General features: G+C 37.2%; 3 protein-coding genes across 12 annotated transcripts; 1 reads left to right on the top strand and 2 right to left on the bottom strand.

The window, feature by feature from the left end:
* The first annotated feature begins 33,985 nt into the window (after positions 1–33,985).
* PSPC1 (paraspeckle component 1) lies at positions 33,986–91,307 on the top strand. 10 transcript variants are annotated; one of them, XR_013777051.1, is made up of 11 exons: positions 34,019–34,517; positions 36,135–36,436; positions 38,982–39,077; positions 40,104–40,300; positions 44,331–44,415; positions 45,324–45,432; positions 61,741–61,798; positions 65,888–66,057; positions 84,531–84,779; positions 87,690–87,793; positions 90,111–90,142. XR_013777051.1 is itself a non-coding variant. In XM_079329474.1 (9 exons), the coding sequence occupies exons 1-9, from the start codon at positions 34,137–34,139 to the stop codon at positions 69,373–69,375; spliced, it is 1,584 nt and encodes a 527-aa protein (XP_079185600.1). In that variant the 5' UTR covers positions 33,986–34,136; the 3' UTR covers positions 69,376–69,664. The 10 variants fall into 10 exon arrangements, 3 of the variants coding, with proteins under 3 accessions (XP_079185600.1, XP_079185602.1, XP_079185601.1); XR_013777049.1 differs by lacking the exons at positions 61,741–61,798; positions 65,888–66,057; positions 90,111–90,142 and adding exons at positions 90,442–90,552; positions 90,789–91,307; XM_079329474.1 differs by lacking the exons at positions 84,531–84,779; positions 87,690–87,793; positions 90,111–90,142 and adding an exon at positions 69,190–69,664 and having other exon boundaries at positions 33,986–34,517.
* Positions 91,308–93,464: 2,157 nt separating this feature from the next.
* On the bottom strand, positions 93,465–115,795 carry MPHOSPH8 (M-phase phosphoprotein 8). The gene is made up of 13 exons (XM_079329354.1): positions 115,497–115,795; positions 112,525–112,671; positions 110,789–111,628; positions 108,503–108,599; positions 106,732–106,857; positions 106,557–106,645; positions 105,375–105,515; positions 104,492–104,578; positions 102,415–102,569; positions 98,560–98,714; positions 97,220–97,347; positions 96,500–96,583; positions 93,465–95,789 (listed from the first exon to the last, which is right to left on the bottom strand). The coding sequence occupies exons 1-13, from the start codon at positions 115,737–115,739 to the stop codon at positions 95,745–95,747; spliced, it is 2,337 nt and encodes a 778-aa protein (XP_079185480.1). The 5' UTR covers positions 115,740–115,795; the 3' UTR covers positions 93,465–95,744.
* Positions 115,796–119,297: 3,502 nt separating this feature from the next.
* Positions 119,298–126,831, bottom strand: LOC306798089 (protein mono-ADP-ribosyltransferase PARP4-like; the record flags this gene model as incomplete). The annotated part of the gene is given in 6 exon segments (XM_079297932.1): positions 119,298–119,432; positions 122,602–122,714; positions 123,436–123,550; positions 123,554–123,580; positions 126,710–126,741; positions 126,744–126,831. Coding segments are annotated over 6 exon segments (510 nt in total).
* Positions 126,832–130,224: the final 3,393 nt, after the last annotated feature.

Below are 130,224 nucleotides of genomic sequence, written 5' to 3'. Positions count from 1 at the left end.
TCCGTCCCCTCCGCCGAGCCGTAGGGGCTTGGCAGTGCTTTCCGAGGGGTTCCACTCCACTCCTTCCCATCCCTCACCAGGGCTTTGAACCCGGGGCCATTCCCATGATGGACAGAGTATGGGTAATAGAAGCGTTGCCAGAAGGAATAGGGAGAGTTCACGTCTCATAGGGAGGGCGCCTGGCCCGTGTCCCCGCAGCCTACCCCGCCGAGCAGCGCCTCCTCAGCCGAGGACGCTTTACTGCTCCCGCCCGCCGCGGGGGAGGGCGCCATATCAGTAGCCGACATGGCTCCTGGAGGAGGAGGTGGTGATGGTGGTGGTGTTGGTGGTGGCAGTGGTTGGTGGCGTCCTCCATTTTGTCGGAAGCCGCTGCGGGGAGCTTGGTACCAATTCGAACCAACGTGAGGCGCAGCGGGGCGTCCATTCGAACAGCCTCCGTCCGGCTTCCCCGCGGGAAAAGAAGCCGGGTACCCCCGGCAGTGCCGCGGGGTGGGGAGGAGTGCTCCGACCCGGCGCCGGGAGCCAACTCTCCGCCCGCCCTTCGCCAAAATGGAGGATGCGCGCTTCCCTTGCGCGGCTCCTTGCCCGCGCTGGCCATGGCACCAGCACCCGCTCCTTCGAGGACCAGGGCGGCGCTGCTCCCGCTCTGCCCCATCCACCCATCCTCCTCTGTCCAGAAGAGGGAGAGAGAGAGCGCAATACCCGCCCTGCCTCCTCTAGCCGGGATCAATCCGTGTCAACCACGCGGAGCAGTGTCCCCGGGGAGACAGAGCCTCCTGTGTGCGCAAGGCGCTGGGTTTCAGCGGCTGGCGCCATTTCCAGTCGGGAACTGGAGCCGGCCGCGGGATCAGCCCGAGGGACAGCTTTCCTCACGGGCGGCGCAGGAGGCTTTGGAGGGATGTCTCCTCTCTCCGCCACCTTTGATGTGTTGTTTGACTAATAATTTTCATCTATGGGAGAGACGAGAAATTTTCTATCGTGCATTGTCACAATAATGCATCTAATTTCTTCCTAATGGTGGCGCCCGGAGACACTGGTTCCAGTCAACAACTCAAGTCAAAAGCTTATCCGGCACTATTACTGTATGTTGTTGAGTGAAATTGATGTGGGTTTGGTTTTGTTGGGTTTTGGGGCTTTTTTTTTTCAAGACATAGTGCTCATCAGATGAAGCTTGGAAGGGCTGTTTGGTGTGGAAGGACAGACTTCCCTCAGGGCTGGCAGCAGCTTGCTCATGCCCACAAAAATAATGTGAGCTGATGGCAAAACAGCTCTGATACAAGCACTGCCAAGGAGGAAAGTGCCATGGCGATGTATCATCACCCATTTTGAAGGTCTCAAACTTGCCCTATAGTTTAATATATATTTGATCTGCAGTATCACACTATCAAACTAATTATGTAACCAGAAAGCTGTTGAAATTTCAGCATTGAATCCCATTCACTCCATCAAGTCAGCTGGTACTTGAGCATCTTCATCACTAGCCTAGAATATCTTCTAGGTTGCTAAAACTCAAAGCCATTTTAAGTTGTCCTCTACATTACATATTTGCCAACGTTCCTAGTCATATGTCTCAGGAAAGTGTCTTTTGTTCTACAACACTGCTTATCCATAAGCATTTAAGTTCTCATGGAATTCAAAAGGAAATCCAAGAGAATTTAAGCACTTGCAATCGGTGGTAAAAAACAAGTGTTTTTCTAATTAAGAACACATTAAGAGAAACTTATCACTCTTAGTCATTAAAAAAGTAGCTGGAGAATACTTTTCATCTTACCACTGCCCTAGCAAGAGACATTACCTAATGGTGTTATCTCGGGCTATTGTGTAGCAATAGAACATATTCATTAATATTTTAGATTATACAGCTCAAACAAAATTTATTGGTTTTGTTTGCACTTTTGGAACTGTATAAAATGTACTTTATATATAAAAGTTTATAATTCCAGAGAACTGTTGTCTCCCTATATACGTGAAAGAATAATTCATATAGAGTAATTTTTGTTATGGTTTGAAAAAGCATTAGCTCAAATGCTAAGCAGCAAAATCTCTTCATGAAAACTAGAGAACTGCAGCATATGTATTTATAGGCTCCATACCACTGTTTTCATGAATGACCTGGTATCAGTAACCTTACTAGAAAATGTCAAATGTATTGACTGGGAGTAGAGAAATTCAACAAAGCTGAGCCAACAGTTTGTTCATCAACTTATAAGAAGAGTGACATCCTTCTCTCTGTCATGGAGAAATACTTTCTCTAAAAGCAGTCAACTATATTTGAACTGAGAAGAAGTAATCTGATATATTTTGAAAAGTTTGTGTTTGAGAAGAAATCTTTAAATCCCTTACCAAGACAACCTTCAAGTGATGCATATTGTATTGTAAGAACAGGATGAACATAGTTAAAAGTTACCTCCTGCTGTCAACATTATTTATCTATGATAAAAATTGTGGCATTTGTTCCAGGCTTAGAACAAATTTTCTTTTTTCCTCTACCATTTTTTTCCAGTATTTCTCTTTCTTTTCTGTCCTTAATCTCACTTCTTTATCTTCTTATCCTCAGTCCCTCTTGGCTATCACAAAGAAAAAAGATGTGAACAAATTATAGGTTGATGGAACATGTGTTCTCATAGTCATGGTATAATGGAATTCTAGTCTAGGTCTACTAGTGTTTGTCCAACACAACTTCAAGAAATAGTAGTAGATGGACAATAAATTAAAAACACAAAATCAAACAACACAAAAGAAAGCAGAATCTTAAAACACTTATGATCAGTAACAACTTCATAATTTTGGTTTTATTATCTAATGCTTCCTCTGTCGGTGTTCTGATTCTTGAGTTTCATCAGGCATAGCAGCTATTCTTTGTAGACCAAAGCTCTTAATGAAAAGATACTTAGGAAAAAGCTTTTCATTATGAGGGTGGTGAGGCTCTGGAACAGGTTGCTGAGGGAAGCTGCAGCTACCCTATCTCTAGAACGTGTTCAAGGCCAGGTTCAATGGGGCTTTCAGCAACCTGGTCTAGTGGGAGCTATTGGGACCAGATGGTCTTCAAGGTCCCCTTCCAACCCAAATCAGTCTATGATTCCATGGTATCATATCTGTGTGTTTGTACTCTACATAACAGAACATACAAATTTTTTAAATTGCGAAAACAATGCTTTGCACAGAACATTACCTGTGGTTTTCATTATGGTTGTTGAACTATATATACATTTTGTAATATTTATAAATAAATCATTAAGTATCTATAAGCAGATTGCATTCAACTGTTTAATTTGCAGTTTATTTAACCAAAAGTGATCTTTCTAAAGGTTAAATAAGGAGACAATATAACTTATCCTATAAGATTATCATTCATTATATAATATGCCTTCAAATGACCTTTATGCCATATCCCATTTTTAAGTCTTGGAACAGTAAATAAGAACTTATGTTTGTATCTGGGCAGCTTCCCCATAGAAGACAATCCCATACTGAAATAAATAAGAATGTAAAATTTACCAGTTATTCTTCTGAATTAATTTTAAGGGAGTTTGCAATAATACATGAAATCTTTACTAATTTAAAGTAAATTTAAACATTTAAGGGTTTTAGTTGAATAAATCTCTTGTCTTAATAGAGAAATGGTATTAGAAAACAGAAGGCAGGCTCTTAAAACTGGAAAAGACTTCCTAGGTCACTGAGTGTCCACTATCTTGCTATTAGGGGAAACAGTGTCATATAATCCCTTACAAAAACTTTTCAAGCCCCTTCTTAATGGTAGCCTGATATGTTTACCCCCTACTTCTGTTGCAAATCTATTCCAGAACTTCATTGTTTTGATGCTTATAAACCTACTTCTAATTCTCAGACTAAATTTATTAAATAATCCATTTGTTTTTGTGCCAATAGTCATCCTTTGGCTTAAATAGCTCTTCTCCCTCCCTCATGTTTAGCCCTGATATATTTATAGTCAGCCATCCTATTCCCTCTCAGCCTTTCTTTTGCTAGACTAAATACAGATTTTTTAGTCTCTTCTTGCTCAACATTTCTTCAGTCCACTGGTCATTCTAGTAGGCTTTATTGCTTCTCATCCCAGTCTGACCTCATCTGTCTGAATGTGAGTTCAAATTCCCATCATAATCCATTTTAGGCTAAATTACTACATTGTACAGTGGATCAATATTTCCATATCTCCATGAAATATTACAGTCTTGGGTGTGTAGTTGCCTTTTTGCATAAGCACATTAGATAACCACCATCTATTCTACTGCTACCTATGTTCTTTTCTACCACTCAGTTACTGGGAAAGTTCTCCATTAACAGCAAAGTTTTTGTTAGTCTCCAAGTGCATGACCTTGCATTTTGTATTACAGCAGTTTGTTTTGTTTCCATTAGTTCAATCATCAGGTTCATTCATTGTTTTTCCATATGACATCCCACTGCAGCTCTGTTGATGATGCTGCCTAGTTTTGTGAAACCAGCCACTGCAATAAACTAATTTTCTATTATTTGCCAAACAATAAGATCAATCCCAAGAATAACTCCCAATGAAATCTACTAGAAGACACTATTCATTTTGGTACTCTCCTATTTGATACTACCTGCTGCCATTTCCTTCATTCTGGTCTGGAAAGTATCACCTTATCTCTGTGTTTCTCAAGGTGTAGCAAAACTCTTCTGCTACTCAGTCCCTCTTTCCCCAAAACCAATTCTACTTAATGATCCTTGTAATGAACTGTCGTAGCACCTGCAACTTTAAGAAAGGGCAAATAATTATAATTTTGAACTTCTGAGCTCCTCCATTCAGTTGACTTGATTAAATAGGTCATAGCTTACCAAAATTTGCCTTATAAAATCAAGGGGTTTAGATACAGACATGCTTTGGTCTTCTTTCAATAGATTTTACACAACATCAACTTTTAGGATAATTTTCTAGAATCAGTTTTTCTATACTGTAAGTCCAAGTCTAAAATAGCATGATTTCATGTTGGTTTAGTGACATTTTGCTGAGAAAAGCTGTCAGCTATGACATTCAGCTATTTTTGGGGCCCTGCCACCATTAATGACATTTGTTCTCCAGCCTACTAAATCAATTAAGTAAAAAAAAAAAAAAAGGTGAATAGCTTTTTGCCACCTTAGAGAGTTGAAGAGATTTATGTGTCAGCCAGGTACCAAAGCCCCCACAAAGACATCACAGAAGAGTGTGCAGCCTGAAGGAGGAGAGAATGACTCCATTTCAGCAGGAGGGAGTTGTTGCATGAACCTAGCTTCTCATCTTACCATAACCTATCTTTGGAGCAGCATCTGTGTATGTATTCCTGTATATAAGGAAAATTCCATATTCTTTCTAAATCCTATTTCTAGATTTTCACTTGTGGATCTCGAAAACTATTTGATCACAAGTATTAATCAAGTACTGGATTTGGTAAGTTAAACCTTTTCTAGTTTCCTAAACAAGATATTTCTATTTAAGAGGTTGAAGATCTCCTCCTTGGCGTGTGTAAGAACAGTTCAGAACAAAAGAGCTTCTCTGTACCTTCACCTTTGTTTCTTTCCATTAAATCTGGCTTATGATATTCCTTTTTTTAAATCCTGATATTTCTCATACTGAAGGACTTGAATAAGATCAGGCTCCATGGTTTCACCACAGGCTAGTTGCTGCATGATAAAGCTGCTGCCAAAAGTAGCTGTCCTGTCCTCTTCTCAGTGACTAGCTATAAATTAATGTCACATTTCTGTGGTGACATGAGCATTCTTGCAGCTAAGAATTGGCCAATCTTCAGTTGGACCAACACGTTGATCTTTCTTCATGTGCAATCAGATGAGTGATAGTGCCTGATAAGGGGGTGCAGTGGGAAGCACAGGAGAATAATGTGTATCCTGTTTTTGAAACAGCACTACCAGCCTGCAGAAATTGAAGTGGTGCTACATGTTTATAAAGGAATGAGTAGTTTTTGGCTGATGACATGGCTTCTGCTTTATCTCAGTAAGATCCACAATGTCGTTTTTAGTTGGTTATTAGCACCATCTGAAAGAAAAAAAAAAAAATTGAAAAATATGAATTTGTCAAGTGAATTTTATTTCATAATGCTTAAATTTGGTCAGTTTTTAAAACATTCTTTATTTATTGTAGTAAATTTAATGAAAAATCAAATTATTAAAAATTGTAGTAAGATTCTCTTACTGCAAATCACTGTGATGATAGTTTGGCAATATTTTGACATGTACTTCATAGACAAAAACTGGAAAAAGCCCATAATTTTTTTGTGAACTTTTTCAAAGCAAAGCCATTTTTCTTTGGTTTCATTTAGTGTTTGAGCATGTTCTAGAAATGAACAAAGTTGCTTTTTTAGGCAAAAAGCAACTTGTCCTTTCCTTTTGGATGAAGACTGCGCCATAGTCAACAGGACCATCAGTCTGGATTAATGCACTGCTCTTTTATATTCTAAAAGGCCGTTTGGAAAAATTAGTTAGGGCAGAACTCAGTCAGGGTATTTACTAGAGCACCTTTCCACAATGGCTTTGTTAAACTGTGAGGTGGATAGGTGAACATTCTAAATGGCAGATCCCTTCTCAGAATATGTCCTGCACAGAGCCTTACAAAAGGGAAGTCTCCAGCCCTACTTCCTACAAAGAGAAGATTTTGTGATGGCACTCTCATAAGACTCCTGCCTGACCCAACCATTTCTTCCTTTAAAAAGACTAAAGTCTTGGACTTTGACTTAGGGCCTGAAAACCAGTATTTTTGCTCTGTTATCATGGTACAGCCTCTTCTTCACATGAACAGTTTTTGTCTTTGTTTGTATTAACAGTGCTTTATCCTCAATTTCAGACCCCTCACTAGTGAACTGTCACCCCCAGAGCTGAATCTGTTGTGGTCCTTTATATTTTTTTGTGATCTTTCAAAGGTCCATAATTTCCTTTTAACTTTCTAGTGTTTCTTAAGGTGACTTCCCTTCAATCTCTTGCTCTTATTCTAAAACCATAATTTCTTTTACAGACTTTTCTTCATTTAGTTCTAAACCATTCTTTCTCATCATAAGTAAGTGTGTTATACATGAAAAAGTAATGGAAGCAATAAAAACTTTGCAAAGTCTATTGCCTACAGGTCAGGAAGTGCAACATTCCCTACATCCCCATGCAATTTCAGTTCTAAAAGGCCAACTGTGAAAATCACAATGAATTTGTGACATGGTTTTTAAGAACTGCCTTCTCTCCTCTCTGGAGCTGTGGTCTCCTGTCCCACTGCCTATGTTCAGCTCAACAGGCAGCTCCTTGTCTCACTTTGTCAGCTTATGGCGATTCAGACTCAAAAATCCCCACCCTGTGATCCCACCTTCAAGCTCCATTGCTATAAATTCAGATTGGATAGTAAAAAGTTCTTCATTGAGAAGGTGGTCAAGCACTGGAACAAGCTCTCCAAGGAAGTGCCAATAGCCCCAAGTCTGTAGGTGTTCAAGAAGGATTTGAACAATACTCTCACATATATGATTTAAGTTGTCCTGTGTGCAGTCAGGAGTTGAATTTTATGACCCTCATGGGGTCCAATTCAGAATATTCTATGATTCTGTAGTTCCTTTGACATCTATCACTAGCATATCACAGCTTCACAAGCATTAATGCATCTATCCCCATTTTATACACAGAGACATAGCATTAATGTCAAAAAAATGTGTTATTTGGCTGCCTGTTTTGGATGGCTATGTTTGTCAAGGATATAGCATTTTTTTCTACACTTTATTTGGCAATCACATCTGACATCAACAAGCCTTCACAGCATGAGGCTGGGTGCCCAGAAAGTGGAAAATAATTTCTCATCACTTGTCCCAAAACTGGATTAAATGAGATTCAGCCTCACACAGGATCCATTGAAACAAGACAAGGAGATAATCCAGTTGCTCAGGAGATATTCTTCTGTCCAAAGAAAATACTTTTTTTTCATGAAACCATGGGCCTCAGTCACTGTACTGTGTGGCTTTTGTACTAGAAAAGGTAAATACAAAGAGTTGTACAATCAGCAGGCTGCTTCATGTTGTCTTCTTACTCTGAATGCTGGATATATTGTCTACTGAAATAAGCAAAGAATGACCTGTGGTTCAAACAGAATGTGATCTCTCACAGATAAAAGACTCTATCTTCCAGGAGTTTGAATTAAGTTTTCACAAGTGACCTGAATTTGAGTCCTCTCTAATTTTTCAGTGTTTTAGAGTCTTTATTCTTAAAATTTCCCAAATTACTTTTAGGAGTTAACCCATCCAGGAAAACAACCATCAGAAATTCTGTCTTATTAAACCAAATTTATATCCCTGGGGTTCATCCAGAAAGTTTAAAACTATCAAGTTTAGAGAACAAATTCTAGTGACATAAGCCAATAGCAAATGAAAGCGGGAGAAAAATATAATCCATGAATTTTGTGTAGCTTGTTCGTTGTGTCTTTACCAGCTAACTCCAGAATCCTGGATCCTGAGCTGCATGCAAAAGAGCCATAGAAACCAAAAGAACTATCCCTTTTCTTTTGCACCACTACCTGCACTGCAGCCTGTGTCTCAGTCTTCCATTTTCTCATGTCTTAACTTCCAGTTTGAAGATGCACATCCTGGCACATTTGAGGCTTTTATCCTAGTCCCCTATTTCTTTGAAACACTGTTCCAGCTCCCATCCTTTCCTTATCTTAATAATCATTCAGTTCCTTCGAGCATATCTTCTCATATTTATGTATTCCAGCACCACTTCCCTGCTCTCAGTTCTTGGCATTGTAGCAAGTTGTTCAGGAATAATGACAGTTTGGACCTCAGACTGGAGCATATCAGTATGTATGTAATCAAGAATTTATCAATCACAAGCTAACTTATGCAAACAGAGAATTTTCAAACTTACAGGAACATAAAAACATAAAAGCAGTCAAACCAAAGGTTTATTTAGCCCAAGATCCCATTTCTTACAGTGGCCAGTGGTGGATATCTAGAGAACAGCAGAAGACAGCAGTAAAGTGATTATTCTGAAATATTCTCTCAGCCTCCATGTTATCAGCTTTGCAAATATAGGCCAATATAGAATAGAATAGAAATCAAGAGGGAGAGAGGTAGGAAACAACAGGCTGCATATGTTGCCGTGGATCACAGTTGTTAAATACATTGGTTCCAAAGTTTCTTTTGGAACAAACAGGACATTTTTGTGGATTTCTATGAGCTCTGCCCCATGGCTTTTGGTTAACAATATGTCACATTTTAAAGATTTGAGATTTCAAGATGCCTAACGTTAACCATATTATCAAAACAACCTACCCAGCCCAAAGTCACTGTTCTGCTAGAGAACAGTTTATCCACTGAGGTAAGTGGCATGTTTTTCTACTCAATTAGATACCAATTAATTTCTAGACAAGGGATCATAGAACAGAATAATAGAATATCTTGAGTTGGAAGGGACTCACAAGAGTCCAACTCCCAGCCATTGTGGAAAATGGACTGTCTGGTTATGTCAAAATAGAGAGATGCTGTGAGATGGTGGGGAATTGATGAGGCTGATTCAGCAAAACCACAAGCTAGGCCACTTGCTCATCTTGCACTCAGGCTTGAGAGAGGTTTAACAACTGGATGGTGCCTGGGCTGAAGCAGAGACCCCACAGCCGAGTGCTGTCCCAGTGAAGGGCAGAAGAGCACCCACACCTCTGTGCCAGCCCTCAGCCTCACTGTCCCTTCACTGTGCACAACAAGCCTTGGTTTGGATCAGTTCCTCTGAGGAGCAACTCCCCAGAGTTCCTCTGGGGAGACAATGATGGGAGCAAAGCCCTGGCAGGGGTCAGATGCCACCACTGCTGCCTCAGCCGTGGGGAGGAGCACACTGAAGCACCACATGCCTGTGCTGTCTTTCAGCCACAAAACAGGTAGTTTGGTTCAATTAAGGTAACCAAAGACCCTCATTAACCCCTTGTTTATATATTAAAAACCACATCTACCAATACGAAAATGAGAAAACAGTTGTCCCCCTACCCCAGCAACAGGCACTCACTGATCTTTAACTGCAGTCATTCATCCATTTGTCCAAGAAGTATAAAAGTGATATTTGAAATTCTCCACTATGGAAGGACAAGAATACAACCCCACTCTACGGACAAGTGAATGGGCTTTCCTCCTCTCCTCTCCCCAAAGCAGGGACAACTCTGGTAAGATTTGTAACTGCATTGGAGCTTACCCGGGAACACTTGTACACAGAGCTATGCCCTTATACTTTGTAGGTCTAGTGCAGTTATCAGCAATCTAACAAGAATCTATAACCTTTTATTTCAGTTAACTGCACTATTAATGAAGCTGTGATTGTGAAAGTTCTTATTTGATGTGACCAGACTTACAGTGTTTAATTGGTAAACATTATTCCTGAATCTGTGATTTGCAAATGTTCTTACTGAATGCAACCAGACTTTAGTGCCTAATTGATCATAAATCAGAAATTAAGCTCAGCCACACCAAGACTCTCTGATCCCTAAGGACTAGTTGGAATGCAAGGGGGTTTATTTTCTGCCAAATTTCTTATACTTACTGCAATAATTCTGCACAGGACAACCCCAGGAATCACACCATATGCCTGGAAGCATTGCTCAAACAATTCTTGAACTCTGTCAGGCTTCGTGACCACTTCCCTGGGGGGCCTATTCCAGTGCCCAAACACCCTCTGGGTGAAGAACCTTTTCCTAATCTCAAACTCAAACTCACCTGACACAGCTTCATGCTGTTCCCTTCATTTCTATCCCTGCTCACCAGAGAGAGGAGGTTGGCACCATTGGAAGGTCTCCCCTCAGTTCTTTTAGGAGGTAGAACTTTGATGTAGCACATAAAAGAGGAAGCTTAAAACCATGTAACCTACAGGAGAAAGTTTCATCTGAACTTAAAATATTGTTTCTGATAAATCCCTTTATAACAATGCCAAATGTCACAGATTTTAACTCTCTGCAGTGTGAGATCTTTAATGTAATGGAAGAGTGTCAACAGATACATTTTACTGAATGAAAAAAATTAAGTATGGGACTCACTCTCTAATTACATTGGTAAAACAGAGTAAATGTCTGGAACAAGTAAAACTGTAAACACACCTATGAGGAAAGATCCTAGGCTGGAAACTGCTCTTCAAAGACACTCCTCAATACACACAATGTAAAATGTCTGGAGAAAATTAGTGGAAAAATTTCCATTATGAAGAGCCATTCATCAGGAGATGACTGGGGAATCAGAGAGCAAAAAATAACATTCAGTGAATGGGAAAGAATTAGTTTCAGAGTTTTCTTGCACTATACCTGATGGGCTACTGATAATAGCAGCAAAATTTATGATGGCATAATTTTCAGAAACTCTTGCTTCAACTTTTGTGGGGACCCAAACACAAAAGATAAGAAGCCACTTTCCACTGTATATGAGCAGCACATGTGATCCAGTAAGACATTTATAAAATGCAATTGGAGGTCTTCCTTGGTTTGGCTGTAAGCCACTTTGTTAATGCTTTTTATGTGTAAGCACATGTCACTCTCCTAAAATTATACAATAATTTAGTTAGAGAATGCAAGGAACAAATAGACATATTAATATTTGTACATGCAAAGTCATCAGCTGGGAAGAAATTTTGCCATCTTTGGAGTCCAGATGCTCTGTTCTGGCCAGTGCTAGCTGGATCACAGTGAAATATGATTTTTCAGCACAGTCTTGTAGGCAAGAGGACCATTATAATGCTTAAATGTATAAAGAAAAATGTAGTAAGAGGTTATAGGGAAGTTATATTACAACTGTACTTGCCTAAGTTGTGGACTAATACTGAAGTGACCATTAACTGTTTAGGGTAGTTGGTTTACTAATAGTAAACACTCAACTTTTGGATGTCATTAAGCCAATCTTTAGAGACAGACTCCATTGTATTGAGAAACTCATACCTTTGTATCAATCCTAACTTTACATAACATTTCTCCCATGGGAAACTTATGTTTGGTAGAATCCAGAGCACCTTGTTCCTTGCCTAAATGTGGAGGTCAGAAAGAAAAAAGAAAGGCACAGGCTGCACTGGAACTACTTATCAAGCCTTGGTATGAATTCTTCATCACTACAAATGTTTTAGTAATTTTTTTTACTCTAGAAGTTGTACTATAACTCACATGGGAAATAATTCTGAGAAAGTCTTTCCTTCTATGTTGTTTAGGTGCCCAAAGGTGTACTCTAAAATCAATCAGCAGAGGAGAGACAACAGCCCTTCCTGGCCTTCTGACAGTAGAGCCATCCTGGATATCCTTTTTTTCGATTATAGGTTCCAGGTAGTTTAGCTAGAATTAGGAATTTAGAAGACAAATGGAAAAATGACCTGTGACACTTAAAATACATCTAGTCTAACCAGTTCTTCAGAGGAAGACTGATGAGTATCGTGTTAGTTTATTTAGATGGGATTATCATAAATTGAATGCACGCCAAAGAACAGTAGAAAAATTCAAATTTTCCTTTCTTGTTCTTCTGCTACAAAAGAAAAATAATTTTTTGTATATTCATCAGAATATGTACATTTTTATTTCTTCGGAAATAAGTGGGATTGTGTCAAGAAATAACTGACTGTATTACAAGTTTTTCTTCTGGAAAAAAAAAATCAACACACGAAGTTGTTGGGAAATCCACTGACTAAACAGAGGTATTGAATTTTCCTCTAAGCAGCTTTGTCTTGCTGGTTTTGTTGTTTGTAGCAAATACTAATTTTGGAAAGCTTTTCAATCATTATTAAATTCTAAGAGAAAGATAGCAGGAAAAAACTTTTAGTTTATTTACAAGTTAATAACAGTTGACCAGTTATTTATCCTGAATTGGGTTGCATTTCTTAATTCTAATTTTCCTTCAACAACAAACAGCAAGGAGCTTAATTTTCTTTATCTACCTAGATGCAAGTTCAGATAGATATTTTAAATTAATAATCACATTGTTGTCAATGTCTATATCTCCTAGACAAAATAATCTGATTCACACATTTTTGTGGGGATTAATGAGTGCATTAAGAATTCGCTGCAGTTCTGTATCAAGTCTGTCACTGCTGTGAATATCATAATCACAGTAAACTTATAAATCCAATGTGATGCTTTCAGAATTAAAATTGAACTATTTTATTAGAACTAGAAGCAGAGAGGTAAACAGGAATTTGTATAACACAAATGAAACTAATGTCAAAACCTTTATTTGTTTATTGTAAGGTGTGCACTTTTGTAATAAACATTTCTTGGTGTATGGGATGGAATTTTAAAGTAGGTTAATTTTATTTCTTTCACTGATTCAGAGGTGGGTTCAGAAGTTTCACAGAATTCCTACCCCTCTCAATTCCCTCAGTTTTAAAAACTCTAAAGCAGGTGTTTCTCATGCATTGATGACTTTGAAATTTCAGGCTAAATAAGATTAATGTAAAAAAAAAAGTAAAGAGACAGCATTTTCCTGGTTTACTGTTTTCACTTTCCGGTTCTTAGAAGCTGATATACTGAATACTCCCAGTTATATACCAGCTGAGGTAGCAGTTTTCTTGTATGTTTGGCATTAGCCCAGGGAACCATGATTACTCTTCTTTGCTGTAAAATGAAGGAATTATGTACTATTTGATAATAACTGATTGTGAAATATTCAACCATGTTCTTAATTTGTAAAAATACTCTAGAGGAAAAGGGGAATTAGCTAACCTTTTAGAAAAAATCACTACAAAATTTTCTGCATAGCACAGGATTTTTAAATGCAGGAATAGAATATTGTTAATCCAGTGTATTTGGCATTAGAGAGAAAGAAACATGACAGTTAAGTGCTTGGACAGTACTAATTTTATATGCAAAGTTAATAATACTGTCTTGAGGTTAACCTTACTTCCATAAAATAATGTCCTTTCCTTACGAACTGTTGACAAGCTTTATTCCAAGATGAGTCTAGTCAAAGTCAATAGATAGTGAAAGCAGAATTTTGAAATTAAGATACCTAAAATCATATATAATTAATAGCTGAAAATATTTCCACCTACTATTTCTCAACAAGCAAACAGACCACAGCAAAACCCACAGGTTTTCATTTTAAGTAAAGAAGACACTGAATGCAGGAAGACAGAACTGACAAAGGATTTAACACATTAAATAGCCAAGTGTCCACTAACAAAGCTAAAAAGAACCAAAGAAAGTTCTAGTGCGTGCAGAGGGCTGGTGTGAATTGGTCAAAAACAAATGCCACTAAGGGAGTGGTAGTGAAACAATACAGGAGCAGAATAGCAGAAAGTGCTCAAGAACAAGAGCCAGGAGCAGAATTACAACTTAAATGCCAAGAGCAGCAAATAATGACAGTGCTCATTAAATGTATGGGGTGGATCTCCTGCAAAAACACAGACAAAGCTCTAAGAACAGCTTCTAAATTGTCCTCTTGTCAGGACTTGATACGATCAGCTACGGAGCTGTTAGCCCAGAAGGTAAGCCCAGAACAATCTGACTGGAGGACACGACAGGATGTGAGCCTTAACACATCGGTGCTACTTGGATTTCTCAGCGGCACAAACGAGCGATAGCACCTCTGCCCCGCAATGTATTTTTCAGCTGATAATGGTTTTGGAGGGAGCAGACTGGAGAGTTTAAAACCAAACTAAGTAGAGATTCTACTGTGGATTTGTGGCAGTATTTCCACTTGAATATGAGAAGAACTTTTTTTACCATTACCAAACCCTGGAACAGATTTCCCAGAGCGGCTGTGGATTCTCCTTCACTGTAGATATTCCAGAATAATCCTGTGCTATGTGGTCTAGGATGGCCCTGCTTAAGCACAGAGGTTGCACCATATGACCCACTGCGGTCCCTTTCAACCTTACCTATTTTGTGATTCTGTGAATACCACTTAAAAGGGTAATTCCGCAATGAAAAACTGGTTTTAGACATTTCGACAATTTTAGTCATTGAAGCAGCTCCATTACCTAACACAGGGGCAGTGCCATTCAAATGAAACGTTAAAGAGTAGAGAAGTGAGTTGGTCTCCACGGACCAAAGTTTTCGGTTGTCAGTACTTTTTTATAATCTGAAATGATCCTTTAATATCATAGTACATCTTTGCATGTAACTTGTCATCCTTCTCTAGAGACAAGAAAAGCAATATTTTAAAATATTTTTAGGATGATATTGAACGCTTCTGTATTTTAAACTTTTACCTCTGTAGAATACAAGCATGTTTGCATTGATAAGATGCTCTGAGAACTGGAAATGTGTCACCGGTATGGGTATGGAAAGCAATTTACCAGAGGTAACATCTACAAATTTTAATTTTCAGTGTTGGAGACAGCTCCTTTGTTAAATGATAGCTGCATCCAGATGAGCTATTTTTTCCACTATGTGACAGAAAGAGTGTGCAATCAGCAGGGGTGCGAATCTGAGAGTGAGTGGGAAGCTGGGAGGGGTTCAACACGGACTTTCTACACTTCTTTGTAATTGAAAAAAGGGACACCTGGAATCGCAAGTGTCCCATTAGAGAAACAAATGTTTTCAAAGACTTGATGATAAAGACATAAAAAGTAATGACCAGCAGAGTAGGAGACTTCTCACTTTTGTATCCGTGATGGCAGGTGAGATTATCAAGATACACAACAACTAGAAGTGGCTCATCTGATGTGCATGGCACAAACGGAATCCTGTGGAAACAAAGAGATACAACATGAAATCAAAAGTGTGATAGTGCTCGCTATGATGTTGATTTTCTCAATATAAATTGAGAAAAAAGACTTGCTTAAGTGAACAACTTACTCCATCTTTATTTGCTTAAAATTACAGTTTAGAGTGTACCAAAGATAGTGTGAAGTACCAGAATAGTTATTCCTGCTAAACTTACTACTGTGAGTTGTAAAAATGACAGTCATTACAGAGGTAATGTAGTGTCTTCTGCAAATAGAAATGATAAACTCAAGGAGAATGACATCAGCAATAAGTGCAAAAGAAACTGTCTGTCACCTTTGGGAATGGCTAATTACTCTGCAGCAGTCTGTGCACACTGAGTGATCAGAAGGGGTCAGCATGTAACAGAGTGCCATACCAGCTCTGTTTAGAACATCAGACAAATATTCCGACACTTTTCAGATACTGATCAGAGAATGAATAATTAATTCCATTTCAACTACTGTGCTGTATATTTAGGTGCAAAGGATCTAAAATAATCTTTAAGTATTCTATGTAATGAACTGTAAAATGTTCACAAATAAGAATTCTCTGAACAGACAATAAATTACAATGGCTCAGTTCACATATGAATAGTTCCAGCTGCTTTTTGAGGAAATGGTATCAAAGTGACACATCAGCCTCTTACCCTCCTGCCATGAATGGATTAGTGAAATGATTCATTCAGCCATTTGAGAAAAGCAATCTGTGCTCCATTCCTGCATGGTATTAAGCTAGCTAGCTCAAGCTAGTTACCAACACAATAATCTTCTGTCTGTAGAAAGGCACTCTGGCACTACCCTTTGTAGGACTTAATTTAAGGTCTCACCAGGATGTTCTAATCTTTAATGTACAGATGCATAATGAAAATAAATATTATGACTGAGTAGTTACAGCTAAAAAGCTAAAAATGTCAGAGCTTTCATGTTACAAAAAAAAAAAAAAAAAAAAAAAAAAAAAAAAAAAAAGATATTTTGGAATTTGGTAGGTGGAGTAATTAGGAGAGAGAGTGATCCATCCTCTGCCACACTAAGCTGAAATCTCATAGAACTAATTAGGTTGTGAAGAAGACATGGAATCTTAAGACTGAAAGAGGTCTCTCAAGGTCATGTAGCCCACTGCTTTGGCCAATGCAAAATGAATTCTATCTTTATTATTCCCAGCCTGGTCTTTAAAACTTTAGTTAGCTTGGTTTAAACCAACTTCTACAGCTTCGAGTTTTATTCCAACACTTCAATATCTTCAGTATTCAAAAGTTTTTTCTAACATCCAGTTTGAATATTTCTTCCTTTTTCAGAACAAATATAAACAGACTATATTCCTAATTTCTTTCAGTCTTTACTTTCTGCAACTCTAGTTGTTATTTTGGTTTTCTCTGGACTCTTGCTATTTGATACATGACCTTTTTCAGCCATGGTAGCCATGTCAATTGAACATGGCATTGCATTAGATGTGTCCTCAGAGCCATATAATGCATGTCTATTTCCTGTGTCAAGTGGACTGTATTACTGTGCATCCACTCCACTCTTGCTGGGGTGTTTGTAACACCACTGTATGTTGGCAATACACCAGGAGTCTCACATCCTTCTTTGAAGAATGGTCAGCTGAGCACTTAATTGTTCTCCATTCTATATTTGATTATTTTTGCCTGGAGATACCATCTTTTCCCTTTTTGAGTTTTATCCTTTTTCCCTTCAGATGATTTCTCTGATTGAATTTTTTGAATACTAATCACAGCTAAAATCTCTCCCACTTTTGTGCAAAGTTGAAGTTTCTGTTTAACAATTCAGATATGTTTTGAAATAGGGAAGAACACTGAACCCTGGCCTTGCAGAACTCCGGTTAATATGCAGACAGTCAATGCAAACTATTAGTACATTTTTGCATTACACTAATTTCATCCAGGTCATCTTTCTCCAGGTTATTTATTAGAGTCTCACATTAAGGAATATCAAACCCATTACTTAAGTCAGTATACAAAACATCAACCAGTTCTTCATCTGTAAAAAAAATCTGACACAGAAAATAATTGAACTGGCTTGCTATGATTTTTTTTTTTTTTTTTTTTTTTTTTTTGCGACTATAAATTTTGTTCTTTCTGATTCTTGCAAGTCATTGGTTCCAGCATTTTTATAGGAAAAAACTGGTTGGTTTCTCATTTCCTGATTTATCTTTCCCCATTTAAAATGTTTTTCCTTTTCTAATCTCTTGGTACCTCTTAGAATTTGTCAGAGCTAGCTACTAACTACTTCACCCATATGCTAGACAGATGTTTCTTAGGTTCAAACAGTTTGAGAGTTCACAATTCAAAGCATTTTCTAGTCTGCTCATGCTTATTCTTGGCTCCTTTAGCTATGGGTTTTGTGCTACCATCTGATTGCAACTGACCTTGATGGTAGAAGCTGATGCAAAAAAAAAAGGCATTAAACTGTCACATCTGTTAATAACTTTCTTATGTATTGGTCAGCGGGCTAATAATTATCTTAGCATGGCATAGCTAATGTATTTAATATTTTTTGTGGGTCTTAGCCTCTCTGATTTTTGTACTTTATATTTATGCTATGTATTTCTATTTCTTCCTCAGTAATTTGACCTATATTGCATTTTCTCTGTGTTTCCTTATTGTTTAAGAACTCATGGTTTAACCAGGCAGGTCTTTTTGTACATTTACTATCTTTCCTACACAATGAAAGACATACATTATTGAACAACTGACTGCTTTTACTTCCCAAAAATCTGGAATTCCTATTTTTATTCCCTCCTCCCTGGGTGTTCTAAATCCACATTTTCAACCAGTTCCTCAGTTGGTTAAAAGCATCTTGTAGAACATACCTTGAAGGTGCTTTCTCCTACTACATCAAAAATTTTTCACAGACTGGACAGTCTATGTCCCACTGTGTTCTTTTCCCAACAAATAACAAGCCTAATTAATAATCTACATTATTATCACGTAGTTGCTCTTAACCACTTGTCTACATGAGCACAATTAGTTTAAACTTTTGGTTTGCTGGTCTTTTATAGGCTCCCACAGTGGTGCATCCATATATATTTCCTTTATTCTTTGTCCAGAGGTCTTCAATATAAGATGTCTCTGTACCATCTGCAGCTCATATCTTAAGCAAAGATAAGGCTTTGCTTATTTCATTATCTATGTCATTTAACACCATTCTAATGTTGTACACCATTCTAGTTCCCTGAAAAATAATACAATCTGTAAGTCCAATTTTATGATCATTTGAATAATGTATTAGGATTTAGAGGTCTTTAGACACAGTCGTATTTAAGTAGAGAAGTGAGAAAAATAAGTGTTCATCTATACATCAGTTGAAGATTGAAGATTCATGACTTCTCATACTAAGGATGAACTATCAGGGGTTCTGTTTATTTTAAGATGTCCTCATCATCCTGCAAATCTTTATGCTGCAAAGACTCAGAGGATTTCCTAATCCTTCTAATGCTGTAGAGGTGATCAGCAAATTCTCAGTTTAAAAAGCCTGTCTAACTAATCCCAGTGCACCATCCATAAATTTGTGAGGCACCATCTCCTAGCCCATGAAGCAGTCTGTGGACTCAGGTATATCATGATGGAATTCCAGCTTTGCTGGGGCTTCTCTGCTGAAGTAGTGGTGGCAGGAGCTGCCTCCTCCACTATCCTGGCAAAAAGAGTATCATAGAATCATCGAATATCCTGAATTGGAAGGGATACACAAGGATCATTGAAATCTCACTGCTGGCCCCAGCAGGTCATGCCCAAGAACCACACGTGCCTGAGCACCCTCTGTTATCTACTCCCAAACAGGCCTCCGGGGATGACTCCACTCAGGAACAATGAAGTGACTACAGGAATCCTCATCTCCCTTCAGAGCAGAAGCAGGAGCAGGAAGAGGTATGCATAGATAGTACTCCTCTGTAGCCAAGCTATTCATGTGCCTTAGTCTGGAAGAAGTCATCTGTGAATTCTTTTGTTCACATAGTTCTTTCACTAAGTGGTTGTTTCCTCTCACAGCTCACAATTCTTGTTTCGGTTTAGAGATTATGCACCCTCAATCAGTCACACCTAATTTATGGTTGCAGTATTTCCTTCAGAGCCACATGACTGGAAATTTGTTTTTTAAGTACAAATCCAACGTTTTTTTAAAGAATATTTTTGCAGGAGGAATACAGCAGGAACTAGGATATAATATCCATGCTTTACTCCTACCCTAGATAAAAAGTTAGCTCTCATTATCCCAGAAAAACTCTGAAATGCTTTATTCAGATCAGGTAGATTTTCTACCATGTTGTTAGGCTAAGAATGAGATTCTAAGATAGATACTGAATAATCAACTGATTTTCAAATGTGACTCCTGATAGTTCCTAATGAACCTACTGGAAGCTCTTAATTACTGTTGCCAAAAATCAAACTATGCATTTAGAAAATAAATATGGATAGAAGATGTTAATTTAAATTTCCATTAGAAAACTGACAGTTTTTAAGGAGCTCTAATGCAAGTGTACAATCAATTACTGCATACAAAAAAATTCTTTTGCACCCTAAGATTATATAATAACTTTCCATGTACCACATTCTATTATGGGAAGGCAAATTTTTTTGAAACTGTTCCTATTTAAATAATTTTCACAGTGCACTAGCTCAGAAACATTCTGGTTTCTTTTCTCTTTCTCAGTCTTTATATCATGCAGCTGGAATTGTTGCTCAGGTGCTTTAATGAAAACCAAACCAAACCAATACATGCAAAGTAAATCCAGTGGGTGATTTCTGAAGACATGCTTCCTCTGTTTGATTGTCAGTGGACTCAGAGAGCCCAGACTTAACTTCTGACCTTTAAAGACATTCTGCACAGAAAGAGGTGCTAGGTGTCCCGAAGTTAGCACCTCTCTTTGGAGAGTTTGCAGCAAAGAAAAAGTTGCACAAAACTTGTTCATTGGTTACCTTGACCAATGCATTTCTGCACATGCTTCAGCTGTTCACTACATGGAAGCAATCTGATATTAGCACGTTCCTCTCAGGGGAGTAATTTTTATCAAGGTAATGAATCTTTAATTATCTTCAGACAACCTTGCACTCTTCTCCCCAGTCTCCCTAGACAGGAGGTGATCCATCTTTGGCATTAACACACCCTTGTTATTCTTTTGGTACCTTGGTGGTATTCTTCACTTTGAGGACCCAAAGTGTTGGATCACATACCTTGAAGCCAGGTGATGCAAAGTCCTGAGCTCACACAAACCTGCTCTGAAACTTCAAGTTTGATGGAGAAGGTGGACTCTGTCCTAGGGGATTTGATATTGGATCAGGTATTATCGAGCTACTTTTGACTTCTTGCTGAATGAAGCATACTTTGGCCCCCTATAAACAGCATGAAAAACTACAGCCATTATAAGAGTCTGTATCAAGTGCTACAGTAGTATGATGGAAATGAAGTGCTTTGGTCATGCTTGATCTATATTAAATGTGAACTGAAAAGTGATCCACTATGTACAAATTTGGAACCAGGTCTGAGGTTTCTCCTGGTCAAGGGAAATACTCCAATGAATGACCAGTATGCTTATTGTACTTGTTATAATTATGTATAGTTTTACTTCATTAAAGCTCTGGTTAGGTAAAATATCCCTTTCATTATTTTTCCCAGGACTTTTAAGGGTAGAAGGTAAGACACAAATAGATTCTTCTGAAGCAGTGGATCTAGATACTACAAGGTATTTCTAGTGAAATAATCACAATATTAGAAGACATGCCCCAGCTTCAGCTGAGTAAATGAAGATGCAATATTTTGCCACTTAACAGTCAGGTAAGTAACCACAGTTACTTTTTACTTTACAGTTACTCCCAGTTAGTATCTCGAAGGTGAGTAGAAATAGATTTCTAATTGTGTAACTAAGAAGAAATGTGCAACTTAAAAAAATGCATTGTCTGAAACAGCCAGTATTTGGGATACTAGGTACATTTACCAAGGTGTCTTTGTAGGTAGGCAGATAGTTTTGTGACCAGTTCCATACAAAACAAATGCTATAGTAACATCAACAGCAGCTCCAATCACCAAATAAAAACAGGCTGATGAATGTTCTTCCTTCATTATTATTTCACTGTGCAGTACAATTAGCTGACTGTGTAGTGATGATATCCAAACCACTTTTTACTTCTGTAATTTTTTGTAATTGTAATTTACTTTTCACTTTTGTAAATCCTGTCATTCTACATCAAAAAATTTTGCATATCAAGAAGTCCTCTGTAATCTTTGAAGGCATTTTTTTACTGAGACTTCATTTAAGCTTGTTCTCTATGCCATTCACCTATTCATTTAAGCTACCCCAGAGAGCAAGTTTCTATTGCTTTTTACAAGTTTTGAGAAAGAGTTGCCTTTGATGGCCTTACTGCATTTCTTTGTATAATGTAAGCTTTTTCCACACTTCTACAATGCGCTCAGTTTTCCCCTCTGTACTACTTATTCCTCAGATCCTCAAACATATGTTGGAAGAAGAGGCAGATTCATACCAGAATATGGAATATATATTTTTAATTATTGATTAACCAAAACTTTTATCACACTCTCAAAATGATTTGCATCTGAGGATGCTGGGATAGGCTTCCCTGGAGTGATTCTGAAATACACAAAGAATATTTTGTAATAATAAATACAGGGCTTCTCACAGACAGCTCTTCTCTAGGTTAAACATTCACACTCTCCAGATGAACTGCAGTCTATTTTCACAGATTTATGTATATTTTTCACCCATTTGGCACAGTATGGCCTTCTGAAAGTCCACTTGGCAAGCAACAGATTTTTACTGAGTATAAAATGTGAAATCTGGCAATAAAGTTTTAAATTAAACCCAGTATTTTTCAGCCTACATTCTGGCAACTGCTGTCTTACTAAACAGTATCAATTTCTAGCCAGTACTATGTGCCATGTCCACTGTCAGTTTTTCAGAGCAATATGCAGCTATTGAGATACCAGATATCATAAGGCAACAAGGACAGAGATGACTACACCATCTCTGTTGAAGATATGGTGAATGTGGACCCATAAGAAAGAATAAATTGAAAAAGTAAGATTACATTATTGTCTTTCAAATGTGTTGCCCATTGGATAAGTGTTTTATAAGAATAAACACACCTGGAGAAACCCTGGCCAAGCAGCCTCTAAGGTAAATGGTGCTCAGTCCTGTTGGCAAAAGGGATTCTGTCTTGGGAGACCATCCTTAGCTCTGATATTTCCAGGTGTGAACAGATGAATCAGTGTAGACTGAACCTCTTCACTATACATATCATAAAGGTAATATACTTCTGAGTATTTAGATGCTTTCTTCTTGAGTACAAATCAGTTACAGGACTGTTTAAATCAATTAATTAGCCGACAAGTTAAAACTGATTGTGTTGAGAGTTACTTATACCATGTGTAGCCTTACACTCCTAACTTTTGTCACAATATGGAAACGAGGGGGATCATTCAGACTCATGTACTGCTGAAAACCACTGGGACCTCTAGCACTGCATTCTTCCAGCATCACATATGGGGCTGTGCTCCATCAATGACCACTTCTGAATACTCCCAGAAGCGAAGACGTGCCCTCTGCAGAGGGCGAAGCCACACTGCACCAGCACTCTTTTTAAAAATAGCATCCAATTCCCATAGTTCTCAAAGGGAATGAAGCCACTGTTGCCCCCAGGCCTCTATTTTGACAGTTTTATGGCCCTTGGGTGGGCTGTGCCTGCCCCTGTGGCTGGGCAGTGAGCTCAGTTCATCAGGAAAAACAGCAAGGACCTGGAAAATGGCAGAACAAAACAGATCAGCCTGCACTCTCAGGAAGAACAGGAAATGCTGGCATTATGGAAGGGATCAATTTATTCATTAGGTTCCTCACAGGTGACTTTATGTACTGCCTCTGCTAAGCCTCCAGTTACAGCAGAAAATAAAATAATTAAGCAAGGAGTTTAACTATTGGTGCTAAATAAGTACTTTCAAAGGCAACCTATGGCAGCTTATTGGCTAAAAGATGAGAGATTAGGATAAGAGAGATGCAATGGTATTGAGGGTACATATTTATAGAATAAATGAGAGGATTGCCATATACATAGCAAAAAGTGCGTTTTTCACACATGAAAGTAATTTCCCCTTCAACTTGGCCACTTACTCCAAGTGCAGCTAGATCACTAGATCACTTTCTCTTTGCATAACCCAGCTCCTTCTCTCAGCTCCCAGCTCAAATACAGCCAATTTGTGTGGTGATTGAAACATTTTTTCCTTCTAATACTCTTCATCCTTCTGTCTTTTATGGGAACATTCACTGAGGTGAATGGTGTGGAGGATACTAGTACCTATGCCAGAGATAATAGCTTCAGCCCTCAGTGTATTTTAGTATTTTGTCTAGCCATCTCCCCATCATCCAAGCACTCTGTCTCAGGCATCTCCCACAAACAGCAGAAGCATGAAGTAGTAATGGTGATGTTGCCATGCTGTTGAATGAAGACTTTCATCCTGGTTCCTCACATTGCTCATGCATCTTCTTTCTTCTTTCCTTCCATGTAAGGGTAGATTATGTTGCATTTGGTTTTCTGTCATCTGCGTTCTAGACTTGGCCTTATTTGTCTTGATGGGTTTCTTGATGGGATGATTTGTCTTGGACTGGATTTCACCCTTCTCCAGTTATTTTCCTTTTTGTTCCTATTATTGACCTATATCTGTAGCTTCCTCATATTGCCCATATGACAATGCAGCTTGGAAAGGTTTCTTCAGTGTAATAAAGGGATGCTGGTACTCACTTAATTGTGTGTCCTGAATATCAGGTCGTTTTCTCTTACTGTAGCAGAAAATCTCCTTTGCATTATCTTCTCTTAATTTAAACATAATCTTCATTGTTATTTTTTTATTCTTAATTGAAAACAGGGAATCTGTTCTCTAGTCAGTCAGCTGGTAATCAAACCAAAGCTAATCGAAGCTAATCAGTTTTGTCCCTGAAACAATACACCTTGATGGTTCAAAATTGATGAACAGCACTCCAGGTCTCAACTTTTGATCCAATTTCACCTGTGCTCAAATTCTTTCCTGTACAAAACCATTTGCATTCTACTGCAATGCATGGTAGTACCTTTCCTAAGTGTGGCCACCAGCCAAGTTTAGGTGACCTAGCTCACAACCATATCATATAAAGATCCCACTTGGTTAAATAAGAAAGCAAAAGTAAAAATAAACACAAGGAGGTGGTTATTTCTTAATATTTTTTTTTTGAGCCGTGAGAGATACTGAGAAAGAAAACTTTTTTTTTACACAGAGAGCTACAGCAAAAGCAATCAGGTTATTGAGATATTATAAGTAAACTTCTCTCACCAGGCCTAATTTCTATACACAGGCGCAGAGATAGCTCAGAGATCCCTTCACACTTGGACCCTGGCCAGTCTGTTCTCTCTTCCATCAAACTGACCTCTCTATTTTAGGGCTTCACTGAAACCTGATGTGTTATCCACGTGTCTGAGGATGCAGTCCTTATTGTGTTTTGGATTCGTCACACTCAGCATATGTATCATGATTGGGCTAGTTTGAGAAAAAAGTTTCTCAAGTGTTCTGGCTGCAGTTCTCCGCTGAGTGCCCACCAAGTAAGCTTATCTGCAAAAAGCTGAATTAGTGACTCTTTGTGACCTTATAGTTCCAGGTTTGACTATGTCCAGGGGAACTGGACACAGGACTTAGGACATTCCAGGACCCTGGGTTCCAGGTGCTTCTGCATCACTGCAGATTTTTCAAATGTCATGCCATTTCCCATAAATACTAACAGAGGCATTCATCCCTAGCCTAGCTAGGCTCAGGCACATGGGTCCCACTGTGCCAACACTGTAGGCTGCTGGGTTTGCTTGTGGTCTGCTTTGTACATTGTACTTGGAAAAGCAGCTTGCATGCAGGATGCCTCTGTGAGCACCAGATGATCAAGTGAACAGATTTGCAGAGTTGTTGTATGGATATCTGGCTTTAAGGTTGGGTTGGGCTGTTCTTTTCTTTTTTTCTAGTCATGTTCCTACAATCAGTACATTTGCTCCTTTGCCTTATAAGAAAAAATTGACCACAGTATCCAAATTTTTCTCGGAATATCTAATGAATATCACTTGCTTTGTGGATTTGTCCTGCTCACAGGACAGAGGAAAACTGGAATTCTGCCATAGGAAAACTGGAATTCTGTGTGTGATAATGCACTAGTAATCTTGGGAATTTATACTTGAAGTTTCCTTCATTTGAGAATTCAGTGTGCTTAAAAGTTAATTCATACTACATTCCATTACTTATGTGAAGTAAGTAAACATTTTCCCCAGTGCAGAAACTGAGATATTATAAATATCAAGACATTGTAGGTTGTCTCATAGACATCTGTATAAAAAATGGCCTTAGTTTTGAATGTAGTAAGTACTTAAGGTTTCTACTGATTTTAGCCCCTAGCTTTTGTCTCCTGCTTTGGAAAATACTGACTTAAATAAACTGTGCTGCATCTCAGAATGATGTGTTTAATGTGTTCACATCAAATATCTGCCTTTGCTTTGGTCTGACATTCAAACAGAAACCCTTCTTTAATTTCCTTCACAGTCCTTAATATTAGGAAAAAAATACCAAGAAAAACAAACAAAACAAACAAACAAACAAACCACAACCCAAAGTAGAAAGGATCTCACATATGTGTCTCATGTAGAACCAGATAAGATGTACTGTTGTCTTAAATTTCTCTATGGGAGAGTACAATTTCTAACAGAATTCTTTATTGCTGGGCAACAAAGGAATCTTGCTATGCTACATATTTAACCAGTGACTTGCAGGAACGGTCACACAGTGTGAGGAGCAGCACCAGCACCTGTGGGAGCAACTTATTCCAGTCCGTAACTAATCAGTCAGTGGTGCAGGGAAGCACTGAAGGGAGCAGTTCCCTGCTACTAGGCTTAAATGGGATTCCAACAGAAATAGAAGCTGGCTGCCTGCAGGAGAGTCGTTTTTAAGTGTAAGAGATTTTCTCTGAGATCACAGTATCACTGCAAGGCTGCCTGACCTTCAGGCATATACAGCAGTTTACTGTATTTGTTTGCTGAATGAGCTAAACTGCCCTTGCATTTACTTTGGGATTAGATCTTGCATGAGAGATTAACTGGAGTGCCTGTGGCCTTCTTTATTCTGGTCTGAAAAGAGATAAAATGGATAATACTGCAAAACTTTGAACTACAACTTTGGGAAAAAAAGTGGGTCTATATGTAAAGTTTTTGCTCAAATTTTATTGTTAATTTTACTACCATGATTCAGTGTGTTACATTCATCAGCTACCTGCTTGGTAGCTATTTCCTTGACAAGGTAACTTTACCTTAATCCAAAAATGAGCTGGGAGCAAGGAATACATGCTCAGGTCTCATTTACTCCAGACCTCAAGTCCACTTTAATGAACAGTGCACTGGACAGCTGGCAACACTTACCTGAAAGATGGCTGGCATAGGGATAGAAAAATTTCAAGCTGTACCAGGAGCTCCTCAAGTGCCTTAGGTGAGGTTTTTACAGGGACAGACTCTTTGTCACACTCATGAAGGTGGGCACCTCCAAATTCCAGACATGGAAGGAGTTAGGACTTTAGGGAATGCTTCTTTCCTCCCCTCAGGTAGCAGGTATCCTACATCAGGTGCTGTTTGAGATGAGGCTGGAAGAGTAATACCACATTTATTAACCACCAGTGCTTGCTTTAACAACCTTTCATTTTCTCCTCTTCTCCCTCTCCCTTGATTCTTTCAGCTGGATTAGTTCCCCCATCCCATTTACGTGTGGCTGTATAAGCAGCAGAGTAAAAGAGTCAAAAAGAGTCAGAAAAACCCTGCAGTAACAAACAAGACAGGGACACTACAAAATGTTAGGTCAAAGAATGGAGGAGAGACTCTACAGAGCAGTGTAAGTGGTGCTTCTGGGCATGGCTACACTCACAAAAACTAGATTCCCAGAGTTTTGGAGGGAAAAAAAGTAAAAATGTTTAAAATCTGATATATGTGTGGTATAATTTTACACATGCACCTGAATTGACAAATACTGAATAGCAACAATTAGCAAATTAAAAACAGCTTAATGCCTTGTTATATAACATGAAATGAGACTTAATTTACTGATACCAATTTTAATTTATGAATTTAGAGATTATATATCTTGCATTTTTTTTGTTGGTTTTTTTTTTAAAAACAGCAAAATTGTTTCATACATATCCTATATCTGCTTCCTACATTTACTTCCTAGACAGGTCAACACTTTTCCCTTGAACATTTGCCATCAACTACCTGTCAAAAACAGTAAGATTAATAAAACAGACCTTGGGATTTCTCTAATATGGGAGTTCCTAAGTTCCTATGTGATACACTAAAGACAAACCACATTCCACCTTAAAAAAAAAAAAAAAAAGAAAAAAGACGAAGTTAGCTTTTCAAAAAAGTGTCAATTCAAATTCATTTTTTCATTATTTCCTCACTTTTAGTTAGGTAAAATTTTCAAGTTATTGAGTTTTCAGGATGGTAAAATATTTTGACCTGTAAAAAATGCTCAAAGATTATAATTACTATTTCTTCTCTAGCTGTAAGAGTGATTGACAGATATAAGTGAAATCAAAGGGATTTAGGTAAAAGCATTAGATAAACTCCTGCAAATTGAGTTCATACATTTCTAATTCAGTTTAAATTTCTTCCCTTGACAAATAAAAAATTAATCCTGTAACTGGAAAGCAAAAATAAAGACCACAGAGAAATATCTTATACCTTCTCAGATCACAGAACATTTTCAGACCCAATGGCACTGTGGAAGAGTAAGTCACTTCACAGTGAAATAGCCTTATGTTCCAATTTGAAATGAAAACCAAAAGAAAAAAATAGTGAACAAATAAGAATCATGTAAGAAAATTTACAGAATACATTAGCTTAATTGCAGAGGATACACAAAATCAAATGCAAGAAATATATTTTGCTATAGATTGTAAAAGAGATGATTTGGAATAAAAGAGAACAAACCCCCCAACCATTGGCCATCTACTATATTCTACTGAATTCCCAAGTAAAGCTCTATTGCCTGATGTGATGACAGGATACCAAATGATTGTTTAGATTTAAATTAAGGGCTGAATATATTTGAGAAATTCTTCCTTAAGTCTATCTTCCTGCTTGCCATAGTACTTTATTGTCACTCTTCTACAGAAAAGGTAAAGACAATATATTGAAAAATATTCAAAAAGAATGCATTGTGTTCATTGATTATATTAGAGGAGAAAGTAGCTTTGGAAAACGCAGGTAATGCTTATTGAACCCATATGACCATCTGACAAGTACCTTCACAGACACATGTATTTTCAGTCCTTGTTTCCTTGAGACCAATGTTGTTTCAAAGAATAATACTAACTATTCAAACATGGATAATTTCAAAATACAGGTCTTCATTCACATTAAAATAGATATTAGAATGGCATGAATTTAGGTGACTACTAACCATTTGAGGTTAGGTTGTACAGATTTTATAAATGTGATTCATGCACATTTCCATCCATGTGAAAACAATGAAAGAAAGTTGCTGAATTCTGCTACTGTTAAGAAAACAGAGAAAGGCAGCTTTCCCACCAAGTTTAAAAATAGAAAATCCGAGTCGGGCTGTCCATCTGGGACCAGAGGGATGGTATTATTATAGATTTGTCATGTTTATTTCCAGTTGAATTATTCTATTGAAGTGATAATTCCAGCATTTTTCACCAGATGGCACTGCAGTGACATGATCCCGTAACCTCTCCTCATTCTCCATTAGTGGCATCATGAGGTCATGCCCAGGCAATCACAAAGCAGGCAGCTCTGTTTCAGATTGCACTGAGCCCCTCTTCCTCCACTCCCTTATGTTTACCCCATCAGGCTTGCTGGCACAGCTATTACAGTTTTTAATATTCTTAGCCAACTGGATTTGGTAAGAAAAGCTAAGTAGTGGAGACCAACACCTGCCTAAAGTTAATTTGCCCAGGTATTGCTGTGAGCAATACCAAAAGCAAACACTGTCTTAATGGCAAGAGATGAAACTCCCATGTATCAGGTCATTTACAGAGGTTTGCCTCAGTTCCCTGGCCTTGCAATCCTGAATAGGACCTCAGTCTCAGGCTGTCAACCTATCTGCCTATCTCATTCTCTACTTTTTCAGTGCAGAATTTTGTGGTTTTCCTCGTTTCCCTTCTCCTCTCAAATGGAGCATCCTCTTCCTTGTCCTAATTTGCCTCTCAGTTTTAGTGCTCCCTGATACATTCTGTCATGACCTACCACTGCAGCTTGAATTACAAGTACTGATCCTAACTGTGATCCTAACTGCAATGCTCATTGCAGATTTTAGGAAGTCAAAGGAAGTAAACCTGAGAGTCCAGTGATGTGTTGAGCACTAAGCTACACCTGTCTTTTGAGAAGTCAGCTTCAGCACTATCACAGCTGTCATCACTGGAGTGATGGCATCTGAGTCACATTGAAATTGTGCAAAGGTAACTACAAATAGTCTCAGATTTTTATTTGCAGACCAGGATGTGTAGCATTTTAAAGTTTGCAGCATAAAAAGCTTTCATGGGTTCTTTTTAGAGGTCTGATGCATTCCTGATATTCAGCAAGATGCTGATACTTGGCAGGAGAGTAATGCTGTGATACAGAAAATTGAAGGCTAGGACAGTTCCTTGTGACTGTCTCATATGGCACATGGCTGGATGGTGTGTGCTTTGAAAATACAGCCAAATCTCTTGATAGCATGAACACTTCAGCATACAGCAAACATAACCTGTCTCTGTAGCAGACAAAGTGAAAAATACTGATGATTTTCACAATTCTGTTCCCCTTTTTTTTGACCAATATATGTTCTTCTCAATAGGTCAATAGGGCAGTGGTGATTGTACTATAGAACTCATGCATATTGTATTTATGATAGTAAAATTAAATACAAAACCATCTGTGAGATGATAATTTAAAACAATACGTGATTAAGAAAAGACAGTCTGGCAGCACATGTAAAGACAGAAATGAAATTAAATGAAATAAAATCTAAAGATAGGAAATAATGACATGAAATGAAATTGTAGAACCCCAGAATTCCTAAATGAAGTGAAAACAATTACAGGATCATGGCAGAGCCTCAACATTTCTGCCTCTACACCTTTCAACTTAGGCCCATGCATGGGGATGGGCACCTCAGCTGCAGCCCCAGGCTTGTTAAAAGATTTGTGTGAAAAAAAAAAAAAATCTGAAATGAATAGAAAGCAAATAAATGGAATACAATGAAATGAAGTGCAGTGAAATGAGCCAAAATTTCTTTAAATGGTACTGCTTGAAATACTGAGATTTCATTTCCTTTCATGAAATGAAGGATTTTCATTTCATGAAAAGAAATTAAATGAGAAATCAAGGAATGAAGAGAAATGAAAAGACAGGAAAGGAAATATAGTGACATGAAATGAAACTTTAAAAGAAAGGAAAATTCTGAAATTAAGTGAAAACAATGGAGAAAAAGTGAAAACAATGGGATGGAAAGAAAGGAAGTGCAAAGAAATTAAACTTCACAAAATTATTTTCATCGAAATCTCAAGATTTTATTTCTTTTCATGAAATGAAGAAGTCATGACTGTTTTAAGGTCTTTAAATAAATTGCAAGTCAAACTAAATTTCGTTAGTCAAAATCAGGGCTGTCTGTTGTAGTTTTTGAATGCCAAGTTGAATAAATTCAGGCTTCCATAAAACCCCTCAAGAATGACAGAATGAATGTAAATTACCATATGATTATAACTGTTTCTCCCCCACTCTTCTGAAATCACTTTCATGTAGTTCAACTAGATTCAAAATATTAAATATAACAATACCAAACTAATGGAGAGCAGCTGAAACAGCCTAGGATATCTCTTTCAATAATATGAATTTGATTTTGTAAGCCATAAAGATTTCAGTGGATGTTTGTACTGGAAGGAAAACATTGGGACAAGAACTTTAATGGACACTTTATTCTCTTTTCAAAATATGTGTTGGTTAACTGGTGTCAGTGGCAAGGTGTAGAATTACCAAGCCACTGAGACTCTGGGCACTTAGGGAGATAAACTGTCTTCTGATGAATGAGTAAATTATTGTGAAGTGATGTGTAAATAAAGGTGAAGAAGTGACTGAACACAGCAAACATCAGGTTCTTTTTGCATGTTGCCTTTAAATATTTGACTGTGTGGCAAGTGTAAATAGCTTCTCAAAAAAGATAAAACAATGCAAGCATTATGGTCGGACTCTGAATCAAACAAATTAAGATAATGTAGGGATCCACGAGCACATTAAATATATATATATATATATTTTCAGACACATTTCCTTGTTTCTGGAAGGTGGAATTCTGTTGCTCTATTTTACTGAACTATAATTCTTTTTTATTGAGATATTGCTAAGGAAAAGTAAGAATAGTATGGGATTTGTAAACACTCCTTCTTCTTCCTGTTGACATTTTTATAGTACACAGGAAATTGTGGTTGCAATTTAAATAGTTGCAGCTTTTACTACTAACCTGATTTGGAAATCTCTACTTGAAAATCATGACAATTTTATGGCACCACACCAGCAAAAACAGCCAGACTACCTTGCATCTCCTTTTTCCCATCTACTGATGTGACTATGCACATCTACAGTGTATAGTCACATCATTTCTAACATATATTTCACTCCTTTTTCATGCTTACCCATTTTAGAAAGTTACTGGTATAGTGTAAGATTGTTCCTTTTTTAAACACTTGTGTCTTAACATTTACTGAATCCTAAATATACTTCAGAGCATTCTTCTTTGGACCATCAAGATGATTAAGCTTTAGGGATCCCACACTTTAATGCCTCCATCATGTTCCTACACATCCTGATTTCCTCCCTTTTCTATGAATAGATATCCTTCCCCTATCATCTGTATTTTCTGAATTTCAGAGGTTAAAATTGGCATTTAGCTTGATGCCCTACACTCACTAGTCTGCTTCAGAAAGAGGTGGACTGATAAAGCTGGGTTTTCTCAAGGTCCTTGAACAAGCTAGCAACAGGAAGAAAGGAACAGATCTTTGTTGTACCTCAAGTGGTACTGCAAGACAGAGGAACTGCAAATAGACAAAGTAACCCCCAATCAACACACTCAGACCTGTTTTAGAATTAACTTGTTCTTTAAGGTCATGCTTAATATTGCTTTTTTATATGCCACACACTAGCTGAAGTAACTACTGACCTCATAAGATGATCTGGACTTTCTCAGTGCTGGAGTTGAATTAATGAAACAAATACTTCTGAGAAGCCATGCACTGGTTATACTACTGATTGAGGCACACAAACCAAACCAGGCAGTTCTGAATCTGCAGGACAGCAATCCGCAATTTGGTGCTGCAGTACATCCAACGTCTTTGCTACAAGAAGGCGGCCCGAGCAAGGAAGGCTTTGACTTTGCAGAAGAACTTTCTCAGAAGAAAGTCTCCCCCTTTCTAATGATAGCTCTTGCTCTGTAAGACGTTGTTCTGGAAGCAGTGTAACAAGGCCTCTCTTCACTCAGGGCAGTGACCGTCCCCCTGCCCTGGGCACTGCTGAGGCCACAGCTCCAATGCTGTGCTCAGCTCTGGGCCCCTCACTGCCAGAAAGACACTGAGGGGCTGGAGCGTGTCCAGAGAAGGGACACGGAGCTGGGGAAGGGTCTGGAGCACAAGTGCTGTGAGGAGCAGCTGAGGGAGCTGGGGGTGTTCAGCCTGGAGAAAAGGAGGCTCAGGGGGGACCCATCACTCTGCAGCTGCCTGGAAGGAGGGGGAGCCGGGGGGAGTTTGGTCTCTTCTCCCAGGTGATAGGAGGACAGCCTCGAGCTGCACCAGGGCAGCTTTAGGTTGGACATCAGGAAAAATCTCTTCACAGAAAGGTGATTAGATCTTGGAATGGGCAGCCCAGCGTGGTGGTGGAATTACTTTCCCTGGAGATGTTTAAGGAAAGACTGGACGTGGCAGTCAGTGCCATGGTCTGGTAGACACGGCAGTGTCAGCCATGGGCTTCACTCGACGATCCCAAGAGGTGTTTTCCAACCTGATTGATTCTGTGGTTCTGTGACTCCCTCGGCTGTCCCCGCCGCCAGAGCGTCTCCTGTGTCACGCCTGCCTCCCTCTCCCGCAGCGACCAGACACGCCCCAGGGCATCCCACCCGCTGCCTTTCCCTCGGGAGAGACCCCAGCGAGGGGCTCCTCTGCCTGGGGCCCAGCTGAGGAGACCAGGGCTCTAACATAAGGCGGCAGCGCAGCCGCGCATCATCTCTCGGTGGGAAGGAGGCTGTCGAGGGACCCGGGGTGGGCTCAGCCGGGAGCGGCCGTGAGGGGAGGGGGCCGGGGCGGGGCTTCCCGCGGGGACGGCACAACGCGCCGGGGTTGGCAGCGGCGCCATTTTGAACTGGCTGAGGGTCGGAGGCGGCGGCTGGCGAGCGTTGGGTTCTGCGCTCCCCGAGGGAGAGCCCGCGAGGAAGGAGCGGACATGGCCGCGAATAGGAACTTGAAGCAAGTGCGGATCGAAAACAGCTCCCCAGCGGCCCCGCTGGGCATGGTGGGGGGTGGCGGCGGCGGCAACCTGAAAGGATTGCGCGGCCTAGAAGCGGAGAGTGAGGCGGCGGCGGCCATGGCTCTGGCGCCGAGCAAAGAAGGTGGCGGAGATGAGGAGCGGGAGGTTGGGTTCACCATTGATATCAAGAGCTTTCTCAAACCTGGCGAGAAGAGCTACACGCAGCGTTGCCGGCTGTTCGTGGGGAATCTGCCTACTGATATCACCGAGGAGGATTTCAAGCGCCTGTTCGAGCGCTACGGGGAGCCCAGCGAGGTCTTCATCAATCGGGACCGTGGCTTCGGCTTCATCCGCCTGGTGAGGATCCGGGCGGGTCCCTGGTGCTGCCGCTGAAAGCGGGAGGCTTCGGACCCTTGCCCCCCGCCCCCTTCCCTCCTTTTCGGAGGGTGTAAAAAAAGGCAGCATCTGCCTCTCATTTTCTTCCTCCTAGCGCTGGTCCTCCCATCTCTTCCTTCTTCCCCCTCCCCTGTTCGCCTCTACAGATCCAAGCCAGACCCCTGCATTCAGAGGATTCTCCCAGCCTTTGGCGTTCCGGTCCCCACCTCACCCTATGGCACTTAATACGCTTAATTTTAAAGAATGGACAGGATTGTTTCCAAGTGCAGCTGCTCGCACATCGTGAGCACAGAGCAAAATCACGGAATTGAAAAGGTTGCGGACCGCGGGTTGTTTAAATTACTTGTGCCCAGATAAGATGGGATTTTTAAGGTTCTTTGATTTGATTGGTAATCAAATACAGTATTTGATTAAACATGCTCCGGTTAAGCATGCAAAAAAAGGAATCATCTGAAAAGCTTATGATGCTGTATTTAAATGGTAATTTAGCGTGCGGGATTAGTTTTCATGATTGCTCTGTTTAAAATGCACCGATTTCTATCATTCTGAGAATAGCTTTAGAGTGCTTTAGGTATCTAGTTAGGATTTTTCCATATATTTTTACTGGTGAGATTTTTTTTTATTTTTTTTCTTTTTGATTGTCATCTTAAAATACTTGTGGCATTCTGCCATGCATCTTTTACCCTGAAATTTCCCCGGCCTGAAATAGCAATTTTATGGAGGAAGCAAGATATATTTACATCTTGTTACTCATTTTTGTGTGTAATAGAGATTGGGTAGAGTTTTCATGTGAACTTCCCTTTTCCGTTGTATTTAGGGAATATATGTGTATTTTTAACAGCTTGCCTAGCCAGTTGAACTGTGAAGAAATATATAAAGAATTTCTTTAAATGTCACGGATTGCAAATATCAAGCCTGGTGTAGGTTTTTGAAGTGAGAAAAAAGGCAGTTGTTGATTTACACTGTCTCATGGATATGGGTGCAGAAAGCCCATTAATATGAGATGAATGAAAATAGGAGCAAAGAAGGTAATTTCATCATTTTTGGCTGAAATTTGAATTGGACATCCATTGAGAACAAGTGCGATATTTTTACTTTTTTAAAAGCAACGCAAAAACCCAACCCAAAAAAACACCTTAGATCCTGTAGTGTAATGTTTGAATGCTATTTCCTGCTGCGGGGAGCTAGGGTTGCAGAATATAAACATTTGAGCTGGTAAACGTGCAAAACATCAAAACCTTTATAGAGCAGCACCACGATTCTGAGAATTTGTTATGTCCTCTCATGTGCAACAAAAAATTTGTGCCTATGCTGTTTTTTAGAATACACCATAAGGGATAATGAGTGCAATTTTTTTCAGAGGACGGAGACTTTGTTGGTTTATTTCTTGGGTTTTTTTGTTGCTGTCGGTCTGGTTGGTTTTTTTTTTTTTTGATTGGGAAGAAAGTTGAATGATCCTGGTGCCAATATGCTCAAGTGAAGGGACACAACTTTGCTAGTTTTGGGGAGAGGGCACACGAAGTGATACCTGTTCTCTTTGAAAATAAAATACATAAAATATTTTGTATCTTTGTAAAGGAATCTAGGACCCTGGCTGAAATAGCAAAAGCAGAACTTGATGGTACTATTTTGAAGAGCAGACCACTTCGAATTCGATTTGCTACCCATGGAGCTGCCTTAACTGTGAAGAATCTGTCGCCTGTGGTTTCCAATGAGCTGCTGGAACAAGCATTCTCTCAATTCGGGCCAGTGGAAAGAGCGGTTGTTGTAGTAGATGATCGTGGCAGAGCTACAGGCAAAGGTTTTGTAGAGTTTGCTGCAAAACCTCCAGCACGGAAAGCTCTAGAAAGATGCAGTGATGGGGCATTCTTGCTTACAACGTAAGTTCACAGGTTTTTGTTCGAATTTGTGAGTATATCTTCCTGAAGTGAGCAAAAATTGCATTAATGGCATTCCCTAGTTCTTAGTTTGTTTTCAAATTCTGAAAGCCGTGAGGTTAGAAATGAAAGTACTTTGCATGAATATATCACAAATTTTTTATTTTATTTTTAAAGAAAAACATCTTTCTTTGCTTATTATTTATATGGTTTCCTATTGCCATATGAGAGTGTGAGAGCAAAATTCTGGTTTTTCATATGCAATATTACTTTTTCTTCCTTATATAATAAGGCATTTTCTGTTGAGACTTTATTTTCATTGATTGCACTCTTCCTGATCCGAGTAACAATGTGACAAAATAATATTTCTATGTTTCTTAACAAAACAGTGCATGACACTGCTAATGTTTCTGTAGACTAAAGAATGTGTTTATGTATCAAAAATGATTTGTGACTTGTAAGGCCAAGATTTTCTCGCTGTTTTAAAATGAAGACTGAGATTCTGAAGAGGTTTATACTGGTGATGTTTGGAAAACAATCTATTTCAAGGACAAGCAAGCTTGCAAATAGCTGCACTTCTCTTGCATCTCGTATTTCTGTACTTGCCAAAGAGGGTTGTTAATTGCTGTACTATACACAGTAACAAATGACATTTTCAAATGCTTTCTTAAAACTGCATGAAATGATACACATTTATGATTATTTTTTGTTTTTCTGATTCTCATTGGGAAAATAAGGCTGTGGTTTCACAACATAAAAACTTGCTCTGCCATTGAATTGGGCTTGGAGTTCTTTTCCTGCCCTGGCTGTGCTATTCTTTTATGTGCTTGAGAACTTCCATAAGCCGTTTGTGCTTGCTAAAACAACAGAAAAACACTCGTTTTTGTGGGGGTCCATTGTAGTTTGTTCAAACACAAGAAAGTTTTTGCTAATATGAGGTCCAGCAGAGAATAAGGCAGGAGAAAATGTTGCCAGGAGACTAAGGGGTCTGAACTCCAAATCTCGTGTGCTATTGAACTGATTTGATAGTTACATAGTAAATTTAATTTGAATACATCTTTACTGTTTCCAGGAGGTGCCAGTAATTTGTTCTTGTTCCCTGGGTTTTTTTGGCATTAGTAATTGAATGGAAGCCTAGTAAGCCAAACAAGGGAAGTAATGTAGTTCAGTGTTACATTAGTGCTATTATTGGCATGAGAGATGTGCCAGGGAAAAAGAAGCTGGGATATGAGGAGAGGGTTATTCTTGTTTTACCAGCTGGATAGATCAGTTGAATTGAAATGACCAACTAACCATGGCCTGAGCGAATAAAAGGCACTTGATCGTTTTCTGGCTTAGGTGACATGTTCCCTAATGCACAGTTGCAAAGATAATTGGCATGAATCTGCTGCCATCTACTTTGATATTTTGCTTTATTAAAGTTTTACCTTTTTAACTGAAAACTCTTTGTCTGATCGGAACATCTTTCAGTTCTTGTTTAAATGTATCAAAACTAGGCATTCAAAACAGTGCTTTAGCATTGTTTTACGGCATAACCTGTTAGCACCACAGTTTAGTTGCATTTTAGTAGCAGAACTTGTCAGCACTTGCCATGCAGATGGCATCAGAAAAAGCAGTTGCTGAGCTGTGCCCTGTGATTCTGGGTTTCATCTTTTTAATCTGAACTTGATACCCAGAATAAAATATATTGGGGAGTTTTTGGTTGTTTGGTTTGGTTTTGGTTGGTTGTGGTTATTTTTGTTTGTTTGTTGATTTTGTTTTGTTTTCCTAAGGAGGGACTGGAGAAGTAGGGGAAGGTCTGCAAAGTAAAATAAAAGGCATGGAACACAATAAATGCGTGCTGGTGTTTTGAAAATCATGTCTCTACTGTTCTGTGTTTCATAAGTTCTGTTCCCAAGACTAATGCAAAGAGCTTTTTACACAACTCGGAGTTCTTACGCTGCTCTCTTTGGTAGTACTGGCTCATGCTGGTTACTACACATCAAGGAAGCTGTTTCCAGAGGGAAATTAGGATTCTGATTTGTGAGCTATTGGATTCAAATAATGGATTTTAAAGAACTTAAACAAATGTTTTTCTAGTTATCACTGTAATATTAATACTGAATTATCAAGCTGTTTTCAATTGTAGAGTAACTTACAAAACTAAGTTGTAGAAGTCAGTAGAAATGAATAGGTTGTGCTGCTCTATTTTGGGTTTGTTGCTTTCTCAGTACAGTCATGGCCTCTGTGGTGCCTCAGTGATAAATATAGAAAGGTAGTTCCTTCCTAAGTATTTTGTTGTTACTGTTAGATGGTTTTGGTGTTTGAAAAAAAGGAAACAGAACCATGTCAAGTAAGTTGTGGTTTCTAGGCAGAATAGCTGGATTTGGGTATAGATACAATTATTTTCTGAAGGATGTTCTTAAAATTTGGATTCTTTGGAATTCTCTGATTTAAGATAAGACATAGGAATAACATGTTAGCTTTCTGGAGTGTTTCTTCAAAATGCTAAAATAAGTTGTAACTGCTTCATTAATGATTCCGTTATTAAATTGAAAATGTTTTCCAGAACACCTCGACCAGTTGTTGTAGAACCAATGGAGCAATTTGATGATGAGGATGGACTCCCTGAGAAGCTAATGCAAAAAACACAACAGTACCACAAGTAAGTTGTGGTTAGCTTTTTTTATGAAACATGATTTATGTACTTAGTTATCTTTGTAAATATACACTCATTTTTACTTTTGAGTTTGTGTAGCAGGAAGTTGTGCTTTTGTATATTGTGCTGTTTTATGTGAATGGATTAAACAGGGCCTTCCCAAATTTCCTAATCATATTAAAATTCAGACTTGGCTCACTGGTTTAACATTCTGTGCATTTACTGTAATAGAGATTCTTGGCCTATGCTGCAGTCAGTAGGAGCTTGTTGCCAGCAAACTATAGTCTTTTATGGATTAGGGGTGTGTGTGGTCTAATCAGATATTTTGAATACCCACAGATCTTTATGATTTCTGAATAGCCCCATAATTATTATCAGCCTCCCTGGCATGTAAATCTTTGCAGCTTCCACAGTTTAAGTAAAACTTTGAGCATGACATGAGAAAGTGAATTTCAATCATGAGATAAATGTCCCCTAATCTAAAAGTACTAATTTTTAATATTGTAATTGCCACTCATGTTGCTTGAATATAAAATGTTTATTTTGGTAAGACTGTAGAGCACCACTTTTTAAAAATGTGTCACTATTAGGTACAATATTAGTATTAGAATTAGAAATGTGGGCTCCTTTTAATAGTTACAGATTCTAGCTGATATTCTGGGCTGTCTGGTAAGCATTGATATTTGTTTAAATAACTGAATTAACTGGTTTAGTTAATTAACTGCTTTGAATAACTGGTTTAGTAAATTGACTGCTTGATTTAGAAGGCTGAACACTGTTATTCTAGTGTTACAGCTTAGCATTTTGTACTGATGTCAGTACAAATTTTTGTCTTAAATTGAATCTTTATTTGGGCAAGTTTTGGAATTTTTTTTTTTTTTAGCTTAATGTCTGATTTAGAATGTAGTCATCTGACAGGTTGATAAAAAGTGAGATCTACACTTGAAGTGATTGTTTCTACATTCTCTGGCTGTTAAAGCTGTTGATCTAAATGTGTCCTTCTGTACATTTTTATTGCAAAATTTTTATTAGGGAAAGAGAACAGCCACCGCGCTTTGCTCAGCCTGGAACATTTGAGTTTGAGTATGCTTCACGGTGGAAGGCTCTTGATGAGATGGAAAAGCAGCAGCGTGAACAGGTTGACAGGAACATTAGAGAAGCCAAAGAGAAACTTGAGGCAGAAATGGAAGCAGCTAGACATGAGCATCAGCTAATGCTGATGAGGCAAGGTAAAACCAGATAATCTACTAGTATTAAACTAGTACAAATTTGTTCTGTGAGAGGTTTTTTTTTGATAGCATATTGAACTGTATACTTGGGCATTTTGTTCGTTACCAATTAATTAACTGCATTTAGCTGAGAAAAAGGAAGGAATACTTCTCTATACACATATTCCGTGATGATTTGCAGAAATGAATAGAATCTGATAAAAGAGGTGATTGTCTAAGTGTTTTCTTCACTTCCTAAATTTATCTTTAGGAAAAAGTTCACTTAGCTTGTTTTTCCTGAAGAGGCACATGTGCTCCCAGTGTGGAGCCTTGCTGTTTTTATAAGGTCTTGTATAGAGCATAAGGTCTTATGCAGAAGATAGTAACATAAAAACATAATAACACAAAAAGCATAAGGTCTTACAGAGTGTAATAACATGGAAAACTGTTTTGAAATGCCAAATAGTTGCTGCAGCACCTGAAATGGTAACTGTTTCTTGGTTTATTTTTCAAGAAAAACTGTTGAAGCATTACATTTCTTTGTAAGCACAGGTGCATATTAGAGGTAGGAATGTGCATGTTAATATGACCCAAGAGTCCTGCACAGTACAGCCCTCCCTTGGCAGCTAGACACACATTGTAATTTTGTGTGTATGCATGACTGAGATTTGTCAAGATTTTTTGGTGCTTAAGACACAGGTTGTATAAATCCACTGTTGACTTATCTGATTGTTAATATTTAACAGTGCTAATAAACTAGTCCCAGAACTGGTGCTCTTTGATTTCCTTTGAATCTATTCACCTGTTGCCTCTACTTGAGAACAAGACTAGAGATTACTTTGTCTTAAATTCATGTCTTAATTACATGTTAAACTGAGACAAGATGACAGTGGCCTCTTCATTAAGATAGAAAAGCACTTGATGGGAAACATGGGAAAACATCTTTGGTACATTTTTGGATATTAGGGTTTCTTTTAAGGGTAACATGAAGGAAAAGATATTCTGCTTTTTGAATATTTGTTAAATGCCAGTTTTATATGAAGAAAAAGAGAATTATTCCTTCCATTAAAGAGCTACTAAAACATTAATGCATGTGGTGCTAATATTCCAGTGAGAAGATGTTTGTTTCTTAGTGTAGGAGGAGGGTTTTTCCCCCTCACAGTTTGGTTAGCAGAGTACCTCTTTGGTACCAGGTAACTTTAAATTTCGTTAAGATAGTTAGGTTTCTTCTTAATTGACATTTAATTTCCAGAGCTCTAGGGATTTGTAAATATTCCTTCTGTTTTAATCTTTTCCATTCTTCTGCTTCAGTATGCATGAAAATAAGGTGGTTTTTCACTTGTTTATTTTCAAAGATTAGCTTCCTCTTGTTGCTTTGAACAGTGTGATCTCTAAGTTCATGCCATTCCAAGAGTATTGATTATATTAATGAGATTGCATTACAGGATTCTGTAGAAAGATGTGATGAAGTTTCTAAGGCACTATTAATTTCTAGAATTAATACTTTTGTATCCATGGTACACGAAGTAAAATTAAAAGATATTTTGAAGCAGTCATTATGAAATATGAAATAAAATATAAAATTGCATGTTTTAGCTGTGTAGGAGTTAAAATGAAGACAAGAAGGATGAGTTTACTGGTCCATATAGTCTGGCAGGTTAAGGTTGTGTTGAAACTGCTCCACAAGAGCTGGTAGGACTGGAGCTCTAGAACACGTTAATTTGAGTACTCAGGTTTTTGTGGTGTGATATTAATTCTTGAAGTAGATTTAATTCTTTTGATATGTGTAATTTTTCACTTTTAAGTGTCATATTTTGACAGACTGAGTCAGAAGTAATTTGTAAAGCAGAATACGTGTTTCCATGTGTAAGTAAATTGCATGGTATTTCTGATTTATGTACTGGTGGTATTCATCAAGCATTTGTAAATATTCTCTCATAGCAATGGTTAAATAGATTATGAATATACTGGAAAACGTGACTGAATTCAACCTGAAGGTTAATTTTTTGATCAGTTATATGGAAGCTTGGCATTTGTTTTCCATCTTTAGAACCTGAAAAATCAGTAGCTAAAACTGCTTAGAAGTCTTTGTGGAGTTGATATTCCAGCTTGTAGGATTAACTTCTGAAGTGAGAGAACACCTTCCCCTTCTGCTCTCTGCTATGTAGAAGGTTGAAGGTAAAATGTGACCTTGCCCTTTTATAAGCACAAGAGTGCAGAGGCTAATAATGCTAATAAGGCTGATGCTCTCTGTTTTCTTTTTTCCCACAACTGCTTTAGTGCAGAGAAAGGGCCTGTCAGTCAAAAATACATCATGTCAGGTCTTTTAATATGGATGGCTCTTGTGCAGAGTTTGAACCTCTATATCTGTTTTTTCACCTGGCCTGGTAAGGCTTTCTGCCAAGATTTGGCAGTTGTCAAATGATACTGGATCATAATTTGGTTAGCTGAACTTCTAACATACTGACAATTTCAGGAAAGGCAAAACACTATGTTGTGGATAAGAATTAGGAGAGCATTGAGAAAAGTAGAGTGCTACAGCTTAAGATCAAAGGACAGTAAATTATATTGATAAAGTAGGAAATTTTGTGCCTGTGTGCACAGGAAATAGGGAATGCTGTATAAATTTGAAAAAACAAAGAACTGAAAAGGAAACATCTTTTCCCACAGTGGACAGTATTGTGTACAGAAAGGGTTAGTCTTTGATCTCAGTAATACCGTGAAGCAAGCTAAAGGTTCATTTTAAAAGAACACTTCTACTCTGAAATAACCTAAAGGTTATTTAAAAGCAAAATAATAAAGTGTGCTTGTGACACTGCCCAATGATCAGGATATCAGTTGCCAGGCCTTCTATGGCAAGCATAGCTGGAAAGAAACAGCCTTCAGACTTTGTGATTTGAGTGAATCTTCAGTGTAGTCCTAATCTATTTAAGTGTGAAATGTGTTAATTTTTCAGAAGAGAATGGAAAAGTAGTCCTGTGAAATGTGCTTGAAAAAGGACTTCTAATGTCAACAGTGATGTTGTGAGAGGAAATATCTGATAATCATCTTTGTTGAAAAAGAAAACAAATGCATTATATTTTGGCAGAATGTACTGGTTGTTGTAGTTTTTGGATATTAAAATAAAATTTGAAGTTGTAATAATTTATGCTGATGCAAGTTTGAAGAAATTGATTTGCATAACTAAAAAGATTGTAATTATTATAGTGAAGAAATGCATAGAGAAAATGTGCAGAACAGTTGAACTAAAGCAAAGAGGGCATGTGATGGGTGGTATAGTAAAATGTTACTTTTGGTTTCTATAAATAGTATCATGTGGCCAATATCCTATGTAATTAAAAATAAAAAACCTGCTTTTTAGCAAACTGAAATTACTGTTCATTGAAGAAAGCATAAATTTCCAGGCAGAAATCAATAATGTGACTGATCATCAACAGTAATTGCTGTGAGTTATGCCCTGCTTTTTAAGGGCATTTTAGGTGCTTCTTAGCAGGCCATGGCTGTGATTTTTTTGGGGATTAAAAGACTAGTAATTTTTAAGTTGCAGTAAGCAGAGTTGTGATAGATCTTCATGGAGGTTCAGGCTTCATGCACCTGAAATTCATATGACTTTTCTTTTTCTGATGTGTGCCATGTAGGGGTCTGCAGTAGGTAGTGGAGTGTATAAACGTCCATAAATATTGTGGTTTTCTTAGTAGTGTGACTTTAGCAGTATACAGCATTGTGAGAAAATCAGTACCTTGTCCTTGATGTAAAACCAGAATGTGCTTTAGGGAATTAAGAGAGTTTTTTTTCCTTTTCTTTGAGAACTTAAAACTTCTGTTTCTGTAACCTGCTCTGAGGGCTTTGTCCATTTTGTACCTTTCTGTGTTTGTAAGCCACAGATCCAGTGTTTTTTCAAGTACTAGGCTTAGTCTTATGGAAAGAAATTAGTTAAATCCATTGAAAATTTTGTTTAAAAAATTGAATGTTAGTACTGACAGTAAGTTTTTGTGATGCCACATTATTGATTTACAGCTTTTATATTTAAAAACACTTTTATTCCTGTTAGATCTCATGCGTCGTCAAGAAGAATTGAGGCGCTTGGAAGAACTTCGAAACCAAGAACTTCAAAAACGCAAGCAGATACAATTGAGGTATTTTGTCTTCTACTGTGCAGAGTTGTGGCATGCAGCCACTGTAGGCCTGAATGAATTTAGATATGTTAGCTAAACTTGCTTCTCAGAAGTATAGTGTGTGATGTTTCTGATAATATAATGCTAATATATAATATTGGTTTCAAATGTTGCTTGATTTTTTTTCACTTATTTCTGCTCTGCTAATTTTGTTGTAAATTTCTGAGATTTCTGAATACATTAGAAATGTCTTAGCCTGTTTTTTGTTTTATATGTATTTTAACATGACTGAAGCATTGCTGTAATAGATAGGAGCATGCTTCTAAATTTTATGGGCAGGTGATTTGCATAAAGAATCTTAGCATTGCTATTTTATAGTCCGATGTGGGATTTTGAAAGTTATTTGCATTAGTCAAATTCTAAAAGAAAAATGGTTTTCGACATGCTAGAACATGAAGTGAAATAATTGTTTTAATGCCTGTTCTAAAGTTTAAGAAAATAGGCATAGTCTCATCACATTGATTTATACTCTTTGTGTTAAATATCATAATAAATGTCAGTAAGATAAAAAGAACAGCACAAACACCTCTCAGAATTAAAAATGTGTCTTTTGGCACTGTTGAAATATTTTAATCCATAGTGGCTTATTAAAAACTAGAATATTTTAACCTGTTTACTGATACATAGCTGGAAGAGTAGGTATAAAATGTATTGGGATTGAAATTGCTAGTATTGCGATATTCCCGTAAAAAAAAATCACAAACCAAAACTTGAAATACTCAACCTCATCTAGTTGAGTAGATTAGTGTCTTACACTATGTACAAACTAATTAATGACTAGTTTTGTTTATGTGCTTGATCTTACCTCTGAGACTGAGTGCAAGTTTGAGCAGGTCAAGAGACTAAGCTAACTTTGAAAAATATCCTAGACATGAAGAAGAACACAGACGTCGTGAAGAAGAGATGCTACGCCAGAGGGAGCAGGAGGAATTACGACGACAGCAGGAGGGAGGATTTAAGCCAAATTTCATGGATAATGTAAGTGCAATTCTATTGTGAAAGTCCAAATTGCAAAAGAATTTTCATTCCGTTATTTTTATACTGGTTATTGAATTACCATCTTCTTGTTGGCTGTTTTATCTTCAGTATTTCATTGTTCTCCTGAGTGAATTGCTACATATTCAGTAGTGGAATTACTCTTTTGTACGGTGACATCACTGTTACTTTTCCTACAAGCTGGTGATGTAACACATCCATTAAGTGAAGGTGTTCAGATACTAATTGTTTTTACTTGGGAATTCAAATGTTTCAGTAAAACAATTTTTCTAAGTGGGAGGTGATAGGATTCAGCCATCCTGATGGGCCCTACTCTGCCTGAAGGGTTAAATTTAAAACCAGTTCATGCTGCTAAGCTTGTTTGAATTACTGGTTTTGATTTATGCTTAACTTACTAGGGAAGTTTTCAGAAACAAAAAGGGCAGTGTTAGTTTCATATGGATCCTAAAATCACTCTCCCTTTTGACCCTGTGTAAACTAGATGAGGAGAACATCCAAATCATTACTAAAGGAAACTGAAAGATTATAAAGATGTGGGAAAATTTATCCTCTGCTGTAATCTATACATTATTTATATTTAGATAATTTAGGCATGCTCTGCCTCTGAAGACTCATCCTGCAGGGCTAACAAAGTGCTGCTCTCAGAGGAGTCAGCTTCTAAATTGTTTGGGTCAAAGGGATGACTTTTTTCTTACCAACAAGATGAGTTCAGTGAATGCAAACTGTTGCAAACGCTTTAGTTTCTCTTGAGTAGGATACCTTTTATTATTACAGCTATTCCTAGTGAGGAAATAATTAATAAGTAGTTCACACAATACTCTTTTACATTATTAAAACAACTGTAATCTACAGGAGGAGATTTTGCTCACCTTCACAGGTGCAAGTTCATACTTCAATCAGAAATGCACTGCTGGTTTCTCAGCTACTTCCTGTGAAAGAAAAACCTGTTTTACATTCTAGACAATGAAATTTTCTGTAGGCTTGTGAAAAATTTATTATGTATGTTCAGAGACATCCGGAGAGATGTTAGAAAATGAGTGATTTCCTGTTCTCAGCAGGACGTTTTTCCCCATTGCCTGCCCCTTAGTATTTTTAATAAAGATGGGGAGGAAGCAAAAGATTTAATTTGATTTTACTAATAGGTATAATTTGTTTTTGCTCACTGTGTTTTGAGGTGCTTGCATCCAAAAGCAGATGGTAATTTATTTCCATATGTTCTCACTCTAAAAGAAAAGTGCTTTCAGCATGTCTTTTTTTCAGGGTAATGAAGACCAAGAATTCTTTACTTAAACTGTCCTTTAGTGCGTTCCAAATGTTATTAAAAGTGATTGGGGAAATAGCATGTAACAATCGTCAGATGTAATTTAGAAATAGTACTTGCTGGTGACTTCTGCAGTGCCAATTGTGGAATTTCATATCACTGTAATATCTTAATGTAGTAACCTTTTGGGGTTACCTGACTTTCTGACCCTATAAGCTACTTGCAAAAACCTCCTGGCTCCTCTGTGAGACCCATGCTTCTTGCTGCAGAGAGCTGCAGTGATAGGAAGCTGGGGAGCCAACCCACAGCCCTGGGATGGCAGTAGCTGCCTCAGATTCCATTGCTCTTAGGAGGTTGTGGCCTGTATTCTGCAGCTTGGAGTGGGGAAAATGAGATAATGTTGGCCACCACAGCCTTTACTGGTTTATTCTTACGTCTGTCTTGAGAAAATAGTATTTAGTCTCTGTGCTTAAATTGCTTGCCACAATTTGTCCATTCTTGTTGCTTATATGTATTTTTAAATTCCAAACCCTTTATGAATAGAAACTATTAAAGTTGGTATACTGGACTTGGTGAAAATGTAGGATAGGACAGGAAAAAGAGTGCTTCAAATGGAAAGCACTTCAATCACTATGCATAATTTTTATGGCTTTTATGCATCAAATTTTTGGAAGGGAATGGTAAAAGATGGAAGACTGCTTTGGAAGACTGTAGCTTTCTCACTCTCATGCACTACTGAAATTGTGTTCATCTGGACCTAATTAATACACTGCAAGAATATGTAGATACAGTTTTGCAGTAACAGCCCTTCCAAAGGTGTTTTAACTTATATATAAAGGACTGTAGAGTACAGGTGTTGTTTTTTAAACATCATATGAAATTGAAGTGGCATATACAATAACACGTGAAAAAAGCATATTTTAGACTAGTCTTTAGTATTCTGGTTGTACCTTGACTTAGGTTATACTTCTAATGCTCTTTAAACTTTAAAAATGGAAAAATTGAAAGAAAATGGCAAGTGATGTGTTTACATTCTTTAGCAACAGTTTCTAATCAGGGTAGCTGTGTGACTTAGTATGCCTATCATTTTTTAGATGCTTGCTATAAAATGTTTTTAGATAACTGTAGTTATGTAGTGTAAATGGGAATTGAAAAAGCCTTTGCATTTTGCAGCAGTGAAAAACGGTAAACCTTTTCTGGAGATTGCAAAATGACACAAAATCTGATTTCAACTTAGAATTTCTTATACAACTAATTTGTTTTTATTCTTACTTATACTTGTTTACTGTGAACAGATTCCATCTTGCACTTACTTCTGCTCTTAGATTACTACTGTGTATTTACTGAGAAAGTTATTTTCAGAGGTTAAAAGTTGACTCTTGGTGAGAATTGCATTTTTTAAATACTGTTGGATAGTTTTTTACCATAGCAAGTCTTGTTAAACTCTTCAAGCATTATACTTACAAAATATTAAAGTATTCTGCCATCAACGTATTTAGAAGGACAATAACAATTGTTTCTAATCCTTGTTTTTGTTTCTTAAAAGCTTTGAAAAGTAAGCTTCCTTCAGTTATATTGTATCACTTTTTACTGATCAGTCTAAAACAGGAAGATAAATGGTAAGTGCAATGATAAGTGCATTGGCAACCAGAATTGGACCCTCTCATGCAAGGCTGCAGTATTAGGCTTTCCTGTTGAAAGTTTCTATCTGTGTCTTTTCCCTAACTCATTAAACTTGGATATTTTAAAAATACAGCTACTTTTGAAAAACATCTTGTAATCAAGTTTAATGCAGCTGGCAGTTACTTGACTTTTTTTTTACAGATGATAAAAATATTTTCTGTTAAAGAATATCTTTCCCTGAAGCTTTCTTGTTGGTGGTGATGATGGACATTAGAAATTTGACTGCATTGATTATTAATCTAATAGGCAGCCTGATAATGCCCAAACAATTAATCTAGTGTCATCTCTACTAGATAAATTATTAATAAACACTTTCATATTGGTTAGGGTTTTTCCCTTCCTTTCTAAAAATCAGTTGAAATGTGCTGTTATAGCTCAGTGATTTATATGCATTGTGATTTCAGAGAAGCTTAATTGGGAAACTAGTTTTCCAGTAGTATTTTGCTAATTTTTATTTTGTATGCATTCTTCTGGCTGAAAGAGGAACTTGCTGATGGTGATTTATTTTGCAACAGCACAAATGCCTTTTAAAAAGAAAATACTTCTGAGTGCAGTAATGCATTAATTAATCAAACATGCAATAGTTATTATCCAGTTATGGGAGGCTTGCTTGGATTTATGTTGTTGTATCTCAGTCAGAGTTGTTTTACAAAATAATTCCAGCTCCAAAACTTGCTGTTATTTGTGTCACCAACTTAGAGGTTCAGATTTGGTGTATTAAAATAGTTTCTATGTGTCTAAAACAGAGACCAAAATATGAAGGAGTTGTAGTCCTAGTTTTGTGTGCATAAATTTACTTCTGTAGTAACACTGTGAAATAGTGTTGGATGGGTATTGCACTTAGTGAAACAATAGCTGCAATACTGGCCTAAAACTTACAACTCTTCTTACTGATAGTTTAAAGAGGGAATTGAGATTTTTGGACATCCTTGACCACTTGTCTCCAAGAAAAATCCTTTTTTGAATGTCTCTTGAGAATGAAACAGTTTCAATTTATGATTGCTTGCTGTTTTTTAATGTAAGACACTGTATATTGAATCCTTATCTTTTTAATCTCAAAGTCATTTCAGGCATTATTTCAGATGTTGTTTTGTTTTCCTTTAGTTTTTCTTTCTGCAGCACTGCTCTGAAGTATGTTGAGTCATTATCAGCATAAAGCGTCAGCCACTAAAGCAGTGTCAGCTGCTAAACAGCAGGGATTGTAGTGGACTTGGATCTAAAGCTGTAAGATAGATGAGAGCAAGAAAGTAAAAAAGCACATTGCAAAACAGCAATGAAGTTTATAGCTTCAGGAGTGCCACAGCAACATAGATTTTATTCTAGGAGTTTGCTCCTTTGGAGCAGTTTATAAATTCAGTTTTCGATTTCTTAGTATTTGGAGCCCTACTGAGGCATATCTTGTCCCTCCTGTCCCTTCTATGTTTGCTTACAAGTTAAGCATTAGACATGTTTGAAACAAGACTATCAGTATTATTTCCTTGAACTTCAGTAATTCAGGACTAGATTTTTGCACTTGTTGCCTGTTGAAGTGAATGGAACAGTATTTTGATCCCATTTTCTCACAGCATTATGCTCAAAAGTTCCAGTAATGTAAGCAGTTGGAATTTTCACTGAATGGTGAATTGCTTCCTACCTAACTCAAAACTAAACTAAGGCAGATGCCCAATAATAAATCAGTGAAACAATTCTAGGAATCTTTTCAAATTTGGTAAGTTTTCTAACAATAAATGTTGGTTATTTTGTCCTGATAGCCTCATATACTTAATGAAGCTAATAGTGGTGGAGTTTTGTGAGTTTGTATAAATAAAATCTCAGTTTCTTGCTGCTTTATAAAAGCTCTTTTGTAGAGTGTGGTTGGGTGAGATGAATTGTATTCTTACTGCAGTCCAGCGTACATACTTGACGTGTGACACCTTAAAGACTTTTTAAGGTAAAACTAGCTTGGAAGAAGGCAAATCATTAAATATAGAACTAACCTGACAAAATATTCCTGCTTTTGTTGCTACTGGTTTTACTTCAGCGATCAAGTTTATTCCCATGCATAAACCAACGTAGCATAGACCTTTGAGTGAGCATTCTACAGATACCCAGTTTGTGTTTTTGTGGGCAGTCCTAGTTCTGGCAGTAGCACTAAATTATTTAAATTTTTTCACAAGTGATAAACATCAGTAGACAGATTCTTAAATCATGCATTTCTTCTGTTCATTGGTGTTCCAGGTACTAAATTTGTTGGTTTGGGCAAGAGTAATACTTCTTTAACAAGCCTTAAAATATTCTATTTATATTATTTTCAGCAACTAAATTATTTTCTGCCTTTATGTTGTCAGGTAGAAAAGACTATATAACTGTCATAGCTGCTTTTAGTATAAAAAGGCATGAAAATCAATGCAGATCTTCAGGTATTTTTTGTAACATATTATGTGCTTATATACATTAAATGAAGGTGTTTGTGGAATAAGATCTTTATGTTGTAAGTATCTCATACCATTTTAGGATGGTTCATAATTGATTTTCTGGGTCATGTTTTTATGTATGTCAAGGATGGTACTTAAAAGTAATTTTTGAGTAACAAAACAAGTAATTGTTACAAGAATATATGTCATTTAACTATATTTTTTATGTGTGAACTGAGAGTAGGCAATGTGATATTTTCATGTTATATTTAAGAGACTAATCTTTTGCTCTGTTGCAGTCATCTTCTAATATTTGCACAAAGTGCTTTGGAAAATGCTAAGATGTACATTTTACAGATAGAACGAGTGACTATTCACAAGTAATTTTTATACTTAAGTGTGCTGTCAAATGTGCATAAATCTCCTGTATGAATTTAGGTGTCATGGTATTGCTTTTAAGCTTTCCCAGATTTGTTCTTTTCTACAGTAATTGATAGAGAATTTTCTGTCTATATTCTTTAGATTATCTGGTTTTGTTTATAACCTTACTTTCTCTTAGTAAGACTGATTATCAAGAAACTGAAATAACACTTAACAGATGCTGCTTACGTAATGGCAAAATGACATTAGTCTTTGTCAGTTGAGGTGTTTCATGAGGCCTCAGCTGTTGCACATTCCATTTTTGTTCAATTATTGATAGAAAGACCTCAAATGCATCTGTGCTTGTTTGTAGAATACTCCATTTGCGTACTTAACTTTTGCTGTTTCATGGGTTTTACAGATGAAAATGAAATCTATTCAAGAGCAGATTTAATAAGTCTATATTCTATATTTTACTATTATTTCTGAAAGTTGTTGCTGGTCACAATTAAAATAGTCTTCTTAATCAACTTAAGTTACTCAAATAGAGTTCTTTGGTTTTTTCATACTCTCACAAGCAAGAAATTATTTGTATAACTTAAAAAATTCTTTATTGATGTGTTTGATAGATGCCATATATATTTGAAAAAGATAAAATTATTTGCCTTAATAATTTTCATTTTTTTCTTCCTCAGCTACTGGAGTTAAGTTTGACTTGGAGTTTGTACACACATTTACCCACACTAAGAAGAAACTAACTTTCAGTTTCAGTTGTCTGCTTGGTTTCTATTTTGGACTCATCCACTTCTCTATATCCTGAGATCTTGCTTGGTGGCACTGAGACTTGCAGCCAAAATAAGTTTCTCCTTAGAACAGTTTGTCTTTGCTGAAGGGATCTGTGTTTAAAGAAAGGATAAAACACCCAAGAAACAATAAGTGAGATTTCTGTAGAAACAGTATTTTTAGATGTGAGGAAACCTGTTAATAGGTCTGTTGCATTGTGTGAGTGAAGCTTGTTTAGCAACCTGGCTTCTGTCTCTCAAGCAGTGCTTTCCAAGCAGGTTTTTTTCTTAATGTGACCTTTTGCTTAGCCTTCTAACGTTTTTCCTTCAGTAGCTCTCACAGAGCAGAAAATGTTAATAGTTCGGTAAGCTGATAGAACTAGAAACAAATAGAAATTAACTTAGTGCTGTGTTCTGTCTATTGATACCAGGCTTCTGTTTTTAAAATGAAAATATTTATTATTTTTCTCATGAATATTTCACAAGCCTCCTTGTCAAAGTAGTTTTGTCTTATTACTGGAGGTAGTGCTTGTTTTGGGTTATTAAATCTTCCATGAGGAAAATGGAGTTTAAATCCGATACTTCTGTCTTCCATCAAGTACACTTTAATTGTGCAGAAATTGGGTATTAATTTCCAATTAATTAGCACTTTTAATAAGTAGTGGGTTTTGGTAAGAGAATGAGTTTCAGTAGAGCTGTTTTCTAACTGTTCAGGTGGGGAGTTCAGTAGAAACTAAAGCTTAAAGAGTTAATTAAATATATCTAATGTTTGCTACTCTAAAAGTTTTCTGTGAACATAATCTTAAAATCATGGCATGGTTTGGAAGGTGCCATTAAAGGCATCTAGTTCATTGCCTCCTGCAATGAGCAGGGGCATCTTAATCTAATTTAGGTTGCTCAGAGCCCCATCCAGTCCTTAATGTTTCTAGGACTGGGGCATCCACCACCTGTCTGGGCAAGTTGTTCCAGTATTCCATTGAAAAAATTTGTTCCTTTCACCTAGTTGAAGTCTACCCACTATTAGTTTAAAACTATCACCCCATGTCCTGTAACAACAAGTCCTAAAACATTTGTCACTGTTATGATTTTCTGCAGTGAAATACAGGCTAATGGCTCATTAGTTGAGGCTTAGAATTGTGTAGGATGAAGGAGTGTTTGTATTACTTTCATTCTGTACATGACATAAAGTTCTTTGTACAGGTTCCAAATGCACTTTAGGTTATCTGCTTGTGACAGGATAGCTGATAGTTGTCTGCTCTAAGAAAATGACAATATGATGTTGAAATTAGTTCTTCAGGATTTATTTATCCTCTTACATGCTTCTAGTTTTTATACTTTCAAAATATTATTTACTTGTGGAGTCTTCCTGTTTGCTTCCCCCCCAATTTCTGAATTATTAAACATTTGTTTTAAGTATAGGGGAACTTCTGAGTTTAGGTAAGAACCAGCTATTTGTGTTTGTCCACATTGATTGCATGGTCCCCATTGAGTCCCTAACATAATTCTGGCCTCTGGGTCCATTGTACATAAATAAAATAGTAGGTTTTGTTGGATATTTTTTATGAAACTAGACACTGTAGTTTAAGAGTGTGTGGACTTGGGATAGGGTATTTAGCTAGAAAGTAATGTTTCTCAATCCTGTTTGAATTTGTTCAGATGACCAGTTTCTTAAACTTTTGATGGAAATACTAGAATTGCCTGGTAGAATGTATTATCTTCATCAGTCAGAACTTTGTTAAAATCACAAGCATCTTCCTCATTGAAGTCTGCCTCATGTTGCTCCAGTTTTACAGGAAATAGCCTCCAAGTTGTGTAAAATAACTGTGGAGCTTGGCTTCCTACAGAAAGTTTTGCTGGTACTTCTCTGTATTTTCTTATGTTTTAGTGTGCTGTGTGTGGGGACAGGCCATAAGTTAATTGGAGACATCTTAAACATTGAACTATTCTGGTTGTGAGCAGCATCCGTAACATCTATAGGAGGCACTATATGGGTGCTAGAAGTTTCTCCTACAGGACCTCTTGGTAGCACTGAAAGACTTCAGCTTAAAGCTTCCTTTTGACAAATACTTGCATATTCTATTTACTTGGTAACTCAAATTAATTATGAGATAGCAGCTACCATTGGATTGGTTTTTATGTTATAGTTTATTTGGCATATATAATATGTACTGGGTGAGGAGAAATTGTTAATAAAGAAATCTGGCAAAGAGTTATATTTAGTGCACTGTGGCTATAACTAGTGGTGCTTTTAAATTGATTTTGCAGTCATATAGTTGACACTTCAACTAAGAAGTAGATTTTCACATAAACATTCTATGACAAAGGGTATTCTTGGCAGATTAATTTATTTTCTGAGTGAACATTGATGACTTTCATTACATCTTATCCTCGAATCTTGATTTGGAGAAAACTTTTTTTGTGTCCATCCAGTGTTCACTCTCTAATATTTGTGTAGATTTGAGGTTTGTGCAAGGAAAGTGTATTGATTTGGGGAATATAAAATGCAGCATTTTTCTATGACACCTGATTTTCATTTGAGTGTTTTAGTGTATTTCTGCATGGGGATGCAGTTAGCCCAGTCTTTGTTGCCAGTTAATCTGGAACAAGTTACCTCCACCATTGTAAATAGTGGAGTGCATTTTAAATCATTTGCAGCCTGCCAGGTTGTCTCTTTTGATACTTATCCACTCTTTTGCCATTTCTTCAGCTCATATAAAACCAGAATAATTCTAAGATGCTGCATGATATTCTCTAATACGTCTCTGAAAATGTGAATAGATTGTAACTTTTACGTGTCTTAGTCGTGAACTTGGTGATATGCTGTATATTTCTTCTAGAAAGTACTTTTGTGGGTAAGTAAACAGTAAAATGCCTTTGAAAAAATATTTGTGTTCAGCCATTGATCTGTAATCTATATTTTTAATTTTTTTACTGTTACTGAAAAAAGGAAGCTAACGAAATGGGAGAAATGTTTTTTGTATTTTGGTTCCATGAATATAAGGTGGCTCCTGACTTCAGCAGAACCAGATTAATTGGCAGAATGGAGAAAGTTGCTCTTAGGGGAGTTGTTATAATGGGATCGCGTTTTTAAAAGGATTTCCAAATCCTGTTGAAGGTCGTTACCTTCTCTAAGCACCTTTGTCTCATGAAGAATAATTTCTGAATTTTAACTTAAAATATTTGTAAAGTAGATTCTTACCTTTTTTGTGAGTCTTAGTTGTTAAATCAAAGGGAAAATTTGCCAGAATATTTCTGTATTTGTTTTTTCTCAAATCATCAACAGCAAAGACATTTGGAAAAAGTACCCTTCTTTGCAGTTTCATCCTCAGAGAGTGCTTCATATGCAGTGAAGAGATGTGGTAGGATTTTTCTTTATCTGAACAGATGATGTAATGATGATTGGAGGCATGGAATTAAAATATTTTGATTCTGTTCCTAGCTACTGTATATGTATGCAGTTTAGGGCCTGATTTTGCCTCCTGTGTACATTATTTCTTTTTTGGATGTTGAATAACTTTTACCTCAGGTTATAAGACAATTGAATACTTTTTTTGTCAGTTTTATAGATATTTTATATATAATGTTTTACTGTAGTTTAACAAATGGAAATGAGAGAAATGGGAGAAAAGCTCATAAATTATATTAATACAGTGCCTTAAATGCAATATTAAAATTCAGGGAAGGAGCAAGTAACTACAAGACAAAATAAGGAAGCTGAAAAGATGCAAATTGCTATATGGAACCAAGTTCTATAACAACAGCATAAGTTCCATGGTATATCTTGGCTTCTTTTAGACTATTTCTTTTTTTGTTAATAAGTTAGATTATAATTTGAATTTTGACCTCTAATGCATTCTGAAAGTATGAGTTCTTGTGTAAAACAAAGCTGTTACTTTCATGTGTGTTAAATAATATTGTCTTTAACCTTTAAGATAAACCTTTTCTTTAATCTTTTGGATTATTAAATGCTGCTGGTTAGTGATGTATCCCCTAGAGGTTTTTGTATTGAGAGTTAGTGCAATCAAACTGCTTTCTTTTCCAAAACAGTCAGTTTAGACCTGACTTAAACCTCATGTGAGGATTGATGTATTGAAAGGAAGCTAACTTTTGTTCAGGTTGGGTTTTGCATTCAGCTGTAAAAAAAAAACCCAAAACCTAAACATTCTGGGAGGTTCACAGCTGTTTAGCAGTTCGCTGTAAAAAGTATTTTTAAATACTTTTGAGTAGTTTTAATTCCATTTGTTTAATTGGGTATTTTTTTTCTATGTGGGCTTTAGCTGCTGAGGACAATCCTTAGCAACTGATGCAGAAGGAAAATGCAACCCCACAGAAGTTGAAGACTTTGTTCTCAGAACTAAAAGAACAAAGATGTAGTGCATTGAGATTTTTCACAAATATATCCCTATACTTTTGCTCTTAGTTTTAAAAGAAATTTTCCTCTTCAAATAAAATGGATACTCCTTTGCAGTCTTACTAAAATGACAGGAATGCTTAAGAAACATGCTTGACTAGTAATAATTTTTTTTCTATTATTACAGCTTTTACTGCCCTTTGGAGTGGTTTTCCAATTTTAAATATTTACTGGAGTGTGTGTATCTGCTAGTATTTCATGCACTGTTTATTTCTGATTTTACGGATGTGGTACTTTTTTAATATTTAGGGTTTTTAATGTTGGAACTTACTGAGTTGTCTCCATCATCTTTATTCATTACTTGCATAAGCAACAGTAAATTGCCTTTATCTCTTTCAGCCTTTTTACTATATTTTTTCAAAGATTGAGTCCTGGGGACAGCTATTAAACCTAACAGAAATTCTTTTAATTAGCATTCCTGTTTAAAAAAGGACTCTATAGTTTAGTGCATGCTATATTTTTGATAGCTGCATTTACTTTAGTTGTTATCTATTTATTTGTGTAGGTTTGTGTGAAGTAAGAGAGTCTATATTTTTCTAGACTCTTGGGGGTGAGTGTGATAACTCAGTTCATAGAGTTTTTAGACAGGAAGACATTTCTGGAATCATCTAGTATGATGCCCAGCTCGGAGTAGGGATCAGCTCTGAATTTAGACTTCAGTGCTCAGTAACACATACAAATCTTGGATTTTGAAAGATCAATATTTTTCATTTAAAATTACTTACTGCTATTGTTTATGAACTGTGTGGGGATATTGTAACTTTTGGATCTTACGTAGAGGTCCTAATTGAGGAACAAGCCACAGAGGGAAGGGGGACAAGAGGGGTGGATGGAAGAGAAGCCCTTTATTACTTTAACTTCTTACTACTGCTTAACTTCCAGCCATTGGAGTGAAATAATGGACTGTTCTGAGGACAGAAACAATAATGCACAATCAAAAGTATCTCCTAAATTCTAGTTTCGATTGCTAACTAACAGCTTTAATAACTTGTATTATTTATATCTTTAAAATACAGGTGTCTTTCAGTAAGTTACAATTTATGTAAGGTTTAAGGGCCTTATGCCTCTTTAAAAGGACTTTGGAAATAATTTTTTTTTTCTAGAAGGAAAATAAACCACACTAGAAGGGAGTAATGAGTTCCAGTAAGAGGCACAGGAATGTCATACCTGTTTTGACAAATGTGTCTGTTAGAGAATAAAAATCAGTTTTCATGTTAATAAAAACAAGTGAGAATCCAATAGCACTGTTAGTAACATGTTGCTCTACACACAACCTAGATAAAGTGCCAATTAAACTATTAATTATCAAACTTACGGGGAAAGCGTTCTTTTCTTGCTAAGGTACTTTTTGGATGCCACATCTTAGCATTATTGTGGTTTCTATACTATGAAAGGTGAGTAAATAGTTGCATGTTCTTCTGGCCACAAACACTGAAAACATGGTCTGTCATCATAACATTTTTGAGCTACCTTGCTTTTTTGCTGTTCTAAAATTTTCCGTGCCATATTTTGTTCGCATCATAATTTTTGACAGCTTTGTTACCATGAATATTGCATCACTTGGAAACAAGATTAATTTTCGCTGGGCTGCTGCAATTGCAAGGCCTATTTTTAGGGAAAAAAGGTGGCGCTGGTTTTTCAGTTAAAAAAGTCACGTTTATGACTGTTTTTATATTTACTTGCAGTGTGTCCTGTATCAATTCTTAGGTGTTTTTAAAACATTTAGTTTCATGGTTATTTAGATAACATTTAAAAATAGTATAATATATTTAACAAACTCAGAAGAATTGTCTTGGCTGTTCTCTGTATATTTAGACTGCTGTATCAGTGGTGATAGGAGGTGTAAGAACATGATACACCTCAAATACTTTGGAAAACTAGTTACATGTACTTGGTAAAAAGGGGAGAATCCATACTATATTAAATGTAATATACATATTTTGAAAACTGAATGTATTCAGTATTTTGGTGTAGATCTACTTTTTTACATTTGACATTAAAATTAGTTGGCTTTGTGAGAAATATAATTTTTAATGCTTCTGTCTAAAGTAATTAGTAAGTATAATCCTTTAGTTGCCATCATAGCATTTTTTCTAAAAGATCACTCAGATGAACTGGACCTTTTTGGTTGTTGCCTGCATTTAGTGAGTTCTGAAGTATTTTACAAGAATCCTAACAACAAATGATTTGGAAAGGTTTGAATTGTGTAAACAGTGCTTTTACAATAGGACATCTTTTGTTTGCTGATTTTGTCTTTGTGATCATTTTTTTCCTTATCTTTACAAAGTTTCACTTACATTTTCCTGCACCTTCTTTGTCTTATGGCTTTCTTTTCCCCCTTGTAATACCATATCATCCATTTTTCTTGTTCACTTCCTGTCAAGATTGTTTTCCCAGGTACGGTGACTTCAGAGGTTCTTAATCACCCCACTTATTTCTCTTAAGAGTTTAGCCCTGTTCTTGTGCTGCTCAGTTTTAACTCCCTGTTGTGGGTAGTTATGGGTGGCTTTGGGGAAGGAGCTGAAGTGGGCTGCTACTGCACAGAAGAATGAGAAGTCATATAGTGAGGTAAAGAAGCTCTGAGGAGGTAAAACTATAATTTTTAAACTCTGCAAAAGGCTTGAATATCTGAAAATGATCCTCTCAGGTGGGCTGGAATTACCAGCACTCGTTCAGGTGTCGTGTCAAACTGCATGTTGGTATTCCTTTGTTATATTTTGGGCAAAACCCATGGGCTAGTGACCTAAGTTACCTGTAGTAACATGTTCATATTCACATAGTAGAGAGCTGTCTAGGACCTGATTTGTGTGTGACAGGACTGAATTTTTGTTACTGTCCAGGATTCCTCCCAATAGAATTTTTGAATACATCAATCATCTAATGACATTAATGATATGTACTGCTGGTTAACATTCAAAATTGAGTATTTTCTCTGACAGGAGGTGTAAAGTTGCTTATTCTGTGTTACAAGTACAGAAGAATTTTCCTGTGCTGAAAAGTTGAGGGAACATATGTTTTGCACATGCAACAGTAGGAGTAAGTATAAGCAGCAGCATCTTAATCTTGCAGATGTGTTGATAAATAAGCAGCAGAGACCTTAAGGCATATTTATGGATCTTGATTCTATAACTGATATGTTTTTTATACTGTAATAATTCAACACTAAAGCTAAAAAAAATGGTAAATAATTACTTCATGGTTTGGTTTTTCTTTTTTACAAAAGTTAAACTAGACTAAACAATAGTAGGTTCTACCCATTTTTTGCTGTACTTCAGTTAACTGAAGACTGGTAGCATTTCAATTGCAGGTTGATTGCTAAGAGGAAGGCTAGTGTCTTTTTTAAATAAAGTGTACATCAGAGCTTGCATATGCTTCTGTCCTTTACAAAGAAAACAAGTTAAGATCTAGTAAATACTGCAGCTTTACAGTTCTGTACTTGACATCCTTATTTAGCCAGTATTGCACTTAGCCTTGCTCTGTGGCACTTGTTGTATTAAAAAAGCAAGTACCAACCAATTTGCAGTTTCATAGAGAACTTGGAATGAATCAAGTAAGGTTTGTACCTACTGTAAAGTACTTTGCTTTTAGTGAAAAAGTTTCTCAAAATTGTTCATGACATGTCTGATTTTCACTCAAGCCTGTATGTATGCATGTGTGCACAAAATCTTACTAGTATAAACTTACAGCCATGGTGTTTCCCAATCCTTTTGGGCTAGGGACTGGTATTAGGGAGGATACACCACTATGCATTCTGCTTTCTGATGTCAAGACTGAGGTGTACAAGCAGACTAATAATCAACACAGTTGTATGCTGATTTGTGACTAACTCATGTCAGTTTGTGGATATGGTTGCTCCCCATGGGGCCAAAATGTCAATTGGTGTTACTGTGAAAGGTCTGTCAAAGTAGCTGCCTGCTCTGTAATAAATTTTTAACATGAGTTCTAGGGGTCAGAAGAAGAGCTCCTCCTTAGTGTTCCATAATGGCCATTTTTGGCTGAGCTTCAAAACCTGCTTGTGTCTTTTAGTTATCAGACCTCATTTTTCTCCTCTACATTAAGCTATAGCCTTTTTAAAACAGTGTGTACTCTTGTTATGTTAAGTACTTTTTCTAGGTTAATATGAGTTACTACAAACAAAGTTGTTGACCTGAGAGCTCTTTATTATCTATCTCATGGCAATTTCCTATAGCAGGATATTTTTATAAAACTATTGGTTCTGTTCTGTCTAATAGTGGTGTCTGCTGCTTCAAGTGGCTGAAGATAGAAGACTCAAGTTTGGCATCCCAAACATGATTGACTAAACCAGACTTTTGTGAACACAAATTTGTAGTATAAATACTATAAACATATTTTGATTTATTAATATTTCCTTGTAAAAATTGCTTATAGACCACCCTAGTTGCTAGTATGTGGATTTGTTTTCAAAGTGCATCTGAACTTGGGCTCCTAAATCATAAGTGGAGTGGTTTTTCAGAATGAGGTAAATTTTTTTGAATTTTCTGATTCTCAGAATGTTTGTTTACTCAAGAGCGGAATACTTGTTAATATTCCTGTAGAAAATTAAGGATATTTTTTTTATACATTTCATTAGGTTTTGGACTGTGAATTTGTTTCTATTAATTTTTTTTTTTTATGAAATCAGCAATCCTAACATTCCTTGGAATTGTTTCTGATAAAGTATATTTTTTCCATCAGTGATGATTTTTTTTTTAGTAATACCAGAAATCTTTTGCTGTTGGGTGGCTGAGCATCAATTGAATCGGGATCAATTTGATGTATTATTTATCTGTTTAGTGTAAATGCATGTTACAGTTGCTGGTGATACTACAGTTTTATGTTGGTTTTAAAAGGATGGTCAGTATCTGAACTAACATCGATAGCATAAAATTCATTAAAAAAATATACCCACCACCATGTTAAGTCAAAACTATTTGAACAATGGTGAATTGGTAGGTTGTTTATATACCATAATATAATACATCAGGCTTGGTTTTCAGTCAACACAAGTATTTTCAAGTCATGGTATTATTGAACCACGGCCTTTAGGCAAGTTCTGTAATAAGACCTGCTTGTTTACAGGTAAAATAGAAGAATATTCATTAATTAAAAACACTGTGTGAAGGTGGATTCATTTGCAGTTGATGATGTAACTGTTTGGGAGCTTGAGACTGCTACATCTGATTAATCTTTAATATGCTAAAATGTACAGCATTGTTATATTGAACTTATTCATCGCTTTGATACTATAAAAACCAGGAGTATAATTAACTTCATTACTTGTGCTGTTTTTAATCAATGGAAACTTTTGAAACTTTAACATTTTTATTTTCATGGAGTAAGTGGGAATGTTTTAAGTTGTAAGAATGATAGGTTGACCATGAAAACTATGTTTACTTTCAGAGAGAACAGGAAATGAGAATGGGTGATATGGGTCCTCGTGGAGCAATAAACATGGGAGGTAGGGATCTGAAGGAAAAAGGCTTCTGTAATGTAAATTTTTTTTTTTCTTTGGGACTGTACATGTTACTCAAACACTATTAATTAGTGACAACTGGTTGAAAAGGAGTAAGCAGTATTAGGAAATTTAAAAAATCCAGCATCTGTCTTGCTTTCAAGCAGCTTTTCCCCCGTATCCCGGTGTATCTTTTATTGCTTTGTCTATACATGGCAAAAAAATTATGTACAAGTAAAGAGAAACAAAAATCAGGGAAAAGTGATGCTCTGAGAGTTATCTGATACAAAAGAGGAATTTTATGTTCAAAAAAATGTTTGGCATTATTTTGGAGAGACTGCCTATTCAAAGAAACTGTGACTGCAAGTGCATGCAGTGAAATGATGTAGAGGTTAAAATTGGCAAGTTCTTCTTGATGTACTTGGTGTGATAAATGAATAATGTGCTTGGTGGTCTACCAATTACCTCCAAGTCTCTTATTTACAAATATTCTCAATTAGCTCTTGCAACTTAAAATACTCTCATTCCTAAAAACTGTTACTGTGTAACCTAGAAAAGTAAAATAATTAGTGCTTGCTCCATATATGCAGACTGAAGCAGTTTGGAATCTTACTTATCCAGAATATCTGCTTTTAAACAAGACTGAAATTTAAAATATTTCTTCAAAACCACCAAATCTAACTAAACTGTGTGAACTATTAAACTATTGGAAGCTTCCTAATGGTAATTAAAAATAAATTAGGTGGTAATTAAAAGAAAAGTAATAAAACTGTTTTTCCATATACTTTAAAATTGGAAGTCCGTACAAAAACATTTCTCTTGACCTTTTGAATAATGTGTATCTATAGAGTAATGAATGTGCTTCAGATTTTAAAACACATTGTTCACTATTTCCTTGCATTTTTTGAGACACATTTGTAGCTGAAAAATAGAAAGAGGGTTGGGCTTTAAGGGATGATAAAAGTTATTTACAAAGAATTCTGAAGAAGGACATTGTGAAATTATCTATAAATATTAAACTGAAGCATAAATGGAGGCTTAATTTTAAAATTTTCTATTTGTACTTTTGCATATGATTGCAACATACTTGAAAATATCATTTAATTAGAAGACTTTGTGAATATTGATTCTGCACCAGTTGTCCAGATCCAGAAGATGCACTTTTTACATGCAGATTTAATGTGTGTATTTACTGCATTTCTTTACAGTAATGTTGGTATTACTTTCTCAGTTTTATGTTGTGGCTTGATTTTAAACTCAATACTTTTAGAAATAAATTGTATCATTCTAAAAAAAAGTTATAGTAAAACTGAACTGCTGTTTAAAACTATCCACAGCAAATAAGTGTAGTGTTTATTTCTACAGAGGGTGGATTTTAAGTTTACTCATTAAATAGAAATTTTGGTTTTTTCTCCAGTATATTAACTACATTGGTCCAACCAAAATAGTTGGTGCCAAAACCTTACAGTAGACCTTTAAATAGCAGATATTTAGTCGTTGACATTAGCATCCTTTCTTCATATTTCTGTTGGAATTGTAACTTTATTTTTAACTGACCTCTACCTGTGCCATTTGTGATTTTTTTATAATGTGGGACAGAGGGAGCTGGAATATCTCCAGTAACTGAAATAACTGCATGATAATTTTCTTAGAAAGCAGAGTACCTTTGTGACAGATTTAATAAGTGTTGGGCTGACTTGTGTAGAACTGGTAATTTTTCCAGCTTTCCGTGACAAACAAGTTCTGAGAGAATATGTACACCTCATTAGAGCATTTAATTGGATCTGTAGTGCAAAGTGCAGATTATTAATTTAAATATGGAAAAAAGGGGCTTTTTTGGGGAACAGTTGCTTCATTGATGAAGATTGACTTTGACTTTCTTATTGGAGTATTTCAGACATTTGGAGTGAAGTTTTTCAGCCCTTCCGTTTGCAGCAAAGGACATTTTTTTTAGTGTCTACATTTTGGCATGAACACTAAGGACTGCTTTCTATCTGTTTCTGAGCATGCTCCTGTAAATTAACTCCTCATATCAGTCTTACACCAAAAAGAAACAACAATCAAGCTCTTAGGGTCTGCTTTGGAAAGAGGAGGATTTTGGAGAACCTCTGATTTACAGCTAATATTCTGTAGTGGCCTCTCACTGAAAGTATGCAGGGCCCCACTCTCTCCTTGCATTATACTCTGTAGTTTTGCTCCTTTCAGATCTGACTCTGCCTTAAACAGGATCAGTATTCTAGAGGTTTGATAGTGTAAGTTACTTTCTGCCACCCTGGGTGCATGTGTATGATACAGAGCATGGGAACTTAGTGGCACTTAACAGATAAGTGACAGTAGCTGTGGGTGGCCACCTGGCTCAGTTTAATTAATTAGGCTGATAAGCAAACCAATCACAAGTAATTTAGCATTTAGTTATTGGCACTATTACATGTACTAAGAGCTGCTACCATCATGATAGTCCTGCAGAGTGCCTCTAGGCTCTGAGAACAAAGGTTTCTCCTTACATTGGCTGTTTAGACTTCCTTTCCTTCTATATCTAATTGAATGGGTGACAGTAAAAAACCATTTTAGAGCATATGCTACTGTAATTTTCTTGAATTGTAGTCTAGTCTTCTACCTGCTACATGAACCAAGTGTGTGTGTGGATAGGTAAGGAACATCCAAACTGAGTGCACATTTGTTTTGATTTAGTGTTACAGGGAGAAGTCTGGGAGTTACTCATTACTAAGCTGCAAGGCTTCTGCTTTTCCAAAGTACAGGATTTCTGTCACTTGTAGTAAACAAAACTTGTTTAGCACTTCTCATGTGCTACTGTGTAGCATGCATTGTTTTTGCTAAGGAGTTTGTGTTTGGCCTAATGTATATGATCAAACCCAGGCCTTCAATTTTAGCAGCAATGTCTTGAATGCCATGGGTTCACTGGCTGCTGTGACACAGTGCTGTCAAGGCAAGTAATCAAGATGCAATTGTGCCTGCAACTAGCCACAGTACTGTATCTGTGCAGAGTGGCCTCCTTTGAATGATATATATTTATATATTCATTACTAAAAACCTGCAGTTATAGCAAGAAGTGAGAAGGTTTATTTTTAAAATAAAAACAGCAGGCTTAATAGTCTAGCAACATGTCAGATTATTATGAAACTGTATACTTAAAGTGTACTTAAATTCCAGAGGTATGCTTTCTTCCATTATCAAATTTTGAATGCATACTTTGGGCTGAAAAGGACAGATTGTGCAGAATGGAAAGAATGCATCACCAACAGCCTTGAAGTTGATACTTCATAATAGTGAGGTGTGAGGTAGATAATCAGATTTTTTTTCTTACAGCAACATGTGAAAATAATGTGAAGGCATTTTTATCTCTATGTTTAGTATGTTAGTGAGTACTGGCAGAGTGATGCTTCTTAGTGTAATATTACAGCTAAGTGATCTCCTTAGAATATGTGTTCAAGATTTTCTTCTACCTCTTTGATTCAGACTTCTGGAGAAGATTGTTGTGTCATTTCAAGTTCTAACAAAACTATTTAGTTTTCTGGTACTTATAGCATAAGAAACTACAGATAAGTGTGAGATTTTATTTATTCTGTATTACAAATAATTTATTGTGAAGTTGAGTACCATCTCTGTTACTGCTTTTAGACCTTAGGCTAATCTACCCTACACTGTATCAATTAACATACTACTGGTAGAAGACTTCTTGCAAATGTCCATTTCATCTATTAAGGTCCCTAAAGAGCCAAGTTGCCTTATAGCTGCCAATATCTCTAAAATCACTTGAAATTTTTGTTGATTTGTGGTGTGCATACTCCATATAGATGCAATATGAACATGTAGTTCCTGCAGAGAAACTATACAGCTATATTTAGCTGTAAAAGTTGGGATTTTCAAATACATGAGGCAAATTATGTAATGCAGAATAATAAAATTATTTAAAATCTGTTTAAAAGCAGATGATTGAGATAAATGTACAGTCTCAAAGAATTTTTTTCAAGTATTTGAAGTCTTGTACATTTGGCTTTTTAAATATCGTAAATTGTTTGTTTGTTCTTGTAAAATTAAGATAGGACAGCTCTAAGTATAGATTGTTTTGCATAGATGCGTTTAGCCCAGCACCTGCTGGTAACCAAGGCCCTCCTCCAATGATGGGTATGAATATGAACAACAGAGGAACTTTACCTGGCCCTGCAATGGGTCCTGGTCCTTCCATGGGACCAGAAGGAGCTGCAAATATGGGAACACCAATGATGCCAGATAATGGAACAGTGGTAACGTATCACAAATTTAATTCCTTTGAATAGCTGTCATGTCTTATGGCCCATTTTTCTTACCAAAGATATTTTCATGCTGAGTGAGAATGTGTTCCATGTTTTGGATCTGTAAAAAGTAATTGGTAAAACCTTTTCATGCAAGAAATTTGCCACCTGAAAGAGAAATACTTTTTTTTATATTACTGTGAAAATCCTACTTCCCTTAGGAATGAAAATCTGTAAATTTAGACTTTTGCTGTTCTTTTCTTCAGTAAAATTAAATTCTGTGAATTGGCTTGTTGGGGTTTTTGATGAACAGTTAAATGTTGGAAGGTGCAAAGTGTGAAGATATCTTTGTGTAAACTATTTAATTTTTTAAGCAACTTTAGTATTCTTTGTATTTCTTTTCTAACACTGTTAAGCGCATGAGATTGACAGTAATTATGCTACATAGAAAATCAGTGGTCAAGAGCTATTGATAACTGTTACATCAATACAACAAAAATAATATTGCCCAGTTGCCACACTAATAGGGGATGTCTTTTATATGTCTGGATTTTTAATTGAAAGCAGGTAGGCCATTGAAATGCAGTTAAAGCACTAGCCATTCTTGCTTTGTTCTCATAGCCAGTTACTTTTCCTAGCTGTAATGTCTTATGTAGAGAAACAACTGTATAATTTGAAATCTGACTTTTACAGGATTTTTCAGTGCTGTTCCGTTACTAAATATCTGGATTAGTGGTGGTGTGATATAAAGGAATATATAGTATTAGCAGTTACTCTGTTACAGTTTTATTGGAACACAGCAGCATTTTGTAGCTGTGTTATTTTAGATATACCTTCTCAACAGTATCTGTCTGTGATTGAGCAATCTGTATAATGAAGTAAGAACAAAACTCCTTGTTTCATAGACAAAAATGAGATTTCTATTTGCACAAAATATATTGTGGGTCTGGGCTTTCCTAGATAAAAAGGAGAGGATCTTCACATCATAAGAGCCAGCTCATTTTATCAGTTGTATCATTTCTCACAAAGTGGGAAAGATGCTATTCATAAAATATTGGATTTGAAAATGCTTTTGCTGGAGACTGCTGTGTTACTGATCACTTTGAGAACTTTCTCTTATATTATATAGACACTGAAAAAGAAGTATATGGAAAAGAACATGCTATCATAAATCATGATATCTAACTTAAACTGTTGTTTTTCTACAAAAAGTCATTCCAGGTATGGAAATGTAGGAAATATGCTGACACTTCAAAATGCATGTTTAAAAAAATTATTTTTCCTTCCATTTTCTTATGCATGCTTCTGAAGGACACAATTAATTAGAATTTAGTTTTCCCTTCATTTTGGTCTTTGAAGGTTTTTAACTTGAGAGGTCAGGCCCCTAAAGAAAGGCATAGCCTTATTGTATTATTGCTGTTGTTAGAAAGACACTTTAAAGATCCTTTGAGGGCTATCTACTAAAACACTGTAACAGTTATTTTCCATTGAGGTAAATTAAGAGTATTCTTTATAGACCAGAAATACAGATTTAAAGTTTTTAATTGGACGTTTGTCTGAAGTTTTGAAGGGAAAGTTGTAGCAGTCTCCCTATTGTTTCACTGCAGTCTTTTGAAACCTGGGTTGTCTTTGAACATAACATTTTAAAAGCAGTTTTCCCTACTTACTAATGTAGGTAGCTAATTACGCAGTTTTCTTGTTAGCCGGAAAGAGGAGTCCTTATTGGAAAGAGGACTTGACTTTTTGTCCAAAAGTCAAATGTTAAAAGGGTCAGGAGTATGTGACACGTTACTTGTTGAAATTCATATCCATTGCTGACAAGCTGGCATGCATTAAGATAATTTTAAAACAGTTTTTACCCAGTGGTACAGATTTAAAGATTTTTAGCTTAGTAGTAGATCTTTATGAAGCTCTTGAAGTAACCTTTCTTGTATGCAATGTTACACTTGAAACAATGCACATATATACAGCCATGATCTAGGTTGCATGTACTTTTGTCTATATTGATAAAATGCTGGGGTTTTAGTTATGTATACATATATATGTGAATTAGCAGACTCCAGAGCTGCTGAGCTCTACTACTGGACTTAGGCTTTCAGAAGAATTTTTTCCTGATTCAGGCATATAAATAAAGTGCTGGTCATAAATATCCTTATTGGATTCCAAATACCTGGGGAGTTGATGTAGATCCCTGTGCAGAATAAATTCTGAAAGCGTAACTGTCCTTAACTGGTGAATGATGAGTTATTTCCACATCTGATTGTACTATGTATCTATGCTTTTAATGGTTCAGGTTGAGTAATTTCTCCATGTGGGGTTCTGTTTTTAAACACTTTCGTAAATACTGAACTATAAGTGTTCAGATGGATGGTTTTTTTGCTTAGAAATTAAGCACATAAATCTGGGTAGGGCTATATACCTTTATTAATATCAAGCATAGAGCTGAGGAAAGCAAATATGGAATATTAATTGGATTATCTCACACTGATGTTTCAGAATAAGCCTTAGTTACATACGGAGTTTTTTTAATAAACTAGGAATTATCCAAAATTACGCATTTTGCCACTAATGCAGAATTTTAAAAGTCTTAAGTAAAGATCTCTTAAGTTCCAATACAAAAGGCTAACTCCAGGTTGCATGGAATTGAAATATCCATAAATATGTGGATATAGAAGTCTTAAGGCTGTTAAAAGAGTAAGTGCCTAGAAAAAAAAAGTGCAGTGCCTAGAAATACAAAAGCTGATTTCCTCCCCTCCTAGTTTGACGTGTTTCTAATTTGTTTAAGGGAGAAGCTTTGCAAGTGTATGTAAGGCACATTAGGGCTCAGATATAAAACTGTTTGCTGTCTGCTCTGTTTCATTGAGAATGTGTTGCTTCAGATGTATTTGTAAGGATAAGTTACATTCAGCATCAGTCGGTCTTAAGTATTGTTTTTAATTTTTAATTTACTTTACAAAGTTGGAGCGTAACATTAGCACTCTTTAATTTCCAGCTCTTTTTCCATAATAACTAATTGAATTGCTCCTTTCTTCCTTCTATGTGTGATCCTGATTCTGCTGGACTATCTGCTGAACTCCATGGCAACATCACTTGTGGTTTTTGTTGTAACTCACATTTGGCATGTTCCAAATGGACTTGCATTAGCATAATGAGAGATTCCCTCAAGGAGGCCCATCCCAGATGGGTTCACCTCTGGTTAGTAGGACGGGCTCTGAAACTCCTCAGCCGCCAATGAGTGGTGTAGGTGCCGTGAGTGGTGGACCTGGTGGCTTTGGTAGAGGAAACCCAGGGGGCAACTTTGAAGGACCTAACAAGCGTCGCAGATACTAAATATTAATTCATTCCTTACTGTTTTAGAAATTCCAGTAGAATTATACAGTGATATGCCTTTATAATTTTAGCTGTTATCTGGAAACGGTTCTATTGTTATTGTAGTCTTTAAAACAGTTTCTTTTGTAAAACTTTTTTTGTATTCAGCCATAGGCTTTGTAGTATAGAGCAGAAATGATGCGGATCATTACGTAAGGCAATGTGTTTGTGACTCTAGCAAAATACAATGTGTGACTATGCTGTAAAACGTGCAGTTATCTGATTACAATAAAACAAAAATCACTGGAAAGGATTTTGGGAATGTTATTACTAATACTGAGTAAGAATAATTCTGTGCTTAATTATAAGTGGCATAATTTTCATTTTTACGTAGTTTCTTTTATGTGTCAAGAAAGTTCCATTCTTAATAGTGAGTGTTTAGCTAAACTGCATGGTGCAGTACATACACACCTGCTTTTTTTTTACTTTCCAAGAGCATAAACTTTTATACAAAGTGTTCTCAAAGATACTGTGTCCTTGCATCTCAATCCACCATTGCAAACTTAGTCACAGTAGTCTTACCAACAGAGGTTATCTGTCAGACAGTTTATTAGAAAATTTAACTTGGGAAGGGGAAAAAAAAAAACTTTGAAAAGGTGTCTCTATGTATGCTTTATTCATAACTGTGAGTGAATTTACCTAAACTATAGAGAAGAAAATTGTTTTTGACATCTGTGTGTTCTGCTGATGGTTAAAGTATTTTCCATTGCAAGGAAGGAGACATCTCTGCACGCTGGTTGAAAGCTTTCTGCTGTGTTTGCACGTTATTATTGATAAGTATACATTTCCCCCAGTGACTGGTTTGAATAAAAACATGTCTGTTATCAGAGAGTAACTGTTTGATTAGGAAGCGAATACGTGTTTTCCAGTGAAAATAAGTGTTCACTTATAGTTGAGTAATAAACATTTAAAAGGATTGCACATGAGTATTCTTCCGAAAGTTTTTACTGAACAAGGAATTTGGAAAATACCCATTTCCAGCACAACTCAGGATAGATTTGCTGATTGAGTTTTAAGATAAAATTGGTAATAAAGCTGTTAGGAAGCTTATTACGATTCTGTTTGGTCAGTCTTGGAAGATGATGGAAAAGACCTATTGGTTCTATTCTTATAATGTCAAATAAGTAGGGATATTTTTTGGTTACTATTACTCTTTTTTCTGTGCAAAATAATTGTAAAATAATTGTGTTCTTTTTCATCAGTTCACTCACATTTTCAGAGGTAGACATTACTAAATTTTACCTGCATGAATTGTGATGCTAAATTGATTAAAAACTGATTTGAAATAACCTGGTGCTCCAATCACATCCAAATGGTATATACATAGCTCAGCATGGGATGCAAGCAGCTGAGAGGGCTTTTGTGTGTTACTTGTTAATCCAACTGTGATTGACTTGGTGGATTGAATTTTGAGCAAATGGTTAACAAGAAAATTGTATAATTGCTGGCATTTTGGAAATATACTGTTACTTAAATTGCCAGTGTTCTATGGCTTAAGGTACTGTTTTCATGCAGTAGTGTATGTGTAGTGTAGTGTTTTCATACACTTAGTGTAAGTAAGTGTGTAGGTCCTCCCTTGTGACATGGGTACTTGCTAAGCATTTTCCTTTAAAGTGTCTTTTTTGCATTACTTGATACATGCCACACTTTGTAATACAATACTGAGTTACCTCTAGCATCTGAAATGCTCTTTCCCCATGGTATATGTATCACATTATAGCACTCCTTCTTAGAATGAAACTCAACCAAACTGAAAATGGTTTTACTTGGCACAGTGGCCCTGAACCTCAAGATTTGGGAAATGTACTTTTTTCACTGCTATAAACTAGTGTTTGCATATGGCAACTACTTAAACTCTCTGCTCTAGTTTGCTTTATTCAGATGAAAATGCAATTTACATTGGTATCTAATAAGGTGTCTATAAGATTACTTTTTTCTTATCTTTTCTGCCCTTGTTCATGACTTTTTTTTAGGGGATTGAGCAATATTGGTGTGAATTGATAGTTCTCAACTGTGAAGCTGTGCAGGGAGCATGTTTTAAATACAAATAAAACTAGATTCAAGAGATTGGTTCAATGTCTTCAAAGGAAAAGGCCTATTCAGGCCTTTTAGCTAGCTCCTGTGTATTGCTTTAGCTTTATAAACCCTCCGTCTTGTAGTATCTGAGTAAGTTTCAGAAGAACATTAAATATACTGAATCTGCAAAAGTGGTACATACTTCCCATGCCACTTTCATGCTATTTTAAGTGCATGTTTGTTGCACTGTGGTTTTGGTAGCTGGTGGACATATGCATGTATTTGAAAGTTTTTGTAAATTTTATTTAACATTAGTGATTGTCATTCCACAGTTGTGACCTGCCCTTCCTGTAAACTTCTGACTGGGATGGATGGCTCTGCTGCATGGTCGCAGTGGATTTGCCAGCTGTCCTTTCACTGCAGAAAACAATTTAACCTATTTTTAAATGTCCATGAACCAAGTCCTAACAAATAAATAAGGAAATGTATTTTTGGCAGGCTGTAAAGAGTCAATGAAGAATGCCTTTTGTAACTGATGACACAATGATAAGTTCAGCTGTTAAAAGTTTTCTTTGGGCTGCCTGGCTCAAGTCTAAAGGCAGTGCTTCTCATTTTGCCAAATGTAGCAGTAACTGATCTTAGCTATACAATAAACACTTAATTTTGTTAAAAAAGGAATGGTCCCAAATTCTTTCCTAAAAGTGTGTAGATGTGGCCAACCAGTGTTTTTGCATGAAGGTTCTCCTTTCTGCTAAAGTGATTAATTTTTATTGTTCCTCATCTGGTTGATCAGTTTATCATTTTTTCTGTATACACATGTACTCAAGATTTTAACTACATTTGCACTGTTAACTGGAAAGCACAGAGAAGTCCTGATGACTCTGCTGTATGCTATGCTAAATATGCTATGCTGTATACATATATATATACATATATATACATATACAGTATGCTATGCTGTATGCTAGGCTTGGAATATATGTGAATCCACCAACTATAGTGCACTTACTTTTGTGGTGTACTTACTGAGCTATTACAGTATTCCTGAAGTTTCATATTCCTGAACTGTCTGATTTTCCTGTCAGTTACAATTTAAAGGTAACAAAGATTTACTATTCCGTTTAAGTTAAACACTGTTCTGACCAATGTGCTCCTTAGATAAAACATATCTTGGGAAACTTTGTGGTGATCCTAATATACTTTGCTGTATTGATTTCCTAAGAAAATCACGAACTACTGTGGATTACCTAGAAAGAAAAGTCCTGATGTACAGTTATTAAAGTCCACATTTTTTAATGCAATTGTACATAAAAATATAATAATCTGGAGATCCTTACTAGAACTAAATTTAAAATAGATGGCAAGAAGACATTATGAACTAAATACTGCATTAATGTAATTTTAAGCATAATGCATAATATACATAGTATACATTCTGATCTAAAGTATGCTGCCACATTTTAAAATGTTATACCAATTTATATCCCTCTTTTCCACTCTTGATTTCAGATGTAGAATAACTTGTAATTATAAATTCTTTGAAAAGTACTAAACACAAACACTGTGACATTTATGAATTACATATTGCTAAATAGTTGCAATCTGCCTTGAGATAACTTGACTCAAAAATCTTGAAATATCCAATCTAAAGGCACATTCTCAAGTGAAAACCAAAACACTGTGTAGGCCTTTTGAAGGGAGAAAATATGCTTGGAGGTGAGATGTTCAGCAATTAACTGGTGTGCTCTGGTGGCGTGAAGTTCATTATACTTCAGTATGTTGCAGAAACAATTTTTTTTTTTTGCATACTTTATAATTTATCTGTTTTTTATAACAAGTTCCATCATGATTTTTCCCTTCACGAGTCAAACTAAAGTGTAAATGAACTACTAAAATAACATGGAAGGCAGAGGAGCAACTAGAGTCAGCTTATATTGGACCACAAATGTGAAGGGGGTTCTAAATCCCATTCCTGAGACTTGAAGCATATCCATGGGTAGTTTTATGCATGCAAGATCTTTGTTAGCTTTTGCTTGTGCCCAAGAATTGGCAACTTCAGAGGGCTCATACCTCCAATGCAATTTAATTCTCTTCTCAGGAGACCTCAAATTATTGATATGGGCACTCTGCTGCTACTAAGATGATCATCTTGGAGTTTGGTGCTTTCTTTGGGCTGTTAGCTCACTCCTAGCATGAGGGAATGTCAGTCCAAACTTTTCTGATTCGGGAGTTGTAAGGAGGGAGTGAGTATGGCCAATGGGAAATGCAGAGGTTGCACATTACTACTTTAGGTAATTGGCTATTCAGTGCTAGTTTGGTGGCAAATGTTGAACTGTAGTAAACTGAAAGTATTTGTTTTTTTAAAATTCACTTACTGAAATGTAAGAACTTACTAACAGTAAGGGATTGACTAAAAACTTGGAATACCTAATGTTAGGTATAATTTTACCCATTTATATGTTATCTTTTGTTACCTTTCCAGATATACTGTGAAGTATTTTTAGCAGTCTCACCAGTTAAGTGTATTTTGTTAATAGTTTTGGGCGTTTTCCCATAAAGTATTTTAAAAACCGTAAATGTAGGCATTTCAGGTGTGTTTTCACAGTAATACATAAAGTATTGAAGCTAGTTATAAAATTGTCTAAAATGTTACTTGTAGAATAAATAAACTGAAATGAATTTTTCATGAAAACAGTACTTTTTATGGCTTTAAATGCATGGAAACAAACCCTCAATGTGTTCATTTTCAGTGGGATAGATTTAATAGGTCTTTTCCATCCTGAACTTCCTTAAGATATGTCTGAAAGTAAATGTAATTGAAGTTTGGAGACATCCTTATTAATGACCTCAGCCTGACTTTTAAAAGCAGTGCAAGAAATTTCTTCTGTTTGGAACTGCAGCCCATTTTTCCTAATCGAAGGAGCTATTTGAAAAACCATTCAGAGATAAGCACAGCATACTTACAGGTAAAACTATTAAAGGACCCCTCTGCTCCAACGTAATGATTATTATACACACAAATCATATTGAGAGAAAAAACACAACTTTGTAAATGTGGGTAAAATCTCAAGTGATCTGGATGTGGTCCCTTGAGTGGAGAATAAAATGCTCATAATAAGAGGTATGAAACAAAAGGAACTGGACTGTGTTACTGCATACACATGTGGATAATGTTTTTCCATTTGTTTGAGTAAATTATTTGTCTAGAGCCTCCATTATTCCTGGATTTACTAGTGTGCTTTTATATCTCAATTTCTGTAGAGCATAGCTGTATAATTTGATTGAATTTAAATGCTAATTGTATGCGGGATGTTAAGTGCTTGACTTGAAAGAAATGCAGTGAGAATAAAGATACTGTTCTTGATTTTAAGTAAAAACTGCCTAGATCCTTGAACAGGAATAAGTCCTGGAGGGTCCTGTATGTAAATTGAACAAAAGATGGGAGAGAGGGAATAAAGTAACATAATAAAAGTGAGAAAAGTGTGGTTTAATTTTATACCTACAGCAAATTTACAAAAATAACTTAAAGTCTCGTTGTACATGAAAACCAAAAAGCAACTAATTTTTAATAGAAGAGGTGGAAATACCAGTTACATTCATGTCTTGGATTTTTTAAACTGAATTTAGTTTTGTGCAAATGGCCAAGAAATATCAGAAAATCTGAAATGAATTAATGTTCTAAAATATTCTTGGGTTGTAGGGTGGGATCACTGCGGTTGGATATTTCACTTCTGTGTTGTTTTTATGAAGTTGTTATGTAGGACTTGATTTTGTGGCTGGATACAGCAATTGTATACAGCGTACACACATCATGTAAGTATGTAACAGCTTATTTTTAAGGTTGTTAGCCTCTCATCAAACCAATGAGAATCTAGTCTTAAACCTGAGTGCATCATACATGCAGAAGCACCAAACAGAAGACCATGGTAAAGGAAAATGAAGTAGTACATATTGATTAGTAGTGATGGGATGGGATTAAGGTATTTCCATTAATTTTTTTGCCTTCGCTGTAATAATTTTTTTTGTGTGATAGGGAAACTAATTTTATTATCAATTAATGCTAGAAAGAAAAAATCCCCATCAAAACACATCTCCCAAAGAAATCCCCAAACCCTAAATACCTCAGTGTACAACCCAACCCCAAGCAAAATGTGTTTCCTCATTTTAAATAACTACATATAAGCAAGGTGGAAGAAATAATGAATTCAAAAAGATGTAAAAAACACAAGGATTTACTGTAATTCTTTTTGCATCTGTTAGCTCTTGATGGTTCTGGTAATTTTTAAAGTGTTACTTAAAAAAAAAAGTTCTATTACTGTTCATTATTTGATGTAAAAGGATTTATTCTACTAAATTTATTTATTGTTGCTAAATTTAAAATATTTTCATATAGTGTAAAATTGCACAAAAAAGCACTGCATAAAGCAGCTATTGCAGTTCTGAAGAATGCAGTATTTGAACTGCCAGCTGAATTGATCTTCCAGGCTGCTTACAAATGTTTTAAATATTTGTATGCTAATGGGAATTTGAAATATTTGTCTGCATATTTAAAATAATCCAGTGCATGCCTTGCTGTAGATACAAACAGCCTTTTGCCCTCCTTGCTGCTTAGTCCTACTTCCTCTGTAAGCAGTGAGCATGAGACCTGTGTAAAGGAGACCCAGTGAAAATTATTGATTCTGCTCATTTCAGTTTGGACAGAAAGAAGAGCAAGGAGGGGCAGTAGAGCAAGACTCTTCATACCTGTGCATACATAGGGTAATTTGTGCTGCAGACAAAAAACATAGCTTAATAAACATTCTCATTAAGTGAGTTTGGAAGAAATACATAACCTAGAACAAATGGGTAAGAAGTGTGTTGAAGGCTTTAGATGTCTGAATTAACAGAGTCATGGTTTACATTCTCGGTGATAGTTGGTCTGAGAGTGTGAGTGTTTCAAGCCATGAAGAAAATAATGTACACTAAAATGTTGAACCAAATTTTATGTGAGCTTGATCTGTCTGTTCACTTTCTGCAGTTACCAAGAAGGTTACATGCAAGCCAGTAAAAAAATGGAAAATAGTGTTCTTCGTGATTTCTCCAGTAGAGATGATATATACAGAGTCTTTAAAAAGATGCAAGACTATGCACATGTACTTTTTCCTGGAAGAAAATATATAAACTGCCATTACAAAGATGGGAAATACTGTCTTTTAAAATGCTAACATTCTTCATTCTTTGATACAATAGTGCTGTGTTGCTCCATGTATTATCTTCTGCTTTTAAGGGAGAGAGCATGTGAAAGGTAAGCCACAGAGCCCCAGTTTTAATCAACTTCAAATTAAAAGCTTTTCCCAGAAGACACACCTGTAATAGTGAAACAGTAGTTCATCTGTAGTTTGTTTCAGTGTGGAACATTGTTTTTTCTAGAACTTCCAGCGTTGTACCAGTAGCAGTTCCACATCTGGCATTTTCAGAAGCTGTGCTGAATCATACAAATAAAGTTTTTACCTTAGTGTGTGAAGAGTGCAATTACTGCAATTTAAAAACTGAATGCTCAGAGTTTTGAAAGAAAATGTATGAAAGAATTGTCATCTATTGAATTGCTGGTTTAAAAGTGAAAATTGTCAACTTGGCAGCAGGGATGGCTGTACTTCAACAATTATTTTGGGATATGTGTCAGTTTATTATTGCCATGTTATACTTTGTGTAACTTTTGTAGTACCACTTAATGCATGTTTGACATCATTCTTGCATCACACTTGTTTAATTTATTGCTCACACTGATGAATGCAACTGTCTGTAGATGGGTGGTACCTGAGTATTTGTTTAGTATTATATAACTTGTTTAGGAGGGTTTTTAATTGATTAACTTGTTTTCTGTCTTCTATTTACTCTGCATGCTCTTAGCAAAATACATTTTTTTCTATTTTATATTGGGAAAAAGTAGCGAGTAATGAAAAAGTGTTTATTAGGAAAATAAATAGAAGTCCTGGATGCTTCTTACTGTTCTAAAATGACAGCTGACTCAGGAGAATAAAATCACTTGGTGTGCTTTCTGCATGATTATTCTAGACTTTTTCCTGCTTACAGCACACTTAAGAATCATTATTCAAGGTTAAAAACCTTGAATTACGACAGAAAATGTTGAATTTCTGTCTGGTTTTAATCCTAAGTGTTGGTTACAAGACAGTAAATTAAACACAAATGTCTTGATGTTTGCTCTGAATAGTACTCTTAACTCCACAATTGTACTAAACATAAAAAAAATTATTTGAGTTTCATAATTTCTAAATACTAAATTAGCCAATCCCCTTAGGATGGGGTGGGGTGGAGAAAGCAGAGATTTGTGGAGAAATCCTACTTGTTTTCAGTTGCATTATGTTCCACAGCATGTGTATTTTACTCTTTACATTGGGCTCATTTATTGCAAAGATTTAAAAAGAAATATAATTTATTGTATTTCATCCAGTTATAAGTATTAGCTCACTGGTCCATTGTAAAAATAGAATTGGTTGGTTTAGGCACATATTCTTTACTGGAGATCATGGCATGTAGCATAAATAACAGAAATAGGGTAATTCAAGTGTTGATGATATGTTGTTATGCCTTTAAGCCTGGTTGGATAAAAGCTGATACATGTTTGAGCATAATGATGTTTAAAACTCTGTGCCCAGAACCTTTATGCTGCACTGGCATTTCTGCTTTATTGCTGTGGTAATCACAGAAATACTCACAGGTTTGAAAGTCTTCACCTAGATATATGGGGGAGGGTAAAGTATTGACTATTGTATGTTGCTTGGTTCTTGAGATCTTGTGTGGGAAAACTGGTATTGTAGAATCTTCTTTATATGATTAAAAAAACCCAGTAAATTTTTAAGCAATCTGTCTTGTATATTTAAAACTGTCTAGTGTGAAGGAAGCCAAATGGTGTATCTTCAAAGAATATTGGAAAACTATTTTACTAGAGGTCTTGAGCTCTAAATCTTTTACTGGTTTGACACTGAGGACCTGGTGTCTTAACTCTAACCTTACACTACAATTATGTTGGAAATGATGCAGACTTCTGCCAAGCTTTAGAAGTGATGTGAAGATGTAAGGTGACTGTAGAATTGAGCCAAATCATACATATTTGATGCTTGTTGCTGGCCTGCTCTGGTTATCCTAATCCATTCCTGCTAGGCTTTTGTTTCCTTTTCTGTGCTCTAGATTTTCTTTTATTGTAAAAGGCTTTACGTTTTCCTGATGATGTGGAAGATATGAGCTGTATGAAACTTTATTTGGGGATTCCAATACTAGACTTGACAGAAATGGTTTAAAGTAAGGGAAAGATGTCAGACGCACAGTAAAAACCAGTTCTTTCTATGTTTTGACAAGTTGTTACATACTTCTTTATATGTGTTTTGTTAGTATATATCATATATGTATTCTTAACTTGTTATACCTTTAAAAAGGATTTATGCCCTTTCTAAGGGGGACAAAAGAAGTTCTGTTCTGGATTAAAATAATTTCATAGTTTATCTTTTGTGTAATTACGCAATAATTAGGTGAAAGAGTACATGAGAACTTAACAGATAGTTACCCTTTCTGAACTCACAGATGTGTGTGAATACTAATGCAGAAAAGTAAAAGTAGATAAGTGCTCTTCATGGATTTACAGATGGGGGAGATACTATTGTGGAAAGCCAGGAAAATGTGGCTTGATCTCATCTTTCACTTTGCAGCTGTTGAGAATTTGGGAGCTGCCATAGAATTAAACACCTGCAACCATGACTTAAAAACTTCATCTAAAATTCTTAAATATTGTTTCAGAGCTCTGCTATAAAAGAAACTAGTTCAGTGTAAACATTCAAATAAAATACATGCTTTAATGGAAAAAGTAATTCTGAAAGCCTGTGTTTTATTAAGATAAGAAGAGTAATGTTATTGGGGAGTTAGGTGTATTTTCTTGTGTTTTTACTTTTTGTCTACATAGTTTAAAAGTAACAGAGGTCAAATTAATAACATGCAGGGAAAGGCTAAATATATAGGACAAAATTTCCTGCCGAAGGATTAAAGTTCAAATATGTATAACTTAAGTACCGGTGCTTCCAGTAGAGAGCTTCTGTCATGAGTTTAAGGGAGCTCCTGCTTAGAAAAAGCTGCTGCCCAAATCTGGTCCTCCTCTTATGGCAGGAAAATGTCATCTTTACCTTGATTGTGACAAACCAATAATAGGATTATCAGGATTTAAGTTTATGAAGAACATAGTTATCTTGCCACAGTGATAAATCTGAATGGCTGAAGAGTCAGCATCTTAAATAAGTTTGGTTGGTATAGGTTGGTATGTGTACAGCTGCATGATTGTCACAGCCTTCCCAGGACTTGGAATATGGTGGTGCCTTGGATTTTCAGCGATTGCTTCATGCCTCTGAATGAAGTTCATTTATAGCTGCACAGACACTTTTCAAAGACTTTTCAGCATCTTTTCTGCTTAGAATTCTCTTAGGTAGTGACAGCCTCTGCAGTTGTGGGTTTAGAGTGGTGCCGTCATAAATCAGCATTTGCTCCTATCAGATGCAGTCGTTTTAGTTCATATCTGTTCAGTCATTGCAGTGCACTTCCAAATATTACTTTTCATTAATGAATGTTGTATTATCAATGAGGTTTTGATCTGAGTAGAGACTTAGGAAAGTACAGAAAATACAAACTAGTTACATTTGTACTGTCAGTGAGACAAATTCCTTTAATAATTTCAGGTGTGTTACAGAAAATCTCTTGGATGGTTCTAATTCGCTAAGTTTGTAATAAAGATACTTGGATTTTGTTCTGCCTTTGTTTTCTGAGGTTCATCTTTAAACTGTTTAGACCTCTGCATTTATTTTAGCTTTCACAGCTTGATGTAAACTAGAGTCCTTCAAACTTTATGCATAAATATACCCTGTCAGAGCATACCCATCAGTCAGGTGCTGATCAGATGCAAGATTTTGCAGAGTCCACAATGAAAGTAAGCTGACCAAAATAAGTTGTGAAATAAGATGGGAGTAAACTTAGGGGAAGACCAGAACAAGATTGAGCAGAATAGGAAAGCAAAAAGCTCTGAAGGTGGTCTGTAAAAAGCAGTGCAAAAGAATCTGATAAAGAGTCTATGTTCTGTTAATTGTTCAAAGAAATGGATGCCTATCATGATGCACAACTTCAGTTTGAAATGCAGATGTCTTTGGAGAAGCTGCTGCTTGTTTAAGTGGAGTTTCTTTTTCAAGACATTGCAAGTAATGTTTGTAGTGTATTAGAATGGATGTTTTTTACTTGAGTACATCAAAAGTAACCAACAGGTAACTGAAGTAACAGCTTTTGTGTTTTAGTCTGTGTGTGTAATTAATGTGTTGATATTTACAAATTTGACACCCAAGATAATTTTGAAAGCTTGTTTGTAAATTAGTATTTTTAATGTGAGAATTATAGTGCGAGCTTGCATCTTGAAATCTGAATGAGCCATGATGAAAAACAGTACTAGCCATCAGTCTCTGATCACAAATGTTTAGTTTTGAATATGATTCCAAATTACTGCCTTTGTATATAAGATGATATCACAAGGGAGTTCCTCACTTCTCACAATGTGCTCTTGGCCTAGTCCTGTGCAAAGGAGTGTCATCACCGAGGCCTGTACTTTGCTCTCAAGTGAAGAAAATGGTAACCAACTGGAGTGTCATTATGGGGAGTCTATGGTGGAATGGTTAATAGTATTCTGAACGCTCACTAAGGTGCCTCATCTGTTATTCAGACTTGAAATTATTTCTAATACAGTGTTTTTCAGTCCTCCTCGCTACATGTTAGTGGGTGTTCGCTTTGGTCTACGTATGGCAGTTGAGCTTAAAGCTTTTTTAAAAATGTTTAATATTAACTTAGAAAGCTATTTCACTTTGGGTAGAAAGAATAGCTTTGCCTTGCAGATAGTAGTGACTTTACTAAAATAAGGAATGCTGTACATACATTCTGTGGTACCATAAAGCTGAAATAAATCCTGATAGTGCAGCATCAGCAGTATGTCCAGTTGTGCAAGGAAAGGACAAAAAGCAAAGTTTGATTCCCAAACTTGCCAGGCAGTACAAGAGTAGCAAATAGAGAAATGGTTCCTTTATTCAACCTTCCTTTGTGTGTTTTTTTCAGAAACAGGTAAGTCTATGTCAGTATACCAATATGGGGTAAAACATTTGCAGGATACCCTGTGGTTTATTTATGCTGTTTGTTGTCTTTGTCTTGAAATACAGATTCCATTTCCTGTGTATTTCAAATCTAATGTAAGATTTTCTGTTTTCTACCAAATATGATTTTATTATGGTGGAAGCCAGAAGTTGGTATTCTGCATTTGTTACAGAATAATCTGAAATGGAATTTTATCCAGTAAAGTACAGGAAGGAAATTACTTAATTGTACAATGAACCACAAATCTTTTGAGAGGACCAGAGGCAACAGGTACCCACTTCTGTGGGTGCACAGGGGGTTACTTCTGAGCATCAGGAAACATTTTTACCATGAGGAGTGACCAAGCACTGGCACAGGCAGCCCAAAGAGGTTGTGGAGTCTCCATTCTTGGAGATGCCACAAGCCATGTGGATGTTGTCCTGGGCACTGACTCTAGGTGGCCCTGCCTGAGCCGAGGAGTTGGACCAGATGGTCTCTAGAGGTCCCTTCTGACATTAACATGTCCATGATTCTGTCATCTAAGCAAAGCTTTGAATTTATTAAACTTTATATGAATGAATTAACATTTAAACGCTATTACATGCTTAGGTATCTGAATCCTTCCTTTGTAGGTTTCATTTCAATGTAGATGTATGTGCTGGGTAGTATTGTTAAATTTTACATTTTCAAATGAAGCATGACAAAGGTGAAAACTCTCGGAGTGAACGACTTGTTGTTAATAAAGACTTGTGTGACCACGTCTTGCCCTGCCCTTCCCCCAGCACAGTCTTACAGATTCAGAGATTTTAGCCCCACAAAGATAATCAGTTCTGCTGTCATTATTTTGGAAGAGGAGGTTAGGACACTGGCCTAACTTGGCACCTGCTGCAAAAATGACAGGTAAGGAACCTTACAGGAGGGAATGGGGAGCAGTTGTGTGAAGTTCTGTAAAGCAGAATTGCAAACACTTCAGAAGCTGTGTATTAGTGAGTTTCACAATTCCTTAGGAATACTGTTTTGCTGGGGTTTTTTTAAATTAGAGAAAATTGGATTATGCACAGTATAGGAAATTTTGTGTGAAACTAGATTCCCCTTTAGGTTTTAGAAATATCTTGAAACTAGTGAGGTCATCACTACTTTATGTAAGAATTTTTCTATAATACAAAGCTTATGCTGATTTTCTCTAGTCTTAAAACTAAGGTAAAACTGTCTCTTAGGCTTTGCATATGCACATTTTTGCTACTTTAAAACAATTTAAAATTATTTTTAAATAAAAAATGAGTTAATAGAAGTATGCCTATTTAAACATCCTGAAATCTTAGTGGTTTTCTTAACTCCTTACATAAGTGTAAGTTTGTTTGCATTGTGTGTAAGCCAACGGTATCCTGACTTCTGTTAAAATAGTAGAGCTGTACTGATCTATTGAACTCTGTGCTAGCTGTGCTGGTTTAACAATACCTTATTTACAACAGACTTTTCTAAATCTATTTCTGTGATAGGTGGCCTCAGAATTTCCAGAACCTGGCAGAACTATCTCGTGAACTTTTAACTGTAGCTTCCAGTGCCGAGTGCAGCATCTTCAGATACTTTTCATCTGTTGGGTTTCTTAAGTTTTCTTTGTGAAGTCACATCTATATATCATTATTTCTAAGTGAAATAGATGATAAGGATTAAAGGTTGTTACCATATTCCTTCAACACTTTTTTTTAAAAACTTTTTAGCTGTTCATGATAAAGTATCACAAAAGGCTCAGAACTTCACATCTGTGTAACATATCATGTGAGTTCTGAATGGAGAAAATTACACCATTACTTGGACATTTTTCTAAGTTGTTTAGCATTAACACAGTCATTGAAAGTAAAAATCTGAACACTGAAAGGTATTTTTGCTGTTTTAATGACATTTGTAAAATGGGTAATTATTAAAATCATTGATAAGCCAGCTATTCTGGTGCTGCAGGTTCCTCAACTTGAAATGGGAGTGTCATATAGGGGAGGAGGCTGTGTTAAAAAATACAAAATTTAGTGGCTGTTTCATACAGGATTATCTTAATGACTTGGACTGCCTCACAGTGCACAAAATTTTGCAAAAAATATGTGTGTGTGTGTGTGTGTGTATATGTAAACCCCACTTTGTGTCCTGCATTTAGGAATATAATGACTTGCAAATGAACAATTTTTATTAATTTTACGAAGTACTTATAAATTTTAGTGTCTTTGAATTCAGACCTTGCTGAAGCTGTACAGATGAAAACTTTTGTGTCTTCTTTTTAAATACTTTCAGATGTGCTCATCATTCCCTAAATACTGAAGAAATCATCTAATTTCTATATGGTGAAGATTTGCAATCCAAGCAAAATAGAAACAAATGTCCCTTGATCGCATATTGTCAGTGGCATGGTTTCATTTCCTGGCCACTACTAACTGGCACCATTTTTTCTTTTTTGAAATCTGATCCCAGAAGAGGAATATTACTTCATTCGCATTCCTCATTTTGTGTAACATGGTAACTTCAGGTACCCTACACTTTGTAACTTGAAAGTTATAAAATGGATGCAAAATATTTTCAATAATCTTGCAAAGAAAATTGGATGCCTTGTTGGCTTAGCTTTAGTGTTTTCCCTTTTGTTTCTAGGAACTTAATTCTTCTTTTGAGCCCTACTTTGGTAATATTTTTTCTATTAAATGCTTGCTTGCTTCTGCTTCTCTGCAAGTATATGCACTTATTAAGAGAATTAGACAAACACAAGATTGGGGAAAAATTGATTTAGTCTCTGATGGTTTATTGTCCTCAGCAGGGACTAATCATTATTAAGATGAGCAGGTTAGGCCAGACTTAAGTTAAAACTAAGGGAAGAATGGGGAGGATAAGATTGCTTGACCATTTAAGAATGTCTAGCACTGTATCTTGTGTTAGTATGTCAGCAGCCAACATTGTTATCTGTTACCTTTTGATAGGTAAGCCTGAACAAAAGCAAACATGAACACAGCTCTGCGGATCATCTTGGGTTCCCTTTGGAAACCCCAAATAAGTGGCCACAAGGGATTGTCTGTTTTCCTGAGAACAGCTCGGCATTGGAGTTCTTTCTGTGTGCTGGATAGTGGTTCTGCTACTCTAAAAATCATAACCTGTGCCTGCTGGTGCAAAATGCCATATGGTCACTTCAGTGGAATTCAAAATTTACCTGTGCTGCTGTGTGTTGCTAGGTAATTTTTAAAATAGATCTAAAATAAAGTGGAGACTTAGGGGGGAAGCTGTTTGTTACAGTAACCACCAAAAATCCTGTTAATTTATAAACAAAAACCAAAATGCCCTCAACCAAAGCACAAAACCTGTTCTGTCAGTCAAGCTGGTGAAGCTGCTGCGTCTGTGTGCAAGGTAAATGTGAAATGTCCTTCGGTGTTGTAATGTCACAGCTGTTCCTGCTCTGAATTGTTGCTGGCAGCCTGGAGCTTGTCCTGCACAGTTGGTCTCTGCTGGAGAGATCCTGCTATGCTGAATATGTGTTACTTGAGATAGGTGCACTTAGGGCTGGTTTTCAATCTTCCTTCATAATGGCACAATAATGCACAGTATCACTTAGTCTGTGTGATGTCTCTCTTCTCTCCAGAACAGGCATGTTTATCATGCTGTTAGCCTTTCAGACAATTTCAGATTCATTTTGCTTGCCACCATACCCACTTTGAGTTTTAATTTAATGAAAAGCCTTATCATATGAATGTAAATTCAGTCTCTTACTTTGCAAACAACTTTGTTGTGTTCCAGCTCACTCTCAGAAACCACTTTTTTTCATCACTGGCTGCTTGGATATATTCAGCTCTAACAAAGTAACTACTGCTAACAAACAGTAGAGTTTATATATACTGTAGAGAGGTTGGAATGATCTTAGAAGAGACTCATGAACAAATAGTGCAGAGGCACATTCTTAGTAAAAATCATGCACATTTTAACATTCCCAGCAGTCTTACTGTGAGGTTTTAGAGCCCGTCATCAAAAATATACCATATTTATTTGGCTACAACTTTGTCATTAATATCTCTTGGTTGCCAAGGATATGGCTCACTACTTTCTCTTCAGTAAATCTGGGTGGCCAAGAAAGAGAAAGTAATATACACTGTGAGTTACAGAAACTGAGAGACTGTGTTAGGCCCTGATGCTTTAGCTTTCTTAATGGGCGACAAAAGGGAGAAACTAATTATTGGGGTTTTTTAATATTAAAATACAGACTGAAAGATGGGCAGTTTATAATTTTAGCCATCCTGTTAGATGGGTACATACCTATCAATAGCTACATTAATTTTACCATGTTGAGGTAATGTCTCAGGACATTAACACTTGTTCAGATGACAGTTCCAGCCAGCTGCCTATGACTGACAGTTCTATCACTACAGCTATTAAAGTATTTGACTTGCTAAATGATTGTAGTATCAGCTCTTGTGAAGTTATAGCTCTAGTTAGGAAGGGTTAGTAGGCTGTGCTCTGTCATTTGTGCTTTAGGAAGAAAGTGTCTATCTTGCTGAATGTCTGGTACAGAATAGGTAACAGAACTTTTAAAATCTGATAGCAAACTTCACCATGGGGTGGAAGGGGGGATAAAGAGGAACCAAATGGGAGAATTGATTTAATAGGACTTGGACATTAAATCATGCCAACTTTAAAATGGTATTTTTTCTGAGCTGTGAGTCTCAGCCTGTTTTCACATGTGTCTGATAAGGTAAATAAATGTTTGTGGTTGTGTTGTAATTTACACGTATGTCACTTTTTGAGTTGCTTTTTGGGACTGTACCCGAAGTGAAGCTAGCCTGAAAGGTGCAGCCTGTGTATGGCTTTCCAAAGGAATTCTTTCTGTAATAAATATTTGCAGGATGTGCTAAATTTTTTGATAATCAAATAGGACCTCAAGATGTTGGAAAATTGTTTTAACAACCCCTTACTTGAGAGTATGGGGAGTTCTTCACCCCTTTGTGCTGTTGTAATCAGGACCTTTCCAGGCAGTGTTCTCCATAGATATTTCATTAGGGCTCTCGGGCTCTGCAATGCGTCTCAGTGCCTGACTAAAGGATTATGCTAAGCCTGTCAAACATCACAGTGCTCACATCTTATTTTAAGTCAGAGGCATTTGTGGAGAAGAGGTGATTTTAATTCAGGGAGGAGCGAATGTGTCTTCAGGTGAGAACTGTTTTGAAGCCTGAATGGTTAGGGTGTAGAGCTGTTGAATTTTAAACACTTTGGACAGTTGTTTCACACGTGTACTCTGTGAGAAGACACACATTGTGCAAGATGGATACCTTTATTAACACTTCTATTTAGGCATTTTTAATAGAATGATAATAATTTAATTACTGATTAGTAAATGTAGTAGGAATAATATATACTAGCTGTTCTTCCAACTGCAGTTACTGCAAATATGAGCAGATCTATTGCAGAAGTTGCAAAATTATGGAAATCTTAAACTTTTGCATGAATTTCTAATGCTTGTAGTATTAAACTGTATTTTAATGATACTTGTATGCAGTTCTGCTGTGAAATGTTATTATAGAGTGGGACATTTTACTCCAGCTCAGTTTATATTATTTTGATAGGTAACTTTTCCCCTAATTAATAATGTCTGTACAACATGCTGCGGAAAGAGAAGGAGACTGCAGTGAGAGCTATTAGTTCCCAAGTGTCACTAATGACTCAATGATGTGTGCAGGGATCCTGATCATTTTAGTGGCACTAATATTAAAAGGATGAAATGCCACTTGTGCCTTGCCAGGCCTAGAAGACAACATGTAGAATGTCTTCTGTCACATGAAGTACATATGTTTTAGAAAACCTCCAGAGAGAAACGACTTGGGGCTCTTTGGAGCAGAACTGCAGTTAATTTCCTCCAGGCAGAAATATGAAAATCTGGGAACTTGTTAATGTTCTTGGAACAGCTGTTGTTTAACTGCAGAGGTACTAAAAATTTAAATAAAAATCTTTGGAGAAACAAAGAATGGATTTTTTTCTGGTAATGGGAAGTTTTTTTATGGTTTATTACTCCATATATAATGGGTTTTTGAAAAGAGAAACCTACTGTGTTTTCCCTTTTGCTTGAAATGTCAGTTATTTACAGTCTCTTTATTTTTTAGGTTACTATTAAAATCTTAAAATGCAGATGAAGACTGGCTTGTGCAGAATCCTTCTGCTCTCTTGTGCAGACAAAAGGGAATCCTAAAACAGCTTTTAGTACAAGGTACGTATTAAGGTATATGGCTTTATCTAGCAGTTACTGAAATCAGTACCCCACTTTTGGTTCAGATTTGTGATTTGATGTAGTTGTGCTTCTACCTCCAACTAATGATTTCAGATAATGTAATTCCTGGTATAATTCCTGCCACGTGTTATGTTTTTAAAGGACTTCAAGCATATGTACACAGCCTCTAGCAGTCAGCTCAAGCTCTGGCCAGCCATCCAAACCCCACAGTGCCACATTAATATGATGCCATGTCTGAGCTGCTGGATGTTATTGATACATTGCACTCAGAATCCTATTTGTACAACCAATACAGTAGTTACCGATTCTGAAGGGTTATCAGAGAGCTCTGGTCTGGAAGGTGGTCTGGGAAGCAGTCTGGGAAGCCTGGGGCACAGTTTGATTTGCATGCACACAGGTATGTAGTGCCATCTACCCTGACTGTAGGCATTACCTCACTGGGGCTGATAGCAAGGTTTTAAAGTGAGTTCTCTGCAGCTAAGTTCAGTAGTTCTGGTAGTTCCAAAATTGTTATTTTTATAAAGTAAAAAGTAATTTTAAACACTGGTGGTATTTGACCAAGATGTGCAAGTTCTACTTGCAAGAGAAACTTGTGTTAATTCTGCTGTTTGTTTGGCTTAGCAAAAGGACTCAGAGCTGTCTCTGTGGTTAACAGTAAATAAGAGAACTGGCTATATAAAGGACCAGAACAATTTATCTGTTTTGTAATCACATGTAAAAGGTGTCCATGTCCATTGCAGGGGTTCAGACCAGATGATCATCTCTCTCCATGTGCTGGCAACTTTCTTGGTAAAGCAGGATGCCCTTGGCTGCCTTTGTGGCCAGGTTGCAATCTTCGCTCAGAGAGGTTCTTGGACTTGGGTGTTCAGGGGCCACTATGTCTTTACCTGCAAAGGGGCTTTCCAACCATCTGGCCTCCAGCCTGTCCTGGTGCCTGGGATTATTTGTCCCTAGGTGCAGGATTTGGCATTTCCTTCTGTTGAATTTAAGGAGATCCTGTAAGTCCAGCCTATCAAGGGATCACTGTATGGTGGCATGACACTATGGCCTTAGTAGCCACCCCTCTCAGCTTTGTGCCAGCTGCAGATTTGCTGTGGATGTGTTGTCTCATTAATCAGAGCAGATGTCCAAGAGAACTTCATGCCATTGACAACCTTCCAGGCCCATCTGTTCAGCCAGGTTTTAGTCCACCTCATGGTCCACTTACTGAGCCTCTCAGTATTATGATGGGTCAAAAGTGTAATTTCAGATATTTTAGCAGTGTCAAAAGATTTCCTAAGCCAAGGTAGGCAATATCTACTGCTCTGCCCATGTCCACTGAACTGGTCACCTCACCAGAGCAGCTCTCCTGTTGGCATCCTTAAGAATTTGCCAATGACCTCTTTGTAAATCCATGCTGACTGCTGCCACTTACCTTCTTGCCCTTCTTGGTCTGGAAATGGTTTTCTGGAGTAGTTGGTCCATCATGTTCCCAGGGCCTGTAGTTCCCTGGATCCTCCTTTCTGCCCTTGAAGACCAGAGTGACTTCTGCTTTCCCCTGGTCCTTTGCACACCTCTCCCAGTTGCTACACTCTGTCAGCAATGGAGAGTGGCCTTGCAAGCACTCATCAGAGCATCCATCAGGCACAGCATGTGTGACTTGTCCAGTTTGTGTTCCCTCACCTGGACCCAGTTATGTTCTTGGTACTGGGAGGGGCACTGAGGAGGCGGGAAAGTTGTGGCACACCTTGTTTTGTCGTTTTGCTTTTGCCTTTTACTAAGGAATCCCATTATTTCCTAGCTGTAGTAAAATCATAGTATAAAAAATTATCACACAATAACTTGTAATATAAACCAGACTATGGAAATAAGCAAGCTACAAGCATTTACTCACAAAATCTAAAAAAGACATGCAGCTAAAGCTCTTCATTAGAAAAGTAGTAGTAAGACAGAAAATGCCTAATTTTTTCAGAGTTTGATTCAAATGGTTTTGGGTTTTTTTTTTTTTTTTAATTCAAAGGACGTTTTGTGTTGACCAGGTATCCATTGGAATTCAGTCTTGCTTGTCACTACATATGAGAGTGCCAGTGTGCCATGAGAGCCATTTGGGAACCTCAGTGTTTGGCAGGTTTCCCAGGCATCTCAGAATTTTTCTGTCAGCTTACAACTTCCTTCCTGTGAAGGGAGAAAAGGGATGGTCAAGGTTCCTCGGAGATTCAAGTGTTCCTTTTACTGGCTAAAGAACAACTTGTCTCAATGAAATAATATAAACCTTTCTTCCTCTTTTCCCCATTCCTCACTTGTGTGTGGACCTCAGCCTGCAGTATGAACCTGGCTGACAAAGTGTAACAGCATAATGAAATTGTTTGAAGTGTTGTGCCAGGCTGCTGCCCCTGGACTTCCTGAATAGAGGGAGCTCCGGGTAACCTTGGGGAGGAGGGCTGTCTGAAAAATTGCTGGCATTTCTCAGCTCTTTATGCGACTGTATTTGCTGATGTTTTGCTCTGTTATTTGCCATTAGAGTCGTCTTAAGTGCTTTGATGACAAAAATCACACTTGCAAGGAGGTTATCACTTAGATGCCTTGTAATTCCTCAGCCTGAATTATGCTTACTTCTTGGAAATGTTCCTCTCCATTGAATGCATTAGGTTTAAATGAAAGCCGTTGGTGGCTGCCCACCCTCAGACTGAAGATGGCTGTTACATTGTGATGATGTGCAAAATGCTGCTCTGCACCTTGGACTTACAAGGACCATCCTGGTGAGACTATAATTGTTTTGTCACCTGTTAGAACTCCTGTTATAGTACATTTTGTACTCTGTTTTCAGTTTGTTAGTACTATTTTTGTGCTTTATGTGTGTATGGTTTTTTTCTTTGTATCTCTCTGTGTCCTTGGGCACACAAATAATGCTGTTACCTAATAAAATAGTAACTAAATCTATCACACCTGGCTGAAGGTAGGAGAAAGATGGACTGATCATTCTCTCTGTTTGCAGCCAGGCTGGACCTGTGAGATGTACCTGAAGGAAAAGGGCTGTTTGAAGAACGTGAATACATCTGCATGTGAGGTCCAAGACCTCTTCCTACATGAGGAGACGAGTTACAGCTTTTGTGATGTTACTGTCTTCAGCCTCTGGCACAGAAGGTGGTGCCAGTCCAGCATTTCACAGTAAAGCTGATGTTGGCCTACTCTGATGTGTAACTGAAACACTGATGCTCTTTTCATCTAGACTGCACTCAAAGTAGATTTCTTTCTAGAAACAGCAGTGTTAAGGGAAATGGGTGCCAGTAAAAGGATTAAAGTTTGTACATTCTACAAGAATAGTAAATGATATTTAAATGACTGCTCCTTGGTTCAAATGATTGCTGTTGGACTTTAAAAAACCCTTTTTAAAGTATAAAAATAGTTTCAAGCCCTACAATATGACAAAAAAAAAAGTGGTAGGGTTTAAAGAAAAGCAATAATGTGGATTCTGTTTATGCTGCAGTAGTTTAGAAGAACACAAAAATATTAATTATCTAGAGAAAAATGGTATGAGCCAGTGACAGCTGAAAAGAACTGGAAGGAAATGTTAATCATAGGGGAGGTTACAGCTGCGGTAAGCTCTCTGTACTGTTGAGTAAGAAATTATGCTACAACTGCCTGCTGTCTTAATGCAGCCCAATAAAAAGATGAAAAGCCATGAATGAAGACTGGAAAATTAATTTTACGGGATGTGATTTGAACATTGGCCTGCAATATATCACCAGGGGTTTTTTTTCAATTTCCACAACTATTGTAAAACTATTTCAAATTAAATGAGTAACAGGATGTTTATTTTCTATTTTCTGAAATCAGCAAGGTAGTGAAGATGAATTTGAAGACTTGACAGGAACTTCATGCAGTTAAGTCCTGCAGTGGGAACTGAACTAAGCTGATGGAGTTGTAGATCCTGGGCACAGACTCGTGGTGAAGCAGCTTTGTGGAGGCTGATCTGGGCCCTGAAGGCCAAGTGATGATGAAGGTGTCCATCCACATGCTGGGCTCCACTGGAAGATCATGGCTGAGCAGGGGCCAAAAGAGCAGTGTCGCTGTTCAGTACTTCCTAATCTTTTAAATCTCCTGTGCAAGCTTTTCCATAAGGGTTGTCTCATCCAACTTTGTAAAGCCTTTTTGAGAAAACTGTCAGCACAGCCTTTACAGGTGGGAGAGGCCAGGACAGCACCTTTGCCTGTCACCCACTGGTGGATTGAAGTCAATGTAAGACAATACAGCTGCTGTAACAGGCTAAACAGGACTTTCTTCCCAAAATCATCTCCCTGTCCTTAGCTAGGGAAAGCCCATACAAGTAACAGCTCCAGGGCACAAGCCTTCTCATCAGGAAGTGGGAGTCTGCTATAGCTGGAGCTGTCACCTCATGGGTAATCCTGCCCCCCTCAAGCTCTGGCAGCTCATGCCCATGCAGTTGCAATGAATCCAGGTTTGGTAGCAGGCTCTCATCTCCCCTGGCTATGGAATAGTATCTTCAGCTCCCATACACATGGTTTGGGCTGTCTCAGCAGCAAAGCTGTGCCTTCCCTTAAGAGCAACAGGCATAGCAGAAGAGGGAGACAATGGGAAGATCAAACCCCTCTCTAATAACTGCATCAGTGCCAGTAGTAACTGATGAGAGGAGTTCCTTACACTTCAGATCATGTAGGAAGTATTACATTTATGGAAAAATATTCATTTGTAGCTACCATGCATGACAGGTGAAACTGCTGTGGAAAAACAGGTGACTTGAAATCAAAAAGAACCATCTCCTGCCTGGTCCCTTTCTTCTGGCTGCTATACTTGAGGTATGTGAGATTTGAGAAACCCTTTTACAGCTTATAGTTTTTCCTGATGCCTCAGTTCTGCTCAAATTTGTAGTGTGTGGTATCTTTTTCAGGTAGATTTTTCCAAACTTGCCTTTGTCCCTCACTCAAACATTATAAGACACATTCAGAAGGTGAAAAAAAATTTCCTTGTTTACATGAGACACAGAAAACCAGGAATTCTGAGGTGTCAAGATTCAGTGATGGGCTTGCAGTGCATGCCCATGCTGTAGTAGCTTAGAAACACATGACTTTTATAGTCCTCTTGCCTTGTTCAAAGACAAGACTCCATTATGGATTGCAGCAAAACTAAACACACTGCTACAGGAATGCATCCTGCAGTTTTCTCACTGCTCCTATGATCCTGGGCAGCCACCACACCTCAACAGACTGACCTCAGGAAAGACGTGTTACAGCAGATGTTTTCCAGTACCATATGGAAAGGCACATGGTGGGAATAGAACTACAGCAGGGACAGACAAACACAACACTTTGGGACAGCTCCTGTGCACTTAGAGCAATCCTGGCTGGCTAAGATGGCAGCAGAACGCTGTGCTGTCTTTTCCCCATATTGGAACAGCTTTTTAACATTCAGACTGATCAAAACCCATCTTGTTTTTGCTAATGGGTGTAGAAAGCACAGAACATCTGTGACACGTCAGCTGCATCACCTACCAACCTTCAGCACCTGTGAAAGAAGCCAGGAACAGTGGGACTGGTGCTGGAGCAGTGAAGGTAAGGACCCTGAGCCTTCAGAACCATTTGCTATGACTGCAATTCATGGGAACTGCAGCCCTTGCTGGTGGCAGCAAGAAACTGAGCAAATACTTCACAAGTATATCTCCATAGTGTCTAAAGAATTGTTTTTTATTGTAGCTACTTTCTCTTCATCCTTTATCCACCAAAACATTTTTCAGCAATTGGATAAAAACCATACAATAAAAATGGACAAAACTCAGCTTCAAACAGATTTTCATACACTTCTTATGCATCTTCAGTAGGGATTCTGAATTTATATTGCCAACTAAAAGAGAAAGATGGCTGCAAAATATCCATCCCTATTGAAAGCATCATGAAATCCAGATTTCATTCCCATGTTCTGTACAACTTCTCCCTCTCTCCCACTTGCCTCAAGATTAACAAAACCCGCTTATTCAACAGCCTTTGACACACTACTTGCTCTATCAACTCTTGGAGCATTACTAGACATTTTTAGGTTAGACTATAGAAACAACAATTTCTAAATAGCATCTCTATCATTTGGACATTTGTTCAAAACACCTTTTATCCCCGCCTGGAGCAGCTCCAGCATTTCCCACTGGCAGGTGCTGTACAGAGCTTGTCCTACACACACTGTGCTGCCACACATTCTGTGCCAGAGTAACTGCAGCCATGAAACCTGGCACTCCAGCACAAGGAAACACGAGTGTCTCCTTTCCTTATGCATCATCCAGGGTTATGCAGTGACTAAAATCTCAGCTTCACAAAGTCCCAAGTGCTGGCAGTGACATACCTGATTCTCAGCCAGTGCTTTTCATGCATCTCAGATGTTCACACTTAACAAAGTGAGGTATCTATCTAACACATTTCAGAGAGGTGGAGGTATTGAGTCTGTTCAAAACCCAAATTCATTAAGATTTTATCAATACTGTGCAAAAACATAACTATTCTAAATCAAAACAGAAATTAGTATTTGTATGTCATGCTGCTGTTCTAGTTTTATATAGCTTAATGTGACGTTCCACAAAATTAGTGTACTTTATTATTCACTTGGTATCTCTTAAATATGAAACATTTAAATTTTAAGAACCAAAAATTAAAAGCCGGTTAATTGAACTTCATATTAAAAAAATCACAGTTCTTACAAGGATACTTCATATGGCTGCACCATTTTGATGGTGAGCATTCAAAATCATCAAGAATTTATGCACAATAGTTTTGCTAATAATATAGGCACATAGTGGCATGTAAACTACACATGACAACTAGAACAGCAAAGGCACGATCTGGTTTGGTTTTTCCTACCTTTCAAGATGTTGGTTAATTTACAAAGAAAAATATTCTCTACTCCATGCAGAAGTATTACATTTATATTTTACAGCACAGGACAATTACAAAATTGCTGTCATTTGATAAAATGGGTAATTTAAATAAAATAATAATAATAATAAAATAATAATTAAAAATACATAGCAGCTTTTTGCACTGAGGAACTGAATTTCTGAAGCAAACGACAGCACATGTTCTGTCATCTGTCAGGCGGAGGACATCTGAAATTCTCTATTTTCTTGTCTACAAAAAGCACTGCCTGGACACTGAAGGTAGCTACAAGTTTTCTGATTTGCTATTTTCACCTCATGGTTGTTTTTCCAGATGTCAAAGACCTCAAAAATTAAGATGTCTTTAAAACTACCAGTTGCTTCTCCAATACCAAAGCAGGTTTAACCAGTGGTATAACTGGGAACCTGACTGCCACCCTTCTGTGAATTGAGCCTGTTCAATGTCTTTGTTCATGCCTGCAAACTGAACTCTCTAGTTCAAAGAGAATCACTCTAAGCACAACTGGTGTTTTATTGAGAGACGAGCAGGAGCAGTTTTAAACCAGAACCTCAGCAACTTAAAAGTTAAACCTAACGCAGTCATTTTAAAGTGTAACTTCTGCCTATGTTTCAAATAATATGACAGTTCTGCATTTCATATAGAAACATTAGAGTAAGTAGAAAACTTTAGTTTACAAATGAAGAAGATCTTTAAAAAAGACATTTCATGTAATTACCTTAAATAGTTCTTATATGCACCGTTCCACATTGTGGAAAAGCTGAAATATGCAGTCTGGACTCCACATGTTAAAGAAAAACAGAATTATATGTATTGGCACAAATACTTACATCTACATCTGTACACAGTTAAAAAAGCTGACAACCCTGTCCCACCAGTGCAGCCTATTCAGCTGCTCTCCAACACACACTCCTGTGACTGCCAGCGAGTAGCAGCCAGCTGGGAACTGAGTCTTCAGAATATGATGCCAAAAAGTTCCAAACTGCTTTGTCAGTCTCTGAGCAGAGGAATCAGAAGTATATCCAAAAAAGTGTCAGTCCACTCAGCATGCTCAGAGGTCACGGCAGCTGCTGCACTCTGTAAGCTCCTATGAGCAGCTTTATCTGTAAAGGCAAACAAAGGTTCCATATTAACTCTGGCCACAGGTGATAAATGTGTTAAATGCTCCTAATGTAGCAATGGCACAAGAAAAGGCACACAATTGCTACTAAGAAAGGAAAAAAGAGGAATTATAAAGTCCTTAATAAAATCAGTTTATAGCAGCCCTGATGAAATACAGATGGCTTGTTAAAGGACTCCAGTAGAATACTGCAGCATCAGGTGGTGTCTGAACAAGTTAACCCCAAATCTGAACCAGACAAACACATACTTCTATCTGAATACATATTTTTCCACTTAAAAAATGCACCTGTAAAATGCAACAGACTATTTAAAAGCAGAGTGCATACCCAAGTAAATATTTCTAACACACATGCAAAAACATCTGTATGCAAAGAAAAAAGGTGGCCACTCCATGTATCTTTCAGTCATCAAATTCACAATACAGATGGATAAGTTGTTTAGCTGGAACATTAGTTTATCCTAGTGTATGAATTATTCTGACTGCAACATAAATATATTTTATTATAACAGAACTAACTCTTGGCAATGTTCCCAAGTTCTGGCAATGTCACATGATGTAACTGTAACTGATGGAAACTGGGATGAGGAGACAGGAAAATCCTTAGTTTTACATTTGCTAGAAGCTGTATTCAGACTAGAGTTACTGTACAACAAAAGAACACACACATTTAATTTTGAGAACATTTTGTACCTTAGCAGCAGGAGATTCTGCCAACCGTATGAAAAGCTTGTTAAGGCCTGCAGTAGGGTTGAAGGAATAAATAAAGTGACTATCCTATAAGGAAAAAGAAAATAGACAAAGTTAATGGTAGGCTATAGCTGAAAGAACTATGTAAGATGACTAACAGAACACATTTTCACTATGCTTTTTTTTTGAAAGAACATTGTGTATGAACCTTTTATGCAACCACCAAGAAAACAAGAGGACTTCAAAATTGTGCAGAGTGATGCATTTAACTGACTTTAAAAAAACCCAGAAATTAATTATTAGAACTTCGAGGTAAGTTGTCAAGAAAATATTTAAGAACTTACTTGAAAATGTGAGAGGATTGGTCAATTAGAGGAGAAGCCTCAGTCCCAGAATCACAGAAGGTTGGAGGCTGGAGAAAACCTCTCCGGGCATCTAATCCAACCCCCTGCTTAACCAGGGCCACCCAGAATCAGGTTGTCCAGCACTATGTCCCTGACTTTTAAGTCATAAATTTTTATGGAATATAGACCATGCAAACTTAATAGTTCTATCTATATCCAAAGAAAATAAAATTTCATTTTAGAAAAACCTCATCAAGATAAAAGGTATACTTCATCACAATACTGTAAAATCAAATTATGGCACTGAGATTTCCCAGGCTGCTCTATAAAGACTTTGTGAAGCAGTCTTACAGTCAATCAGTTACATGAAAAGATTTACCAAAAATACAGGGAGCTGGAATTTGTCGTTTAAAACCACAGCATGTACACTGCATGTTCCACAGAGTCGAGCAATCACTTCTTTACCAAAGAAATTTGCATGGAAAACAAAGAGAAGAATTCCAGATCCTGAAAGGGAAGGCAATTCAGTTACATGCATTTGAAATGAGATCCATTATCTACAACTGTGAACACTAGACCTTTGAATACAAGTGCAAATACATAGAAACAAAAACCATGATATGGTGTGTGTATATATATGTGTGTGTATATATATATATATATATATATATATATATCTCAATAAACCAAGATGCAAAAATCCCATTTCCCAATCCAGTGGATCCAGAAAACAATGGGCTTGGTCACCAAGTCAAGGAATTTTCAAAGCAGAAATAATTTTATGTGGCTATTAAAAAGGAATGCAAAATGGAAACAGCAATCCTCAGCACACCCAAAAAGTTATGGAATATAGTGTGGTTTAGGTTTAGTCAAGAGAACAGACAACTGAGCCCAGTCAATTATAGATCTTTATGAAATGCTCTGAAATTCAGTAAGCAACCATTTGAACTACCCACAAATGCTTCCTTTTAATTTATAAACTTACATAAACTTTCTTAATTATATAAGATAGGATATCTATAATCAAGAACTGGAAGCAACTCTGAATAACCAAAAAACTGAGCAGACATACCAACTTTCAATCTCAGTTTAAGTGAATTCTAATAGTCATGCTGATTTATCACTTTAATAAAAATCACTATTAGTAGATATTTCCCTGATATACTCATCAAAAAAGACTTAGTTAAGCTAAGCAGCAGCTTTTTCAAAGGGTCTGTGGGCAAAACAAAATTGACTGCAGGTGCTTCCTTTTCCTAGTATTTCTAGACTGCATTTGTCTCAGGACACTGTTGGGATTACATTCCAAGCCTTCAGCACATGACCTACTGTCCATGAAACAAAAGTATCCACTATAAGATCTCCTCTAGTAATCCAGTAAACCTAGATTTTCCTGAATCATTAATTCTAAGGTAAATGTAAACCACTCCTTTCCTATAATGCCTATCACTGAGCTAATGTAACCCATGAACAGAAATAAGTTGACACTGTATGTGGCAATTAAAAAAAGCCTTAAAAAAATACAAACAAACCTTACCCAAAATACATCAAAATATAATTGCTCTCCATTTATTCCTTACTCAGAGCATTCTTAATGTGATGTACTGCAAAGTCATACAAAATAATTCTGCATGGGAGATAATTTAGGACATGCTTTAAAGATATTGTTCTACCTTTTCTAAACAAATAAACCCCCCATCACAACAACAAACCCCTCCCTACCTTCTGGTACATTTTGTGGAGGTTTATAGTAAAAGTCCAAAGAAAAATCTGGCCCTTCGCAGAGACAATGACACGCAAGTGGGAACACTGGCTCCAGCAAAGCAAGGCGAGTTTCAAAATAATTCCTGATGGTATCTTCTGCTACTTTGGAGAGCCTGAAAGACCAAACAAGTCAGACCTGTGAATTATTTTACCAGACATAGGCTTGGTGAGAGCTCAAACATAGACACACAAAAAAAGATTCCCGATCACCTTTTCAGACTCCTGATTTTCAGGAGTGAATGCCTTCCTCACTAGCATTTATGTATAGGTGAACCACAGGTCCCAATACTTTGTTAATAAAATATTTCATCAGCAATCTGTTTATTAAATTCCACTGGGTCCAAAAAATAAAACGTTAATACAAACACACTACAGTAAATTAAAAAAAAAAGAATCTAAGTAGACACATATTTTGAAGGCTTTATATCCAGAAAGATATCCCAGAAACATCAATATATACCTTGTGGCGAAACAGACATCCCCACTTTCCTAGGCTGACTGAATTATCAATCTGCCTGCAAGCAAAAATAAAAAACATACATCCCTGTATAATTTTACTGGCAATACTACTGGAAAAATTCAGTTCCTAGTGTGAATAGGAATTTTATTCCTCCGTGAATAAAAAGGTGAAAAAGTAGCCATTCTACCACTAAAACAGGCAAAGTGGGGGTTTTATTTGTTTTTTAGGGGGGTTAGGGAGGCAGGGGGAATGGCAGCCCAGCCTTCAAAGAGAGACCACATTCCCCACTGGTGTCTGGCACTTTTGCAAGCAGATTACTCAGTAAGCCTCTTCAGAAAGCTGTTTTGTCAGAAACGGGTTTTAAATGCTTTAGCACAGCAGAGGTCCTGCCTCTGGCAGCTTTATAGCTTTTTCAGTTATTATTTCCCCACCCTGCTAACTGAGACCATCATCTGCAGAATCTCCAATGTTTCACTGGAAACAAATCACAAGAACTGCCATGCCTAAGCAAGCCCCAAAGCCCATGCAGCCTTGACAAAGCCATATGAAATATGGGAAATTAAGCAGCGGTTGTTTTTTGGTCTGTCCTATTTTCCAGCAATCTGATTAAGAGCCATCCAAAACTAGAAACGGCAGCCAAATCACATCTCCTTAGATCTACTTAATCCCTTCTAAAATCCTATATATTTGTGACCACAGCATTCTGCAACAATAAGATCCATGATTCAGTTTTGCTGTGCAAAAATATTCCTCCAGTTCAAACCTATCACTAGATGATTTAGTAAGATGGCCTGCAGAACCTGACTCATGGGTTTGGGTTATTTTCTGTTGTTGTTTCACAGCTTTATATTTTGACCTTTTAATAATTTTATTTTCAGTTTCACTACTTTTTGACTGAAAAAAAGCAAGGAACAGGTATTTTCAAGTAGTGAGTCTAAAAGCTTTCTGAATTAGTAAGAGCTGTGTTACTCCCTGTACAGTTCATATCAGTGCAGTGATATCCCCCGACATCACTTTGAAATCATCAATATTTCATTTCAGCTGTCACTTTACTGGCAAAATTACATGGTCAACATCTTCCAAAACTCATTATTCAAATTAGCCAAAACAGAAAGTGGCAGATGTCAAATAGGAAACAAACTGGAAAGGCATCAAATAGTGAGTGACAGAGTCTCACTACACTGAACAACAGACACCAGATCACTTATCTGCATGCTTGCTGTTGCCTTCAAAACCTTAACTAACAAGTTAGTTTTTTGCTTCCCTAGGCAAGAATCGGCATACTGCATTCACCCACTCCTGCTTTCCCTGCTCACTTTAACAGGTTTCCAATTTTTGAAAAACAGTTACTAGCTTTTATGCTTTTAGCACTTTTCCTTTTAGCATTCTACATGAGAAAAACATTCCTTATAGTGTTCATCTACTCAAAATAGAAGTTTGATACAAAGACCTACAATATTGCAGAGAAACTTTACAGGTCACTAAAAACAGTGGCATCAATACTTCCCTCCTGGTATGAAACTGGATCCAAACATGTTACTTCAGCAAGAATCAATAGCACAAAATCTAGCTGGAAACCAATCACTGCTGGTGCATCCCTGAGATCAATACTGGGTCTGGTCCTGTTTAACATCATTAATGACCCAAAGGGTGGTGCAGCAAACCCTCAGGACTTTAGCAGATGAGACAAAAACTGGGGGGAGTGGCTGACAGCCTCTAGTGTATTTCTGTCATTCACAAGAGATCTTGGCAGGCTTGACAAGTGGGCTGACAGAAACCTCACCATGTCCAGGTATCTTCAGAAAGTTTCCAAGGACCTGACAATCTCTCTAAGCAGTCTGTGCCAGTGCTGCTTTACCATCAACAGGAAAAATGTTTTTCCTGATGCTCAGAGGCAGCCTCCTGTGTTTGTTTGTGTCCACTGCCCCATGTCCAGTCACTGGGAACCACTAAAAACAACCTGATTCCACCCCCTTTACCCTGCCACTTCAGGTGGTTTTTCATACACATTGACCATTACAAGGCAGTTTCTGTAAAGACAAACTTAAGTCAGTTGATGGGAAACACAAGACATAGGAGGCAGAAAACAGCCAGGGCCTTCTATACACTGGAAGCGAGTAAGTTTGGATTACAAACTACTTGATGGATTGTCTTAAATTACATGAATGAATCACTAGGACCAAATAATCATGAAACAAGAAAAAAATCTTGCACTGAGACAGTGTTCTTCCAGGACTATTTATGCATTCATGGCAAAATCTCACCTGCTGCAGAAGTCCTGATACCCATTCTGAGTCTTCCCCAAGTTTAGAGACTGCTGGTTACAATTTTCTTCCCATTAACTACAGTATTATTCCAAATGGATATTTGAAGAGCTTGCTCCTACTCTGTATGTTTGTCCCAGTTTAGCTCAGTGTATTTTGACATGATCATATAACAACACTTTAGATGTCACATACACTGCACTGCTCTTCAGTCATTCTGCATCATGATGATGATTTCCATCACCTACTGGCATGAAAGCTTTATCCCTGGCACTTTCAGTTATTAGCTGATGTTGAAAGGTCCAACATCACAACTTACAGCACAGACTTTTCATGGTGTTTCTGCTTGGTGTTCTTTTGTTTGATTTTTTCCTATGCATACTAGCAAGGCATTTTATTTGTCATGCCCTACTAAGAGCTTACATTCAATGGTCCAGTGCTTATGCACTTTTAAGCTTTCATGATTGCTGTACCTTAAGTTAAAGGAATCTTTCTCTTGTAGGAATTACCTTTCCCTCCTTTCCATGCTTTTACTCAGTGTTTGAGCAAGTGTATGCCAATTCTGCTAGCTCACATAATTTTGATTTCACATGATTTATTAGTTAGCTTTCTGCCCAAATCAGATCTGTTTTCTTGAAAATGAAATGTTCCTTGATTTAAAGCAGAATTATGACATGCCTAGTGTAGAAACACAGCTGGGATGCAGGGCTCAGTGCACTGCTCAACTCATGACTGAAGTGGATGTACTAAGTTTGCTAGGCCACAAGCCCTGGCAAGCCGAGGCAGAACCCTGAATGGGGAAGCAGGTGGTGTGCTTGGTGTGCTTTGTTTTAGATAAATCATACAAGACTGTACATGCCTATGCTGGTCTGTACAACTCTGTGCAGAGCTCTAAGTAATGTTACTTAGAAACACCAACCGTGTGATTGTGCTATTTCTAGCTAGAGTTGAGAAGGTGTATATATTGATGTGTGAAATCAGTACAGTGGGTTTCATGCTTGCATCAAATGGGGTCTCGTCTCTTTGTTGACCACTGTCACTTAGCACTGCAAACTTTAGCAGAACCACTTGCAGGTACAGTTTACTCACATTTCCAAGTGGCTCTTGAGCTGCTCATACACCAGTACGTTGTTGCACTGTTTAGCAAAATGCATGGCACTGTTCTGATGCTTGGACAAAATGTTGCAGTCGGCTCCGCTTTCAATCATGAGCCGCACTATATCAGAATTCCCTCTTTTACAAGCCTGGGTGGGAAGGGAGAAGATAGAAGGACAGAAAACAATGACAAACCCATTAAAACAGAGCATAACACAAGAGTAAGCAGAACTGCAGAAGTGAATTAAAATCCAAAATTAGTTACAATTCAGAAGTTGAACTATTTGCTCGGTGAATGGTAACACAGCTTGAAACTCAGGAACACAGTCCATAAAACATTTCATCTTTATCCAGGCAATACTACAGACACAATCCTACACAAGCAGCAACAGTCAGGCTTACCAATAAGACATAATTAGAAAAAAAAATAGATAAGGCAAATCACAAGTTATGTGAAAACATCTGATATGCTGGAGGTCAGTAACTGCAAATTTTCTAGCAATTGTTTACCTGACTGAAATATGCTTCTGTAGAACTATTTAGAAATTATTAAAGTAACATTTCCTACTGCCTGTTTTTCCGTACATCTCAGTTTAAAATGGTACTTTGGGTATGCAGTAAATTGACAGAATTACCTATGTCAGAAAGCCACTGTTATCTTCTGCATAAATGTTCAAAGCTATTCACTGCTACTTACAGGAAGAATTTCAGGGCACATCAACCAGAGACTTAACAAAAGCACAGGAAAATCTAAAACAAGTTTTACTTTGAAGAAAGCAAATGTGCTCTTGGTCCTTTGTTTTCAAACACTTCACTCAGACAAATTATGAAAAGAAACACAAGAGATACAACATTTTTATCTTTTTAAGACCTTTCAGAAGACAGCTTCTGAAATTTATCTCTGCTCTGAACTTTGATCTGTGCCTTTAATCCATCATCTTCCATAAACAGAATAACCTACTTGCCTTCCTCAAACCAAAAAAAACCCCAGAAAAATCTCATACCACACGACAGAAAGGAATTGAGTTCTAAGATTTTTCTTCTCTCCTAAGAAAAGTACGATCAAACTCGTAAGGTTAAACAAGAGTGACTTGATAAACACATCAATAGGTTTATCCACAGAGGGCGAAGCTTGTCCCAGTAAGTTACTGGAAATGAAGATGCTGTTCTTTGTATCTGCATCGCAAAACACCAGGAATAATTGGTTTGCTAATTGCTTTGTATAGGTGTGCATCAAAGACTAATAAAAACTTTAAAAACAAAGAAGGTAAATTCTGAGGTTCATGGAAGTAACCAAATAATGAAGAGATTCTGGATTGAGTGGCTGAGGAAACTACAAGTGAGTTGTTGTTTTCAGAGAAAATGTGAAATCCCCTCTTGTTAAGCCTCATAGAGGGCAGACCAGAAACAATAACATATTGTCTGGGCAGGAAAGCTTCTGCAACCTCTTCAGCAAACCAATTACACAAACAGCCTACACATGAACAGCACTTTATCCAAAGGGGAACTTTGGTGAAATTCATCCACATAAAGAAAAAAATATTAAAAGCACATACTGTTTTAAAAGGATTAGAATTTCCTATTGCAACAAAATTAAAAATAAAAAAAAAATAATCAAGGTTTCCTTTGTGACTGGGGGAGTAATGGTGCAGAACAGGCACTGAGAATCAGATTGTAAATCAGCTATTTTATTTCTGGCCTGCAATAAAACAAGTGTCAATCACAGCAACATCCAAGTGAAAGATTTTCCTTTCTGGAATTTTTCTCTTCCTGCTGACAATCTGATTATCTCAGCTGGAAGATGACATCTGCATTTCTTTGAGTCAAACAACAGAAGAGGACGATGAGCCACATTTAGTACTTCATGCTGAAGAAATCTGTGTTTCTTGTTTAGATTTTACAGTACATTAAAGAAATGGATTAAAACTCTGCTTAGAGTAACTATGAATGGTATTTTCATTTCAAATATGGGATGTGGTCCTGAAACGAATTCTACAAATACATTTTTATGTTTTACTGGTTTGACGAAAGTATTCCTGTTAAACCATGTAAGGACAAACACAGAGCTTACCTTCATTAAGGCAGTCTCACCACTGCTCTGCTGCATGTTCACATATGCTCCAGCTTCCAGAAGAATAGCTACTGTTGTTAGAAAATTCTGGGGGAAAAACCAAACCAAACCCATAACACAAGTAAGTAAAAAATATTCTGGTTTTGCTTCAGAATATAAAATTGCATTTAGTTAAAATTTATCCATAGAATTCAAAACATGAGTCATGGCACAATTAACATTGTTCTTTTCTATGGCTAATGAAGAGCAGTTCAGACTCAGACAAATGAATAACCCTAATTATTTACAATTCTTACTTTTTTTCAAAATCCTGCAATAATAAACATCCCAGGAAGGAAGTGGTTTATTTGCATTGTCACCAACCTGGAATGAGGCTCCCTTCTGGCTTTCTATCTACTGTAGATGGGAAAGCACAAGGACCAACCTGAACAGAAGAGTGCACCCATGAAACCCCAACTTGCTCTAACTTACTGCTTTAGCTGGTCTTAGTCTGGGACAGCTTGCCACTGTGTCCACTACCCAACTGCTTTAAAATACCAAATCCTGTTTAATCAGAGATTCTCTAAGTGTATCCAACCTGGATCCTGTGTATCCAGACATCATAACAAGCAATTCTAGCACAAGAACTTCAACTCTCAGACAAAAAATTCAGAGACACCCTCTGCCTCACTTTTCCGCCTACGATGTTCTGTGTTCAGGGCAGGGTTTGTGATTAGAACTTATTTATACTACAAGAACTACAGCTGCTGAAATTATTACTAATCATCCTGTTGCATCTTTCTAACTACTTTTTAGGCATCATCCAAAGGTAAAAAATTGTGTGCCACCTTTAAACATAAGTAAAAAAGCCCAGAACCACAAACACAACAATAACCAAGCCAACCTTTTCAGCTGCATGTATCAAGGCAGTTGTCCCATTTTTCTGTCTACCATTAACTTTAGCTCCTTTCCTGATCAGCACCCGCAGAAGGTCATCGTGCCCTCCAGCAGCAGCAAGCATTACCAGGGTCATTCCACTTGCATCCTGGAATAAGAATGATTGCCATTAAAAAAAAAAAAAAAAAAAAAAAATTCCATCCCTGGCAGAAGAATTCACACATACATGGCTGCCAGATAGCAGCAAACTATCACCTCCCACTCCTCTGGTCAACAGGTCTCACACTCTGCTCCATAATCTGCAAAATCCGTAACATTCTGAGGACCAGAAGAAGAAGCAGGAAAACCACAATGAACCAGGAAGAAAGGCTGTAAGGTATTTGAGAGTGAGAAGACAGCAAGACTGTGGGAAATAGAAGTCAGCACCCCTGGAGAAAAACCACTATGGCTCAAGTCAGCTGCTCCCATAACACTGCTTTTTGATTTTATCAGAGTGCAAGTACAAAGGCACTTTGTGACCACCTGCTCTCCTCACTCATACCTGCATTTTTCACCAGACCTTACAACTCACAGAACATCTGCCTCAGTAGTTAATTTTGCATCTTCCCTACACACCTCAGAAGTCTCAGCATAATGTGGAGTTCTCAAAATGCTGCATAATACAACTACACAAGATTGCCAGTGAAAATACCAGTATTGGAGATTTTAAAACACAAAAATGGAACTTACAGTACTGTCCAACAGGAAAATAGATTCTTGAAAGTAAACCCAGGAAGAACACATCTGATGACAAACTGTCAGAAAACTAATTATGAAATTAAGTGGTCCCAGTATGTCAAACAACTTTCAGATTTTGCTTCCCATGTACAAGATTTTGCACAGTTCAGCCACTTGAACTGATGGTTATCATTCCTTATAGCAAAGTTCCCCATTAAGTCAGTTAAATAAACTGGGCAAGTTGGCTGGAAAGCTACTGGGATGGTTCTATCTAACTTCATTTTTTCTTGGAAGAATTGGATAACAAATAATGAAACTTCCAAGTCTGTACTCTTTTTTGACACCTGCTGCTTTTTTACCTAGGTGAGATGAAAATCAGCTACAACACAAGAGAGAAAAGCTTTTCAAACAAATCAAAATTTGTTTTCTTCCCTCCTACTGTCTTCCAATATTTCTACTGCGCAGAACTTACCTCTTGATCCAAATTATATTCCTCATTTGAAGAAAGTGCCATTTTCACTGTCATGTAGTCTCCACTTTTAACAGCATCTCTCAGGAGAGCTAGAAAATAAATTCAGTGCTGTTACAGGATACTTCCCTTTGAAATGTTAGCTAAGAAATACCCATTCTTCCCAGAAAATACTCACTACTTGATATTGGCTCTTTTGATACATGATTCTCATCTTCTCCATCAAGATGCTTCTGGAATTCTTCCAGTGTCAGCCACTCTAACTGCATGTCCATACCCAAACTCAGGACTTGCTGCTTGCCATCTATGTTTTTAATTTTGTGGAAAAAAAGAAAAAGCAAAGTAAGTAACAAAGTGTAATTTGTCAACCCAATAAATGTTTGTCCTTGCTACAATGATCAACACCTTAGCAAATGACTACTGTTACTTTTCATTCAAATAAACTCTGGCAGTCAGCATGGAATGGTTCTCAGCAGCAAAGGCTACAATAAAAACAAACGTAAAATGCTTTTACTTGAAAGAAACTACTAATGTGCTGCAATAAATAAGGTTGAAGTGACTATGGGAAGGTGAACACCCATCACTGTAGTAGCAAAAGCACTGGAAACACTCTGAAAAGGGATCAGCAAGTATCAAAAGAAAATTTCATTTCGGCCCCTGCAGAGGCAAGAACTGGAGCACTAGAGATGCAAGCAGGAATGGAGAAAATCTCAACTACCAGTGTTCTCCATCTGGCACACATCCAGTACTTAATCACCTTCTGCAGCAATGCAAGACCATGTGCTTGTTTCATCTCTCAAATTTCTCCTTTCCTTATACACCTTGCTCTTTTAATTATTCTATGAATTTATATCTTAGCAAAGAGTCTTCTCTTTCGCAGTTATTCTCATAATATTCACTTTTTTTTTGTTCTGAAGCTACATTAAACAACTCAAATGCATTTTTGATGACCTTAAAGTCTAGACTATTAAAGCCACTAAAGACTATTACATAACAACATTTAAGTAAATGACCAGCATCCATTTAGAAGAGATCTGTTCTCTTTCTGTAAGCATTGGAGCACAGGAACAATCTTAACATAAGACAAAAGTCAGGGAGAGTCCAACTCCACCTCCCCTGGCAAGTCTGAGTCCTGACTGCTTTCAACATGGTGCCATCTTCCTTTTAAAAAATGAAGCTTAGAATTGTGCACAAATTACTGTTTCTAAAATATGGTTCAGTACCTGTGATGACCAGGCAAAAGACAAGTGCTGCACAGAAACAATCATTAATTATTCTGCTTCTTACTACTTTCCTTAAGCACTGTAAGCATCTATGCCACTTTCAGAAAAAGGTGCTTCTCTAGTGAAGGAGCTTATCCTGAAAAAAGCAATCCAGAGTTGTTCTGAGGTCAAGAGCAGTAACAATAATAATCCATTATACCATGAGGAATAGAAGCAGAATCTAGACGTTTTTCACTGGGTATCTCATTATCCAGGGTTGTATAATGTAACTTATCTCTGGGGCTAAAGCAGGAGGCAAGATGTTTGTCCAGTGGGAACCCATAGTAGTTTTTCTAAATATAAAAAGTATATACATGTATAATATGGTCAGAACACTTCTGAAAAGAGCCAATAATTGGATTAATTCCTCTTAGGAAAAAAAAAGATTACTATTACATGTCAGAGCAGCACAGTTGTCAGTATTAAATTTAAAAGGACAAAATTCTGACATGTCTACAAAAATGTTCTATATACTTCCATGCTTCATACATGAAGCATACATTAACACTCTCATGAAGCATGTATTAGCAAAGCCATTAAACAGAAGACTTTGTTTCCTAAAATAAAACCAGAATTTCTTATTTCTGGTGCGTGTGTTACAATACTACAACATCTGCACTTACAGAAATAAGGAAAGAATGCCCTGAAGAGTCATTCCTTTCTCTGTTTCAAGAAGTTAGCACTTACTTTTTAGGACTTTCTGCTCTTTCCTGTTTTTTTCTTCTTTTTCAGGCTCTTTTTTTTGAGATTTTTCTTTAATTTCAGTTTTCTTTAGTTCTTTTTCCTGAAATTGAAAACAAAGATCAAATTTCAGTGGTAGAGAAAAATATGGAATATAAACTCCTTTCACCACTCCAACAATAAAGTATATTTACAATTAATACTACTGAAACCTCGATGCAACAGACTTGTAGACATTCCTAAGAATTAAAAGAATTAATTCCTAAAAATTAAAATGTGAGTCAGGAGTTAAGTCTGTGAAGGCTTCTTCCCTAACAGTAGAGGTATTATTTCCTGAAAACAGTAACTTCAATTCATATTTTCACTGCATCCCAGCCATTCAAGTTGCTTTATGGAAAAGCTGCAGATATGACAAAATTAGCATTTTGAAGGAAATTCAAAATTAGGAACTTTTTGTTTGCTCCAAATAGTGAACCTGAACAGAATGTACTTTTTCAGAGTATTTAACAACTTTGTAGCACTGTATTGGAAGCATTATGATAGCATTGACTTGAACCTCAACTGAGAAAACTTGACAGTTTTGGACACAAAAGGTTCCAAACTTTCCAATTTACACAGACAGAACGTTATGGCAACAGTTATTTGTGAAAATAGACACTCAGCAAAATCCATCCAAACTCTGAGAAGTCTGCAGAAGTCTGAGCTTAGCAGCATCTAATATCACAGAAAAAAACTTACTGTAGATGTAGATATATAATAAAATTTGCCAAAATGGAATTCAGCTGTCTCTACCAAAGTTTGCCTTTCTCCTCCTGTAATCTTCTCTCCACTCAGCAAATTCACTGCAGAGTAGGTGGGACAAGGCTCCTTGGCATGGCTTTGTATCAGTCTCTGACACTAACCTGGCACAGGGAGTAGCATGGTCTTTCTGAGAAACTGTCCCAGAAGAAGTCCTCACAAAAATTTATATATACACTACCATCTGCCAACCTTAATTACACCAGATTAATTTGGTGTATCATTATGTACTAGCAGAGCTGAGACATTTAACTGCTTCCCTCACCACCTCCCTTCCCTCCACAAACCTCAGCTTTTGATCACTGATGTGATTAATGCTAACACAGGCAGCTGTTAATCCTGCCAGATGCTCAGCATTTAAGAGGAAATCCGTACTTACTAAAGGCACTTCCAGATATTTGCTACAATGGAGCTATTAAAATCTGTAATCCTGATTTCTATTCCAAATTTCTAATGCTGATCAGATGCACAACACACATATTTATTTCTGGAGGCAAATGAAATGGAAGGAATGGTTCAGCATGCAAACTGACCCCAAACAGAAAATACTGTGTTATAAATTGATATGACTGGTGTTCTATAAGCAGAGTTAATAAGGAAAGACATGTACCTGAAATACATGTGATGACTTTCTTTGAAAGGTATAATCTGCTTGGGCTGACAATTTAGTGAACAAAAATCTGCAGAACTTTCCACCAAACCCACTCAAGCAAGTCCACATCTGCTCCAGAGAATAACTAACCAGTTGCAGAAAACACTGTTTAAACCTTCTACACTCAGAAGAAGCAAAGAGCAGAGTGCCTTCCATACTTTCCTGGAGCACGAGAAAAGCGTAGAGATAGCTAACTGAGAATGCTGACTGAAGAGCCACAATGCTTAGCTCATTTCTTACAACAGGTACAGCATTTCTATTTCTATTTAATATGAAACCATGTTAAGAAACTAAGCAATTGCTATAAACACTCCAGGAATTCTAACAAGACAAGCCTGCTATACAATTTTCTGTGAGACCTGGGCTTTAGAAGTGATTTCAGCATTCCAGTTCTGAGGCAGGAGTCACCACATGTAAGCCCTAATGGAATGCCCAGTGTCTGAGAGAGCAAGTGTTGCTCAATGCTGTTCTGTCTTACTACACAAATAGAAAAACGTCAAATGAGGAAACTCTTGAATGTGGGCACAAACAAAGCTAAAAACAACAGCCTGCCTTGCAAGAACTGGAAATAACATTCTAAGAAGACATAGTAAATGGGACAAATCTATCCTTTCACATTTAAATATGGTCTCCTCCCCTAAAGCATTCCTCCCTTTAGTGTTCATATCTAGAAATTTCCCAGTCTCTGTTACACACTGTGCAGTGGGTGTTAAAGTCCATGCAGCTCAGTACCTTTCCAATTTGTACTTTTCTCTTTGCCACCATGAACAGTCATGGTGTGAGGTATCTGTACCTCAAAGAAGGCTGATTTTACCCCCAGCCCTCACCCTAAACGTGCTTACCTCCCCAGAGGAATCAGTGGGCATGCACACCCTCTCATCAGCGCTCAATTTCAAACCCTTCTGCACTGGTGAAGGAACAGGGGACACTTTCTCCAACTCTCCTGGTACTTTTTCTTGACCTGTTTGCTTTTTGTGCATGCTCTTCTCTAAATGAGTATCCTGAATTTCTGCTTTTCCATCTTCTTCTCTACAGTCTTCTGCTTTCTGAATTTTTTTCTTCTTTCTTTTAGCCCTAGTATCAATACTATAATCTTCATTACTTGCTGATCCATCAAGATATCCATCAGTAGTGGCACCTTTTTCATTAATTTCATGTTCCAATCTCTCTTCTCCACTTACTACCTTCTGTTTCTCATCTTTATTTTCAGAATTTATGTTTGAATTTTCATTATCAGTTTCTTGATAAATTGAATCATCTGCAGTGATTGATTCTGAGTCAAACTGAACATCACCATGCTTCTCCTGTGATTTTTTATTTTCTTTAGAATCTTCTTTAGATTTTACTTTTAAATCTTTAACTTCTCCCTTCTTCTTCTTGATTTCTTTAGTATCTTCCTTCCTTTGCTTCTTTGGGTCCTTTGAATCTTCCTTAGTTTCTAAAGTCCTTTTTTTTGGCTTTGAATCAAAACCCAAAGCATCTGAAGAATTTTCCCATTCTGTTCTGGGTTTTTCCTTGAGTTTTGCAGACTTAGATTTTTTCTTCTTCAGATCATCTGGACTTTTATCCTCTCCCTCTTTTGATTTCTTCTTTTTCTTCTTTGGTGAAACATCATCTTTTGTTTCACTCTGCCAGTCACTGTCAGACTCTGCTTCAAATATATCATCATTTAGAGATGGTTTCTAAAAGATAAAGAAAAATCAAAGTTTTTCCTTCCCCAATGCACTATCACATTGGTACAAAGTATACAAATATGGTAGTGGCCGTGTGTGGGAAAAGTAAATTTTTAAGCACTTTAATCTTTTGGTCCCTGCCAATATCATTCCTCACTGCCAAACTGCAAAATGTGATAATACAATTCTAGCCTACTTACCTAAATTACAAAACTAACTGCCTGGCTGAGCATCAATGCACAAACAATTCAAGTAAACCAATTCTACATCCAACAATCAGATTCCAGAACAGAACTTAATCTGAGCTGTTTTATATCAAAAATAATTGATCAGATTTTGGAGGATTTACCTACAGGTTTCCCAGAAGCAAGGTACCAGTTTTCAAAAAAAGATCCTTACACTGCTTTTTCCAACTAACTGAGCAGTAAAAATGAGAAAAGAAAAAGCCATATTCTCCCCTCTGGCATCTAATCTTTCTGTACTCCTCTCTTACCAAACTTCATGATTACATGTTAAAACTCATTGATCTTCTACAGAAAGCAGGAGGGTGATTGAAACAGAGCACCCAGCTTGAGTGACGAGACAATATGCATGTGGGTAGGAAAATGGGTTATGTCTATTATCAAAAACAAACTGAAACGACCATACATTACTTGCACAGTCCCATTAGAAATGGAACTGAAGTTTAGATGGATTCAGTCTACAAGCTGACTTGTCAACAAAAAAACCCTACCAGAGAACAGCAACAAAATTAAGTTTCACAAGAAACAAAGCAGTTTTATATGAGATTCCTTAAATCTTCTAAATTCCATGTTTCAAATGCCTTCCCTTCTCCCCTCCTCTCGTTAGTAGAGTGTAGATAGGGATTATGTCTCTAGTGTAAGATACTGAAAGATGAAACGCACCTGTATGTCTTTTTTAACAGGTTTAGGCTTATTATTTTTTCTGAATTCAAGAAGCACTTCTTTGCAGTCTTCCAAGTGAGCCTCAGGTTCCCAGGTATCATCATCAGAGGTGTATCCTTTCCACCGGACTTTATAGAGAGTTTTACCCTGTAAGAAAAACCCACAAAGTTTAATACACTATGGCAGAGTATTGCATCAGCTGGTCAGTCCTTGAGGATGTCAGTGGATAAACAATTCTGTGTATATAAAAATCAATATTTCTGTAGTTGGAATAGTTTCATCCAAAATACTTGCAGTATATAACATTTGTACATAACCACAGCTACAATGTACATTACCATAAATTCCCAGTAAGTTTATCAAAATGGGTTTTCTGACACTTGTGAAACTATCTTTTCAAAAGTTTTAATATTTCTTGCATAAAAATTTCAAGCTTGATTGTTTTCTCTTTGATTTTTTTAGCAAATGTACTAAGGAAAGCACCTTAGGAGAGGTAAAATAGTACCTCTTGCTTTCAAACATGGAATGATAATGCTATGAAAGACCTTACAGTGCTAACCAAGCCTGGAGAAAGAAAACTTCAGAAGAATTGCCATATGACACTTACTGTTAAATGTCTATGCATAAATTTGTGTCTTAGCATAACTAACGTTTCACCAAGTGAAATGCCACTAAAATTAAGCAACCAACTAACCAACTCTACAGTCTTCAGTGTTTTGCTTCACAGACATTCAAATATATAGACAGTCTATATTCAAACACTATAGTTTAACATTTCTCTTAAGATTTAGCTTAACCCATCTCTCTTGATTTAGGAATTAGGTTTTCAAAATCATATTTCCCTCTCCTCTTTCTTTCTTCTATTGGGGTTATTTATAAAATAAGCAACCAGTACCTTTCTCATGAGTCACAGAGTGTGTGAGGTTATGAGATCTCCAGAACCAACAAGTAAAATTCCCTCTCAAAGCAGGACTGCCTACATCAGGCTGCTCAGATATCTGCCCAGCCAGTGTGTCTATGAAGGTTTCCCTGTCTTCCAGCTTGTGTCCACTGTCTGTCTCATCCTTTCCCTGTGCACCCCCAAGGGTGATCTCATTCTGTCCTCTCTATATCCTCTGTTAGATACAGGTATTACTTTCATCTCCCCTGATTATTTTATTTTTATGGCAAATCAAATCCAGCTCTCAGCATCCTAACTGTTTTCAATACCCTTCTCTCTGGTATGTACATGTCTCTGCTGTCCTGGGGAGCTCAGAACTTCACAAAATACTTGGGATGCTTCTCAGCAGCCCGAGATGAAAGAATGAAGCATTTCCTGATCTTCTGGCTACACTCTTGGATGCTGCTGGCCTTCTTTGCTGCAAGAACTGCTGATTCATGTTCACCTTACTTGCCTGTGGGGACTCCCAGCTCATTTCCTGCAAATCTGCATCCTAGCCAGCTGGACTTTCACCTGCCTGGTGGGACAGTTATTCCCTTTCAGATGCAGGACTTCTGCTAGCTGCAGAGTTAGGTACATCCTAGGTACCAAATAAGCTACAAGTCCTTTCTTCATTAATCGAGAAAGCTGCATAAAATAAAATCTAATGGAAACACAAAACCATTTGGCTGTTAAACGACTACATCCCATACATGGTGAGTGAAAAATGCAACTTAGGAGAGTGATACAAAACTCAGCTTAAGTGAAGGCAGAAGATTGATTCTTACACTTAAGAGAGACAGCTTTATACTCACCTATCAACACTCTTTCCCTCAATAGTTTTTCCCCCTGTTACCACTTAGAGCATTTTTATACTGCTCTAGCTTCTGTAAGAACTAGTGATGAACTAGAACCAACTCATATGGAAAGGGGTACCACCACGTCATTAACCAGCAGAGGCAGAACTTCCCACTTCCACTGGGGAACATCACAATTGCACCAGAGCCTGTTGTTTAGTATAATTGAGGTGCAGAACAAAAAGTTTTATAGATACACTGAGAGACTGCACTTCCAAACTTTCACTGCTGGTTCTCTTATTTATTTTTTTATTTATCCACAGGTCTAACTCCCCAGCTTAATGCCCACCCAGCAGTGTTGTCTCTCACCCTGCTGCTACTGCCTAAACCTATCAAACCTATCAACTTCACATTCCATCACTTGGGGGTGGGTGGGAAGGAAAAAGAAAAAAAGAAAAGAAAAAAAAAGGAATCCTCTTGTTTTCAAGACTGACTTATGTTTCAACGTTTCATGCAGCAAAGCTACAAAAATGGTACTACCCCAAAAGCATAACATAATCATAACACATCAACATATTTCAGCTAAGGTGCAATTAGTAACATCACAAATATTGAGAAAATGCAGATCTGAAGGTTCTCCAGCCCAGAGTTTCAAGACTGTCTTTTATGTGAATCTGACATGTATAATGTCATGCACCTGACTGAAGCCTAAAATAAAAACCATAAATTATTTAAAATAAAAACCTTCCAGGCAGAAAATCGTAAAAAATCCCCGTGTTAATTATTTTTCCTGTTTGAGGTTTAGGAAAATTTTTCAAGAGCTTCAACCAGTCTGGGTTGCTTCCAAGGTCCGGTGTTTCAGTTTAAACAGTGCAAGATCACTACAGCTTATTATTCTAATTAGGAGAAATCTCTCTTATTTCAGGAGGCCTTCCCCCGTTTAGTCTGTGAACATGAGCAACACACCTTGAAAACACCTCTAAATTCTCAGTTATATTCAACCCTGCCCATCCCTGCACCAAAACATTTCACATCAGTTCAGTACCGCAGTTCAGCCCTAAGAGCCACAGTTTAACAATGCAGACAAAAACCCAACAACTTAGTAAAGACTTATCTTGGGCTCAGGAGATTGAATCTGGACCAAAGGACAAAAAGCCTCCTTGCACCGCTGCGCACAGCCGGGTTCACATCGCACCTGTAACAGGATTACCCTTTCCACGTGCTCCTCGCCCAGTGTAAGCGACCCGCGCACTCACCCCCTCGGTCTTCACGTCAAGGATCTTCTCCACCTCGAACACGTCCGCCCCGTCCTCCTCCTCGTCCTCCTCGCTCTCGCCGCCGCCAGCCGCAGCACCCGCCGCTTTGCCCGCCCCGCCGCCGTCTTCCTCCCCGTCCTCCTCATCCGCCCCCGGCGCGGCCGCCGCCGTCTCCTCCTGTCCCTCCGGCCCCTCCAGCCCGGCCGCCGCCGCCTCGGCCCCGCTCCCGGCCGCCGCCGCCATCTTGGGCCGAGTTTCAAACGACAAGGGCGCACCGCGGCTGCGACACCCGCGGCGGGGCGCGGGGGGCGGGGCGGCGCTCGCCACAGCCAATGGCCGCGCCCGCAGCCCGTGACGCACGCGCCGCGAGCGCTCCGCGGGGCCGCCGCTGGGCGGGGCTTGTGGGGGCCTCAGGGACCGTCCCGGGGCAGCCCCGGCCTCGGATAGGGAACAATTCCGCCCCATGGATGGAACAGCCCCGGCCACGGATAGGGAACAATTCCGCCCCATGGATGGAACAGCCCCGCCCAGGGATTGGGCTCCCGCGGGCTCCCAGAGCTTCCAGGGGAGCGGCGTGCTCAGAGGCCGTGCGACCTGACCTTGGACACGTCCAGGGATGGGGCAACCACGGCTTCTCTGGGCAACCTATGCCACTCTCACAGGGAAGAATTCCTTCCTAAAATCTAATCGAAATCTCTCCTCTGTAGTTTAAAAGTATCCCCTCTTGCCCTATCGCTATCTGCCCGTCACTCTTCCTCTTTTTTGTAATCCCCCTCTAGGTACTGGAAGGTGCTACAAGCTCTCCATGGCTTGTCCAGGCTGAGCAATCCCAATTCTCTCAGCTTTCCTCTCAGGAGAGGAGCTGCATCCCTCTGATCCCCCTGGTGTCTCTCCTCTGGGCTCTCTCCAGCAGGTCCCTGTCCTCCCTGTGCTGCCCCAGAGCTGCTGCAGCCCTGCAGGTGGGGTCTCACAGAGCAGAGGGGCAGAATCCCCTCCCTGGCCCTGCTGCCACCACTGGATGCAGCCCAGGACACGTTTGGCTTTCTGGGCTGGGAGTGCACACTGACACCCACCAGCAGCCCCAAATCCTCACAGGGCTGCTCACAAAGAGTTCTTCTTCCAGTCTCTACTCATGCTTGGGATTGCCCCAATCCAAATGCAGCATCTTTCACTTCGACTTGTTGGATCAAAGATATTCTTTGCCCTCAGCTGGATGAGGTTTTGGAGAAATGCACAAGAAATATGTACATGGATGTCTCAGGACAAGGTCCTGCTGTGGCATTGATAGGGTTTCTTACCAAGGAAAAAGAAGTGCTTTTAATTTCATAGTATTTTGGATGTTGAAGTACTTGGCAAGTGTGTAGCTTTTTTTATGTAACATGTAGTACGAAGAAAAAAGAAATCTTGTAAGAAAAAGCAAATAAACCACACCCTAGTTGCGTATTTCACTGCTTTTTGCTAGAGTCAGTGTTACAGATCCTTAGGGAACACACATCACTGAAACAAAACTCAGGTTCTAGTGTGAATATGCATTTTTCACACACATACCCACGTGGGATGTATTGCTGCAAGTGACAGACAGACTGAAGAAAAAAAAAATCCTATTATTGCCAGCACTTGCTTTCTAAGGTAACTCTAGTAATGGGGCAAAGGACTGTACAAAGACTGAACAGCAGATTTGGAAGCTAGCTTATAATTGTCTATATTAAGGAGTCTTTCTAGCTCTTAAAAAACCCATATGCTAACTCTTCTCATAATGTAGTACAAATATTTCCTTTGTGTTTTTACTAAAAACAGCCAGTCTCTTCCATCTTGAGAACAAGGACTCGGGGCACCTTAGAAGGACATTGGGGTATCTCTCCAGGCAATGTCCTCTACACGATCAAGTGTATCTACTCCACCAATTCTCAGGAAAACCTCTATGAAAAAGATTCTGCACTTTTCCTTAGTAACCTCTTAGTTCTGTATAACTGCTAGGGAGCATTCTCCATTTGCAAGGGCAGTATAAGTACCTATGGTACTGTTGAATCTCCCGCTTCTGAATATTTTCAAAGGATGGACAAAAAAGTGTGGTCCATACCCACGTGATCCCTTAGAAACTGCAAGGAAAGCTAACTCTGTTATTATCTTAAATAATGATGTCATTAAATATTTTATGCAGAAAGGTCATTCATGTTACATAAACTTGATACCCAATATTTTTTTGATAGCAGAATCCCAGTATTTCCCAAATTCAACTTGATAGCAAATACCAACTTACCAACTCTATTGCTTTCTTCATCAACACAAAAGCCCAATGAACACCACTGTGAGTAGAAATGAAATTTCATTATAACAAAATCTTGTAAGTCCACCAAAAGAGCAGGGAAGAATAATTTTCTTCTAATGATAATTATTTTAAAGACAAATTTTCCTATAGTATGATGATCCAGCATGTATAAAATACCATCTGATGCAGAATTAGTAATATAATTCCTCAAAAGAGGAAGAAGATTTTTCAGGACGCTCCTGACTGTTTCTGTTTTCTTTTTCCTACATGCCCAGGAAAGTATAAAGTGTGTAGATCTTCCCCTTCTGGAACAAGGAATCTTTGGTTATATTGGTTATAATATTATTTAATATAGCCATTTTATCTCCGTAATGATATTCTTTGTATGTCTAGTGGATTTATATATAAGATATTTTTTAATGAGCACCTTCAATTAGATGAATCTTCCAATTAGATGAATTTTCCAATTTCATTAGTGAAAACTATTTCTTTCAGTTCCTTTCTGCATTGGATGAACTGTAGTACAAGATCAGTAGCAACCAATGGCAGTAGCTTTTCTTTTCCATTTGGAACCAAGGAAGAAGAAAAGGGAAGCAGCAGTACTTTCTGCAAAAGCCTTTAAACCAGCATTTGCCTAGTGCTAATTGTGTTAATTGTTTCACCATGTAATCACTACTAGGGGGAGAATTCACATTAGTGGTTTGTCAAACATGCTCCTGGGTTTCACACTTAAACTTGGTAATGGGTTGTTTTGTTGGGAATTTTGCAGTTTGTTTGCTTGGGTTCTAATCTACTTCTGGCACTAACCAAAACCTCTTGCCTCAAGCAGTCTCCATCTGATCCTTTGGTGGCAAAAGCATTTTCCCTTTCACTGAATGTTCTTTGGCCTAAGTGCAGCCTTCACTTACAAATTACAGATTTCCAGAAGGAAGAAAGGAATTCTTGCTATGAGCAAGCAATGAGACTCCAAAAGATATGTTTAGGGGGAAATAATATCCAGATGTGACTGTGCTTGTTATTAGGGCAAATTTACTTCAAATAGATTAATTACAGAAAAGTCTTAAAAGCTGGCCTAAAGGAAAAAAATAAGATGAAAAGTTGCATGTTGGACTTTTGCCATACTAAACATTCCATACAAAAGCATTCTTTAGAATACAACCAAAGTGATTTACTTACTGTAGTAAACCCCTTCAGTGATACCAAATCATGTATGATGTTCATTGAAAATAAAGAAAATCCTGCAAAATCTGTGAGTAAAGAGTGATTTTAAGACCATTAAAATATTAAAATATTGAACATGCAGCAACAATATGAGATTGTTGCTTAAGATAATGCTTAAGATTTATGATTTGAATATCAGAAGTATTACAAACTGCCACACATTCCTGGTTGTGGTTCAGTGTGTTTTGCTGGCTTGATAATAATGATGTGCATAAAATTAAGCCATGACAAGAAAATCACAGCTGTCTCTTGGGTAAAAAGGAAATAGAGGAACTCATTCATGCAAAATTTGACTGTATTCATTCTTTCTCTTAAAAAAAATCCAAAACATGTAAAACAATTGGCTTTGCTTGGTGTAGAGCTGAGCCTGGCATAGAATTTGAGAAATATATTAAAATAATAATTTTATTGGACTGCTGCTCTTCAAATGCTGTTTCAAACTCTGGTTGAAACAGAAGTATGCAAGATACAGGAGGAGAAGCAAAATCATCAGGGCAGTGGACAAATTATTTCATTACAAGTGTACCGAAATATCTTCATTATTCTTATTTTGGAATAAGAGCAGAATACAGCTGTATTTTAGAGTTTTGACAAATATTTGTGTCATTTACTTCTAGTGCCTGAAAAGTGAAAATTCCCTATCCTTTACCCCATATCCCAGGTATCACATGAAAAACTGAAAAAGGAATTCTGTGATTTCATGTTCTTATCCAATTTACTCTTCTGCAAACAGCACTGATTCTAAATCTTAAAAAAAAAAAAAAAAAAAAAAAAAAAAGACAGGTATAATCTTTTAGTCATCACTGCCACCATCAGTTTGTAAGAAGTACTAGAATTAAAAAGAATATGTAAACCATAAGTGAATACTTTCCTTGGTAAGGACAGAGATGCTATAAAAAACAAAGGTTTTCAAAAATAGTACAATGAAATGTCTGAAGAAGTGAAAGTGTTTCTACTAGGGAAGGAAAGGTTTGCATAAATAGGAATCACTTTCTTTCTCCCTTCCTTGAGAGAGTTGCTGTATTATTGCAGTCAACAGAAAAAAAATCCCAAAACTAATACATTTAAACTAAGCAACACTGATGAAAAGGAATAATAAGAAAAGACATCATTTCTGGAAAGAAAATATTCTCTGTCATCTTACTTATTTTAATCAATTTCAACAGTGGATGGACAAATTAGTCATGTGAAGACTTTGCATTTTACCTCTGCAGCATTTTATCTTATGTAAGAAAAAAATATATAAAAAGAAGCTGAAGATAACTAAAAGTGCCAGGCACTTCATAAAATGTGTGGGAAAATAGTAACCTGGAATCATATTTTAGGATATTCTCTTGAGTTTTAAGTGTATTTCCAGGCAAGTAGTTTCTGTGAGAGAAAGTAAGAGGGGTTGAATTGATCTTTCCTTTCCTACCTAACCTTTTATTTATGTTTCCAGTGGTAATAATGAGCTTTTCTGTGACACAGCCATACCTGGATGCTGTTCCTGGGTGCTTCAGAGTGCTAGAAGTGCCATAGTGACAGCTTAGTGACAACTTTTTTAATGAAAAAGATTCAAATACCTTTGAGTAAAATCACTGCAGCAGCCACATCTACAGCAGAATGCAAAATCTAGGAAGGCCAGATGCCTTAGAATAAAATACTGACAGATTCTATAAATATTTGTGTGTAAATGGTAAATACAGTCTTAAAAATGTAATGGTTGAATAATTTGTTTATATTTAATTAGTACAGGAATTACATGACTCATAGATGCCACTTAGTTCCAGCCTCAACTGTGACTTGTTTGTTCACACCCACTGCTCCAAATGCAACATCTGTATCAAACACTGCAGTCACATTTCTAGGGAGTACAAACAGCAGCACAACAGTTGGGGAAAAACTGTGATTTAACAGAAATGACTGGACACTGTGTTGAAACGTTTTACTTGTATGAAGCAAAGGATAAAAAAAACTCCAAAAGATTCTGCGTGACTGAAAAGAAAATTAATTTCTGGAGAATGCTCAGCTTAAGAAAATGGATCAAGATTTCACACCCTTTCATGCTGTGAAATACTCAACAAAACCAAGCTGTTCCTTTCTATGAAGTTTCAGCATATTCATTATTACAGCAGGAACAGTACAAGTTATTCATTATGTCTCTTATTTTGTTGGGATGCTTCTCTACCCACTTTTGAGGTAGGTATACCTGAGCAGTCTAGATATTTAGAATAAAGCCTCATTAACTAATTTAATTACAAGCTGGCAGTTTATTTTCTAGAGGGGGCGGGGGGGAAACACTTAAATATTTATTGAATAACAATATAGTGAATATTAATTATTTTGTAAGGACAAAGAATGGCAAAGCAGATTTAATAGAGCAAGTCCCAAAGTCTAGTCCCAAAGAGGTTATAGGAAAGTCTACAAGGTATTTACATTTTACGTTCTTTAAAGTATCATTCACTTTCCCCACTGCGTTTTTACACAAGAAGACAAACAAGAAAGCTTCAAGCACAACAGAAATTTTCAGCTGAGAAGAACAGAGAACCAAGCAGCTTGCAGAATGAACAGTAAAGCCAAAGAGATGAGACAAGTGTTTTCTAGGATAAACTTCCATTTTAAATACACAACAGAACTGTCAAGGCAGAAGCATGGCTACAGTGAAATTAATTTACCTTTGTCTATACAGCTGTATGTGTGTTTTATATCAGATGGTATTATCTCAATACCCATATCCGTGGAAAATCCACTAAATAAAGAGAAAAGAAAAAGATCATGAATGGCACTCCAGGGAAGTTGATGTTTAATCTGCATGCCATGACATATCCATGAAAAGAAGCTATGTTTTCTGTCCTTTTTAACTCTTTAGATGAAAGTGGGGAACACCAAACTTGCTAGACAAATTTTTGTTCCTACTCTATCCAAAGAATAACCACATTGATTCATTATGGGTATTCATAGCTTAAAAGGTTCAGGGTAGGATCAAGAGGTTAGTTGGCATGATCTCCTCTACAACACATTACATTTATTTTCTATAGCAAAGCTTTATAACAGCCAGCCAGACTGGATTTCAGAGAAGGTGAGTTCATAATTTTCCCTGGAATACTGTTCCAAACCTCACTGGTAAAACTGCATGTCTTTTTTTTCAATTTTAATTTGCAGACCTTGCTTCTTAGTTTACTCTTGCAGTAGTGTTAGAAAAGCAGTTTGATAGGTCTCATAATACCATCAAGATATAAAAAAGACCCAAGATGCAACATGATATTGTAGAATCGCCTCCCATTTTGCAGACAGAGCCAAAGGAGAAACAGCAGCAGAGACACAGCAGATAACTCAAAAAGGAGATGTGCCAATGCAAGCCAACTGTCCAAGACCTACAGGAGCAAATACATCCTCAGGGATAGTTGCAAGGCATTCTACCAATCACAGCAAGCCCACATTTATGGTTTAGCTGCTTTACGACAAGAATGATGACAAACAATTATCCTCTAACAAAAGAGGAGAAATTAAAAGGAAAACAATCATAAGCTGATTTAAGTCTCTTGTGTAGCTACATTCCTCCAGGCATGGAACTTTTGCTTCTTAACAAGATGTTATTTTAAGATCTTTTCTTAGCAAGATGCTGGTTTAACAAACCTGCATGTTTTCAGTCAATGCTTTGTCCTGTTGCCATGGTGACACAGAAGCTGGCACATAAAAGGAGCTACAGCCATTCTGAAAACTCAGTGCAGTGACATAGGTGATTAGATCTCAATTGTAGAACATAAAGATTCATTTCCAATGCTTATTACAGAAATATCCTAAGAAAACCCCAAAACAAAAACCAGAAACAAGATTTAATGACCTCATTAAAGACCATGTTTTCCGAAACAATAATTTAATTAGCGTTCAGAGGCACTGAAACTAAAAGCTAAAACAGAAACTGCTATTTGTTTTTGATGAAGCATTGAACTGATAATAAAATAATAATAATATAAAATGTCAAACTTTTAATAATTCATTCATGTCTGGCAAAACCTGATTCATGGTATCAAATGTATGGTCTAAATGATGATCTAAATAAGTTCTAGTAAAAAGAAGTTTTCCAACAAAGACATGACTCAGCAAGGAGTCTGTAACTGGATAATTGTAAATTTTCTGATGGGCACAGAGCCACGACATTCAACATACTGCTGCATCTTGGTCCATTTCCTAAGCTCCATCACTCTAACTGTTAGATTTTTTATATTACCTATTCTTTTGATTTACAACTCTTTTCTTTAACCTATGAAAGATTTTTCCAAAATAAGTGATTTAATCTCCATAGAGAGAAAACTTGGCCAATATTCTCTTAAATGACTGCATTGAAATACTGCTAAGTGGCAACAACAAAAGACATGAGAGAAACTAAGATTAGCATTGTACATCTTCATTACTAATTAAGTGGTTTCAGATCTTCAGATTGAAGGAACTACATCAAAGGCAAAGTACAACAATATTTTATCTCTCCAGTGATGAGTTTTCCATTGATAAAAGCTTCAAATCCATAAACAGCAGCTTTATTGTCCAAAGGAAAGATATATTTAGCTTCAAGTAATTTGCTGTTTTAATTGGTGTAAGGCTGTAATATCACTACCTGCAATGAGTATTTTTTGTGCAATATTTAAACTGTGTTTAAAACATCAACACTTTCAGTGTAATACTGCTTTTCACTACAAAATGTCAATCAGCATGGCACAATTAGAACTTCTATTTATACTTTAGAAATGAAGGCATAATATTCATCCATACTAGAAAAATAGACATCTCTAGAAATACATAAGGAGCTATAGAATTTTAATCTCTAAATTATTAATCAAATCTCTTCTAGAAGAGGAAAATGTGGCCTTCTAAAGGTTATATGAACTGGCAGAGCTGGAGATATCAAGCTATTGCCTACAAAAGAAGTCACCACTGCAGTATGTCCACAATAGTACATAAACAATTATGTGCTTTTATGAGGCTGCTTTGGCACTGAAACCCCCCTTGAATACAGATTATTGTGCAGAGACACGTGACAGGTTTGGAGAAGCCACAGCTCCAGCATGACCGAAAGTGCCTGCTTGGGTAACTTTTATTAGCTTGTTTTCAGGTTAGAATAGCAATTTCTTCTGGAGTGATTGATATTTTACTTGTAACAGCTAACTTAGCTTGTCAAACCCCAAACATGAATACATTTCCAGACATCTTTTACTATCCTAGGCATTCCTCATGGTTTACAGCTCAGCCAAGGACATCTTTTACTGAGGACAGAATGTGTATGCTACTGCAGAAAGCTTCTCAACCAATAGTCACTGGATTACACATAGGCAGAAAACAGACTTAAAAACAGAGCCAAACCTTTCACTGACTAAAGAGATTTAGGTATTTGCTTGACTATAGATCACTAAGAATGAAAACTGTTTCTACTCAGTAGCAGGAGTTGCCTCCATTTAGAGACTGAATTGTCCCCTCGCCTTTTTTTTTTAGAATTTTTATTTAACTAAATATGAAATATTTTCTTTTTATCTCTAACTCTCTATTTTCCTTTATGTTTATATTGTTTGTCACCCTCTCTCTTTCTCATTCTGTTTCTATTTCCCTGTTTCTCTCTAACTCTGTTCCTCTAACTCTATTTCCCTCAATTTTTCTCTCTCCCTCTGTTTCTCTATTTCTTTCTCTCCCCCTCTGTTTACCTCTAATTCTCTCTCACTGTATTTCCCCCTATTTTTGAAACTCTTTCTTTCTCTTTCTCTATTTCCCTTTCTCTCTCTCTCTTTGTTTCTTTCTCTTTCAAACTTTCTTTTCCTTTCTAGCTTTAAAAAAGCAGCAGTAGAATTTTTCAGGCTCCCTAGCAGTAAATTAAAAAAATTTAAAAAAACTTTAAAACATTTAAACAAAAGAATTTACTCCCCAGGAGCCTGAAATTTTCTACTGCTGCACCAGACATACAGTTTTTGATTCTTTTTATATATACTATATAGGGACCCTAATCAACAGCTCCAACCCCCAGGGGAGGAGGTCCTGCCCCCAGGAGGAGAGGCCCCATACCCATGGGGAAGGGTTAGGGTTACAATTATTGAACATTATTTACCAAATATTTGTCAAATTTCACCTACCTGAAATATGTCAGGAATCTAAATATCCAAACAATTGCTTGTCATAAAAAGCATTTACCACAAATAGTGTTTCCTTATGTCTTTGCTGATTTATGCAATGTAGCCATTACAGTTTCTTAGTACATTTATACAATATTGCTAATATACTCCTTTTATATACTCACCAAAAGCCATATCAAAATGTATTATTTCCATATCTAAAAGTGTAAGGAATCCTTTTCTGCCATATAGAAATTGAGGGAGAGCATCACAAGTGAGTGTCATGTAGTAAGATTTAAGAAAAGTCATTCCAGAATTGGGGAAGATTCTATTGGCAAAGCTCTTACAATTTGACATAATTTTGCCTTTGGTTATAACAGAGGTGAACAAAATTCTTGCCTTAAACAGTGAATTTCTTCTTGTTCTTAAGTCATAGTTGTTTGTTAAGTCACAGGAACTCAAATTACATGAATGAAGATTATCCTCTTCAGTGTTTAGACAGCAAAGTAAAAGAAATAAGGTATGTGGGAAAGCAGGATTAAATGAGCCATAGGTTTAACAAAAGGGTGGATAGGCAGTTGCTCTTAATAACAGCTGTGATATCCAAAGGCTTTCAGCAGTAGCTGTGCATTAATTACATGTCACCTGATAATGTAACAAGGACTATAATTAAAACTATTTTTCCATTACAAGAGGATGGCTGACTGAAGGGTAGTTGAAACCCCTGCCTTCTGTGACTACCTTCTTACATTACTTGATTTATCTAATGAAAGGGATCCTAAGAATGGTGTAAATTGCTATAAAATAAAAAAGTCATCTGCCCTAGGGAACTACGGCACGGTTTTAGTGTTATGACTCTAAAGCAAAATTTGAGATAAAAGTGTCTGAAGCAAGGATTGGAACAGACTGCATGGGAAGTGGCTGAGTCACCATCTCTGGAAGTATTTAGAAGACGTGCAGATGTGACACTTTAGGGACATGGTTTAGCAGTAGACTTGCAGAGTTAGGATGGTTGGACTTGATGAGTTCAAAGGTCTCCTCCAGCCTAAACAATTCTATGATTCTGTGGATTTGCTGAAGTACAGAAGTATCAAAAGTGTAATTACCAATCCAAATCTGAAACACAACATACATGCTTGCTGGGAAAAAATTACTCCAATAGCATTTACGTATTCACCCTCACAGAGCAACAAGAATTAACTTACATAATTTAGGCTTATGTTGTTCACTAATTGAATAAGTAAACTCTCCAGGCCTTTCATAGAATTATCAGGTACATGGACATAACAGTCTGCAGACCCCAAGTTCTTACATTAACAACAAGGGAACTAAACCAAATTCACTGATGTGATTCTTTATTCAGAATTTCCTCTCTCCAACAATAAGAGAAGAACAACAGCATGGCAATTTTAGCCACGGGGAAAAAACTCTCCCTGGTTCTTTTGTGGAGAGAGAATATTGTTCTTCATTTCTTTATGACATTTCAGTATTACAGCATCACATGCATTAAAAATGTGAATGGAATATTTTAATTTAAATATAGAATCAAGGTAAAATCTCTTCTTGTCTCTACATGAAGGCAAAACTCTACAGCATTTTCAACACCTGATATTTTCCTTCTGAAAACTCAGAATAAGCATGGCACTTACTTTGTGATTAAGCACAAAATTAACTACTCTATGTTTTCTTTTATGGATGCTTTCAACTTGCTCTTCTCAATAGCCAAGAATTTTGGTTTAATCAAGAACAGATAGTTTGCAAAGATTGCCATTGTTGTCCTGTTAAAAGAGAAAATACTTTTTCTTTTGGCTGAGAAATCTTCTATTCCCACTATCCACCTAAGTAGCCTCTCATACTCTTGCAGTTCCAGGGAATTCCAAAACACATCCCATTTTATCAGCATGCTATTCAAACACACTCAGAACATACCTTAATCAGCTTTATTCATTTTGTTTAATTATGTGGAAAATCTAGTGTGACCTACATTTTCAGTAAAATCATGGCTTGAACTAAATGCAAACTCTTTTCCTAATCTCTTGCTGCTAATACATGCTGTGAGTAATGTGGAATTAGCTTAATTTGGACTGGAACAACCTTGCCTTCAGTTCTCCTTTCCCACAGAACCATTATAAAACAACTCTTTTTCAAGAATGCAAATTGCATTTCATGTTTCCACTCACTGATTCACAATCTGAAACTTTAAAAAAATCTCAGAACAAACACCCCACAGGAAATCTTAAAAGAACTTTGGAAAACTGATCCAGACTAAACCCAATGCAGAAAACAGACAATACAATACATGCTTCAACTACAAAAAAAAAGAGGACAGTATTAATCCAGATCTGTTTCCTGATAGAATTCACCTCTGGCAGTGGAAGTGAGGATGAGGCAAGGCAGAGATGGAAATAAGAGTGATGCTCTTCTCAGCACTGTCAATCTAAATTATCTGTAGAACAACTTGAATGAAAATTGGCAGCATGTCATCTGTGACCAACTATGCTAAGATATGAGACACTGGGAAAGTTTAATTTAAACAGGAATAGAATTTACGACAACAAATTCTCAGTATTTGGCTTAAGTGACTAAAATGTATCATAAATGTGTATTTGTTTTCCTGGACACTGATGAGTGTAAAGTTTTAAAAGCTGATTCTAAAGGAATGATAAACGCTGTGTGAATGAGCACACTGCACAGTGCACTGACCTCTTTATATAGCACATGAGCTCCTCAGCATGTCATGGGGCTTTCTAGGGTTTCAGAGCCCATCGGTGGTAAATAAGTCTTAAGTGCAAGCTAGCTGGTCTTGTGACTGGGTGTATTCAGGCAGAACAAAGCCAAAAACAATGCTCCCATTAAGCTTATTTGTAGCACAGGGCACAGGTTAGTTTTCTCTGAAAGGCATTCAGAGGGTATGCTTCAAAACTACTCTGAGAACTTAATCAACCTTAGGCAGCTCTTGATTTGGCTTAAAACTGCATGACTGCTCCAAGCCAAACTAAGGCAGACACCCTGCTAATGCTACAGTAACTAATATGAAGAGAACACATACTTGTAAAACAAAACATTCAATTCATAAATTTTTTCACCAATGAATGCTTGGGTCCCAGTGCACCGTGTCCATATCTCACCCAGAGGATTTGTATCAGTGTCACTGGTAAAGACTTTTACTCTATTTATATTTCTGAAAAGGCTACTTGATGATGTAAATTTTCCACAGTGACCTAAGGCCAAGTAATTATATTTGTGATATAACTGGACAGAGCTGACACTCTAGAATTGCCCCAGGATGATTGCACTTGCAGGATGAGGCAGAAGAAATCAGAAACTGCTTGTTCAAAGGAAAAGTGAAAGGAACACAGTTCTTGTGCTCCACAAAAATGCATTTTCTCTTTTTCTTAATGAGAGCTCCACACAGACTGCAAATTCTGATTAAGCTTCTATCCTTCTATAAATAAACAACACCTACACTAAAGACTGAAAAGAAAAAAAAAAAGGAAAGATGCAGATGCTGTTTGAAGCACTTGTCACATTTTTCAGTCCTATGTATGTGCAAATGGGGAAACATTTATTAGAACATTTTCTTTAGACTAAACACAAATAACTTAATTACTCAATAGGTCCTTCTGGCTCTAAAATTATTGGTCAAATTGTGCCAAAGCCTTTACAAGGTCAATAAAACCTTTGCAACAATCCTGCAGAAAGATTCTGCTTCAGTGCAGAGAGAATAAATCAAGAGACAGTGACAATGCAGAGGAAATGTTTAAATGGCACTGAAATCAGCACTTGTCAATCTGATATAAGATTAATTTGATTAATATTTGATTAACTTATTGAGGGCCAAGTTGAGAGGAGATGATTAGGATAAGGTTTCAGATAAAAAAATCCCTCCAACAAAACACATTACCCTGAGGTAATTTTAGGCTGAGATTGAGAGCATGTTACCAACAGTACATTTGAGGAGCATGTTTATTTTCTTACTCTCTGAACTATTTGATTTTCAATGTATGCATTGTTTCTGCAGTGCAAAAAGGAAATCAGGTCAGATCACAGCCAGCTATTGTGGAATAACATCAATTATTAGCTAAAAAATAAGCAGTTAGTCAAGGAGAGAGAGCAACATAATCCATTTGAATTTGGGTTTTTATTAAAACCTGGAAAATCAACACTATGAGATGCAATTTTCTCCATGTTTGCATACACTATACACCTGATGGAACTGGCAACTCTAAAATGGTAGTAGGTGCATTTAGGTCAGGTAGATAACAGATCAAAGGGCACATGAGGTCAACAGATATCTGTATATCTGTTTTGGTTGATTGCTTTTGCATTAGCAGTGATTGTGGCATAAAAGTACTCTCTGGTCACACACACACACAGAATGGGACAATGCAGTCATCAGTCTCAGTCGGTATGGGGTCATGAGGAGAAAGTCCTCCTTGACAAGCTTAATTTCTTTTTATGACAAGGTAACTCACCTAGCTGATTAAGGGAAGCCAGCTGATGTAGTATTTTTGGGTTTCAGTAAAGCTTTCAAAACTGTCTCTCACAGTGTTCTCTGGCTGAGGGAGGGGATTGTCCTGCTCTGCTTTGAGCTGGTGCAGCCTCACCTTGAGTCCCACGCGCAGTTTTGGGTGCTACAATGAAAGAAAGACAATAAACTATTAAAGAGTGTCCAAGGGAAGGAGTGTCATAGGGATGGTGAAGGGTCTTGAGGAGAAGCCATGTGAGGAGTGGCTGAGTCACTTGGTGTGTTCAGCCTGGAGGAGACTGAGGACAGACCCCACTGCAGTCTGCAGCTTCCTTGTGAGGGGAAGAGGAGGGGCAGGCACTGATTTCTTCTCTGTGGTGACAGTGACAGGACCTGAGGGAATGGCCTGAGCTGTGTCAGGGGAGGTTTAGGTTGGATATTGGGGAAAGGTTCTTCACCCAGAGGATGTTTGGGCACTGGAACAGCTCCCCAGGGAAGTGGCCACAGCACCAGCCTGGCAGAGCTCAAGGAGCATTTGGACAGTGTGCTCAGGTACATGGTCTTAAGGTTGAAACACAGGACTTAATTGACATATAAGCCCTCTAGCATAGATATGATTTAGAAAAATATGTGTGACTGCTGAAAGACACAAGTACAAATCCTTCCATAGTCTAGCACATTAGCTTATCACTGTTA

The sequence above is a fragment of the Erithacus rubecula genome (assembly GCF_903797595.1).
Source record: "Erithacus rubecula genome assembly, chromosome: 1".
In the NCBI taxonomy this organism is placed as follows: Eukaryota; Metazoa; Chordata; class Aves; order Passeriformes; family Muscicapidae; genus Erithacus; species Erithacus rubecula.
The sequence above is the reverse complement of the archived record's forward strand: the minus strand, read 5'-3'. Positions and strand labels throughout refer to the sequence as shown.

What these genes read in the sequence shown, in the direction of transcription:
- PSPC1 (XM_079329474.1), top strand. Translation starts at nt 34,137, where the DNA reads ATGGCCGCGAATAGGAACTTGAAGCAAGTGCGGATCGAAAACAGCTCC. An exon ending in GCTAATGCTGATGAGGCAAG is followed by an intron (nt 40,301 to 44,330) that starts GTAAAACCAGAT and finishes TATTCCTGTTAG; the next exon opens with ATCTCATGCGTCGTCAAGAA. An exon ending in TGCCAGATAATGGAACAGTG is followed by an intron (nt 66,058 to 69,189) that starts GTAACGTATCAC and finishes GACTTGCATTAG; the next exon opens with CATAATGAGAGATTCCCTCA.
- MPHOSPH8 (XM_079329354.1), bottom strand. Translation starts at nt 115,739, where the DNA reads ATGGCGGCGGCGGCCGGGAGCGGGGCCGAGGCGGCGGCGGCCGGGCTG. An exon ending in CTGTTAAAAAAGACATACAG is followed by an intron (nt 111,629 to 112,524) that starts GTGCGTTTCATC and finishes TTTATCTTTTAG; the next exon opens with AAACCATCTCTAAATGATGA. An exon ending in TCCACAAAATGTACCAGAAG is followed by an intron (nt 97,348 to 98,559) that starts GTAGGGAGGGGT and finishes CTTCCCTTTCAG; the next exon opens with GATCTGGAATTCTTCTCTTT.